At 33.6% G+C, this 111,485-nt stretch overlaps 8 protein-coding genes and 1 non-coding gene across 18 annotated transcripts; 3 read left to right on the top strand and 6 right to left on the bottom strand.

The window, feature by feature from the left end:
* Positions 1-380: 380 nt before the first annotated feature.
* Positions 381-3,766, bottom strand: LOC128919796 (uncharacterized). Its single transcript, XM_054235017.1, has 3 exons — positions 3,623-3,766; positions 1,352-1,801; positions 381-1,274 (listed from the first exon to the last, which is right to left on the bottom strand). The coding sequence occupies exons 1-3, from the start codon at positions 3,675-3,677 to the stop codon at positions 586-588; spliced, it is 1,194 nt and encodes a 397-aa protein (XP_054090992.1). The 5' UTR covers positions 3,678-3,766; the 3' UTR covers positions 381-585.
* A 5,654-nt stretch (positions 3,767-9,420) lies between these two features.
* On the bottom strand, positions 9,421-11,536 carry LOC105215113 (uncharacterized). The gene is made up of 3 exons (XM_011188882.3): positions 11,398-11,536; positions 10,222-10,659; positions 9,421-10,167 (listed from the first exon to the last, which is right to left on the bottom strand). Exons 1-3 carry the CDS (start codon positions 11,450-11,452, stop codon positions 9,476-9,478), a joined length of 1,185 nt encoding a protein of 394 aa, XP_011187184.2. The 5' UTR covers positions 11,453-11,536; the 3' UTR covers positions 9,421-9,475.
* An 8,771-nt stretch (positions 11,537-20,307) lies between these two features.
* On the bottom strand, positions 20,308-31,057 carry LOC105215115 (uncharacterized). Its single transcript, XM_011188884.3, has 14 exons — positions 30,407-31,057; positions 30,246-30,342; positions 29,677-30,174; positions 29,387-29,608; positions 29,183-29,329; positions 28,842-29,117; positions 27,827-28,759; positions 27,482-27,610; positions 27,371-27,421; positions 27,106-27,198; positions 26,012-26,029; positions 24,926-25,204; positions 23,598-24,531; positions 20,308-21,309 (listed from the first exon to the last, which is right to left on the bottom strand). Exons 1-14 carry the CDS (start codon positions 30,818-30,820, stop codon positions 20,817-20,819), a joined length of 4,584 nt encoding a protein of 1,527 aa, XP_011187186.2. The 5' UTR covers positions 30,821-31,057; the 3' UTR covers positions 20,308-20,816.
* A 336-nt stretch (positions 31,058-31,393) lies between these two features.
* Positions 31,394-34,136, bottom strand: LOC105215116 (uncharacterized). 2 transcript variants are annotated; one of them, XM_011188885.3, is made up of 6 exons: positions 34,004-34,136; positions 33,847-33,947; positions 33,610-33,743; positions 32,689-33,550; positions 32,157-32,627; positions 31,394-32,089 (listed from the first exon to the last, which is right to left on the bottom strand). In XM_011188885.3, the coding sequence occupies exons 1-6, from the start codon at positions 34,017-34,019 to the stop codon at positions 31,868-31,870; spliced, it is 1,806 nt and encodes a 601-aa protein (XP_011187187.1). In that variant the 5' UTR covers positions 34,020-34,136; the 3' UTR covers positions 31,394-31,867. The 2 variants fall into 2 exon arrangements, with proteins under 2 accessions (XP_011187187.1, XP_054089110.1); XM_054233135.1 differs by having other exon boundaries at positions 31,897-32,075.
* Positions 34,137-34,595: 459 nt separating this feature from the next.
* On the top strand, positions 34,596-37,690 carry Eeed8.10_0 (Putative RNA-binding protein EEED8.10). 5 transcript variants are annotated; one of them, XM_054233134.1, is made up of 7 exons: positions 34,596-34,744; positions 34,814-35,123; positions 35,192-35,334; positions 35,401-36,071; positions 36,140-36,852; positions 36,916-37,165; positions 37,239-37,690. In XM_054233134.1, the coding sequence occupies exons 2-7, from the start codon at positions 34,935-34,937 to the stop codon at positions 37,259-37,261; spliced, it is 1,989 nt and encodes a 662-aa protein (XP_054089109.1). In that variant the 5' UTR covers positions 34,596-34,744; positions 34,814-34,934; the 3' UTR covers positions 37,262-37,690. The 5 variants fall into 5 exon arrangements, 4 of the variants coding, with proteins under 4 accessions (XP_054089109.1, XP_054089108.1, XP_011187190.2 ...); XM_054233133.1 differs by having other exon boundaries at positions 34,809-35,123; XM_011188888.3 differs by lacking the exon at positions 34,596-34,744 and having other exon boundaries at positions 34,753-34,962; positions 35,023-35,123.
* LOC105215118 (NADH dehydrogenase [ubiquinone] 1 alpha subcomplex subunit 6) lies at positions 37,543-39,347 on the bottom strand. Its single transcript, XM_011188889.3, has 3 exons — positions 39,103-39,347; positions 38,820-38,935; positions 37,543-37,796 (listed from the first exon to the last, which is right to left on the bottom strand). Exons 1-3 carry the CDS (start codon positions 39,230-39,232, stop codon positions 37,668-37,670), a joined length of 375 nt encoding a protein of 124 aa, XP_011187191.1. The 5' UTR covers positions 39,233-39,347; the 3' UTR covers positions 37,543-37,667.
* On the bottom strand, positions 37,929-38,010 carry Trnas-uga (transfer RNA serine (anticodon UGA)). The gene has a single exon. It is a non-coding gene; the product is annotated as a tRNA-Ser (tRNA).
* Positions 39,348-40,163: 816 nt separating the features above from the next.
* LOC105215119 (general transcriptional corepressor trfA) lies at positions 40,164-83,810 on the top strand. Of its 5 annotated transcripts, none has more exons than XM_011188891.3 (3): positions 40,164-40,317; positions 54,610-54,730; positions 81,611-83,810. In XM_011188891.3, exon 3 carries the CDS (start codon positions 81,628-81,630, stop codon positions 83,281-83,283), a length of 1,656 nt encoding a protein of 551 aa, XP_011187193.2. In that variant the 5' UTR covers positions 40,164-40,317; positions 54,610-54,730; positions 81,611-81,627; the 3' UTR covers positions 83,284-83,810. The 5 variants fall into 5 exon arrangements, with proteins under 5 accessions (XP_011187193.2, XP_054089187.1, XP_011187194.2 ...); XM_054233212.1 differs by having other exon boundaries at positions 40,248-40,271; XM_011188892.3 differs by lacking the exon at positions 40,164-40,317 and adding an exon at positions 51,455-51,715.
* Positions 83,811-95,712: 11,902 nt separating this feature from the next.
* On the top strand, positions 95,713-102,042 carry LOC105215121 (centrosomal protein of 131 kDa). The gene is made up of 14 exons (XM_011188895.3): positions 95,713-95,915; positions 95,986-96,291; positions 96,353-96,612; positions 96,683-98,214; positions 98,273-98,399; positions 98,470-98,607; positions 98,680-98,917; positions 98,977-99,159; positions 99,215-99,432; positions 99,497-99,722; positions 99,778-99,989; positions 100,052-100,223; positions 101,299-101,420; positions 101,540-102,042. Exons 1-14 carry the CDS (start codon positions 95,889-95,891, stop codon positions 101,670-101,672), a joined length of 3,894 nt encoding a protein of 1,297 aa, XP_011187197.2. The 5' UTR covers positions 95,713-95,888; the 3' UTR covers positions 101,673-102,042.
* The last annotated feature ends 9,443 nt before the right edge of the window (positions 102,043-111,485 follow it).

Genomic DNA, 111,485 nt, shown 5'->3' with positions numbered 1-111,485 from the left:
GTGCTCACCATCTCTCGTACGTGCGATGTTTTGCGCGATTTTAAAGAAAACTGTGTAATATCTTGAAAGTCAGATGATTTACGAATGCTTCTCTTTTTACGCATATGGCACTTTATTTGTTGGAATAATGAACGCAGAGCGATATAAAGGGGTCATAACGAGATTCCAGGACGACAACGCCATGTCAAGGCTCAAAATCAGTAAGTTTTTTTGTTACAACTAACTACTAACAATACTTAACCATTTTAGTAAGAAATAATTTGATAAAAATTATAATTTGTTTACAGGCGATGAAAATATTTGATGACCTTGACACCACATGGATTGACCAGAAAACTCTCCCAACTTGAATCTCAAATAATGATAGATGAATAAAACTAGATTTTATTTTTTTGCATTGCACAATAAAGATATGGGGAATATTTTATTATTTATTATAACATTCTAGTAATTAATAAGACTTTATTATATACATATGTATATATGTACAGTCAATAATGATTAGTGCTGCGATTTTTAGATGAAAAAATCAATCACTTAGAATTGAATTAAAATGATTATTATTATTTTTTTCATAGTGAAACTCTACTTATATCTCCAACCTGTCTCCAAATCATAATACGGATTCCTGGATGTACTTAGCCCAGCAGTTGCCCAAAAGTCCTTTAATTCACAACAAAATGTGTAACCACGACTAGCATCTCTAAAGGTGGCTGAATTCAAACCACGTATATTTCCACAAATATTTCTACAAAACTCCACTTCTCTACCAACAGTTGCGAATGGATTATTCAACGTGATAAAGACGACATCCATATTCCAATTAGGATTCATCACCACTTTATAGTACCATTTCGGCGCAACCAGCTTTCTAGTCTGATCCAAATAAATTGTAATCATCCTAGAGGTCTGTGGCATTGGCAACTCTAATGCACCAAAAGAACTGGTGAATGTCAATATATCGGTATTGATGGCGAGTTGGCGCGTGGCTTTCTCCACATCTGCCCAATTCCCGGCGTTCACCTGCTGCCACTCAGGAGCACAATTCGCAAAATAATAAGTGGCAAACTGTTCGTAACAGAAAGTGTAATCCCCACTCGGCGCAAGATGACCGCGAGACAAGAAGCTTCCTTTTTCTTTCAGATACGGTTGGTTGTCTCCAAAAAGTGTTTTGAAGCGTATTATTTCTTTACTGACTTTATAGTAATTGTTTGGTTGAAAGTTCATACCATCACTACTAAAAAAAGGAGTATTGCACACTCGTTTCATTCTAACTAAATATAAAAAGTAAAACGAAAAAAAACATATAATACATACATATAATATCAAGTATAATTTTTTTTTAACATACCATTTTCCAAATTGCTTTTAATAATATTACGTGAATAAACCGTATGCTGTGTGGCTTTATTAAAGCATATTGTAAGGATCTCGAGAAATTTGTTGTTGTACGTAAAGCCCACTTTGTAAAATTGGCCAGCACCGTTAGCACAAGATGTGCGTGTCTCTATTAGTTCAGAGCTTGGTACCGTTTTACATTCCATATCTCGTAGCCTATATTCTTTCCCTTTATGGCGAAATCTACCATTGTTGCAGGTCAATGTGACTGCTTGATTTAGATATTTATCTTTATTATACGGATCTTTAACTTTATTATCTTGACCAGCGCAAAACAGCGTTATACTCTTTCCATCTTCAATATTAGTTTCTTTATTATTAGGTTTGAATAACTCGTTATCCTTCAAAATAACTGGCGTTTGCTCCGGCACATCCTCCGGCACTCGAATTTTGCATGGGATTGCTTAAATTATAAAGATATTCGTTATTTGCCGAAATTATACAATCGTTGTTGGTATGTGTTATGAACATTCATTCAGTTCACCCGAAAAAAATGACATTCAAATATACATATTGGATTTTAGAGGAAAAAGTCAACCGTACGGACAAACACTTTTTTGTTAAGTATATAGGGGACATGAAACAACAATGTGATCATAACTCACACCTAGTACTATAATGATCAGGATGACGAGACGAGTTGAAATCCGGATGTCTGTCCGTCCGTCCTTGCAACGGATAATTTGAGTAAAAATTAAGATATCTTACGAAACTTGGTAGACATATTCTTCGGCGAAATCGGACCATTGCCACGCCCACAATATGGTGAAAACCGAAACCTATAAAGTTTCATAGCTAAGGCGTAAATAAACTTATGAAAGAGAAATTTGACACAAAGGAGCGCATTAGGGAGGGTCATATTTGGTTGTAATTTTTTTGGGAAAGAGGGGCCCTAAGGGAAATTTTTCACTGAAAATATCGGTAAATCTCTCAGATATACTAATGTAATTCAGAAGGAATCTTTTTCTTCAAATAGTATGTCTCCGTGCCAAAAAAGCTTTTCCGCGAGGCATTCTTCACAATTTAGAAAAAAGTTAAAATTTATATAAAATTACTTATGCAATAGTAATTTATAACTCACATAACATATGTCACAGCTAAACAAATAATAGAAGCAGATGGCTTTATAAATATTTCGCTCAGAGATAACGGTTCTTGTTAAGTATTCGCCTCATACTCCGATTAAAAAATTAAATTCCCTTTGGGGGGTAAAAAGGTGATGAAATAAGGAACATTTTAAGATATTTTCGAAAAAAATCGAAGGGGGCATAAGTTGTTAAAAATTCCAAAAAAATTTTTTTTTTCATTTTTTGCTATGAAATATTTATACGATATACAGTTTCAAAGTTTGAGAAATTCTGTACAAAAAGGTCACATGGTGTTTTAAAATCTGTTCATTAGTTTTAAAGTTATGGCGGTTCGAAAATTTTTTTACAAAAAACTTTGGCCCCTTATAATATGGCAACCCCGCGTTACACAGACCTAAAACCATATGTTTTATTTTAGATTTTACATGTACTATAAGATATATAATTGCCAAAGAAAATAAAGAACTTTTTTTTTAAGTGGCTTTTTTTTCCAGAGAATGTCCCATTACTAGGATAACTAAAATCATAATATTAATTATATTGGTGCTAGGAAAATATTGAACCGATTATAGGTACAGAAGTCCTCATATTAGGTGAGAATTCCACCATTTGTAGATTAGAGTCCCAGATACTATAGAGGCACTATTTGTGTGGGGTTTTATTCTGATAACTTAATTAGTGCTTGATTTGTTTATTATAAAGTTGAAAGAATTTGACATAGTGTTATACGAAAATAGGTCTAGACATATCATGAAACTATTTAACACCTGTCGAATTTATGCCTGCAATAACACTGTAAAATACTTTGGACCAAACTATGTATTTCTTTCCGGGAGATAAACTTGAACAAAAAGTTTTATAAACCATTGAATTAAGAGGAAAATGTAGATTGTATCCATATTTTGGATTGTTTAGTAGTTATATTCTGTAATTATTCACATTTTTTAAAGCCCTTTTTTCGAACATCGAATCCAAATATTTCGATATTGAAGGCTAACTTCGAAAATCGGAAAATTCAATTCTTTTACTTAAGACTCAATTTCCTGGAAAAAATTAGTTTAGTCCAATACACAGAAAAAAAGACGATTTCACCGTATAGTGTAATAATACTACTCTTTAATATGTAAAATATTTACCGTAAACACTACTGAGCACCAAATAATATGGCAACAATTGCCACAATTTTAACATTTCTCGAATTTCAAATTGCACTACGATTCACAGTGACCACTAAATAGAAACTAACTAAAATTTGCATAATTTTCTGCATTTATATAGCAAAATTGGAACTTAGAGTACATAGATAAGCGATGGTAAACAATGTTATACCCGCGTTGTTATATCCAAGCTCATCTTTGTTAGACTCGAGGCATAATTGTTCAGTTCAATAACGGTTAACGGATTTTGATAAATATCTATACTAACGGCGTGCGTAAAGCTTATGCAACATATCGAATATCGTTGAGGGTGCCACCGATATTGTAATCAAAACCTTGAATCTAATTTTCGTCCAATATTACCCTCTGTCAGTAGTTAAAAAACCGCTTCCTGAAATAACTGTACGAATTTTATATGTATTTGCCATTACAAACTTAAAAATGTAAAATATTGAATTTGTTTTAAAATAACATTAAGATATATAATATTTAAGTGCCGATAACTTACGAGTGTGTTTAGTATAAAATTCTATCCGAACTTAGTCCTTCCTTACCTTTTTCAATTGAAATATATTATCTACATTTATAGTTTATATACTAGGAAATTTGGTAAAAAATTTACGCCCACTTGTTGCAAATCATGTAAATGTAATTATAATCGTAATTAAGAGTATGGTATTCTCTTACACTTTATATACATTTTCAGATATACCGATATTTCAAAAGAGACTATTATAGTTTTGTTCGCATAACGGTTGTTTGTAAGTCATAAAGCTAAACAAGTTAGATATAGGGTTATACATATCATAATGATTAGGATGACGAGACGAGTTGAAATCCGGATGTTTGTCCATCCGCCCGCCCGTCCAATTACGATATCTTGACGAAACTTAGTACAAATGTTCCCTGGAACTGTGGAAGGGTTGCTACGCGAAAGCCAACCACTGTCACGCCCACAAAATGGCGAAAACCGAAGACTATAAAGTGTCATAACTAAGCCATAAATAAAAAAAAGTCAAATTTGATACATAGGATCGCACTAATGAAGGCGCCCCCTACAAAGCTTTTTGTACATATGTATCTCAAAAACTACTAAAGCTATAACAACCAAACTCTATAGAGTCGTTTCATTTGGACATTTCCTTAAACAGTATGAAAATGGAGGAAATCGGATAATAACTACGCCCAGCTTCCCCCAGTAAGGAAAAACACCAGAAAATTTAAATTTCATAATAAAGATGATAGGAGCTGCACTTAAATTGGTATACAAAATTTTAAATGGGTTTGGCTCCGCCCACTTGTGGGTCAAAAACTATACCTCCGAAACTACTTGACCAATTTCTTGAAATTCGGTTCGTAATATTTCCCTGGCATTCCGATGATATGTTGTGAAATTAAGCCAAATCGGTTCACAATACTACTTCTTATACTGTGAACTGTGAAGTCCATCTGAATCGTTTACTTTACAATATATAAAGTAAGCAGTAGTAAAGATATCGGAACAATACTTTGCACAAATACGCCAAAATCGGACCATAAGTTTTCAAGGCCCCATTTGGAACATGAAGGACCTCTAATAATTTTTTACCGAAAATATAGGTAATTCTCTCATATATTTTGAAGAAATGTTGAGGGAATCTTTGTCTTCCAATAATATGTCTCCGTGCCAAAAATCGGGTCATAACTTACCCTAGCTCCCATATATTACATCTAAAATTAGGGTCTCCAGATTTTATGGACTTTATAACATATATATGATGAATAGTCGGTCGAATTGTGTGTTATTTATTTACGGATTTATCTGATATTGGTGTTGAAAAGTTCGTGGAGATCTAGGGAAGGTTGAAAATTCAATTACTTTCCGGGAAACCCCTAAACCCAGGTACAAGGTCAAATTATTTTAAAGAACCAAAGCAATTAGTACGTCTTAGGAATTCTCATTTCACAAAAGGGTAAAAATAAAGTTCGAAAAGGAAAAATTTAAATGAAACTTTCTAGAGGTATGTGTTCCGGAAAATTTAAATGGTTATAGACGACACCGGTAGGTAAGGGAATCAAGATTTGAAAACTTCAGTGAAAATTAATGTAACGATCCGGAAATTATTTCGCAAAAATTATTTCAATGGTGATGCGAAATTCAAAACCACTATGAACGGACTGCCATAAACTATTTCGTTTGAAATATGCGAAAATTTGAAAAATTTCACAGTAGAACCCTACATTGACGAGAAAACCCTACAGTTGGAGCAAAATTATGTAATCCGATGGAAAAAAATTAATGAAAATTATTTCTAATTGACATCAATTGAATTGATTAAAGAGAGGAATAAAAAACTATTTGACAGGCACATAATGCTCACATTAAAAGTTTGAGGTTTGGTGAAGGTCCGGTTTGCCTAACTCTAGAAAACTTGGGAAGGTCGGTGAAATATAAATGCTGTCACCATGTCAGCATATTGGAATATGGGTTAAAAGCTTTAACTTACTTCAAAACGATAACGACCCTAAAAATTTTCGAAGTACGTATTCACATTTTATACAAGACCGTGATCAATTAGTTGAGTTACTGTATATATAAGTATAAGAACATACATACATATATAAACTAATTGCTGTTCGTTAGTTTCGATAAAAGTCGAGAGCAGCTAAACTTCTGTGTGTACATCATCAAATAACTATTAAAATTGAACAATGGGCGTGATACATTCCCCTTTTGCTTCAAATACCATATCTCAGCAACTGCTCGATAAATTTAAAATAAAATTGTATACATTACTAGCTATTACCCTGTGCGCTTCGCTACACCTAAATCGATTAAAACTCTTAAGGATTTTTACTTTGTGTTTTATTTATTGTTGTAAAACTGTTACTTATTTATAAAACATTTATAAAACATATTGGTATACAACATTTTTGGTTTTTCCACCTGGCGCGTAAATGAATAAGCACCTTGGTGTTCCCACTCTCGAGCATGCGACGAACAATTGGCCGTGGGAGAAGCACGGTTCTTCCAAATTGACGCCGCACACTTGAAACGTTTGCCCTTGCGATTTGTTGATGGTCATCGCAAAGGCAAGACGTACTGGGAACTGCAAGCGCTTAAATTTAACGGCATGTCCGTTGGAATCATGGGAATGCGTGGTAAGAGTACAACTTCACCTGCTGCCTTGCTATTTAGTATTGTTGCTTCAATCAAATTTGGCCACAATTTTTTGACTGAAAGTCTTGTGCCATTACACAAAGTCGGTGGCTTCAGATTTCGTAGAAGTATAATGGGTGAACCGACTTTCAGGACCAAACTATGCGGTGCCACACCGGGGGGATCCAAAGAATTCAAGAATTCAGTTGGATAATTGACTATTTCATCTTGATTCAAAACGCTATCAATCGATGTATATGTTGTAGCTTCTCCTGGCAGTTTTTCTTGAATGGCAAAATTGATTTCGTTGACGTGTACATTTTTCGGTGCCAATATTGCGCGTTCACTTAAATAATCATGGCGTTGATAGTGTTGAACAATATTCGGAAATACACTTTCAATCAATTCTTCTTTCGATTGTAAAAGTGTACAAAAGTTGTTCGGCAATGTGTTCAAACCGGTATCATCGATTGGTATTTTGCCTTCGCCAATGTCCAACAACTGCTTCGAAAACCCCGCTGCGGATCGATCGTTTTGCAATTGGACTCGCATGTTGATGGTAAAAGTCCGCCTTTGAACATGTCTCCACAAAACTGACGATTTTAAACATGCGTTTATTTCGTCGGCAGGAGTTGATCGAGGAATGACTGGCAAAGTTTGCCGAGAATCGCCAGATAATAAGACTAATGCTCCGCGAAAAAGTTGTTGCTTTTGGCGTAAATCATGCATTGTTCTATTGAAAGCTTCTAATGACTTTTTGTTAGCCATTGGGCACTCATCCCCTAGAACTATTCCAGCTCCTCGCAAAACTTTTGTCATTGCTGAATTCCTCGATATGTTGCACGTTGCTGTTTCAACGACTTGAATGTTCAACGGTAATTTCAACGTAGAATGTGCTGTTCGGCCGCCATCAAGTAGAATAGCAGCGATGCCTGACGAAGCAATTGCCAGCGCAATTTTCTGCTGTGACCGTATAGTACCAAGAATCAAAGAGAATCAGAAACGTTTTCCCTGTACCACCGCGCGCATCCAGAAAGTAGAATCCACCGGCGTTATTGTCAACCGCTCGTATAATCTTATCATCAGCATTTTTCTGCTGAATATTCAATTTGGTAATGTTAGCTTGTATGAAAGCACGCAATTCATTGCAATCGTATTGTTGTTCACGTTGAAGCTCATGGTCATGGTCTTAGTACTTATTCCACAGTTCTTGCGGATTTGACGGAAGGCTTGTAGATATTATTATGGCGAATAGTACGTGTATTTGTTTTGGATGAGATGTGAAGGATGCATCATGAAGTCGCACACAACTGACCGTCAACAGTTTTCAAATCATCAAACGATCTTGGTTCGCGCACGTTGACTAATAGCAGACGCAAATAGAAACATTCGGCGTTGTTCGGATGGATGGTTTAAATTCGTCCTATGGCATCGGTTTTACGGACATTTGGATAACCGTCAACACGCTAACCCTTGCTTTCGTCGTTGAAATGTTTTCGGTGATGGATTCCAAGTGTGGTATTTCGGAATATAGCAATGTTCTTGCAAATATTTTTTTTTTTTTTTGCAAAACGTGCAATGATACACGCATTAAATTTCTTATGTGCACCCTCCACACAGACCCCTATCACCCCTGAAAATTTCATTGAAATCGGGTAAGCCGTCTAGGAGGAGTATGCGAACAGGAAGTTTTGCCACTTAATTTTATATATATAGATATTTTATTAACATCCTGATGTTATATACTGAAAAAGTTTACAACCACGACTACTTCACATATAACACAATTTTGAATTTCATCTGATTAGATCAGTTTACAAGATTTAAATCAGGAAGCAAAAGAGATATGGGAATAAACTTTGTATATATGATACTATGCTCGTTTAAAAATGTTGACATCGGATTATAACCTTTCATGACCACCTAATTTATGGATAAATTTGCGAGGGTATAAAATGTTCAGTTATACTCGAACTTAGCCTTTCCTTATTTGTTTTTGTATTATATTGAAGATTTTAATTTAGATAGTATTTAGATGGTTAAGATGATCCGGTTTAGGTCAAATATGCACCGTTGCTATTTTGAAGGTAATTTCATAGAAACTCTCGTTGCTATTGGTAAACAGTTGGGACAATCGATTTTCACAAGCCTCTCTTGACGAGAACTTTTCACGAGCAAAATCATACGACAAAGGCAGTAAAAGGTAATCAATTGGTGCCAGGACAAAACTTTAAGATTGATGCGTAAGAGCCCCCCAACTAAGCGCCCGGAGCTTTTGACGAGATACTATCGATGTGTGTGGCCCTGCGTTGTCCTCATGGCACAAAATTCACCTACTGTTGATTCTATTGTCGACAAGTTTGACTGTAGTTGATGATGATCTGTTAATTCCACCAAACAAATTACAATCCTAGGCGTCAATACTTGTTTGGTGTCCGTTTGCGACAGTTCATTGCGATTCAATCACGACCGTTTTACCTTGACGTTGTCGTAAGTGAAACACTTTTCACTACCATCCGTTTCAGAAATAGATCGGTTCGACCCATGAGCCCATACATCAATAATTACTAAAGCCATCTATTGGAAAAATAATGGGTTGCTCTATATAAAACCTAATATGTATTTAAAAAACAAGAACTAATTTCAAATATATATTTTTTTAATAAAGACACGTATAATACACATGCCTCAAGTTAATTCTTATAACTCCAGCCCTCGGGAAGTTCATAATATGGAGTTTCATCATTCATGATGGATGACCAAAAATCATTCAACTCGCAACAAAATGTGTAACCACGACTAGCATCCCCATAGAAGCTGGAATCCAAACCATACTTTCCACAAATATTGTTACAAAACTCCACTTCTTTACCGACAGTTGCGAATGGATTATTCAGCGTGACAAAGACGATATCAATGGGCAAATTAGGATGCATCACCACTTTATAGTACCATTTTGGCGCAGAAATGATTTCTGTTTTATCCAAATAAATTTCACTCAACTGTTTATTCGCCGGATTTGGCAACTCCAACACATCCAAAGTGCTGGTGAAGGTCAATAAATCAGAGCCGAATGAAGAGGCGAGTTTGCGCGCGGCATTCTCCACGCGTACCCAATTGCCGGCGTTCACAACCTGCCACTCGGGAGCACAATTAGCATAATAGTAAGTGGCTAACTGTTCGTAACTGAAGACGAAATCCGCATCCGGTGCCAGGTGACCACGCGCCAAGAAGCTGTTGCTATTTATATAAGTTTGATCAGTGCCGAAAAGTGCTTCGAAACGCGTACGTTGATTTTTGTTCGTGTAGAAATTATTAGTTGCAGTGGTGGTGAAACGCATGCCATCCGCACGGAAGGAACGACGGGTGCTATCGTTGATTTTAACTGTAAATAATCAAAAATATTTAATTGAAAACATTCGTACGGTGCGCAACTTACAATTCTGCGCTGCGCCATTAACGATGCTACGCGAATAAAGCGCATGTTCGTTTTCGCTATCGTAACAAATCGTGAATACGCTGAGGAAAACATCGTTCACCTGAAAGCCGACTTCGTAGAAAACACCAGCGCCTTCGGCACATGCGTTCTGTGTTACCAACAGCTCAGAGGTGGGTATACGTGTACATTGTAAATCTTTAAGCGCGTATGCCTTTTTCTTCTCCTGACTGTAGAATTTACCTCCTTGGCATTTTAGTGTGGCTGTTTGTTGGCTCAAAGCAACCACTCGATTGCCGTTACCGGCGCAATGCAAAGTAATCTCGTCATTCTCCTGCACTTCGGTTACCTCATTAAGTGGATGGAATAGTTCTTCTCCTAACACGATAACCGGCTGTGGGTCCGGTAAATCGGTTGGTATTGTAATCGTACATGCATTAGCTGGAAGTTAAGTGTAAATTTTTTGATTAGTTTAAATGTTAATAAAAAATTTTAATCGAACTGTACGTGAATGGTTAGAAGTAACACTACACGAAATCGCCTTTACCAAAGTTCAAACATTTTAAATGGTCTGTTTCCTTCATTGGGATGGACCTAAACCCCTGCACAGCGAGAAGTTGCCAGCAGTAACAAAAGGATTGATAGAGTTTGAAAGGCTGTGAACGAATCGGAGCCTGTGGATATTATTATATAACAACATGAAGGCTATCAAAAAATACTTTGATCGATTTCTGTTCATTTTCCCCATGTTCGACTCAGGGAACTATAAAGTTTCGTTATCAACAGCTCCAATTGTAATTGTGGCTTAGTAAATCTTGTGGTTCCAGAACCTCAAATATCTTTCATCGACTCTTGGAAACTTCACGTGTCCTTTTGGAACTCATAGAATAACAGGTCAACTAGTATTTTCTTGTCTAATTAGATTAACAACGGATTCATTGTTACAAGAACTGAGCCTCAATACCTCTAATATATCTCTCAAATATTTGGAGACTTGACTGGAATTCGTGTGATTATTAAGTTAAACACGTTTTTTCTTGCCTAAAATATATTGATTGTCGCACGATTTTTTCGCAAAGTCATTAGTACAAATCAATGGAAGTTATCTAATCAAATAAGTAGTCTCAGTAAAGCTTAAAGTACATCATCAACAATTACCAAACCCCTATTCAGATTTACCGAAAACACTGCCGAACGCCAATAACAGTTCAAGTTTCAGCCACAGTTTAAACATATCTCTTATTAACAATTAATCAACTGCCCAGAGTTATGACTTAATTACTATTAACTAAGTTGTTATAATTTTCAGCGCTTTTATATAAAAATCTCTTATTGATTAACCCTCTAACCGGTAGAATAACCTTGAATTTCTCCTGAGGCGAAAGCATTGAAATAACGGGTGATTTTTTTGAGGTTAGGATTTTCATGCATTAGTATTTGACAGATCACGTGGGATTTCAGACATGGTGTCAAAGAGAAAAATGCTCAGTATGCTTTGACATTTCATCATGAATAGACTTACTAACGAGCAACGCTTGCAAATCATTGAATTTTATTACCAAAATCAGTGTTCGGTGTTCCGCTTTTTTATCGACAAATTTTGTTCAGCGATGAGGCTCATTTCTGGTTGAATGGCTACGTAAATAAGCAAAATTGCCGCATTTGGGGTGAAGAGCAACCAGAAGCCGTTCAAGAACTGCCCATGCATCCCGAAAAATGCACTGTTTGGTGTGGTTTGTACGCTGGTGGAATCATTGGACCGTATTTTTTCAAAGATGCTGTTGGACGCAACGTTACGGTGAATGGCGATCGCTATCGTTCGATGCTAACAAACTTTTTGTTGCCAAAAATGGAAGAACTGAACTTGGTTGACATGTGGTTTCAACAAGATGGCGCTACATGCCACACAGCTCGCGATTCTATGGCCATTTTGAGGGAAAACTTCGGAGAACAATTCATCTCAAGAAATGGACCCGTAAGTTGGCCACCAAGATCATGCGATTTAACGCCTTTAGACTATTTTTTGTGGGGCTACGTCAAGTCTAAAGTCTACAGAAATAAGCCAGCAACTATTCCAGCTTTGGAAGACAACATTTCCGAAGAAATTCGGGCTATTCCGGCCGAAATGCTCGAAAAAGTTGCCCAAAATTGGACTTTCCGAATGGACCACCTAAGACGCAGCCGCGGTCAACATTTAAATGAAATTATCTTCAAAAAGTAAATGTCATGAACCAATCTAACGTTTCAAATAAAGAACCGATGAGATTTTGCAAATTTTATGCGTTTTTTTTTTTTAAAAAAAGTTATCAAGCTCTTAAAAAATCACCCTTTAGAAAAATAAGCTCTTGGAGGTCAAAAGAAAAACGTAAGAGTCTGGACATCAGAGTTTAATAAACATTTTTTCAGTATCAATGACGTCAGCATTAATTAGCAAATATATTTTATTCAGGAAGATTAAAGGTGCCAAATGACGTCAAAATTTTTCAGGAAACATCGGTATATTATTTTCCTTAGAGTCTTCGGGTCATTAATAAGTCAACGGTGTTTGTAAAACATATAATTTTAGTATCTCTCGGTAATCATTTTGTTGTTTTTTTATTCATCGAGAGATGACAAAATTGCATTTATATTGCATAACAAATTTACTATTTTGCAAATTTACTTTACTATTTACTTAACTTTGCACTAACCTCAAATATGTATATAAAATCGGTAAAGCGATTCCTGCAGGCATTACTGTTTAACTTTGTCAGTTAGAGGGTTAATATTAAATAACTTTGTGAACATACTATTTACAATTTTGTTTGTATAAAATTAAAAATAAACGGTATTTAACTACTTAGTACTTCGTTTAAGCTCTAAGCTCCATTTAATTATATTGCGTATACGCCACGGCACACCTAAACAAACAGCAGATAACAAATTGACATAGTATGCATGTATTGTAATAGTCAAGTGTTTTTTGCGAAGTATAATAGAAACACTTTTTACTAAAACAAATGAAATTTAAACTATAATTATTCATTTATTTACACCGCGCGAGCGACTACTAGCAAATAACACACAACACAATTGTGGAGAAAGTATTTAACGTAGCGCACAAATGCAATGCAGTCAATCAAGCGATCAACGGTTTTTGCTTACCCGCGCAACATGTTACCCAAAGTATAATTGTTTTGTTCACCTAAAGCTTATAATCAAAATAGATTTTTGTATTTGAAATTGATCGTAATGGTGAGACGAATTAACCTTCATGAGGACTTTAGAAAATTTGCGGTTGATATATTTGATTTAGAATCCACAATGGTACTAATGAATTTGGGATCATATATTTGGGAATATTGCTTTTCGTACTATAGTACCGTAATTACTATAGTACCGTATAGTAATCACAGAAAGTGTAGCGCACGCCTGTTTACTAATAAAACCACAGTGAATTAAGTATTAATCGAAGATATTTCATTGAGGAGTTCGTATCAAAAACAGGACAATAAATTATGCCAAGCCTTGTAACAATGGATACGCAAGAGCCCTCATGGAAAATGCTATCATCAAGAGATGTCATGTGATGAACACTATACACAAGTATTGAAAGAAACCGTGTTCCGATAATGATTGGACTGACTTTGACGACACTGAAATCTTCGCATTTATTGCTTTACTTTTGCTAGCTGAAGTATCTGGGTCTAATATTAAAAGTAGCTTTGATTCCCTTAAGGGGTTACATCGGTTTTGTCGCGTAAAAAATGGCCTATTTTCAATATATTTTTTTCATTTAAAAAATTATTTATTTAATTTAAACTTTTTTCTATCTTATAGACACCTCAGTCAAATAATTACATGTGCATTAATTTTTTGCAAAAAAAATTAAAGATTACAAAATTGTAAAATATTTCTGAGTATGCAACAAACCTGCATTATGCATAGAATATAAATAAGAAATTTCAAAATATTGAAGTTTAGGCTAATAGTAAATATTTATATGTGCATTTTACTATTTTTACCAGTAAAGCCTATTCATTTGAGTTTAACTGAAAGAAATGTTTATTTTAATAGTCAGTAGAATTGTCCTTATATTTTAAAACTAAATTAAGCCGCTTAATCAGAGAATTAACTTCTGACTGTAGAATAGTTTTGTAAATATTGGCAAATTCTTGCTTTATGGCTAATTTAAGGTGATGTACTGTCTCAAACTGCTTTCCGTTTTGGAAAACAGGAGCAGAGAGGTTCCCCCAGAGATACTAAATAGGATTTAGGTTCGAACTCAATGCTGCACATTGTAATAAGGGAATTTTCCGGTCGTTAAAGATGTTCTTCGTATGGATTGAAGCGTTATCCTTACGATATGTCCAGTTATATGCCATAAGTATTGCCGGCAAATTTTATTAAGACGCTGTCCAAAACGTCAACATTGATATTAGCATTCATTTGAGTGAATATAAAACATGTAGATAGCTTTCCACAGCAGCAAAATGCAGCCTATGAAATCAAGGTACCGCTTCCAAAACATCGCTTGTAGTAGGACCGTCGTTCCTGCGAATCTCTCCAATATTTCTTGCAATGACCTGTGCCGACCAAATTTAATTTTTTTTTTCGTCACTAAAGACTATATTCTATCACTCATAGACCCCAGAATTGGTATTTATTTGCAAACCTCAAATGTGCTTTATTGTGTCTTTCTTTAACGTTGGTTTGGGTGCCATGGAGGTGTGTTTCAGAAACTGATTTTTATGTATAATTTTAAAAATTATATTTATTGCGATTTTCTGTCTTAACTAGGTCCATATTTGATCGCTGCATATCAAGTCCACAACTACTAGCCGTCGAATCATCCTTTCGCACCGCTCATCAATGTTGTTTTTCGTCCGCTGCGTTGCACTATACCATAAATAGTGGGGTTTTTGAGAAATTTTGAGATACAGTTCCGATGTCGCTTTGGTCTAGAGCCATTTTGGAACCGCTTTCATGCATTCCTATGATTATTACTTGTTCCTCGACTGATAAACTAGTACCACGAGGCATTTTAGGCTTAAAGTTAAATAAATGTAATAAATTTTTTAATAATTCATTAAGTTAATGCACCTACAATAATTTTGAAAACAAATTTTAGCAAAAAAAGTTTTTGCTGCGGCACTATCAGTAAGAAAGATCCGCTAAACTGATTTTGTACATATAAATATTTACTATGCAATACCCAATTCACAAGCGCATTCTTAATCTAACAGTACAATGAACGTGAAAAGTATGAAACAATTTTCGTTGCATAGTAACGGTAACATATCACCCTTTTATTCCACATTTACCGAAATCCAAAAAATAACAGTGAATAAGAAGTATAAACAAAAGCAGAAATGCACATATAATTATTTGACTGGGGTACATATTTAAGGAATAATTTCTGAAATTTAAAAAAAAAAGTAAAATTGCTCCATTGCGACGTCATTTCCGGTGACCCCTCGGAAAAAAGGGGCGTCAGCATAACTCCTGACAGGATCATCCAAAAAAAACAAAAATAAGTGTTTTAGGTAAGACTATAATCTCGTGCTTGAAAGTGAAAATTGGAATTTTGGCAGACATTTTTCCAAAAAAATAAAAATTTCCTTGACATTTTATTTTTGTTTTTTTTTTTAATAGTTGTAATTGAAAAAAAAATAAAATTCTTCGTTCAAAATTCTTCTTCGAACGCCTGTTCAAAATTTCATCAAGATCGGTTAAGAAGTTTTCGAGAAAATTTGACAACCGACTTTGAAAACACGGTTCCGAGAAAAACGCGTTTAAAGTTTTGAGTAACAATAGTACTTAGCGCACACCTTCCAAAGGCTGTATCTCCGAAACTATTATTCGGATCCACTTGAAAATTTAGGACAATATTCTTGAGATGTTGTAGAAATTAATAAGACAAAAAACAAAATCCATGAAACCCATGTAACCCATGTAACCCATGTAACCCCTTAACTAGTTAGACCTATATTTAGAGCAATCATATGTTTGATAAGTTTGAATCTGATATCAAGAGGAATAAGGTTTGATAATGAAGCCAACGACGTTTGTTAGACAAGTTTGCATCGATTCCTGATTTGCGAAATCCGTGGTTCAAGATGCACCAATCAATCAGTTAGTGGCATTTAGAAGAATATCCCCATTCCGACAATATTTTCCAACAAAACTAAAAATATATGGGGCCATATATTCAATCCTTCGTAATTTAGAAAAGTAAATCACTTAAGTAGAAATCATTCGCAAAGCTAAGCATGAGTATAATGTTTTTATTTTATTTGGTATAAAATAACAAAAAACATTACCAAGAGCTCAATTTTCCTATGAACTCACAAGCTTTATTTCTTAATTGACCTATGTATATATAATATGCAAAATTATGTCCTTTTCTGTTCTGTTCTTCTGTCATTCTGGTCAGCCTGTGTATTGAAAATATTTCGTAAAATTGAAATATCTTCATGAAATCTCGTGTTCTGAATGTGATTGCCATATAGAATTAATTCAACTAACTTCATAATAAATTTTCGTATACTATTTTTTTCTCATTTCGAATAGGTTTGCCTTCAAATAAACTCAAACTATTAACATATTTATTTGCGATTTACGGTAAAGCTGCACCACTGTCTAGTACCTGGAATTACTAGTATACCAGATTACTATGATATAATAAGATTTTATTCTTTAGTTGACCTTCGGATGGCTGAACCTAACGATCATCATCTCAAGCTGTTATAGATATTTATAATCGGTTCATGTGCCGAACTTGTTTTAAACTATTTTATTTGTTACAACATGCAATGGAGTATAGTTTCGATAGGAAGCTGCGTTAGGTATAAAACTGTTCGTTTCCGCACGAACTGTGCGCTCTTCATAAATACTATGTCTTACTTTTGCTAACCAGGTTTGCTGTAATTGCTTAATGCTTTGTTATTGTAACACAAGTTTCCATTAAAGTTAATGTTCAACTTTTTACAATGTAAAAAAAACAACAACAGTTAATCCATATTGTATTACAAAAACAATGGAAACAAAGAGAGAATACTTGTTAACAATTAAGACGTCGTTTTATGAGACGAATTCCAATTTCAGATAATGTTGTATTATTTTGAAATGGATGAATGGCCGGCTAGACTGAAAAAATCGCATCGTTTTAAATAAAAGCAGGTTCTGGATAAAATTTCGATTATGATGCTAATTTTCGATAATATATTTGTTACACAGTTTGTCTTTTGTTTCAAAGTAGGCGATGTTTCAGGCTCAGCGATAATTATCATTAACATCTTCATTATCACTAAATTTCTTGCCCGCGAACATTTTCTTCAGGTTGAAGAACAGAAACACTGACATACTAATCTCATCATTTTCAGTAATTTGTGACAGATGCATTTCCAGTTTCCTATGTTTTGTCTTTCAAACGTTGGCATTTATGGTTTTCCACTTTCAAGATAGTCGATGATAATTGAAAGATATGCATCACAAAATTTAGACTGCATAACTTTGTCAGCGGAGACTCGAACTGCTTATCGAATGGACATCGCGTTGATAATAATGATAATGCCATGTTTCATCCGCCGTTGCCTATGATCTCAATACAGATATCAAATAATATCCTCAGAGGATCACCTATTTAATCTTCACATTAGGTTATCCAACATCATGATGCACATTTGCTGATGTTTTCATTCATAGCACCATTTTTTTTTGAATGTTTGCTCACCTTGATGCTGTGACCAGTTTACACGCATCAAACTCACATATTAACCGATATACATAAGTTTTACGTTCATCGGAACTCTGAAATTCCTTATATCAGGTGATCCACATGAAGGTACTTTTTTCAATAGCCCTTTTGACTGATCACGCGTGAGTCGTGTTAAGCTGTCATATTGTTTTGGTTCAGTATTTTTTAGCATTTCCACTCCATCACGCAGTGAACAAAATATATCAGCCGTAGCTGAGAGTGTACACGAAGACCGAGGAGAGTCGATTCGGCGCCGTTCGCAGTAACTCGGACCGACGTATGGAATGACTTGGCGCATTTTATGTCGAGATCTTAAATTGAAAGCATACAAAATACAGCGTGTGCAAGAACTAAAGCCGCTCGATCTTCCCAAGTGACATCGCTTCGCAATATAGGCTCTTGAAAAGTTCCAAAAAGATACGTCGTTTTCGAGCCAAATTCAGTTCAGCGATGACGTCCATTTCTGACTCAATGGATATGTAAACAAGCAAAATTTCCGCATTTGGTACGAAAAGCAACCTGAAGAGATTCAAAAGCCATTTCATCCAGAAAAAAGGTTTATTTTCGTTTGTGGGCCGGTGGAATAATCGGTCCATATTTCTTCAAAAATGATGGCGGTGAGAACGTAACGACGGCGATCGCGATGATAACTGACTATTTGATGCCTGAATTTGAAGTTCGTGATCTCAGCGACTTTTGGTTTCAACAAGTCGACACCACTTCCCACACATCGCATCAATCAATGAATGTTTTGAGAGCAAACTTCGATGGACAAATAATTTCCCGGTTTTGGCCGGTCGATTGGCCACCAAGATCGTGTGTGATATCACGTTAGACTTTTTCCTGTGAGGATATGTAAAGTCTAAAGTCTATACGGACAATCCCGTTTCAGGTCTTGGAGCAAAACATCACGCTTGTCATTCGCCAGTTACCAGTCGAAATGAAAATTAGCCACTGATGGCCACATGTTCGGGACCTTGGAATGGATAGAGAGACATAAGGTCGCTGCTTATCTCTCTACATCTACTAAATTCTTCTTACAAAATTATGTTCAGTGGGAGCCCGAAAATCATACTGCTGCTTAAATCTAAAGCGTGGACATCAGTCATATTAAACAAGTAAGGAAGGGCTAAGTTCGGCTGTGACCGAACATTTTATACTCTCGCAATTTATTTATTTAATATTATATAATAGACAATTTGACCCACATATTCGTCAAATATATGGTATAAAGTCCATTGAAAGTTGGAAACCCTGATATTAGGTTAGAAGCACCGCAGTCGTCATGTTCGATATATGGGGCTTGAAAACCTATGGTCCGATTTCGGCGATTTTTAGAAAGGGGCTGCCACACTCTAAATGCAGTATTTATGCAAAGTTCTGTTCCGATATCTTCGACTTCAAAGTTCTAGTATATAGGAAGTAGGCGAAATAGGTGTGAAGCGTTTTGGCCTATTTTCATAAAATTTCATTGAGATGCAAGGAAAATATTACAAACCATTTCATTGATATTGGTCGAGTAGTTTCGGAGACCCATAAGTGGGCGGAGCCACACCTTTTAACTATTTTGTATACCAATTTGGGTGGAGCCCTTCTTTATAAAGAAATTTAAGCTTCCTGGTGTTTCCCTTACTGAATTAAAGTATTTTTAGTCGTTTTCAACATAACCTTTGTATGGGATTATATGGGTTATAATCCGATAACATCCATTTTTGGACTATATAAGAAAATGCCTGAAAAAAACGACTCCTGAGAATTTCGTTGATACAGCTTTAGTAGTTTACGAGATATGTACAAAAAACTTAGTAAGGGGCGGGGTCATGCCCACTTACCCAAAAAAATTGCATTCAAATGTGCCCCTCCCTAATGCGAACCTATGTTCCAAATTTTATTTTCATAACTTTATTTATGGCTTAGTTATGGCACGTTATGTGCTTTCGGTTTTCGCCATTTTGTGAGCGTGGTAGTGGTCCGATTTTGCTTTGCGAAAGCAACCTTCCTATGGTGCCAAGAAACAAGTGTTCCAAGTTTCATCAAGATATCTTAATTTTTACTCAAGTTACAGCTTGCACAGACGGACGGATGGACAGACATACATCCGGATTTGAACACCACTTTTCACCATGATCACTTTGGTATATATAACCCTATATCTAACTCATTTAGTTTTGGGTGTTACAAACAACCGTTATGTGAACAAAACTATAATACTCTCTTTAGCAACTTTGTTGCGAGAGTATAAAAAATGCAGAAATTAAGAATACAGTATGAAATCCACCAAGAAAAACACACAGTTTCAGGTAAACTTAAAAAATGCAAAGCACATTATAGAGTTACATATTTATTATTATTATTATTAACAATATTATTAATTTACATTACTTTTAACGTTTAAATATCTACAATAGCATTTATGCCATGAAGTGCATATGTATGTGTGTGAACAAAAACATGTATGTATGTATGTATGTATTTACATAAGCACAAGTATCATACTAACTTATTTTAAACTCTTTTCGCTTTAAAAATCCAAGTTTCTTTTTAGTTTAATAATAAATACTTTCCTTTTTTTCGAGACGCACTATCTCTGGCCAAACAATAGTTTAAACAAGTGTAGATATATGTATGTATGTGTTCGTATTCAACGATACACCAGACGTATGGCTGCACTCGTTTATTTATGTATGTATGTATATACAGTAATGTAAGTAGTAACTGTTTATATTAAAATATATTTTCAAATATTTAATTAAAAATTTAAAAACGATTGTAGAAGGTGGTGTTGGTGGTGGTGGTAAAGGTGATTGTGGCAATTAAGGGCGAATACACAGCATAGTTATTTACATACACTTGAATCCACCTAAAATGTGCCGGAATTTTCAAGCTTGAAATGCGGCAACTGCCCGTGCTCTTCCATGCCGGGTAGAATGTAGGTGTGTATGCTTTCCTCGTGCGTGGACAATGAGGCGCTGCTCTGTGACACATGAGACACCGCAGCATGCTCATCCTCCTCTTCGACGCCCATGCCGAATTTCAAATTCATGTTATCATGTGTATTGGATGCCAATAGCGGCGAGAGTGCATTGGAAGCGTCCATTTCCGTTTGTACAATGCTAACGGCCGCCACCTCCGCTGCTGCTGTGGCTGCTGCCGTTTCGGCTGCCAAATCGTTGGTGTATTCGTCTGGACGTTGAGCGGCCAATTCAAGATCCGAACGCCGCAGCATGCGTCCATTCGAGAGTGACACTGTGAAGTCATGCGGATTGGTGTGACCAACACTTTGACGATAGATTTCAGCGATTTCCTCCTCGGTTAGATCGCATTTATGTATGCGGCGCGTATGTTTCCGTAAACTGCGAAAAATTAAAAATAACTGATTAGTGAAAAGCTGTCTGTGTTTTGGTGTGAGCGGCATTTGTGTGTATTTTTGAGTTTAGTGTAGAAATCTTTATGCCGTATTTTTTTATTATTTTTTTAATTTAAATTTCAGTTAAATTTATTTAAAGATTTAAATATTTTCAAATTACCAAATAAACTAAATAAATATAATTAAAAAACAAAAGAAAAATTAAATATTTAAAAATAATAAAAAAAAATAATAAAAAAAAAATATTTAAAAATAGAAAAAATATAAAAAAAAATCAAATAAATAAAAATAATACAGCAAAATGAATAAAAATGTTATGAATGAAAAAATAAATAAATAAAGAAAGAAATAATAAAATGCAAAAACATAATTGTAGAAATACAGTTGAACTTCCATAACTCGACTTTCTATAATTTGAAGTTCTCCATAACTCGAAATCTTGAATTGACAATAGAAGTCAAATTTCATACAAATTACCTTCAATAACTCGAAGTCTCTCTCTACTTCGAAGTTCTTTTGTGGATTATGGTGAAGTTCAACTGTATCTAATAAAATACAGTAAAAGCTCCTTATTCGCGCTTCCTTTATTCGCGGATTAAAAAAATGAGACCCCATTTCTATTCGCGACTAAAAAATTTTTTATTCGCGGATCTAATAAGCACATACATAATAATAAAATTATTCCAATAGGTATCCAACCCAATATTCTTGTCAAATGGACTAATAAAAAAGTAAAATAGATCTTATTACAAGAAAATGTTAAATATTTCACTATTTTCGCAATATTTTTGAACTTTTGGTAATATTTCCATATAGAAGGGGCTCACATGGAACTGAACACAAGCTATTGAACCTATTGAAGAAGAAGATTCAACAAGCACTGGAAACGTGACATTCAATTTGAAAAATCTTAATGAAGGTTTAAGACATATCCCTATAATCCCATTTAAATTACCATCCCGTATTCACGGTTTCTCTATTCGCGGCATATTTATGGAACATATACCCCGCGAATAAAGAGCTTTTACTGTTTGTTGAGTTACACTAGTGGCGAGATAAATGTTACCAGAATGGCATTAAAAATGTCTTCATTTTGGAAGCAACTAAATTAGAGACGTTAAAGATTTGTCTATAAATGACAGCTCTTTAAACGCTATATATTATTGAAAGGCTACCAATGAGACGCAGTTCTCGCGACAGTCGGGTCTACGTAACCGAAATGCATTCGGATTTCTAACGGGCCATGAACTATCAACACGACATCATTACTTCGAATTATTTTAGAAATGTTACAACAACAAATATTATTTCCTTTAGCGATTAAGATTATTATACTAAACGACCCAGTCCTCTTATTGAGGAAAAAAGTGTATAGTAGTACACTGAAACTTCAATATAGATAAATATAATTATACTTAGAGGAAGGTAGAGACTGGTTTAAGGTTGTAATTTCATTTTGATACTCAAAGGATTCCAGATATATAATTTTGAAACCCATCTCCGTACAGGATCAGATTTTGATACGGTCGTTAACTGTCAACTCCATAGCAATCTCGTAAATTATTTTGGGAATGTTTTCATATAGTTCTAAATGTGGTTTCTGTAGTTCAAAAATAGCACTATACGGCTAAATTGAATTTATTTCGTGGTATTAGACCAGACTAATTTTTGCTGAGAGATTGAGACATAATGAGACAACGCTGTATAAAATATTTCGCTCAAACTTATATGATGAAAGGTCAAAGTTTGTTCTTCGAAAAAAATCGAGAAATACCGGACTCATTATAACAGTTTTTTTATGTTACCATTGAATTATAAAGAAGTTTTAGATTATATCCATATTTTGAAATTTTTGGTAACTCTAAACGGTAATTAATAATAGTTATTTTAAAAAAGTATTTTTTCGAACTTCGAAACCAAAAATTTCGAAATTTATTAATTATTTCGAAAATCGGATAATTTAATTTTTTTTACTTATATCTCAATATCCCGGAAAAAATTAGTTTGATCCAATACCCAACCGAGTGTTATAAAAAAATCGAATAATTTGACTAATATTAAAAAATTAATAAAATATAAATTCGATTTTTTTCTGTTATGTCATTTCTGTTTATACATTTTGTTTTATATTAAAAAATTAAAAAAAAAAATAAATCGAACATTTATCTGCCCACCAGTGTTACATATTTACACACAACTACAATTATGCATATAATAAACACTAAAAGTAGTAAAAACGAATATAAATAATGTAAAAATAAATGAAATACTCACGACTCGCGTTTCTTGAACGATTCCCTACAGTACTTGCAGCGGTACGGTTCATTGCCGTCATGTATCCACGAGTGTATCTTCAATTGCGCTTGCGTCGTAAATGTGCGGCCGCAACTCTCCACCGGACAGCGTGCACGCTTGCCCAAATGCACGACATCGCAATGACGCTTCAAATGATGCGGATAGCGAAACTGTTTCGGGCACATCTCACACTTGTGCGGCTTCTCACCGGTATGCGTGAGTTGGTGGAATTTCAACTCGCTACGATTGATGTACGTCTTCGGACAGTGATTGCAACGAAATTTACGCGCCGTATGTCGTTTCATGTGATGTTTGAGTAATTCACTGGACTTGTAATTGCAATGGCATATATCACATTTGAAGAGATAAAGGGAACGTTCCGAATTGATGAGACCTACACTCTCGCCCGCAGTGCGCACGGCAACGGCGGCGACGTTGCTGTTGTCAGCCGCACGTATGCATTCGTGTGCATGCAGCTCGGCTGCTGTGCGCCAACTTTGCGAACACATGCCACAGGCATATTCATCGAATAGCTCGTTGCTTGCATTCAATTGATGATACATGCTATCGTAGGCAAGTATTTGCTCAACTGCTTCGGTTGTACTGCTTTTGTTGTCACTTGTAATTGCACTGGTAATTGTTGTTGTATTGGTTGTTTTTCTTGTTGTCGATTTTTTTGTGGCTCTAGTAGTTGTAGTTGTTGATTTAGATTTATGTGCTCTAGTGGTTGCTGTTGTTGTTGCTTTGGATGTTTTGCTAGCATGTGCATCATCATCATCATTGTTGTTATTGTCCTCAATGCTATCACCACCATCAACACCAACACCAACCTCGTAATCGTTGGCATCAACGTCACCTTCGCTGTTGCTGTTGTTGTAGTTGTATTGATATGAATGCGTTTCAATGCCTCGGCCTGCATGCAGAGTACAATTGATTGTGTTGATTGGAAACGTTTGCTTCTTGCTTGGTTTTTTATTACAATTTATTATTATTCTTTGTTTGCTTGTTTTTTCTTGTTTTTTTTTTTTTTTGTATTTAATTTCTTATGTTCTTCTCTTTACTTTAATATTATTTTATAATTTGTTTTTGTGTTTAATTTAAAGTTAGTCATATTACATAGCTAGCTATCTGTACATTGCATACAAACCCACATTTATGTATTATACATATATATATATATATATGTAGGCATATGCATGGGGATGAAGACTCACTCTTCAATTAACAGTCTGTATCAGTTTCAAGTAACATTTTTAATTTCTGACTTTGGGTGATTTGATTCTTATTAATGCCCTTATATACCTTACCGCAACTTGAATTTGTCGTTGTTGATGTTGTTGTCACTGCTATGGAGGGTGTGGTTAATGCTGCAACTGTTGTTGTTGTTGTCGTTTTTGACGTTGCATTGCCGCTGTCTTTTATTGTTATATATGATTGTTGTTGTTGTAATTGATTTCGCATTGTATTATTTGGCATACGCTGTTGTTGTATTATAGTCGCCACCGAGTGACTGCGTTCCAAATGTCGTATAAGACGCGCTCTCGTCGCATATGAACGTATGCAGCGTGGACACTCGAACGGCAACTCTGTATAGGAAGTGAATCGGCATGTAGTATATATAACGGCACATAATGAAGGTGAGTACAGTGAAAGAGTGTGTTGAAAACTGATTGTGTTCGAGAAAATTTACTTTTTTCTGGGTATTGGACCAAACTAATGTTTTCCAGCAAATTGAGTCTTAAGTAAAATAATTGTATTCTTCGATTTTCGAATTTAGCCTGCAAAATCGAAATATTTGGATTCGAAGTTCGAAAAAAAATCGAAATTAGCCTTCAAAATCGAAAGATTGGAATTCAGAGTTTGAAATATTGGAATTCGAAGTTCGAAATACTAGGATTCGAAGTTCGAAAAAAGTTTTTTCTTTTTAATTATCAATAATTATAGTATTTGATTACTAAAAAATCCAAAATATGGATATAACCCAAATTTTCTCTTAATTCAATGGTCTATAAAACTGTTCGGTCTAGCTTATATGAAAGATGCTATGATTGGTCCAATATTTTTCGATATAAAAAACTTTTATTTTTTCGAAGATCTAACTTTGACCCTTCATATTATTTATCTGTTATAGTACAAGCTTGAGCGAGAAAATTTATACACTATTAAATTAAGTGGAAAATGTGTATTGCATACATATTTTGCATTCTTTAGTAACTATATCCTATGATTAGTAATAACTTAAGCAAAAAATACTTTTTTCGAACCTCGAAGTCAAATATTTCAATTTCGAGGCTAACTTCTACCGAAAAAATAGTTTGACCCAACACCCAGCCGAGTATTGTACAGTGTAATAAAGAAATTTAGATTTTAAATTATCAGCTTCAAGTACTTACTTTGCAAGATGTAGTTCTCTGTAAAGAAAATAATGTTCGATTAATAAAATGTTAAATAGAAAGTACAGTAAATTGTTTTCTATTTACAGTGGCTGTCAAAAGTAACTTGCATTAAGCGGCATGATTGAGAAATTAATAAAATTTTTATATATTTTTCTAAATTATTACGCTATTCCATTTGTTCAGTATTTTTATGTTAAATAACCGTGAATAATGATAATTTTTAAGAAATTTGCGCACTGACATTGAAAAAAAAATTAATTTCGAAAAAACATTAATAAAAAAAAAAAATAAAATTAAAATATTTTCAGTTTCGTAATAATTTTGTGACTAATAAATACTGTGCATTTGTCGCAATCTTCCAACTAACGAAAACTCTAGTGAGAAATTTTCTTAATAATCAGTTAAAAAGATATAATTTAATTGTATTTTCTATTTAATGGTAACAAGCAATTGTCGCAATGGCTTGAAATTATTATACAGAAAGAGGGAATATTACTGTTCTTATTGTGGCGACCTAAAGTATTCATCAAATATTGATCATCTAGATTAGTAAAGCAGTACCAGAATTATTAATGTATGTATGTATACTTTTGCGAGGCACTGTGAACCGATTACAAAAATATTAATAAGAAAATATCTTAATAAAAAAAATATTAATAAAACAAATATTGAAAAAAAATATTAAAAAAATAATAATAAAAAAAAAAAATTAATCAAAAAACTTTAATAAAAAAATATTAATAAAAAATATTAATAAAAAAATTATTTAAAAAAAAATATTAATAAAAAAAATATTTGAATAAAATATTAATAAAAAAAATATTTGAAATAACTATTATTAAAAAATATTTAAACAAAATTTTAATAATAACAAATATTTAAAAAAAAAAATTATAAAAAAGCTCTAATTAAATAAAATAATGTTTAAAAAAAATTTTAATAATAATAATAATAATAATAATAAAAAATATAAGAAAAAAAAATTTATAAAAAAGCTCTATTCAAAAATACACTATTTTTCAAACTATTTCTCGCCGCATTACAAATAAAAATGTTAACAAAATGTGTTTTATTCATGTAATATCTCTTACCATCAGCAAGGCCGTGTATGGTGTTCAAATGCATTTGCATTACTTGCAGATCCACCGATTCGTAAGGGCATTTCGCGCACATTAAAGTCACCGCTATAAAACGTATTAAAAATTATTAATTAAAGTTATAACATTTTTATAAAAGTATATTATAAAATTTTTATAAAAGTAATTTAAAAATTAATATTTCAATAGAAACAAGATACTCATAAAATGTAAATATGAAAATTTTCACGTAATTCATAAAAAAAATAACCTAACCTACCTTTCTGTTCAATAAGATTCAAATGTTCAATCGGCGTATGATCGACAACAACTAAAAGAAAAATTTGGTTTCATGAACATATTATATTATTTCAAAATTCCAAAATTTTACCTTTATCACCCTTAGCCTGAATCATATCCCGCGTTGGAATTCGTTTATGCACCGCGCGATAGTGACGAATCAGAGCACGCTTTGTGTTGTACAAATTAGTGCACATTTCACAGCGATAAGGAGCCAAACCTAACCGGTTTAAAAAATTAAATTAATATTGAAAAATTTCGAAATTAAAAAAATTCAATCAATATTGAAAAATTTCGAAATTAAAAATATTCAATCAATATTGAAAAATTTCGAAATTTAAAATTTTCAATTAATATTGAAAAAGTACTTAAAAATACATGTTTGCTTGTATACACGTATATTTAAATAAATGCAACCGCACAAATCGAAACCTACCACGATGCACGAACATGTGATTTTCGAATTGATATTGACTTAAGTATTTCTTATTGCAGTGCACACAATATGGCTGATAAGTGCTGCTGTTCGTCGATGCGTCACCGGCAGCCACACCGCTCTCATCAAGTTGTTGCTGTTGTTGTTGTTCCTGCAGCATATCGTCGAAATCGTCATCACTTGTTAGCAGCAAATCTTGCAAGTCTGCGCCGTCATCCTCCTCATTCTCTTCGTCCTCATTTTCATCTTCTTCGAAATCTTCGAAGAGCGCATCGTTAAAAACAAAATCCAATTCGCTGTTATCGATGGTTGTGTCCGTCTCAACCACTTGCGGTATGGCATCCGAAGGTATTTGCGGACAAGCATAGCCGCCCATCACATTTACTGCTTGCTGCTGCATGCCATGCACATCGCTCGCATTGCCCGTCGCATCCATTGGCACTGTGGTGGTGGAAATTGTCGTCGCTACCGGTATATCCATTATGATGTCGGGTGCTGGTTGATTCATTTGCAAATTAATCTGCATTGAAGCGGCTTGTGCCTCCGCTACGGCTGCATCGACAATTGCTTGTGCCTCCAACACACTCGCATCCACATTGCTATTGTAATTGTTGTGACTGAGGTTGGTGTTGAGCATGCTGTTTACGCTGTTGCTATCATGTTGTGGCATATGATATTGAAATGTGTTGTGTTTTAGTAAACTTGTGCCCGGCCCAGAGATATCCAAACCGCCACCAACTGTTGCATCTATGTTATTGCTCTCTTCCAGACCGTGCTGTCTATAGTGATCTTTGAGCTTCTCGCGCCAATAAAATGTTTTTGAACACTTTTTGCAATTCAAACCTTTGGGATAGTCGGGACGTAATGATTTGCCACTTTTTTTTGATGATTCAGGCTGTGAAATCTCTGGTACCGTTAGAACAGCTGATTCATCTAAAATAGTGTTAGAAAAAAATGAGTTTTAGTTAAAAAAAAACTGAAACATATATATATATATATATATATGATGTACTACCGATTGTCGGTCGTAATTGCACTTCGGTCGCTTCTTCTTGATGCTGACTCAAATAATGCCGTCGCAAATGCGATTTTATACGCGTCTCAAAGAGACACAAATCGCAAGCGTATATATGTTTAAAATCGCCAGACTTGTCGGCCGGTCTGACTTTATTTTTCGGTTGCAACTGCTTCTGTGTGGGCTGCAGTTTGTGTTTCGTTTTGTAATGTTGCGTTAAATCAATCTTAAAGAATGTATAAAACGTGCATTGATCACAAAAGAAATGCGGTATTTCTGCAACAATAAACAGTTAATATAGTTGTGAGCGCATTTATTTATTTTATTTAGCAAATACCAACCATTATGCGATAGCATGTGAGTTTTTAATTGGTCTTGTGTCAGAAAGTTACTTGTGCAGATTTTACACTTAATACGCTTTGCGTTTAGTAATGTATTTGTAGTAATGATTGAGGGTGGCGGCAGTTCATCTTCTATATTTTGTAGCGCTGCAAAAGTATATGAATTTTAGTTTAGAATTTTAGTTGTAAAACGAAATTGCTTACTTTGCACTGTGGTCTCTGGTTCCATCGAAATAGAGGCCAAGCTGGACATGGATAGCTCATTACCGACACCTTCTTCAATTATAATATCATCAACATCCATATCCATAGTCACTGCCTGATCGGCATCGCCTGTTGGTTGTACTTGCATAATGTTATCCAATACCAAACCGTTTTCCAATGTTACACCATCATCCGCCGCATTTATGTACTCGATGACAACACCTGAATATAAGTAATAAAATGTTTAAAAATATTGTTGTTAAGTATTACTTGTGCGTGAAAACACATACCGTTGCCCATTACTTCCTCCACCGTACCATCCGCCATAACGATAAATTCATTGCCCACACTCAATTCATTTGCGGTTATATTGAATTGGTCTGTGCCGTATTGCTGCAAATCCTTTGTTATGCTGGTTCTATGCTCGTGCGTGTCAGTGGGTACATCAATAGCAGTTGCGGCTGCAGCCGCTTCCACATATGCCGCTGATGCATTACTACTGGCAGGTGTTAGAAATAGCTTCATATCTAAGTCTTCTTGTTGTTCCGTTACCGCGTATTGTGTATTAGGCATATACTCATCATTTATTTGTGTATTGTGTATTTTCTCCATTTCTTGCGAAATTGGATCTTCGCTATCGCTATGCTCTTTTTTTACAGGTTGCTTGGTTTTCGGTTTTAACTGATCCCGCGTTGGTTGCATGTTATGCGCCAACTTATAATGATCAAATAGCAAAGTACGTTTCTTGCATTCGAAACTACACAGTTCACAGCAATAAGAAATTATATCTGAAACAAACCAAATGCATTAGTAATGTTATTATAGGTTCTGTTTAATTTATATTTATAAAATTAGTTACCTAAATGCAATTTGATGTGTTCTTTTAATGTTTTCTTTGTTTCGACTTTCTCGTTGCATATTTTACACCGAAAACGCATTTTCGTCGCTTCCGTATCCTTAACAAGCAAATAACAAATTAGTACACTCTGTAGTCCATACAATATATTTGTTTAATCTTACCACACCATCTTCCAACCCCGCGCTTTTGCACCCATTTTCGCCAATAACGCCATTCTTGCGCTGTACTTTGCATTTTCTCTGCTGCTGTTCAGAATTTTCGCTCAATTTTTGTCGTAAAATTTCATGCGCTTCAAGTGCATTTTTTATGAAATTGTAGGACACTTGCAGAGATGCACTGCATTCAGTACATATATATGTTGGAAATTCTAAATTTTCACTTTCATCGTTATCAACTAAACGTGTACAGTAACGCAAACATTCCATAAAGCTCACTGGTTTTTGGTCACTATCATCATCTTCCAAGAAAAGAGGTGAGTCGAGTTTGTAAAATTCTGCATCCGAAGCAAGGCACGTTCTACAAACGAGCCTGTAATCCGTTGGCGCCGTTCTTTCCAGTGCGGTATCAGCGTCCATTATGCGGCCTCAACACCAATGGTTTAGATTGTACTACACACTTTTCCTAATTCGATTATTATTTCAACCACGCGATATAGAAACCGGTAAAATTTAGAATATCTTTCGCAAATCCAATACGATTAAAATATTGTTTTGCATAGTAAAAAAGACGCACAAATTCACAATTTTCACAACTCTTTTTTTTTCTACTTTGAGAATTCATTAACTGTCAATTGAATGAATAGAGAAGATGCGAAAAGGAAAAGAACAATATCATACAAATATGGTTGCCAACTTCAATTATTTTAGAAAATACATAAAAAAATTTATTGTATGAAAAAATATAGAATTTAAAAAAATATATATTTCCTAAATTTACAAGTAGAAATCACTAAATAAATAAGAAAAAATAAAATCAGTAGTACTGTAGCATAGTTTTGCATATATATTGGTAAGTGTGTGTGTAAAAATTAAGCCAATAAGTGTTTACTAATTTATTGTAATAGATTGACAAATATTTTGATTTGTTGGATAAATATTAATGAAATTATCAATACTTAGTTATCACTACTTCGGCACTTTTTTTAACATTAACATAACTAGAATTTCGAGACGGTCAACAGCTTTGTGGAGCACAACAAACTGTTTAACAAAACCATATACATACATTATGTATTTGCCCAATTCATAAAACCAAGTTCTTCATCATCCCTTGAAAGCCCTTTAACGATGTTTGATGCACACGTGGTTAGCTAAAAGGTTGTGAATAATCTGAAAGTAGCCCTCAGTAGTAAGTAGCGTTTTAGAAAACGGTGTTGAGTCAATAAACTTGGATACAATTCAAACACAAGTGTTCATTTTTACAGCCAACCCTGTAGGAAATCGATACATATAATTTACATCAGTATAATTATATGCACGTCATATGTATTTCTATAAAAAATATTTTAATACAAGCAAATTAATATATATTTATATTTCCGATACAAAAACTAAATAAAAAAATAATATTAATATCAATATTAAAATTTCGTGCAAGTTGTTGTTTTTTCATGCTAAATACTATTAGTATAAAATTTCATTTTCAGAGTCGCTGCTCTCTTCACCTTCACTTTCGGGTTCACCATACCAATAATTCATGAAATTAACATCGATTGCTTCAAAGCTAAAACGATACTCAGAATCGTTGAAGTCAAATGGACTACCTTCATTGGCAAGACCCGTTGGGGCATCATCGGCATGAAACAATAGTTTCAATAAGTGGCAGTTTTTTCTGTAAACCGAAGACTAAAATCAAATTTTAATATCAAATGTACTTAAGTAATACGAATTTTAAAATTATTGCATACAATACCTCTAAAATATCAGTTTTAATGCGCGTACCATAAACTAAAATAATAAGCGGTTCAGTCGTTGTAGTTCTCTTTGAATTTTGACTAGCCCCTGGCACGGTTGTCGCAGTCGCGCGCTTTGTTAGTATTTCCAATGTGCTCCAAATAAAATTATTTGTTATATATTGACACATGCGTAAATTGATACGTTTCAATTTGGTGCACTTGGTTATGAGTGGTATTAAATGTTTATCTCTAATTCGTATGGAGTAATGTAAGCTGATCTCTTCCAAATCACTCAGACTCGTGATAAGTTTTATAAGTTGTTTCGAACCGTTGTATATGTGGTCTCCCAACCATAGCGTGCGTAATTTGCGCAACCGTACAATCCTAGCCACTGTTGGAAGCATTAGGTATGTTTGGCCAGTTAATTTCAACTCAAGCAAATTATCGGCATGATGTTCGACTAGAGCGTTATAAAAACTAGTTGTAATCTATTAAAAATGAGAAAGATATATTATAAATCAAAAGAAATTTTAAAATGTAACTATTTACCGGCGAATTAGAGTGATGCACTTCCAATGACCTTAGTGTTGGTAGCTTAGCTACAGTTTCAACGAAGCACGATAGTTTTAATGTATCCAAAGTATTACACAGTTCTACTGCTCTTTCCGTAATCCTAATGCTGTCCGTAAAGCGTATATCTAAGTAGCTTAGCTGTAAATACCGACAGCACTCAGAAAGCGTGTCGTTGGTTATGCTTTCACAACCGCATAAACTCAATCGTTGTAACTTGCGAAAGTACTTTAAATGTATTCCTTGTATGCGATAATTCCCTGCTAAACCCAGTGTTTTAAGATTGCGTAATTTAAGCAATAATTGCAAATCATTATCTGTTATATTACACTTGTACAATTCTAGTTCACTTATATAAGTTAGTTGTAATGATACAAGGAAAATAGTATATTTCCAAGGCAGCCATTCTATAATATGAACGCTTTTTATGCGTAAATCGCATTCTTGCATCAAAGAACATATAATCATCCTAGAACTAAAGCTAGGGAATTGTTTCGCAATCACTAATCGTTCCATATATATAGCCGCGTTAATAAAAAATTGACGCAACTCCCATGTGGAATATTGTAGAAGTTCTTCCAGATATAAATTTCGGGGTAACCGAGGGCAGATCATATCTGTGAAGATTTTTTCTAAACGTGGATGACATAGCGATAGGCGCAACTTCTGGCGCAAGTCAAGTTGTTGGAAAATCATTTCTAAACAGTAATCGTTCAATGTAAGAAAATTTACATTGTAATTTGTATATAAATCTTCCATTAGATAAGGCTGCTCCCAACTGGGACATGCCTTTACTGAAAGACGTTGCCTGTTGATTGTGTGATATTTCTGCTTTAAAGCACTGAAAATATATAGTATAGTTAAATTAACTTTCAAAAAACAAATCAACTTGTCGCTCACGCTCCTGCGTCTGCCGCTTTCTGATAATGTATAATGCATTGCGTTGATATGGATCGTGTTTTTCCATACAATATCTCCACATTTATAATTTCGCCAAATTTAGCGAAATGTTGCTTTATTCTTACCGATTTCAGCTGTATTATGAATTGTAAGTTTATACTTATTATGTGAGAATTTCTTTCGAGAATATATTTAATAATTAAATTTTAAATAATTAATAATTAAACGCATAGTTACATTTCTAGGCAGTTTCGATATTGTTAATTTATAAACTGGTACATTGTCTTTTGTGTATACGATGGAACGACGATCGCTTTTACAATTCCGAGATGGGAAAGCTAAATGTATAAGTTTAGCATTAAAACACAAATTAATTATACTATGTAAGTATTACCTCTATTATTCTGCATTTCAAGCTAATTATACTGTCTGTCCGTTACAATAAATCAACAATTTCATTCGCAAATTTGAATTTAAAAAACGGGCATGAAATAGAAAACCAAGAAGTGGAAAAGCAATGATAAAAGTCGATAATAAAAAAATTATCGATATAAAAAAACAATTTCATTTCAAAACTATTAGAAATAAGAACAGTTCAATGTTATAAAATTGTATGGTTTTAATTAATTAATTAATTATGTTTTATTGTCAAAATTTTATATACAAAAGTGTTGACGGTTAATTAACTTTATATCGTAATAACTTTCTATATATAGTTTTTGTTATTACTACAATTTTTGTTCTAAGTTTTGTTCTATGATATTCATTTATCATGTTTGAATGCTCCTTTCATATTGGATTATTACTTGACATGATCTTCAAACTGAGTTATATTTGTGTATCACCTGTAAAATATTACTGCAGGCGAACTTGTTAAAAACCATTAAGATATTAAAAATAATTACAACTTTTTTATTTAAATTTGACAATTAATGCTAAAATAAATTGTTTATCATTTCAGAAAATTTCTAATTTATTTTTATATTTGTTGCAAAATTCCATACCGTTCAAATATATCTAAATTATCTTTAAAATAATTTTTGTGTACCAATGCATTAAAAGAGCAGCACTGTTTTTTGCTATAGATAAATGTACGCAAATTCAAAAAATTGGCCAAAGCAAACAGCTGTAACAGGTAAACAAGATACTATTGTGAACTGTTCACTTATTTAGGTATACATTTATATGTTGTTTTGAAGAAAAGAAATTTAAAGGTGAAAAAGGTGGGAAAAAGGATAATCCAGCTGCTGCTGCCACTGCCGTTAGTATTTAAGAAGTGGACTTTTAAAAATATTCCTTAATTTGTTAAATACCATAGCGTTAGAATGTCGTTTCTTGATATCTTGCAATCGCGTGAGTATTCCCGGTCGTCTCTTATGATGTCTACATTACTCTCAAATATTCCGTTTACAGAAGATGTAGACAATCAAAATTTTTATATCAAAGAAAATAATGCTTATACGGAAGATAATGTATTGGTATACAATATATTTGTATACAGTATTCCAAAGCAGGTAAGCTGCGCTAGTTAGTATAGATACATGTACGCTAAATTATTCATTAAAATACTCTCTAACTACAGTTGACAGAAGACGATGTACGCCGTTATTTCTCAAAATTTGGCAATGTGCTTGATGTAAAACTTGTGGCGGACAAAAGGCGGTCACGACGTGCAGCGCCGAAAGTGGGATTTGTGAACTTTGCTGCATCGGAAAGTGCCTGCAGGTAAAAAGAAAACTGGCTCATCAAATAATTTCACATATTTTAACTTTTACATATTTAACCTTTTAGCGCGCTGCGGAAGAATAATCATCGCTTGCAAGGCGTACGTATCGGTGTAAAGCCAGGTGATAGCTGGAATCAGCCCAATGCAGAAAAAGCATGTGGTTCAAGGGAAAACGATAACAATGTTGCAACCACTTCAAAACAAACTAAGAAACACGTACAACAAAGTACAACGAAAGACGCAATAGCGACAAATTCAACGCATATGCTCGCGTTGAATGACGATTGCTTGGAATCAATTTTCGGTTTCTTAGATTTAAAAGCACAAGTACGTTTTGCACGCGTATGTCAACGCTTTCAGGATATTTTCCAAATATACTGCAAACGCGAATTTAAAAACTTCGAACTACACAAAATGTGTAACATGACATTATGGGAGATGCGTGATTTCCTTCGCTTTGCTGGCGACAATATAACAAGCATAACAGGCAAAGTGCCGTATAAAAATCGCGAACGAATTATGGATTTTATACGCACATTTTGTGTAAAGCTGAAATGTATAAAACTGGATAATAGTAAAACGCGAAACGAATGTCTGAAGAAGCTATTGCGCGGTATTCCACAATTGCAAGAATTGACACTACGTGACTGTGCTTTAACTGACAATTCCATACAAACAATGACACATCTAAAACACTTAGAAACACTAGAACTTGCAGAAAATTATGAGCTGACAGGTATTGTAGAACGTTGCAAATAAAATTCACGTTTATAGTAAGGTAATATCTTTAACTCTACATTACAGGTAAATTTATAAGTAAATTGGTGCAACTGAAGGTGCTAAACTTTTACGGTTGTAGTAACATACAAACATTCCACTTGGTGGATATTTGCAAAACACTGCCAAACTTGAAATCACTGGACATACGGCGTTGTGAGCGGATAGCGCCAACACTTTTCGACATAATGGTGAAGCATTGCAAAGAGCTGGAAATACTTAAAATGTCCTGTCCGGAGTTCCCTTATGAGCGTGTCGCATTTTTGCCAAATCTCAAACAGTTAGAATTACTTTACTACTCTTGGTGTAGCGCATCGCAAAAACGTCTGTTAGCCGAACTGGTCACGCATAAAGCCGATCAACTGGAGGTTTTGAAAATTGTTGCCAAAAATACACTTTGCACCGAGCATATTGAGCTAATATCGCAGTTGAGACAGCTGAAAGTACTGTTTGCCTCCAACAATCCGTCGGTAAACGATGATTCGCTCGTTATGCTTTGTAAATTGCAACAGCTCGAAGAGTTAACCATCAAAGGCTGTAGCAACATAACCAATCAATCGGTAATAAAGCTGGTGAAAAGCTGCCAAAGTTTGCGTCACTTAAACATACAGTTTTGCAAAAAGATAACAATTGAATTTCTATTAGAAACCATACGCTTTTTAAAAACTACAGAGAAACGCAAAAAGCCATTGGTACTTGTAGTGTATGGCACGTTAATCGACCACTATGGCGTATCGGCGGTAGGTAAATTGCGGCGGGGAAATTAACAATATCTCATATTTGGTTATTTGTTCTCCCTACAGTGCGATGAATACAAAGAAGCTGAAGCGCAGTCTTTAATTAAAGTCATCTTCCATGCTTCAAATGTGGATCTTGGTTTGGATGATGGCGTAGATATATATGATATCTGGGATGGTGAACAATGGAATGACGATGATGACGGTCCAACCGAAGATGATGATGAAGACATTTACTTTCCTGAAAGTGATATGGACGATGATGATATCGATTTCGCTTATGACATATTTGGGCGCATATATCCACACGGTCATGGTTAGTAGTAGTAGTTTTTGGCAATTCAACTTTGATCAGTCATTTATTTTGTATTTTTTTATACAATTTACAGACATAAACGATGTTATTTGGTGACTTTGTATTTAGCAAGGACTGCAACCACTATTAATGTTTTATAATGTAAACATTCTCATTTTCTGTTTGTATACGAAATACATTTGAATTTTTCTAATTATGAAATAAGTAATGATTAATAAAAAATATTAAGAAAAATATGTAGTACATATATTATTTCACTGACTAAAACATTTTCAAACATTAAATTGACTGTGAGAGGTTTTCTAAGTAACTTGCTGGTTTATTTAAAGTGAGTTTAATGGCTCTTATGCATTCGAAAAAATAAAAAATCGAAGAAATTGTGTTTGTTAAATTTCGATTTTTTTATTTACAATCACTAAGTTGCCATCCAACAATTATATATAGCATATATGTCGCAACATCATGTTCGAAATTGTGTTTTATATTAACTTAAATGATTTTACTAATTCACACCTTGCAAGAATTTCGACAAGAAGTCAGTGGGTTTGGGTTCTTGGCTTTCCTTCCAGTAACGCATTATGTGACCTTTTTGCTTCCAAATTTCTACGGTCTCCTTCAGCTCCATTTGCCCCTGCAAAAGTAGAGATTATTTAATTAAATATTTAAAATAAAAAAGTAGTAAAATAAATTAAAATTAATTTTTATTAAAATTAAATTAATCTTATTTATTAAAAATTAAAATAAAAAATTAAAAAAAATTTGACGCTGCGGACAGGATTCGAACCTGTGCGGGTAGAACCCAATGGATTTCAAGTCCATCTCCTTAACCACTCGGACACCGCAGCTATATAAAATTAGTCAGCTAAATGCCATATAGATACTAAATGTGAAGAGAGCGCGCTCTCAAGAAACTAAGAGAACAACAAATACGTTGGTATTGCCAAAGTAGATAAAAGTTGTTGCTATTTATAGTTGAGAATTGCCATTGGCGCACTTCACATGGACAATTTAGAAAATACTTCGAATTTAAATTTATTTGGAGGAATTACAAACACAATATACAACAATATGAGAAATATTAATTAAAAAAAAAAAAAAATTTAAGCAGTTCAATTTTAAATAATATGAAAAATAATTTAAACCAAAATGTATGAGTTTTGCAAATTGGTTACTAATATTATTAACATAATTGTTAATACAATTTTTGCAATAAACTTTAAACATTACTTGTTTTTAAAAAGAGTTAAAGCAAATTGAAGTATAGCGTTATTCAATAATCAAGGTGAATCAATGGCAGTTTGGCTTATTGATTATTTTTGCTGTCTTTATATTTGGAAAGCTTGTGATTTTCAATTGTTTAGTAATATAATTAATTCAAAAAACTTATACCGCCACCACGACAATCAGGTCAACATGACCGTAACTCAACAGATTTACAACCGTCAAAGGCTTGCTTATTCGGCAGCATTTACCATAACTATATGAATAAGAATTGATGCCGCTGCATAATAACACAATTAAATTAGTCTACATATAGTACCTTTTCGGTTTAACAAAAATAATTATTTCAGCAGCGAACTTGCATTGTGTACATAAAAAAATATGATCTTTATACACACAATACACAATGATTTACGAATTTAAAACCACATACCTTTATGACCAGCATATCAATGACGCGCACATCGGACACATTACGATGCCTTTCGAATTCCTCACGCAGCTTAGTGCGGCACTGCTCCACCGACTTGGGGATGTCATAGTCCATTACTGCAAATGAAAAATATATATTTATAGTTTTGCATTGTACTGCTTAAACTGTGCAGCATTGTTATATTAACGCTTGTTGTTGTCTATGACCATGAGCATATCCTAACGAAACGCTTGGAGCACGGCCGATGACATAACAAACATTTTGACAACTTTCACGCTCTTACCAATATAGGGAATTTGCCGATACCAGGCTTTGTAGAGATTGAGTGCACGCTTGCGCGCCTCCTCACGGTCCACCGACAAGATGGGACGCACCTGTTGTACAGCTTTTCTTACAGCTTCACGGCTGGCCATCTCTCGTTTTTTGGTATTTTTCAGCAAAACACAAGTAAAATTTTGTCCAAATGTAAAGAAACAAGAGACAAATAGCAGGTTAAAATTGACAGCAAATTTGACAAACAGCTGTTGAGAAATAATGTAGTAGATGACTTTGGTGCTGCCAGATAGTGGAAAATATATTTTGAAATTTAATTGAGAAAAGTTAATTGGTGGAAGTTAAATTATGTTCAAGAAGTTTATAAACTTTAAGTTAATTCATAAATGGTAAAATACACATATTATAATATTAATTTCATTAGAAATATTTTCTTCATATTAATATATCGATTATTTTTTATTAAATTATATTTATTTGTTTATCTTAATTAACTAGTATGCTCTCGAACATGGATTAAATAAATTAGTTTAAAAAGACGCGTTAAATATGTAAAATAAATATCTAAGTTTTTATCTTGTTTTATCGCTTCAACATTAATTATCAAAATTGTGTTATCGACTTTTTACACACATATCTACTACCCTTAACAGTGGAATGTTTTGTTTTTCAATTCTTATAAGAAAGTATTTTCAAAATTGCACTAATACACTCCTGAGATTGCGAATTTCCAACAAGTACTCAACGTAAAGTAAAAGCTCAATTGTAAGCGTGTGTACAAAGCGCTGCTTAAGTGCTTTCCTTCACAACTTGTTCTTGTCTATTTGCCTGCTTTCGTACACCTCTCGTTCACAGCATTTTTTGTGGGTGCTTCATGCATTGGGTTGCTGCTGGTGCCGGCTCAATTTTGTGTCTTTGTAAGCATGTGTGCGCGCTCGCCCAGTGGGGCAAGCTTGTTGAATGATAGGTTTGCTTCGTGGGGGCTTTCTGCTTGCCCTGACCGGCTTGACTCACACACTGGCGACGGACTTGTTGGCTTTGGCGCGTGTACGAATGGCCGGAGTTCAATTTGTAACGTTGAAGTGGTCGGTTTAAACGAAACGGACGCGGCTGCGCAAACGCTAATTACGCTTCAAGTAAAACGTATTTAAAGTATTACACACGTGTATACATACATATGTACGTACGTAAATGTGTGCATAGAGTCGCAACTCAAAGAAAGCAGGTAGTTTTGCTGGCGCGTTTATTATAGTAGTAACTTTTAAGCTTATTTTCTTTCCATGTTGGTTTTTGTTTTGGTATAGCGCGTGTGAAATGCAACAAGTCGTAACAAATAAACAAATACAGTGTGATTGTAGAAGAAAGCTTCTGCGAAAAAATACATATAGTTTTTAGAAAATAAATAATTTAAAACCTGTGCTATAACTAAACTAGTAACGCCAACGCTAGCGCCGAGTCGCTCGTCACATACTTACATACATACATTTATATATTTATTGTAATCATGCTGTGACTCTAGCGTATCCTCAAACACCCAAGCAAAGCTTGTATGCAAGCATACACATAGTAACAGATCTAATAACGCTTTTTATCGTTATAAAAATTAAAAAAAAAAAAATGAATTTATTATGCAAATTAAGTTCAGAGTATCGGAAAGTCAGTATCGGAATGTCAAATGGGAAATTTATGTTACAATATTGTTGTATTTAATTGATATACAAAAGCAAAAAAACACGTTACAACAACAAATACAATACGCATAAATAAAGTTAGATACCAAACGTAAAAGGGAAAAAGCGCATTCACATTTTTTTTACAATTTTATACGAAGAAAGTTCGATAATGGTGTCTTTTGATGTACCGGATGACCGGAGGTGCTAAAGAAAGATATACATACAGATATACATACATAACATACAATGTAAATGTATATGTTTATAAAAGACTTACAAATATGCTTGCGCTTGTGAACAGGTAGTCCGTAAGGTCCAATGACGAAGTGTCGTTCAACAGACGCTGCGCTTGTTATGTTTTGTTAGCAAACACACTAGTTACCTGCTTTTAATATTAAGTAGTGACAGAATTTCGCTTTCATTAGCTTAAATATAAATACAAGGGGCTTTGCATATTTCATAGCGTTTTGAAGCCGCTTACTTTGGGTTGTATTTGTGAACAATAACAAATTGCTTGTTGACATTTCTGAAAGATAGATAAATTATGTAATTTTAAACTAGTAGATCGTAAATTAAATATTTACTACAAAAAAACTGCATATACACTGCTGATCGTAGGTTAGACCCATTTTTTCCTTAAAGAACCCGTTATATGATGAGTAAAACCTTTTTCTATTGAAAATTCAAACCGTGTTCGATAAAAAACTGTTCATAGTTGCTTGGCTTGTGCAAGTATAACTGTGCATTTGAAAACTTTAGAAACTTCGATGAATCCATATGCGCTTTCAGTTTGTCATTGAATTAGACGCACTTAACGTTTTTTTGTCTTGTATTTTCTCCCGTTCAGTATTGTTGATAGATCCCGTTCCAGAACTGTTGATAGATGTTTAAAAGATCCAGAGGAATATGGAAAAAAATTTAAACAGCGAAAACAACACGATCGGATCATAAAATTGTAAGAATTGGTACAGTTCTAATAAGTCGGCATTCAAGATCAGTTAATTAACCGGAGTAAATACAAACTTTTCAACCGTTCCGCGTGCAATCAGAAATGGAAAACATCTTTAGCGTCTAAAAATTATGAAAAATCCACTTCTGAATGCCATACGCAAGAAAAACGGCTTCAATTTGAGGAGTGTTCAATCTGACACCCGACTCAAGGATCGGTGATCAGTTGTTTTACTGATGAAAAACGTTTAAATTTAGAGGGCCACGATGGCTCTCAATACTATTTTCATGATTTATGCAAAGAAGAAGTGTGTTAAAGCCGCCATCATGCGGGATGGCAACACGTTTTATAGAACAATTGATTTTATTTTTATTGATCAAATTTTTATTGAACGAACGTTGAGCGCTTCAAAACAACATTAGAGTCAGTTTTTTTTTGGTCACAACAGCGCGCCACGCATCTCTCCTTTTGTTTGCAGTTTGGCGCCAATTGGTAATGCCTAGTGAAGCCGGATCTTTCTCCACTTGGTCCTTCCGACGGAGTGGAGGTTTTCCTCTTCCTCGGATTCCACCACTGCATCGAACACTTTCAGAGCTGGAGCATTTTCGTTCATTCGAACAACAAGACCTAGCCAGCGTAGCCGCTGTCTTTTTATTCGCTGGACTATGTCAATATCGTCGTACAAATCGTACAGCACATCGTTTCATCTTCTGCGGTATTCTCTGTTGCCAATGTTTAAGGGACCATACATCTTCTGCAAAACCTTTCTCTTGAATGCCGTCTCATCGGATGTTGACACCGTCCAAGCTTCTGCACCATAAAGTAGGACGGGAATGATGAGGGACTTGTAGAGTTTAGTTTTTGTTCGTCGAGAGAGGACTTTACTTTTCAATTGCCTACTTAGTCCATAGTAGCACCTGTTGGCAAGAGTGATTCTGCGTTGGATTTCAAGGCTGACATTATTATCGGTGTTGATGCTGGTGCCTAGGTATACGAAATTATCTACGACTTCAAAGTTATGACTGTCAACAGTGACGTGGGAGCCAAGACGCGAATGCGCTGACTCTTTGTTTGATGACAGGAGATATTTCGAGTCAAAACGATAATATTATGACTTGGCCACCTTATCCTTCGGATTTTAACGTAATTGAAAACGTTTTGGAGTTAGCCTTCATGGAAAGTTTATGAAGAAGGAAAGCAATACGAAGATAAAGATCCATTAAATGTAACAATAACAGTTGTTTGAAGTGAGAAATTACTTAGACCCTCTCTATCATTGAAGGACGAAATGGATATATGAAGTTATTGCAAACACAGGAAGCAGTACACTTTACTGAAAATATTTTTCATTTTATCCTAATAAGTCTAATATTGACACTCACTAACTCAACTCAAGTAAGGCTTTGCTTACAATGGTTATTGAAGTTTGACAGCTCGTTACGTTAATGATGTTGTGAGTCCCAAGTCTTGTCTGTATCATTATTGTTCACAAGTAAACAAATCATGAGTAATTATTGGGAAAAAATATTTACCATTCTACAATTCAGTCAAATTAAATTAAACTTATTTTTTTTTCGAAAAAAAAAATAAATTAAATATTTTTAATTTCAATAATTTCTTATATTAACTTTTAATTAAATTCATATTGCTATTTTTTTAATTTACATACATATGTAACGGATTATTTATCATTGTATTAGTCACATTATTGTGTGTTCACATTGATCTGAGCAATTAGAAAAATCGTTGATGTGGCTCCAAAGCCAATTGCCATTCAAATCAAATTAGTTACAATTAAATTACTGTGTTTGCTATATGACGAAGTGTTTACTTACATGGGTAAATATACAATATACATAAACATGTACAAAGTTATTCATTTTTAGTTTATATAAATGATTTAAAGTGGTATAAATGTGATCTTTCTTATGAACCTTCGCGCATATTTCTTCTTAATTTAAAAGCGCCAAAAGACGCATATATAAAATTGTATATAGTCTTCTTCATGCTTTTTCGGCAAATAATCAGAAAAGTTGAGATGTCAGAATATGATTATTTTAACATTACTCGTATGTCGTGTAAGACAGTGGTGTTACTTCAAGAATATTGTCCTAAATTTTCAAGTCGATCCAAATAATAGTTTCGGAGATACAGACTTTGGAAGGTGTGCGCTTCAAGTCAAGTACTATTGTTACTCAAAACTTTAAACGCGTTTTTCTCGGAACTTTGTTTTCAAAGTCGGTTGTCAAATTTTCCCGAAAACCGATTTTGATGAAATTTTGAACAGGTGTTCGAGATACAATTTACTCGTGCTTAAACGATGGATTTTTTTTCAATTACAAATTAAAACAAGTAAGGAAGGGCTAAGTTCGGGTGTAACCGAACATTTTATACTCTCGCAATTTATTTATTTAACTTTATTTATATTATATAATACACAATTTGACCCACATATTCGTCATATATATTGTATAAAGCCCATTGAAAGTTGGAAACCATAATATTAATATTATTACTTTATATATTGTAAAGTTAACGATCAGATCGTCTTCAAAGTTCTGGTATATAGGAAATAGGCGTGGGTGTTAAGCGATTTGGCTTATTTTCACAACATATCATTGGGATGTAAGGAAACTATTACAAACCAAGTTTCATTGAAATCGGTCGAGTAGTTCCTGAGATATGGTTTTTGACCCATAAGTGGGTGACGCCCATTTTCCATTTTGTAAAAAAAATCTGAGTGCAGCTTCCATCTGTCATTTCTTATGTGAAATTTAGTGTTTCTGACGTTTTTCATTAGTGAGATAACCCACTTTTAGTAATTTTCAACCTAACCTTTGTATGGAGGTGGGCGGGGTTAATATGCGATTTCAACTATTTTCATTATGTATGGTGGGGTACGTAAGAGAACTGAGTGCAGAAAGTTTGGTTTATATAGCTTAATTGGTTTGCGAGATATATACAAATAACCGATTTGGGGGCCGGGCCACGCCCACTTCCCCAAAAAAATTACATCCAAATATGCCCTTCATAGTGCGATCCTTTGTACCAAATTTTATTTCCATAGCTTTATTTATGGCTTAGTTATGACACTTTATGTGTTTTCGGTTTTCGTCATTTTGTGGGCGTGGTAGTGGTCCGATTACGCCCATTTTCGAACTTAACCTTCTTATGGTGCCAAGAAATATGTCTTCCAAGCTTCATTAAGATATCTCAATTTTTACTCAAGTGCACGGACGGACGGACAGACGGATTTGAACTTTTCTCGTCACCCTGATCATTTTGACATATATAACCCTATATCTAACTCGTTTAGTTTTAGGACTTATAACCAACCGTTATGTGGACAAAACTATAATACTCTCGTAGCAACTTTTGTTGCGAGAGTATAAAAAAAAACAAAATGTCAAGTAATTTGACCGAAATTTTTATTTTTTTTTTGGAAAATTGTCTGCCAAAATTCCAATTTTCACTTTTTTGTCTTTCCTTCGTTCAAGCACAAGATTATGGTCTTACCTAAAACACTTATTTTTGTTTTTTTTTTTTCATTTTGGATTATCCTGTCAGGAGTTATGCTGACAACGCGGAAGCATATTTTTTCGAGTGGTCACCGGAAATGACGTCGCAAGGGGGAGTTTTACCTTTTTTATTTTAATTTCAGAAATTATTCTTTAAATATGTATCTATGAGACAGAAAAAAGTTTGAATTAAATAAATATTTTTTTACATGAAAAAAAAAATATTGAAAATAGGCCATTTTTTACGCGACAAAACCCATGTAACCCCTTATCGAATTTTTTTTAATTTAGTCAAATTATTAAACTAAATGTTGTTGGGAGACAGCGGTTCACATTCTTCTTCAATTCTTATTTAGTGTGATTTTCGTTTGTCCAATTCACTTCAATTTGGTTATTTTAGACCATATCAAATATAATGTAATGAAACCAAGTGCCTTAGATAAGTTTTCAGAAAATTTTTTCAGCAAATTCCACATCACTTAACTACTTAACGCTTTTCGAGAAGAACCACACACGTACTCAGTATTCCTTTACACATTTTTATGTTTTTGTTATTGTTTTTGTTATTATTTGTTTTTATCTGATTTGTTATTACGTATTGCACTTGACTTGTTTCGTGTAGTTCAAGTGCAGCTCCGTCCACATTTTGTTCCACATATTTATCTGCATTTTGAAGTTCAAGTGCACGCTTATTTTTAATAGCTTCATTTAATTTTTGTGCAAAATAATTTTTAACTTTACATTTTGTTGTTGTTGTTTTGTTTTTGTAGTCCCGGTACGGTGTTTTAAATTTTATTAGCATTCAAATGGCGTGTTGCGAGTAACGATAAAAGCGACAATATTCTCACTTCAATATTCGTATATTTATGAAATTATACGACACACTTACTGATATATATATACATATATATATATTTGATATAATATATTTAAATGAGCCTTCATATTAGTGATGAGCGATATTTCACTACCGATTGAAAAATCACATATAGCAACTGTGATCAATTTTTGTAAATATCAGTGATTTACAATCGCAATTGCAGTTCAGTAATTTGAGTTCGATCACAGTAGCTATAGAGAAGTTCAGTGTTGGAAATTTTTCAAGTCCAATAACCGTAAATTATTAATTTTTTAGAGGACAATTAATTTATGAGGAAGTAATTAGATTTTGATTCTGCTGATTGTGCGATTCGATCTGCAGAAAGAAGTCTTATTGATTGATGATTATATAGATTTTAGGCTGTCATGAAGAGTTCGTTTTCTGTTTCTTGGTGTTGAAATTCATAGCTCTTGTAGGTTCGAACGCCGTCCCAACGAGTGTCCATTACACTGGCTAAGAAAATGAAGATTTCTTCTAGATCATAATCAGATATTCTTGCCGATTTAGTAGGTGTTCTATGCTACTTTTAAAATTCTTTGTCTCTATTGTGTGATCCAAAACTGTAAGTAAGGTTATTCTTTCTTGGTGTGTGGTCTCCAGTTATCAAGAGAAGTAAGCTGATCCAATAGATCTTACTTATACAGCTAAAATCGCCAGTCATCATAAAGAGATGCCGAGAACTCCAAAATATGGATATATCTAAACGAGCCAGTTTATTTTGTTCGCTGAAACTATTGCTGTCGAGATGTTTCAGTCTCAGTCTTTCAAAAGCTGGTCAGTGAAGGAGAAATAGTCTTCACCATCGGCAGTCGAAGTAGCCAAGAATTTCGGCGCGTGCCACTTTGGGACCATTCATATAACCAGCTTCTCTGAGTGTGATAGGATATGTTGGTGTAGTTCGTCGTGCCCCACAGATGCTAATGGGACCGCTTTTTGCACTCCCTCTAACTTCTTAGCGAGTGTAGATTTTTTGAGTGTCCTCCACCATATAAATACTCTATAGAACAATGTCGGTTTGACAACGGTTTCGCTAAACCACAACTTTTGCTAAGAGCTCCCACTCGATTTTCTTCCCGACCAATCCTATGCAACAATATAAGACAACCGATGTCTTCTTTAGTCTCTCTTCAGTGTTAGGTCTCCAGGACAGCTTCCTATCCGGGATATGGCCGTAGTACAACAATAGGTTACTCCATCTTGGAAAATTTTCAGAATTCTTGTTAAAAATATGAGTTTCAAAACCCATTCTGTAATAGTTCTCAGATAGTCACGAAGTCTATTCTGCAGAAGAAAGCACCAATTTGAAATTCGATATTTTTATGTACATAGTTGCAAGTCAACAATAAATTCACAATTCTTGGAAAAATATTGAGGTGATAAAAGTCGGTCAACACATCATCGATTAACTGTCTACATGCTTATACTTCCGCGCTGTGTTTGACATTCTTCATAAATACAATTTTTTAGGAATACTTAAGATAGCAGCGAGAGCAACAAATACTAGACATAACTTACGTACATGTACATATGTATGTACATACATATAGTATATATAATAAATGCTTAGACGCATATGAATTGCAAAATAATTTGTTAATTCATTCCCGCTGCGAATATTTATTGTCACTGCTAAAGCCAAAGTGACAGTTAGAATATAAGTATGACAGTTAGAAGTGGAAGCAGCCTGCGGCTGTATGCGGTGTAGTTATTGTCAACAATTTTTCATTAACTGTCTTGCCTAAATAAAAAATAACAACAACAATATATATTGTATTGGTCCACCAACAACATATGACACATTGTCATAACACAAAAAACAGCAAAATTTCGAGAAACACCTTGCGAGAATGTGCACAGATATTGGCGATAAATTTCAGCTGCAAATATGTTAGCACCAAAGTGCAAATTGTCGAATGAAGAAATGAAAGAAATAACAATATAGAATTCTTAAGAAGAAGTACATTGAAAAAACTGACATCGACAGCCGGAACGATATTTGGGGCATAAATCGATAACATTTGATGGACTTGGCGTTGATTGAAAATGAAATAAATAAATATTAACCCTAGAAGGGTACGGTTAAATTGTAGGCGCTTATAGGTACCGATGATTAACTTTTATAAATCAAACAACACCATTCAATGCTTGCGGCAGCCGACTTATGACAGAGTGGGACAAGCACTGCTAGTGGCTTGACTTCCGGTGCGGTCAACCTGCTGATTTACGAACAAATCTATTTCGTATGTGAGTAAATTTTACTCACAGTACCCTTCTAGGGTTAACTGAGACAAAAGTTCGTATTTATACAACCCAAGTCCAACAAAACTTTTTTTCTAGAAGTATTGAAAACGAGACTCCCACCTCCTCTCATTTACCATTTAGAGCCGAAAATACTGCATATATTCGAGCTACGTGTGCTAGTCATCGTAGCTGTTGTGTTTTTTTTATTCTTAAAACTGCGTTATCACCGTTATATCGGTAGCTCACATAGTTGCCCTTATCAATGCGGAGCCATAAATCTTACCAGAAATTTTCTGAAACATTTTAAAAACCATCACTTCGTATGTGGTTGTCATTCACGTCTCAGCACTATTGGAGTGTATTGAGACGTCCACTCTTACTTTGATTAAAGTATTATTTTTGTTTGTCAAGGTGCATTTTATTACTGAATTGCTTAATTAGTCCAAAGTTGCAATGTAGATAGCAAAAGTGATTCCTGGAACTCTGTATTCCACAAACTTCTTTTTAGTGAAATCACACGTCAAAAGCTCTAATTATTCTTGAAACTTTGGATGGAGCTAATTGCAGCAGTTGGTATTTAATCTTTCAAGTATTAAAACTGGACTGAATAAAAAGTGCATTACCAATTGGATATATGAGTATTCACTCCGCAAGTGGATTCACAGGGTACTAGAAACCCAATATGCTTGCAAAAAATGAATCTTGTCTTAATATCTTAATTAGTTGGAGTACCGCCGTCTTCTTGCGGTTAACGAAATATGTAGGTAGGCATAGTCGGACGACTCATATTGGTCTTACAAGACTGGAATTTCCTCACACTACCATGTCCTCTTCGAACAACTCAATGGTGTTGATGAAATTAATTAATTAACAAATTTTATCTGTGCAACTTCAGAGACATCGTGATTAACCGCGACCGATAGTTGACATTCTTTTCCTGTATGAAGCCTTGCATAGAAAATGTTCTATAATCTATTTTTTTTCTATTTCTTGGCAGCTTCTGCAGTAATCATTGTATGGTATCCCCAATCTGCTGGCATGTCTACCAATCAGACAGTGCTACGTTGGAACTCCTACTAGAGTCCTTATGCCATTCCTTTTCAATCTCAATAAACGGCAAGTGCGGCCTATATTGCATTCCGGTCACGTTTGTCTGCTTGTTGAACAAGTCAGAGATTGTTTCCACTGAGACTCAGCCAACTCTATGAAAAATTTGTCAATTAAGTGTTTACAAGTGGATAAAGCTATGTATATTCCCTCTTTATCGGGTTTTAATTGTAATCTGGCAAGTTCATCTGCTTCGTAGTTATCTGGAATGCGGTTAACTAAGATACGAAATGCTCTGCTGGCTCGAAGTGAATCGCAAGAGCTTGTTTCAACAAAGTTCGAACCTCCCTAATTGTAGTGTATCGAAAGAGATCATATTCAATGGACAATCCTAGTTAAAACCTAGTTGTTTGGAAGATAATTAGTTTAAATGAACGCAACATTTCCTTCTCGTCGGTCCAACTTTTGCAGGACTAAGGTTGTAACGCCTGAGATCCTATAGTGTAAGCTCTCTAGGCGAACTAGCTAGAACAGATATTAATTAGAAATCTAAACAGATTTGCGGTTTATTGTTTAATGGTGAGCTACCAATGTGGATTGTTTCAAGAGATAGCGATCTCAGTTCTGATAGGTAAAACCAGCATTCTCAGGTTCGACGGTTTCGACTCCCTCAGAGATCTATTTGATTGGAGGAAGGCTAAGTTAAATAAACCCAACTTTTTCTACTCGTCTGTCCAACTTTTGTGAATCTAATCTTGAAACGTCTGAGATCCTATAGTCTAAGATTTCCTGGCGAACTAGCTAGAACAGATATTGTTTAATAGTGGACTACAGACGTCGATAACATCAAGAAGTATCGATGTCAGATCAAAGTGGTAGAACCATCATCCTGAGACTCAACAGTTTCGACTCCCTCAGAGATAGCAGGTTAATAATAAATACTAGTGCATGAAGGATGCCAATAACTTCGTTAAAATCTAGGTTATCGTTCAGCTTTAGCTAATTCTATGTGGTTGGGTCATTAAAAATTTAATTTAATCAATTAAATTAAGAGTAGTTATATGTAAGTGCACAGGAACATTTATCGCTTGCGATTTGGGTGGGGTTACACTACAAAAGGCTTTGCGCGTCTTTGCTGTAGGTGTTTTGCTAGGAATACCGGCAGCCAACCCATAACTAATTCACTACTGTTTAACTACGCGCATAAGACTTTGTAGATATGTATGTGTATGTATGTAACTGGTATGTGTGCGTTTTGCGGTTTATTGCAGCGCAACTTGGCCTTTTTTTGACGTGCATAAATGTAATAACAACAACAAATAAAAAAAGTAAAAGCCATAATCGCACAAACTTAACAATCTATTGATATTACGTGTCCATGTAGCCATATATGTATATATATACATATGTACTATGTAAGTTTGTATGTATGTAAGTATGTTTGTATAATGCGCTCTTGGTATTGTTATCGTTCGGCGACATAACGTTTCAGCGCCGTTGCCAATGCCAGTTAGCCAAAGTTATTGTCGCTGATTTTGTTAGACTGTGCGCCAGTAAGTGTTTATGTGTGTGTGTTTTGTTGGTTTTTCGCCTCTTTTATCATGTGCTACGCTTTAGTTGTTGCTATCGTTCGATCGCCGAGCGTCAGCGTGTTGTTATCGCAAGCTTTTGTCGTAGTTTTTGTTGTATTATACATACATAACTATTGGCAAAATACAACTACCAAACTGAAGACAACTACAAACACATAGAAGGCAGTAAATACATACATACATATATATATATATATATATATATAACAGTAATGTATGTATGTATGTGTACGCTCTTTCCTGTGATTAAGCGCCTGTACTCTCCAGCCTGTAGTCATGTGTGCGCGAAATTTTTCAAGAGATTGTTTTTCATTCACTTCAATTTCAATTTCGTCTGCGTGTTGCTTCGCTGTATTTATGTGAGTGTGTATGTGTGTGTGAGTGTGCGTGTCACTGCCTGCAGTTTGCTAGCCAGTTTACCGTGTTTTTAGCCTAACCACTTTTCGTCTAACGAAATTTCAGTTAGCTCTCAGCTGTGCGCCGCGACGCTTGTCGAAATTTTTCTTGCTGTGACGTTGAATGTGGAGAAATTACAAAGCGAAATTACAGTAAAAAACGGTGGAACTTGACAAAAAGCGATTTAAAAAACAAAATACAAAAAAAAAAACTAAAAAAATAAATGATAAAAAAATATTGAAAACTCAAATAAATTATTGAAACTCCAAATAAACAACTATAAACAAAAGTGCAAGTGCAAAAATTCCACAAACCTTTAGAAAAAAGGTGATTTCATAAAATTTCGTAAATTTTAAAGACATTTTGCGCGTCATTGTAAGCAACGCCAGACACCTGCGTCCACACATCCAAGCAAATTGTTAGTGAAAAATCTTTTATACTAAATTATTGAAAGAAAAAATGAGTTTTTTGTATGCTTGCCACAGAAATAATTGAAAATATAAATAATTACTTGCACACACATACATACATATATACATACAGCCACAAAATCACCAAAAACGCCAGCAAAAAATATTAAGCAAAAAGCAAATATAATGATTATTACTTTTTCCGTCGCTTTCACATGCCGCCGCTTGTCATTGTTGCAAACAAAGCGCCAAGCAACCGAGTGCTCGCCCGCCCACCTTTGCGCTCAACTGCAACACCCACGCCACGGTGCTTGGGTGGCGTCCATTAATAGCAGTTACGTATCACTCATACGTCCTGTGGCACGCGGGCAGCGTTTGACTGACTGCACGTCCATTTCAATTTCCTTTCAGTAAATGCTGTCATTATTTATGCTTTGCACGCAATATTTATATTTTCCACCTTTTTTGGAATTTTCACACCTCACCATAATAATTTGATTTTTGTGTTGCTTTTTTAGCAATACTCGGCTTATCAGCTTATCAATTATTTTGCAATATGATTTCGATTAATGTACTAGTACTTAAATAAGTCAGACGATAACCACTTATGTTGTTGTTATAATTAATTAGTTATTAAACAATATGTGATTGTCTGTGACCCAGACACACTCTGATGAGGCAGTGAAATGCACTCTTGTTTCCAATTATCATCCAATCTATGTATAACTACTAGACGACAAAAAGATGTCAGAATTTCCACAATGACAAGGTGCTTTTTGGCAGTTGTAATTTATAAGAGATCGGCTGGGCCTACCACCCTTAACAGGGTTTTACTTTGGGTAGTTGTAGGAGCTCTAATCGGTCACTGTCCATAGAATGTTGATTCTTGAAGTCTGTTTGGAATTTTCTAAAGATTGTGATTGTCTCGACTGTTAAACTTTTGTGAGATTAAGGTTAAGATATCTGGTATTTCTTATTGCTTTTACCATCCTATCAAATTAGCTGAAATATAAATTAATCGGGTACTCAGATTTGTGATGAATTCAAGGCGGTCGATCTAGTTTTATGTTGTCCAAGTGTTATCTACGTATCTGGAATCAACCAAATTCATATGAACTTTTGATTCGGAGCAATAAATTCTATCCCTAGTATTTACTCTATACAGCAATATGTCAAAAAAAAAATAAAATAAAATAAATTAAAATAAAATAAATTAAAATAAAATAAAATAAAATAAAATAAATAAATAAAATAAAATAAAATAAAATAAAATAAAATAAAATAAAATAAAATAAAATAAAATAAAATAAAATAAAATAAAATAAAATAAAATAAAATAAAATAAAATAAAATAAAATAAAATAAAATAAAATAAAATAAAATAAAATAAAAATAAAATAAAATAAAATAAAATAAAATAAAATAAAATAAAATAAAATAAAATAAAATAAAATAAAATAAAATAAAATAAAATAAAATAAATTAAAATAAAATAAATTAAAATAAAATAAATTAAAATAAAATAAAATAAATTTTTTTTTTTTTTTCGCGGGAAAGGGGGTGGAAAATGCCTACCGCATCATCAACGCTGTCGTCGCAGCATTGGTATGTGCTACTTGCAGGCCACTAAAAACCCCCCCTCTAAGGAACCGTCGCCCACCCTGGAACCGCTTTCGCATTACTTCAGGGTGGCGTTCCATTTTTCTCATAGAGAGATTTACATCTGCACACCTGCGTCCAGGTCCCACTTTTTGTTGCGTAGCAAGTTGGCTACGTATTTCTGGATAATATTCCAGTTTTCTTTGGTCTCCAGCATGATGATTATGTTATCCGCGTCTATTGGGCCAACCAGGTCTTCTACGGCTGTGCGTTCCCGTTGCCAATGCTCACATTTAAAAAAAAAAAAAAATAAAAATAAAATAAAATAAAATAAAATAAAATAAAATAAAATACAATAAAATACAATAAAATAGATTAAAATACAATAAAATAAAATAAAATAAAATAAAATACAATAAAATAAAATAAAATAAAATAAAATAAAATAAAATAAAATAAATTAAATTAAAATAAAATAAAATAAAATAAAATAAAATAAAATGTATCTCATTTAAAATAAAAAAATACTAATAAAGGAAATTCATAGTTATTGTAGGATTCCAGGTCTTATAAGAAATACTGCATATTTTAAATGCTCACGAATATATGAAAATCATGAAAGTTGATATGTAGAAGAATTATACTACATTTTGAAATATTTTGGCATAGAAAACGGAAAATAACAGCAAATTTACTTTTTACATAACATCAAAAAAAGCTAATAGCTCGCTTGTGCCGTTAATTTATCAGTTTTTTCCTACGTTTATTAACTTTTTCAAATTTTTAAGCTCACACGTTTTTCATTAAGCTGCAGCGCGCGCTGTTGAATGAATTGTTTGACGAATTTTTTTCAATATATTTTTTTCATACCCCATTCTCAGCCATCTTAACTTCCGCTTACAGTTAAATTCTATGTGGTATTCGTGTCTCCGTAAATTAGTTTTTTTAACAGATATTTTTTTTATTTTTATGTTTTTTTTTTGGTTTTTCATATTTGTGCTCATTTGTCTTGTCTTTGGTGTTGAGTTTGTTTCCATCAGTGTTGATTTTGTTTCTTGTGTCTTATATTTCTTTCGTTGCTGTGTTACGTGTATCATACATATGTTGAGAATTAAATACAAAAATGAAAGTAATATCCCGTTGACGTTAATTTTGCTTAATTAGTTCATCTCCAATAAACAAACGTCTAATTGTTCCAAATTTCATTTACAGTGGAAAAAATTGCGCGAGTGGAATAACCGAACATTAACACGAGCGGAGTGGAAAATAATAACGGCTTTCAAAAATAAGCAGTTATATTTGGATAACAAGAAATTTGTTTGATTAAGAAACGGTAAGTTTGTCGAATCCTTTACTTGCTTAGATTTTAGATGTTAGAAATTATATGAATTCTCCTAAGATAAATTTGGAGTATTTTATTTTTCTTTACTTTACTTTGTATTGGAACATTTCTCTGCCTGCTTTATGGTAATACACTCTTCAAAAGGGTTCCATTATCTTGTGTCATGGTTTCTGGCTATATCTCACGAATGGCTTTTGTTTTCAGAGCTCTCAACAGATCCAAGGTTTCTAAAAAGAGTCAGTTACTAAGCAGAAAATTTAATTCACAAATCATTTTACGGTCTTCAAATTGAATATTTTGCAAAAGGCTCGATTCAATCAGAGAAAAATGAGTTTTAGTTAATGCTGGTATGATCAGTTAAAGATCACAAATCTAAATTAACTGTAGATCGAATATGTCCATATAAACTTGTTTACATATATATGCATCAAATGTCAGTGACTTTTGAGTTTCTGCTAAACTGTGTATTAATTTTACGTTATTCATTTTGGAAACACACTTGGGAGGGAACAGGTTTGCAATCTTGACTAAAAAGAAAGAAAAAAATTATTAGAAAGTTATAAAAAATAATTTATATGCAAATTTTGATGTGCATATATAACTTTCAATATATACATATATTGAGAATATTCTCGAATATTTACAGCACAATTTTGTTGCAATCTCGCGCGAATCTCCATTGCAAAGTTTGTTTAACCCTTCATTTACCATGTAAAAATACTTGAATTTATTTGCTACTTCTGATGATAACTTTCCATCGATGAGAGCAGCTACTCATATCTCGCTTATCTTTGGCCACTCAATGGAAGAAGTGTCAAAAGTATATACATATGTATTCTATATGGATGTTATGTATACACAATATGTTCTTAAACCAGTTTGCACAGCTCGGAGGCACTTTTTGCGACCTATTGAAATTTCAACTGACTAATTCAGAAAAATAATAATTATTTGGTTTTCTGTTTCTTGTTTTTGTTTTACAACAAATTCCTTGCACAATTCGAACTCATTAGCGGCAAGTAAATACGAAATAAATTTCAATAAGTAGAGCAAATAAGAAAGGCAAAGTGTTAGAAGAATAGCGAAAACACATTGAAAACCTGCAAATTAACAACAACAACAAAGAATTGGGCTGGCTCGACATTAACGTTGTTAAATAAACTAACAATTGAAAATGAAATATAAATAATAATAATTACACGTGGTGTATTTGGCGACACTTGAAATTTGCATAGCCGTTGGCGCAGGACGTCTGGAAAAGGCAAACATAATGGGTTTTTAAATGCAATACATTTGGGTGGAGTATACATATACACATATGTACACAGGCTGAATGTGTACAGTAGTAATTAGAAAATATAATGAAGTTTCTAGTAAGTTTAACGCCTCAATTGATGTTGAAACAAAACGCATAATGTTAAGAAAACGTCATATAGTAACAATGACAGCGTTGACTCTTCTCTGCTCTGCTTCTGACCCTTATAATCCCACAAAACGCTCGATAGAGATCGCTCTCTCACTAGCCTCGAAATTACCTGATCCAGTTAAACAGTATTAGAGCTGAGAGAGTAATTTTGGACCAAGTTGTTGTATGGAAGATTATCATATACTCGCTGACAAGTCTATATTTAGTTACTGAAAAAGACACAATCGCGAATAATGCGTATTTCCACTGAATTCTTCGTGGTATGGTTCCGATGTTCGATCTTAAAAGGTGTTTCGAGATTAGATTTTATATCTCAATTGTCCACTCGATCCCAGAAGCAATTGTTGGCTTTTAACTTCGAGGATTTAATAATCATCTGATGATCTGAGATCGCTGTATCGGAAGTTGTTTTGTTTGTCTATTCCGAACTACATATGTATATATAATGATGGTTCTGATGATCTGAGATCACTGTATCGAAAATTGTTTTGTCTGTCTATTTTGAATTATATATTAGGAAGGGTCGGATGTTGGATCTTAAAAGGTGTTTCGAGATTAGATTTTATACCTGAATTGTCCACTAGGTCCTAGAAGCAATTGTTGGCTTTTAACTTCGAGGATCTAATAATCAATAAAGAGGTGTGTCTAGACTAGCGCTAACGATGTATTTGATAACAAGAGATCTTTTGCCAGCTTTTGCTTCGTTTCTTTTTGTATACAGATTGTTGACGGCGTTTATCCGCCCTCTTGTACAACTGTAGAATGTTTTAATGGTTTTTAAATTTGTGGCTATATGTTAAATAGACTTGAGTCGATTTAGATTAAGATAGATATTATAATATATTATAGGGTATATTTATACTTTCGCAACAAAAGTTGCTAAAGAGAGTATTATAGTTTTGTTCACATAATGGTTGTTTGTAACACCCAAAACTAAACGAGTTAGATATAGGGTTATATATAACAAAGTGATCAGGGTGAAGAGTGGAGTTCAAATCCGAATGTCTGTCTGTCCGTCCGTCCGTCTGTGCAAGCTGTAACTTGAGTAAAAATTAATATATCTTGATGAGTTTTTGGCACCATAGGAAGGTTGCTTTCGAAAATGAGCAAAGTCGGACCACTGCCACGCCCACAAAATGGCGAAACCCGAAAACACATAAAGTGCCATAACTAAACCATAAATAAAGCTATGGAAATAAAATAAGAAATGACAGATGGAAGCTGCACTTAGATTTTTTTACAAAATGGAAAATGGGCGTGGCGCCGCCCACTTATGGGTAAAAAACCATATCTCAGGAACTACTCGACCGATTTCAATGAAACTTGGTTTGTAATAGTTTCCTTATATCCCAATGATATGTTGTGAAAATAGGCCAAATCGCTTCACAACCACGCCTACTTCCTATGTACCAGAACTTTGAAGACGATCTGAATCGTTTACTTTACAATATATAAAGTAAGTACTAGTGAAGATATCGGTGCAGAATTTTGCACAAATACTATGTTAATAGTGTGGCAGCCCCATTCTAAAAATCGCCGAAATCGGACCATAGGTTTTTAAGGCCCTATATATTGAACACGAGGACCTCGGTGCTTCTAACCTAATATTATGGTTTCCAACTTTCAATGGACTTTATACAGTATATATGACGAATATGTGGGTCAAATTGTGTATTATATAATATTAATAAAGTTAAATGAATAAATTGCGAGAGTATAAAATGTTCGGTTACACCCGAACTTTGCCCTTCCTTACTTGTTTAATATCTATTTTACCGCAATTTACAGCATTTGTCTTTGAGACGTATTTTTAAAATAAACGCTCAAGATGAGGCTCCAAAATGTTGGTCAGAGTTAAACGTCTGTCCATTTTAAGGTGGCAACTCTGCATTACTATCTTCTTGGGTTACACAACTATTTTTAACGCAATGCAATTCATATTTTTACGTTGTTCCGGTTATATACAAGCAGTATATTTTTCTTTTGTTAAGGCCTTAAGCCACTTTTTAAAATAATCACGGTAAAATAGTAATATAAAAGTGAAAAATATTGAAAAAAATATTTCAAATTCTCTGCATAATATCTATTGTAGTGAAAGTAAAAGTTCCATAATGAGATGCATAAAACACAAATTAATAAAAAAAACATAATTGAAATGCAATAAATTCGATTAATATGACTTTTACCGATTTGTCGTTTGTCATTTGCATTTTTTCTCCCTCCACACAAACAGTGGAAAGGTTGGAAAGGGAAGTGCGTGTAAACACACTTTCGATTTGAGACGGCTTTTCTTGAACATGTAACCGGTAAAGCTGCGGTTTTTAATTAATTCACTTTAATGTGTGAACGGTGGTATATAGCGGTTAAACGTCATTGAACTTCGCTTATGCGTGGCTACTGCTTTCAGCTTAATTTGAACTCAAGCTCAGCTTGTACAACAATACAAACACCTCGTAAAGGTTTGAGGGTGTCTAAGAAATGCCCGTATTTGTATTAATTGCAACAACGGTTAAATTTCAATACCAATATTTAGTAAATAATAACTATTAAATACATACATATGTGCAACTCAAATTTCCATTTCTTTAATATTCGTCTTCACTCTTGCCTTTTGTGCTGTCTTGTCCGCTGACACGCCAATAGCTACCGCTTGAAGCCGCTGTGTTTTTTTGTTGTTATTACTATTTTATTTTATTGCTTCTATTTTAATATTGCGCTCATGACAGTTTATAGTTTTCTCTCACACGCTATACATAAATACATAACGTCTGTGTTTCTTCCTCTGGGTACTTTGAACCGCATACCCGCTTGTACTTCCCTATATGCCGCTGTTTTGGCGTCAAGCTGCTTTAGCGCTGGTCATGGTTGATCATTATGGTGCCATAAATGCTGGCCTGTGTGTACATTTGTATATACGTAGTTACAAAAATTATTAATAAATATATGCACTAAAATTGGAATAAAAATACGAGCAAAAAGAGCTTGGAGATGGTTTTAATTAATTACTACAATTTATCATTAATTTTTTATAAAAATTATTTTTTTTTTTTGAATAATTTTGTCTGTTTTGTCGGCAATTCTATCTAAAATTTTAACACCAATGGATTCGTAAGACTCCCATCAGATTTAGTGTCTAATCGAGCAGTTGGAATCCAGTTCCAGTAAATATACTCTCCCTAAGATCACCCTTAAGAGAAGTTCAAGTGCTTCTATTGCGCAGTAGAAACTGATTAATCCAAACTTTTCAATTTACGCTGATTGATATAAAGTCCCACAAGGGTCGTTCTTACAGTCCCAAATTTACATAAATAAGTACATATCTAAGTTAAATTCTACTAAAGATTCCAAAATAGATTCAATAAATGGTGTAAAATCAGCTCAATTAAAATCGACGACGTCCTTTGTAAATTAGCTTTAAAATGTGGTTCGTTGGTGGTGAAAGAGAATCCCTTGATCTGAAGTCTCAAAACGTGCTCTGTCTCATACAACGATTGTTTCTATAGAAAGAGATTGAGTGCGGAACACCATGCACGATATGTTTCAGACATCCATTTTGAGATCTTTTCAGTTGGCTGTCTAAAGAGAGAAAAAAGATATGAGATGAGAGGGTGCTGAGAGTCTGAGTCTTTTCAGCATCATCATCAAAGAAAGTGTGTGGTCTGGCGTTGTCTTGGTGGAACACTACACCCTTCCTGTTGGCCAAATCTGGACGCTTCTGGTCGATCGCCTGCTTCAAGCGTTCCAGTTGTTCGCAGTAGATGGTAGAATTAAGCGTTTGGCTATATGGGAGCAGCTTATAGTGGATGATTCCCTTCCAATCCCACCAAACACACAGCAAAACCTTCTTGACCGTCAATCCCGGCTTGGCCACTGTTTGGGACGATTCACCGGCCTTCGACCACGACCGTTTTCGCTTGATATTGTCGTATGTGATCCATTTTTCGTCGCCAGTCACCATCCGCTTCAAAAATGGGTTGAGTTCGTTCCGTTTCAGCGGCATTTCACAGGCGTTGATTCGGTCCAGAAGGTTTTTTTGCGTCAAATCATTAAGCTTTTTTGTGCATTTAGCTTTCTATGGTTTAAAATGGTTTGGTGACTACCTCCCTTCTGTTGAGCGATGTCACGAGATGCCACATGCCGGTCTAACTCGATGTTTTCCATGATTTGATTCGTATTTGTTGTCACAGGTCTTCCGCCGGCTGGCTTATCCATGGTGTCGTTTTCATCCGCTCTGAATCATCGAAACCATTCCTCCGCAGTTCGAAGTGATCGATTACCATCCTAGCGGATTTGCCTTTAACGAAGGAAAACATTAAAATAGCGCGAGTTTCGGCGTTAGTGTACTCCATGTTTACACGCCTATAACTGTTGAACGCAATATTAAAACTAATCATGCATAGCGTCGTTTTGTAGGTTATGTCAAGACCTTTTAAAGATGTATTCTATTGCCAGATAGAATGCAGTATTTGCAAACATAACATTTCTTCTTTGACGTCCAATCCATTGGATAAGCCTATATTTATCAATGAGTTCAAAATTAGAGGCCAAGAAACCACGGTAACCGGATTCTTTCTCCGCTTCCGGCTGACAGAAAAATATATTTTTTAAAGCATTCAGCTTTCAGTAAATCATTGTGTTCATCTACCAATATAAACCTATAGACTTCCGAGGTGATCAAATTTTATGACCGTACATCTCAAAATCACTTTTTTGGTGTTGTTTCCGCGACTATGGAGAATGTACTCCTATACTTACAGACTTCGTTACCATATACTAATAATAATTATTGGCTATCTCTAAAAACCACTAACAAATTTTGTTAATTTCTGTCTTTGCGGGTACTGTCTCAACGTTTGCATCGCCATAAAATGTGACACAATATTTTGCTAATCATTGATATCTAGTGTAAACAAGCGGGCAACGATAACAATCTGATTACAATTTGATATGTAAGCAAACTTTTTTATCATTTAATGATGTTGGTTTTGCAAATCATTTTTTTATTCGCAATTCAAGGTACTTCGCTATAAAATGTTTGAATGTTTATCTAAGATGTGGCGCAATATTTGAGCTCATACATTGATTTCCATAATTTATAACATAATATAAAATATTTCACGCAAAAAAGAGATAAGTACACCTTTGACTTGGCGGACTTAAATGGATACTGGTGAAAACTTACAAACGTATTTGGCAATCACTGTCATCGTTTATGATATTATAAAATATTTATGCTATTTGATCTAGGTCTAGAGGAACTGGATATGACGAAAAGATTGATGAAGACTAATTTAATAGAATAACAGTTAAAAAGAAAAATTCTCGCGACGCCACCTTTAGTAGAAAACAGTGCTTTGACGGTTTAACGGGTTTAAAAGCTGCATAAGTCTGAGCTTAATTAATTAGTTGACAGACATTTTGATAAAAGAAAAAGCTCTAAAGCTCTCTGAGGCATGTTGAATTTCATATTTACAGTTATTAAATTATTTAAAATTATATATTTTTACATATAAACAGTTATAATGTGCGCAGTTATGTTTTTTAATTATCTCTAAAATTAAAAAAAAAAAACAAATGTTGTTTTTATCTGCATTTTTGTTAAATATTTTAAATAATTCATTTGTTTCGGTGATTAAAGATGTTTTAGCGCATAAGTAGTGGCTTGAAGCAGTAAACAGTTGTGCGTTAAAAGCAAAAATATTTAAAAATATGAACAATACGAAAGGGTTATTCAACTGCCAGTTGTGCGATAATCATTTCGCCACTTATCTTCCATACCAAAAAAAATCCATACTTTTGTGCCCTTTGAAATAAATGCGTTTTAATTGTTGAAATGTGTTTACTTTTGCTTTAAAGAAAGTTGATACAGTGTATGCTAAAAATATCGAACAATGTGTTGAATATGTTGAGTAAATACTTACATATATTTATGTCAATACCAGAATTGGGTTGTGCAAACAAGTTAATTGTTTAAAAAGCACTCAAAGAAACGGAAGTATTGTTGGAGTTGTCCACTCACTGTTTTAAAAATTTAAATAAGTTCAGTTGTAGAAAGCTGATTTCGACAAGAACAAACTAAAATTAAATCAAATAGTTCTGGAATACTTTCGGGCAGGCTTTCTTAAACTCGATAAGTTCTTACACTAGTTATAACCTTTTCTGTAAAAAAAATTTCTACTGATACTCAGCTTTTTTTTATAGGTGATGGTAACTATGACCAAAAATATTCATAAATTTGCGTAATCTAACTTTAATTGTGTACTTTTTATATAACTGGCAACTTTGATTTCAAGTGTCCGCAAGACTTTTTCGAAGGTTTCCTTAATTTACAACGTGGACAACAACTCACAGAGTTGCATTGAAATTTCAAATCGATTTGTATTCGATTAAAAATTAATTTAGAAAAATGAGATATTTATTTTGTATGGTAAATCGATTTAAATGAGCGCATTAATCGAGCAAAGACCGGTTAATTGATCAATTAACTCCTGTGCGAAAAAGCTAATATCGAAAAACCATAATCTTTTCAATTTAAACAATTCCTCCCCATCGAATTTTCAAAAGTCTACAAATCTATTTCTTAGACAGGTTTTTAAAACTCTTTTTGTCAATCCACTTTTGAACTCCACTCGAGACTTAAATCTTACTGAAGCTACGTTCAACGAAGAACAGATCTTTGTAGGAAGTCATCCAAAAAAACGTCTTTAACGAGTTATAGAACGCATTGTTTTCTGCAACGAATCTTTTTTGTTTTCCAAAATAAAGTGAGAAATACTTACATAGATTAATCTTGAAGGGTTAAATTTTTTCGCTAAAATAATCAGAGCAATTTTAAAATAAATAAGTTCTAAGCTTGAATCCACTAAATTTACTTTGACTGAATATTGTTTTCCATATTAATAAATTGAACATTTTTCAAAACATATTTTAACACTATATTATTACAGAAAGTTTTTCTGAAAGTACTGAAACAAAGTAAATAATTTGAATTACATAGCTTAAGTGGACTTAAAAATCGAAAGGTGATTGTAGGATTACAACTTTATAAAACATAATCCATTCATTCTGAAAATTTATTTTAAATACTACCTTAGGTTAGGTCAGGTTAGTCTGTTAGGTCAATAAGCCACATATAGACCAGTTTTGGTCCTTTGCGATATCAGATGGATTGTTGTCACGTAGTCCTTGAGGAGTAGACATCCTTTAGGATGCATGCGCTTGACGCTAGTTTTAAAATGTTATGTGGCTTGACTATTGATACTTCCAGATTTTCATACTGTGAGACCACCAAATACTGGAACCATTGCCTTGATAATGCACGGCAAGTGCACAAGAGATGTTCCTTTGTTTCTCTGGTACTTTGCTCTTGATATTTCCTGCAGTCTTCGCGATCTGTTATAAAAGAATATATTGTCAAATTACTACAAGTGCGCATTGAAGGGTTAAAATCGTTTACGCACCATTAAAAAATCACTTTCCTACAATTTACATATTTATAGTATAAATAGTTCAAATTAATTACACTAATTTGATTTCACTTAGGAAAATGATGCGCATTCGTTTCGCACTGCAGTGTCGCGGCATACATTAACGAAAGTACGAAATGAGATTTTAATTAACTGATACCAAGTTACATTTATGTGGACAAAAATATGTATTTTAGCAGAGAAAAAATAACAAAAGAAAGAATGAAATAATAATTACAATGTGAATGAAACAAGTCTATTGTGCGGCAACAATTAAAGGCGCAGTCGCTTAAGTGCATTCTTTTTTTAACTTTCTCATTAACTTTCGCACCCACAAATCGCGCTCATAAATAGTTAAGTGTAATTACATTTTATAATCGACATCGCGCGTTGGCATAAACGAAAGAAAGAAAGCTGGCATAAGCTGGTAAATAACGGCCAAAGCGCAAACAAATTATTGCCATTAAGCGCTTTTAATAACGGTCATAACTGTGGGGTGGCGCTTAAGTGTAAGACAAATGGTGTGCTCTTCATTTCACCTCCACCTACGGCAAATAGTAAACTATTTATTTGAGCAGAATAGCTATAATGTTTGCACAAGTTTGACGCGTGTTCTCCTTAATCTTGAAGGCTTCCACAAATATTATTTTCGAACTCTAGCCATTCTGTATTTATGGTATGCAATACTTTATGTTACTTAGATTGTATTATGGGTATTTTTTTTTAATTTATACCGTTATCTTGCTGTGCTAAATTTCAATTGCGAATTCGCTTATCAATGGCGCTTGTCGCGGAATGCGGCGCAGACCATTGACGTAAGTAAGCCAGTAGCTATTAGAGCACACTGGGGTTTTGATTTTGGCAATTTCGAATAAACGAAATTTGATCATTTTTTATCATAAAAAAAAACAATTGTAAGCAAATAACAGTAAATAAAATTGTATAAAAATAAATGTTAATCAAAAATAAATTTTAGTGTTAAAAATAAAAAAATGGTGGTCAAATCAAATTTTAAAAATAAATAATTTTCATAAGAAATTTATTTAAAAAACTATAAAAATTTAAAATATTAAAAAATAAACAATTATATTTAAAAATTTATTGAAAACAAAAAATTTGAAATTTTTACTAAAATTAAAATTAAAAATTATTAAAATAATTATATTTTTTCTTACAATTTTATAAAAATTTTAATAAGAAATTTATTTAAAAAACTATAAAAATTTAAAATATTAAAAAAAAACAATTATATTTAAAAATTTATTGAAAACAAAAAATTTGAAATTTTTACTAAAATTAAAATTAAAAATTATAAAAATAATTATATTTTTTATTACAATTTACTAAAAATTAGGTGCATCAATTAAAAAATTTAACACAAATATATTAAAAAAAAAAAATATTTAAAAAATTATAAAACAAATTTTTCTTCAAAATTTATCTTACGAATTATTCAATTTATGCAGTGCTCTTTACAACTTACTAAAACTATGCTGATGAAAACAAATTTATTAAAAAGAGGGCAAGATGAAAAAAAATAATAAAAATGTATTTAAACAGCTTTTTTTATAAATAATTTTTTTTTTATAAAAATTAAAAAAATAATAATTTTTCAAAAATATTTTTATATTAAAATTTTTTCTAAAGAGTAACTGATTTCATTAAATTTTTTTTTTAAATTATGGTTTTTATTAAAATTATTTAATTTAAAATTTTTTCAATAATTTTATTTAAAAAATGTTTATTTCAAAAAGTTTCTATTAAACATTTAATTTTATTGTTTTTTTTTGTTGAATTATTTTGTGATATCATTTAAACACGTTTTCTAATATTTTTTATTTATTTTAAATTCAAATTCAAAAAAAAAAAAATAAAATTTTATTTAAACAACTTTTTCTTATAAATATATATATTTTTTTAATAAAAATTTAATTATTCGAATTATCAAATTTTTTTCAAATATTTTTACATTAAAACTTTTTCTTACGAATAACTGGTTTAACTAAAATTTTTCTTTAATTATTGTTTTTTATTATTTTTTTCAAGAATTTTATTTAAAAAATGTTTATTTCATAAAGTAATATCTAACATTTTGTTTAATTTTTTTATTTTTGTAGAAATTTTGTGATATTATTTAAACATATTTTCTAATTTTTTAATTTATTTTTTTCGTGATTTACCAAAATTTATTTAGACACATTTTGTAATATTTATAAATTTTATATTAATTTTTTTAATATTTTTTTTTTAACTTTTTATTCGAAAAATTTTTTACGTCGCAAAACTAAAATTTGGTTGCAGTTTATTTATTTTCTCAAAAATTTTGATGTTTTTCTCGTTTTTTTTTTATTTTCATCAAAGCAAAATGTACACTCATACACTCATGTATGTATGTACGTCTGTTAACATCTGTGCATACTTCGCATAGCTTCAACTTATTTCTAGTTGATTTGAAATGAGCGTAAATCAGCGTCATTGCCGTTCCCAGGCAGCCATACACATAGCTATTTATGTGTTTGTAGCTGTACATCCAACTGCGTGTGAGTGTGTGTATGTTTGTACGTAAGTCAGCATGAAGCAGGTAAGCAGATAATTGCCGACGTGCGGCAACATACCAATCAAGCGAATGACTTTAGACTCTTTCATAACTGGAGCAAAGTGGTTTAGAAGGCGGGTTGGGGAGACAGACGGTTTGTTGTATTGTTATTTGTGCGGTGTGGCTTAACCTTGAAAATTTTTGAATTGTTGCTAAACATTTGTATACACTTTTTTCGCTACTTTTATTTGTTTGTTTTAATTATTTTTTTAGTTGCTAATTCTTTATATTTTTTTTTGTATATTGCGCGCTTAATTTGATTTATTACTTAGTTACTACTCTTTTTTGGTAATTTTAAACGCAAAAATATTTGAAATTTTTTGACAAAATTTTTTTAGAAATTTTTCGCAAAAAAAAAATTTTGTTTGAATTTTAATATCAAAATTATCAAATATAGTTCAGAAAATTAATAATTAAAATTAAATAAAAAAAAAATAATTTATAAATTTGACCTATTCGGCACCACTTCAGGTGACCTCTTCCAAAATTAGTTGAAATTGTTCGAAATTGGTCGGAATATATATTCCACATACTGAATATGTGAAAAAAAAAAAAAAATTTTTTAAATATTTCTCATTTCCATATTTTTCCTTCAAACTAATTTTTGCAATTAATCAAAAGTATTTGGCAAAAAAAATCGCGCAAGGTTATGCGCTGACTAGCGCTTTGTATGCGAATGACACACCATTGAATAAACTAACGCACACAATAGGCAATTGAATCACGCGCACTGAATGCCTCTATGCCGCGGGCACACAGACAACACGGCGTATGAGCAACTTTCATTGCGTTAAAAGCCATTTGCGCGTAGCTACTTAAAGGCTGCACATGCACGCACACATGCGTGCCTAAGTACAATAAAAAACCTTTTAATTAGCTATTTAACGATTTTTAATGATAGTGGCAACAACAACAAACAACAAAAAATGACCACAACCAACTATTGTCAGACTTAAAAATGCGCAACAAAACGGTAAATGGCTTAAAATTTTAAGCGCATTTGACAAAATGTGCAGCCAATTATAGTGATTACTTATACTAGTTAAGTGTACAAACAACAAAGTAGCAGCATATACGAACAACAAATACATTGAGACCTTTAAGTAAACAAATGATAAGTCAACAATTCTTAAGCGCACACTGTCTGGCTGTCTGCAGCTATTGCGATAATAATGTGCTAAACGCTGCGGGGTGTGTGGGAGTTGTAACAATACAACAGACTTAGCGCTGTGTGCAATTGCATTATAAGCAGTTGTGTTGTTTTTGTTATTGCTTGTTTTTTTTTCAATAACACAACGCCAAACCCAAACCCACAACGAACAGGCTATGTCAGCCTGTTGGCCTACCTAACTGGCTGGCAAAACGCCACTACCAACTATGACATGCCAGCCATGAGTTATAGTTGTGTGCGCCAGTTAAGGAACCAGCTCTATATCTAAACAAACACACACGCACATATACATAGTGTAAAGCGTATATCATACACTCATCACTAGCATTAGCAGCGCCAACTCAGCGCTTAGGTACAGTTTGCTTGGAGTCAATGCCGCACAAGTTTTGTATTTACTCGCGCTGCGCCTGAAATATGTCAGTAAGGCAGTGAGTTAGTGTGCCGTTGACGCTGTACACGAGTGAGTCATTTTGTTACAGTTCGGAATGTGCGCGTAAAAACTGGAAAATAAAATAAAAACTGAAAACTAAAATTAAAAATAAAAAATAAAATTAATAATTAAAACAATAAAAATTAAAATTGAAGTGAAAAACACAAAAATATTTCAAACAATTTAAAAACTAAGATAAGAAATCATAAATTTCATATTTCGTTGGCAGTAATACAAATTTGGTAAATAACAAATTTTATTTTGTTTTAGTGCATTTACAAGTAAACAAAAGTGATAAGTAGTGAATAATGAAGAAATAAGTAAATATATATGTAATAAATACGTAAATATATTATGAATAGCACGCTAAATGCGGTTTAGTTAGACTATGCGTATATCAACAGTGGTAATTGGTGCGCCAAAAAACTGGGCACTTCCACTGGAAATGAGCTCAAGGCTGTTTGATTAGTGTAAATGTGCCGATGGAGTTAAAACAAAAAAAAAATAATAATTGCGAGTACAAAGCCATTACTTTTTAATCAAATATTTAAATGTGAAAAACCGCAAATACATTTTCTATAGCCTAAAAATAGTCATACTAGACAGTACTTTGTTTAAGCTCTACTTGCTTGTTCAACAATTTACATGAGAAAGAAACAACAAAGTAGTTTTTGTTGCACCCAGTTCAAGCGTTGTCACACTGAAGTAGTGTAACAACTCGTTATTCTATAAGTTTTTTGTTATACCAGTTTATTGTATTTATACCAGTTGTCTGTTCGATTCGCTACACTTAAAGGTTTGGCGAATTAAAAACAGTTTTTTATTACTAATTTAGTAAACAAATAATTATACCATAATTTGCAAGACTTTGATTTTTATACCAGTTTGAATTTACTTGCACAACTTGTAATACCATAATTTATGATACTTACACTTTAGAAGTAATTAAGTGAGTTTTATAAAATATTACCGGTTAATATGTACTCAATTATACCAGTTTATTGTACTTATACCAGTTTGTTGTTCTATTCGCTGCTCTCAAATACTTTATCAAGCGAAAATAATTCTTCATTACTAATTTAGCGAATAAATAATTATACCAAAATTTGGAACACTTTGACTTGTATACCAGTTTGAAATTATTTGCACAAATTGTTATACCATAATTTATGAGACTTGCACTTTAGATCAAATTATGTAAGTTTTATAAAATAGAAATTTATCAAAGTTTTGCTAAATAGAAAAAAAATATTCATTACTAATTTAGTAAACAAATAATTATACCATAGTTTCGAAAAATTTTATTTTTATACCAGATTCAATTTATTTTTACTAATTGTTATATCATAATTTTTGAGACTTGCACTTTATATATATATTTTTATGTAGTGTCACCGCTCGCTTTTCTCTCTCTAGAATTTAATAATTTCAATATATTTTATTTATGAAGCCCGCCATTTACTATCGAATTAATGAACACAAAATTTAAAATAATTTTTAAAGACTTACTTCTTTATACCACATCTTTGAAAGTTTGTAGACTCTATCTAATATATAACAATATGGATAGAATTAAAGAGAAATTAAAATTGTTTTTCATAGTAAACCTTTTTTATGTTTTTCATTAAGTTCCTGAAGATTATACTCACCCTTTCGCATTTAAAATCTGTCAACACCAGACCTATTAAGCATATATCACAATATATATTATGTGATTATATGTCTGGAATGTTGTTATTTGCATACTGGAAATACTCATCATTTCTTAATTACTAACTAGAAAATCGTAAGATATATTTCAATTAAATTATTGATAAAAATTAGTTCCTCAAGCTTCTAACTGAATGATTTTGTACAAATTTCTATAATAAATTTAATGATTTAAATTACCATCACAAAATTAATGAACTGATTTCGATTTTGGTGTTTGGAAATGTTGTATTATATTGAAATTTTACTGTAAATTTAGTGACATTAGAACAACTCTGGCGCATTAATTGACTCAATTTACAACTACATTTGTCAAACAGATACTTGAAACAATTTTTGAGTGCTTGATACCTTCTTAAATGAGTCAATTAGTATCTTGCTTTATTGGGGTTGATGATTTAGTAATTTACTCAGATAGCTAGATAGAGCTTATCTATAAGCCTTCATTATTTTAATATTTTAAGTGCTGAAAAGGCTATAATAACGCAGCCAACTTAATTTAATACATTAAGATTATAATTAATAAACTAGTTTTGGCATTTCGCACAGCCGGCTACTCGATTAACGCTCAGCTGTTATACACTTTTGCTGTTCATAAGAAGTTTGTAAGTTTCATCAGCTGATTAAAAGGAAATATTATTTATTTTACTGGCAATGATTTATTTCAAGGTCAAATAGCTGAATTTTATAATTAATATCTTAAATTATATACCTTCTTATATAAAGAATATTACTCAGACTCATGCTATTTAATTACTGGAGATTTCTTTTTTTCTAATTCTATTTCTAATTAATTCTTTGCTTGTTCGCATTTAGAATGTTATATAAATTGTTTCCCTTGCTGATTAATAATTTATTTCCACATTCATCTAAAATTCACACAGATAATAGCTATCATTACACTCTAGCATAATATTTTTTACTAATATACATAAATATACACAGTATGATCATTAATCAAACGTTTGCAACGTGTTGTCTGACTCACCACCAGCTCAACAGCCAAGTAATTCCCCATAGGAAGGCAGGCAGGTGATGTGAGACTCGCTAAATCATTGTGGAAAAAAAGTAACAAAGTTGCTATCTTTTAAACATTTTGACGTTAGCAGTTTCTTATTTGTTTATATTTATATTTATTACGGTGCTTTTAGTTGCTTAAATAATACTTATAATTAGCATTCATATCGAGTTGTTCGTGAGAGTGTGATTTTAATTTCATTTCTAATTTATATTTTTGCGCTCACGAACACGTCACGAGTGTAACTTTTCCACTTTTATCACACTTTCTGCATAATTTTGTGGTTTTCATGCGAAAATGAGTGTGTTGTGCATAAACTTTTAATATTTTCAGAAATAATTTTCGATAAACTTAACGTTCTATGCAGTACGCATTTCCAGTAATTATTTAGCACCTATCAATGCCTCATGTGACGTTTCAAGTTTGCATTTATTTTTTGTATTTAATTATTTTGTCAAATTCGTTTTCATTAGTATTAATGTAGCGAATTTACAGCGCGTACACTTGTTTGGTCGTCAATGTAATCATTACAGTTACGCTCAAATAAATTTCCGTACATCATTTTTTTCTGTGTAGAAATGATTGTTCGATTTTGTATTGATAAGTTAATACCCGTACAATAACAATAAATAAATACTTGTAAATGAATCTGTTCACCATGAACCGAAAATCGCACATACTTTACAACGCCTGCGAAGCTGATTTGAAAAAATTATCAAAACAAGATATGAATGAGTATGAGTATTTACTCGTAAAGTACATTTTTTTACAAGTTCATAAACAAATAAATATTTCGTAGCTTTTATTACGTGCTTTGTTGTTCTTACTTCACAAATTTATACAAATACTTGAAAAACATTTATAAAAGCACTCTAAAGAGGTGAACGAGATTTCATGTAATTGATGGATGGGAATTTGTGATTGTTGAGTGATTGGAATATTTTGAAGAAAATCACTAATGATGAGTAATCGAAAAGTGAAATACATAAGAATAACATATAAAACAAATAAATATAAATTAATTTAAGAAAGCGATAGATTATAATGTATAATAAAAAAAAATTACTAAAAATATATAAATCTCATCATTATAATAATAATTAAACAAAATTGTGATAACAAAAAAAAAAAATTGAAGAAGCAACTCCGAAATAATATTTCTTTTATTAACTCGAATATTTATATTTTTATTACTCTCTACTGTTACCTAAAATACAGATTGGATTTTGCCTTGATAAATTGATTTATTGAACTTAAAAATACCAAACATATTTAATAATCGACAAATATAGATTTTTATAATTGCGAATGTTCTACAGATAGCTCAATCTAATCAAAAACACTAAAACTTATCTTTTTCAGTCTATGTAATCTCAACCAAACTCTATAGGTTCCATTGATTTTAACATTTGATCAATAAATGTGTTTTAAATAATGGCAACAATAATAGCCTAGAATAAAATAAGATGCACGTAAGATGATATAGAAGTAATATTGTAAAATATTAAAAAATATTAAATTTTAAAATGATGATTTCAAAATTCTTTAGAAACTTTTAACATCCGTTAAAGTGATTTCATTGTAAAATATTTCGTTAATTAAATGTAACGTAATAGCTTTTTTAGACAGCCAAATTAATTGATCAATTAAAATTTTGATTGAGAAACCAGTTTGTATTTTTGCTCTTCATAAGAAGTTGGCAAGTTTCATCAGCTGATTAATATTTTTAGCAGCGACATCTACCACCTTGTAGCAGAGTTGCATTTGATTTTCAAGTCGATTAAAATTCAATTATTTGTAAATGTAGATTTTATTTTGAATGGTAAATCGACCCTCATTAGCGTTTTAATCGAGCAGAGGTCCGTTAATTGATCGATTAGCTCCTGTCTAAAAACGCTATAATACTAAAATCACTCAATTAGGTGACTCAATTAATTGAAACAATTTATAATTGTATCATTGAGCTTGTTCATAGTGTATGTCAAATAATCTAAGGAACTTTTAGGATAAACTGTTTTTTGGAAGCCCCGTATAGTAGATTTTTCAAGATCTGCAGTGTTCCTCTAACAGCTAACATCCAATTTTTTTCTAATTTAAGAAAATTACTTATTTTCTAATGTCACTTAAAATTAACACATTTATTTATTTTTGAAGTTATCTCCACTGTCGTTGAGTCGTCAGTGTTGAAATGCAAACAAATCAAAAGTGAATGGGAAAATATTTAGAACAGCTTTGGGAAAAATCTAGAAAACAATATAGACATAAGTACAAGTACATATACTTTATATACAATATGTATGCATAAGTATAATGGCAGTACATAATAGAGCAGCTCTTAAAATGAAGAATGTACAATAAAAAAACAAAAACACTGTAAACACTAAAACAAAAACATTGAACATGTTGGCAGTAGCCGTTAACCTTTAAAACGTTAAAATAATCAGCGTAACTAGGTGGTTTGCTGATAAAAAATTTACGAGCAATAAAGCTTTCATTTATTAGAAATACAAAAAAAAAAATAACAATAAATAATATAAAGAGTGAAAACATAATAAACATGGCATTAAAAGTTAAGTGTATACATTAATAGCCATTAATAGACGACTAGCAAGCAATTACATCATCAATGCATAAATAAATATATTGTATATACTCGTATATGTAACTGATTATATAAATTAATGCACCAGTAAAATGAAACTTACTGAGATAATAAAAATTATGGTAAGATTCAGTAAGCTAAAAAATATTGGTAAATATAATAAAAATAATAAATTTAATTTAAATCAACATTAATAAATTCCTGAAACAATTAAATAATTTTTATACATAAATATATAAAAAAAGTATAAGTATATACTAAAATTCGCCTCTATATACTAAAATTAAAATTAAGGTTAATAAAAACGCAACAAAAATAATAAAAAATTATTTATATATATGTAATAAAATTAAATAAAAAATATAGTAAATTAAATATTTGAATCAAATTAAAAAAAAAAAATAATTAAATTCACATAAAACCAAACAATTAATTAAATAATGCAGTTAAAAAATCAAATAAATTAAATTAAATAATATATAATAATAGTGGAAAAGTAAATTAAAAAAAAAGTATATAAAAAATAATTAAATTTAATTTAATAACTCATTTAAAGCACAATAAAATTAATTTAGTTAAATTAAGTAAAATTATTGCAACCATATCAAATTATAGTATAGATATAGTCCGGTAAAAACAATTACTCATATAAAAATGATTTAAATTAACTACTTCATTCATTTGGAATAAAATTAAGTCAAAATGTCAAATTAAATCTGTTGAAGTGAACAAAAAAAATTATAAAATCGAAATAATTACATTAAATTAAATTAATTAAACAATATATATATAAATTTAAAAGAAAAGTAAATTAAATGCATTTTATTAAATTAATTAATTATTATAATTAATGAAATTAATTTAAGCGTAATTAACTCAATTAAGTTCAATTAAATTGATTAATTAAATATAATTGAACACTAACTTAATGAAATTGATTTAAGCGAAATTAAGTTAATTCAAAAATAGTTCAATTGATTGATTAATTAAAGATAATTGAATACTAACTTAATGGAGTCAATTCAAACGAATTCAATTGAAAATAATTCGATTTTAAATCCAATAAAACTAAATAAAACTAAAATAATTTTTTTTATAGTCAATTACAATAATTAACACAATCTAATTCAAGCTAAGTTCAAAAAGATTTTTTTTTACAATTTTAATATAAATCAATTAAAAATCTATAAATTAATTAAAGCACAATAAAATTAATTTAGATAAATTAAGTATAATTTACGTTTAATAAATATACCTGTATTTATAAATACAATTAATAATATAAATTGATTGAAATTAACTACTTAAACTGACTTAATTTATTTGGAAAAAATAAGTCAAAAAGTTAAATCAAATATGTTGAAGTGATTTTTTTTATAAAATCGAAATAATTACATTAAATTAAGTTAATTAAACAAAATATATTTAAATTTAAAATGAAAGTAAATTAAACGCATTTTATTAAATTAATTGATATTTATAATTAATGAAATTAATTTAAACGAAATTAAGTTAATTCAAAAATAATTCAATTGATTGATTAATTAAAGATAATTGAATACTAACTTAATGGAGTCAATTCAAACGAATTCAATAAAATTATAATACAATTGGTGATAGTCAATTATCAAAATTAACACAATCTAATTCAAGCTAAGCTCAAATAAATTAAGTCAAATTTTTATTAATATTCTTATTTATCATTTTATTCAATAAATTCAATAACAATAATATTTAATTTGAATATAATTCAAATAAAAATCCGTAAATTTAAAAATAAATTGCAGTAACGCTAAGAAACTAAAACCTTCCATAAATAGATATTTCAAAAAGTATTTTCTTACAAAAAACCAAAAACCCGTTGCAACACTCAGTGGCACCACAGCCACAATTAACACTCAAAAGAGTACCACAAAGAGCACAAGACACGCCGAAACGAGTTATAAATCACGTAGATGCGGAAGTAGAACACGAGCGCAAGCAAACAGCGTAGCGCAGCGAAGGTGGGCTTGGCCATATCAAGTTGCATGTCAGTGTACGCGTAATTAGAGTAACGGGTTGAGGTGAAACAAAACAGACTTGAAGAAGAAAAGAAACTTAAAGACATTAAAAAATGCAGAAAGACAGAGCAAAACAAGAACTCAAAACTAAACACGAGCTTGCATAATAGAAGCCACACACGCGACATTCGTATAATTGAGCATATTAAAGTGCTGTAAAATTGTAATTACCGTAGTGACATATTAAATGGGAGGGGGGAGATAAATGTGATAAATAAAGTTAAATTAAATAAAGTTAACAGCACTGTGCGGTAGTTATGTAAATGCGCAAGAAATATGAATAAGTTATGTTTACATAGATTAGCTTCGTACATAATGTTTGACATTTGAAACCGTTACTTCATACTCAGTCATACTACTACGTATGTTGTTACGTCTGTCACCGGTCCAAATCGAGTTATCATTGCATATATATAAATATTTATTTGAAATATAGTAAAATTGAATGCGAGTGTACCGAACGCCGCGCCGATAGCAAGTAGCTGGCGTAGTAATAACACCGCACAGCTGATAATCGTAAACATGTTGCCCGGCAGCAAAACGGGTCGCTTAGGCAAATGAAGCAACAAACTCTCAAATTGCTTGCACACTTATTCGAAGTGATTAAACGAGTGAATGGCTGCATAAATGGCCAGTTTCTATCATTTGCTATGCACACACACACCGATATTTATGTGTGTATGGTATATGTATATCATACATATCATACGCTCATTCACTTGTGCGCTCAACTACAATTTCATGTCAGATGATCGAGTGATATCTTAATATACAAAAGAAAGGCGATACAATGTTAAAAAAAATAAAAATAATTGAAATAAATAAATGATGTGTGTGTGTGAATAGATGTATACCTTATGAACATTTTTAGATGGAATGATTAAAAATATCACTTTAAAAAACTTTTTTGAAAATTTTTCGAAAATTTAAAACTAAGTGAGTTCTATTCAGACATAAATATTATATACTCACGGTCCAAAGCCTATATAATTCTTAACTCCAAACGATCCCACTTAAGGTTGAAACAAGTGCTCTTAACTTACTGGGCAAATTTGTTGCTGAACTATGATTCCGAAAAGAAGGATCTTTGTTTTGATGTTTTTGTTGTAATAAGGGTAGAAAACATTCTCCAAGTGGAGTTGTCAGTCCTTTTTGTAAAAACGGGTCCGATCCGGTTACGTAGAACTGGGATATTTGACTGGTACGTTTAGTAAGCTTTACAGCCTTTTCACACAGCAGTTAATTGATCAATTAGTCGGCCTTTGCGCGATCAAAGCGCTGATTTAGATCGATATACCATACAAAAACAATAAAATCTTATTATACTACATTAATTTTTAATTGAATTCAAATAGAGTTGATAGTGAAATGTGATCTGGGTTGTTGTCCACGCTGTAAATTTGGCTGTGCTTATAGATTAAATAGGAAGCAGCTGATGCAGCATACCAACTTCTTATAAACAGCAAAAACCAAAATGAACAGCTGATCGTTAATCGAGTCGGTTTCTCAATTATAATCTTAATGTTTTAAATTAATTCGGCCGTGCGAAAAGGCTATAAACATTGAAAGTGAATGTTTGAATGTTTATTGTTGTTTAAAGCAATTAAGAAGTTTCTACTAAACACACTAGAAAAATTGGGAATTCTTTAACGTATTTTGGACGTGTTTCTTAGATTACAGGTGATAAATTCTTACTATATATATTTAGAAATATAAATATAAATGTAAATGTGTTTTTATCCTTCCCTTAGACAATTGACATGATTGAATGAATGAATTTTTATGATCCTATATATATATTTTGACAATGGAGACTGCTTCATTTGTACTTTTAGAAGGAAATAAAGTGCCAAAAGTATGTAATATTCAGAAAAATGACAAAATAATTAAAAATTTAATATTTGCCAAATATTTTTTAATATAAAAATTAGTATATACGAGTATTACGTTTATTATTATATGTAGTCACTTAAAAGGCCTAAATGTAGGCATTAATTTATTGTGGCCTACATTTAGGCACCAAGTTAATTTCTAAATCTGGTAAAAACCGGTTTTTTGTGCAAATCTCACATCCAATAACGTCTTTTTTACAATAGATAAGCTAAGACGCTACTTATAAATGGATCCACGGTACCTCTCATTTAAAACTTCAATAATTAATTTTTTAACAGTTAATGTATTTTTGAAAATAGTTTTTGATATAGAAATGGTGGTATAATAAAGACTACGACCTCTATATGAAATTAAATTTTAATGAAAGTAATTTGGCGTTTCGATGAGTCTAAGATTTTATAAACTGTTGGTAACTTGCTCTTTAAGCTTATTTTATAGGTTTATATATTGCTTCAAAATGTGTTGTAAGGTATACCCGTATACACGATTAATACATATCCAAATGGCGATGCAGGCGATTAAGTTACACCACCTGTTGGCAGTTGCTAGACCGCTTCGCGCAATTAAATGCCAACATGCGGTGGAAATGCAAAAAATGTCTGCAAGCGCATAGTGTTGCCACACCTGTTGCAATGCTTTGACATCTGATAATGTTTTCAATACGAATACATACAAACATACAATAGATGGTGGATGTTGAAAAATGCATGTTTGACGTCGCGTCAAGAGTTGGCTGTTATTTTCTTTTTTGCACAAAGACTGTTTGTTATGCACAAGTATATATATTATATTATATAGGCAGTGTATTTACAGTTTACAGGCAAATTTATGTGATTGCTTGCCTTTCTACATGCCTCCACAGGCAAAGCATTCACCATTTTACCCACACTCGGTGCGTGAAAAGGTCGTTTTCAGCGCTTTTGCTTGTTATTTATTTAGATATTTTATGTTTTTCTCCAGCGCGCTGCCAACAGCACAATTGCCGCAAGCGCAAATGCATATATACTCATATCACACAATGATGCCCTTCTACATGCCACTGTTGTTGCTGTTGTTACAATGCGTAAGAGTTATTTGTTAGATTGTTGGCATGTTGTTGTTGTTGCACGAAAGCGTTAATGAATTGAATTTTGAAATATTGCCAAGCTGAATTGGCGGCCACGCTGACTGAGTGACTGACTCTGCCAGCCAGCCAGCCTGCTTACCTCGCTGCCTGCCAAGCGCGGCGGTCAACGGTTGGGTTGCCAGCTTAGCAGGCATAAAAAGAAAAGAAAAAGGTGGAATTGTTTGTTAATGAATTGCACTGTTTTCACTTTTGCGCGCCGCGCTTTAATTGTAGTAATTTCTGTAGCGCAATTGCTGTTGTGGCAGCTATTATGCATATCAGCTGTTGTTGCAGTTATAGGTAGTAGGGTATTTCACATACGAGTATCTACGCATATAAATACTCATTACAATTACAAATACCAAAAAAAAAAAAACAAAAAATAATGCCAAGCGTTGACTAGATCACACGGCGATCTGTTGGCGCGTACGCGGTGTTGTTGCCAGATTTGGGCGAATTTCGCAATGCGTTTGCGCAAAAGCTTAGTGTGATGTACGTGATAATTGCATGTTTGAAATATTTATTGCTTGTTGGTTGTGTCAGTGCAGTGCTTCGTTAAGTTTTTTGGGATTTTAAACACGCAGATTCACTCATATACTATACAATATATATATACACTTATGTTGTTGCCAACTTTGGCAATAAAGCATAAATAACTGTCCATAATAATTGCACAATATTGGCTAGTTTAATTGAGTGCGCAGTCTCACTTCAGTGAAGAACGCTTTAGTGTTAAATAAAGTTGAAGATTTCAAGATCTAAACTAAGTAATGGTTCAAATATAGTTGGGAAATAGCATAATCTCTATTGTAAACTCTATATTTACAAAGTATATAAAAACAAAATAACACAGAAAATAAAAATTTAATGTGAAATCTTTGTTATCATTCGAAAGAACACTCTGTGGCATTTATTTTTAAAGATATTTGCGGTTACGTCTCAGGTGGCCCTCCGTTAGTACAATAACACGCGTGATGTTTTGCTCCAAGGCCTTAATCGAAGCGGATTTGTCCGCATAGACTTTATACTTTATATTCTCACAGGTCCAAAAGTCTAACAGTGTGATATCACACGATCGTGGTGGCCAATCGATCGGCCCAAAACGTGAAATTATCTGCTCACCGATGTGTTCTCTCAATAAATCCATTAATTGATGCGATGTGTGGGAATCGGCGCCGTCTTGAACCAAATCTAGCCGAGATTACGAGCTTAAATTTCAGGCATCAAATAGTCGAGTAGTCGATGATTCTACCGGCCCACAAACCACACCAAACCGTTGTTTTTTCTGAGTGAAATGGCAGCTCTTCAATCTTTTCAGGTTGCTCTTCGTCCCAACATACCCATTGAGCCAGAATAGGGTCCTTATCGCTGAAATAAATTTGGCTCGAAAACGGTGGATTATATTGGAACATTTCAAGAGCCCATAGAGCGAAACGATGTCGCTTAGGAAGGTCGAGTGGCTACAGTTCTTGCAACAGCTATATTTTGTATGCTTTCAATTTAAGATCTCGACGTAAAATGGGCCTAGTCGTTCCATATGGCAGTCTGAGTTGTTGCGAATGGCGCTGAATCGACTCTCCGCGATCTTCGTGTACATTCTCAGCTACGGCTACTATATTTTCTTCGAACATTATTCAATAATTAATGTTGGTCTCAAGATGGGTGAAGGTGTTGCGAATGGTACGCTCAGTAGGACGATTATGTTGACCATAAGTTGAGCGAAATACACGAAACATATTCAGAATGTGAATTTTTGTAATAAAGTTGAACAATTTGTAAACGTTGTTCAGGCATAAGTCTTTGCATAATGAAATGTCAAACAATACTGAACAAAAATCGCACGACTGCGTGACACGGCTCACGCGTGATATGTCAAAAATTGGCTATTGAAAAAAATGTACCTTCACTTGGATCACCCGTTATATATTACTATAATCACACAGAAATTAGGTTAGTTTTTTTTCTGAGTTTTAATATTAGAATAGAGATATAGGAATGCTAAAATTAATCAATATTCATATATCCATAAATTACTCGGTCAATTCAATTCTTCTTTTCTGGGTATCATCTTTATTATTTATTGATCTTTCCAAGAAAAAACCTTATAAAAATAAAGTGACCAAAAATAAAGTGACCAAAAATAAAGTGACCCGAAATAATTAATACATACGTTCATTCGTGGCACTAACGCAAACGCCTTGATTGATAAGCATGATTTGGATTACCATAGCCTCAACAAAGGTCGTTTAAAATTACGCTGCCTCTCTCTAATATTAAGCCTCGGCTATGAAACGCATTAACTCACTTCCACTTTACGCTGTTAACATTGCGCTGATTTACGGTAATGCTAGGTGAAGGCCAATTTTCCGATATTAAGCACTCCTATTTCGCTGCACGAGCGTAGTCGACAAGGTCTCTGATAAGAAGCCACTGCGGTTGCTAAAAAAGCTGATAATCATCGGTTAATACTGGAGTAAACAAATATGTGTTAATTTCTTTATGACACATGTAATCTTGATTTGTTTGAGTTTCTAACACAAAATGACATTGTGTATATTAATCGTGTGCATTTTCTGACAGCCGCTTGGTATAATCTTGAAGAGTAGCCAGTTGTTTGTGTGATTGATTAGCTGACAGTTGGGGTAATAAATTATGTTGGAAATATTTATTAATTCTAAATGTTAATAATTACCATAAAATTTAAAAAAACTCCAGTGGTTTCGACTGTTGCTATGTTAGAAGTGTGAATATAATAATTTAATATCGATTAACACCATTGGACATAAATAAATTATGATAAGAATACCTGAATATTGAACTTGAGACAGGATTTTATAATTTTGGTGGCTATTTACCAGACTTGGTTCTTGAAAAATATATATTTAGTATCTTACGCATCGGCGAGGGGCGAGGTGCCTCCATTTATTATGATCTTGTTTTAGCCTCTTGATTTGACTCCAACTTTTTTGGACCTTAGATATTACGATGCCCAAATTTCTTCTCCAGGTTAGATCGGTTCGGCCATTTCTTCGGAGACCTTGTGGATTTCAGTCGATAGCTTATCTCAGAGCATATCCGAGCCAGTCCTGCCTATAGGGGTTTTTGGCTTGTACGTTACCATAAGACCAGCCGGTAATTGTTAGAGACGGTAATGGGTCAGAAAATGTGGCAAATATTGCGAAGGCAACGGTTTGTGAAAATTTACAGCTTTTGGATGTCGGAGGCTCCGAGATTCCCTGTTTCACATTCATATAGAAGGATTTTCATAAATTAGGATTTTAAATTTTTTTATTTTGGCTTAAGAAAATCATTATATTTGTGTTAAGGTTTTTTTTCGTAATATGATAAAAATTGTTCTAACATATATTTCTATTCTTATCTTCAATACTTGCAGATCACAAGAAACCAAAAATGTCCGACACATTGAGCCGAGTTAAAAACCAATTGCGCCCTGTCAATGGCAGCGTACTGAACGGTAATGGCATTGGCAATGGCGAAGATAAGTCGCCATCTTCACCGGGCACAAAACTACTGATCAATCACGGTAAACCGAACTACACCATACAACGTTCACCGAAGGCGCAACAAAATGGCGGCACAAATCCGTTGAATAACGAATTACAAAATAACAACCGCAACAATTACTATCCATACAAGAGTGCCGGTGTTAAGGGCACCACGGGCGTCATCACCAACGGCAATGGAGTTACAAATAACAACAACAACAGCAGCAGTAATAGCAGTCAGAATGGCGATGAATTGATCATACAGAGTACTAAATTCAATGGTGTCTTCAAGGCCGCTAACATACAGAAGTTGGAGAACAATGATGAAGCCGATAGTCCAGTTGTGCTGAGACGTGTACCAAAGCCGGAGTCAACGCCTGCAGCAGCAGAGAATGGCAATGATGAGAATGTGCCCGAGTTTATACTACGTCAGCGTCGTATACAAGAGCGTTTGGCCAAGGAGAACATCTTGGACTTTGAGAATCGCCGCAGCGGTTACTTTACGCACGTTGTCATATCGCCAACCTCACCGAACCGCACTTCTTTGGTGGAGACCATGTCCAGTCCACCGATTGTGCCATCATTGGAGATACCGCCACCAGCCAAGGAGTCACGTGAGGCATCCATTGCTGAGGAGAATAATGCTGAAGTAAGTGCCGCTAATGGTGTGGAGCATGTGCATGAGGAGGAGCATGTGGCCGTGGCTACTAATGGACAGGTTGAAGAGGAAGAAGTAGCCAAGGCAATTGAAGAGGTTAATAAAGCGGTGGCTGGTGAAGTCGATGATGAGAAGCCAGAGGAAGTGGCGGTTGAAAACCCAGTTGCAGTCGAAGCTGAAGTGGAAGCTCCTGAGCAAGTCGTAGTGGAACACAAAGAAGAAGAACAAAGGAGTGTGCAACAGGAGGAGACCAAAGTCGAAGCAGTACAGGTTGAGGAACAAAAAGTCGAAGAAGTACAAACGCCTGTTGTATCTGTAGTGGTAACAAGCGCACCTCTAGTTGACGCAGAAGAACCGAAAGCCGCTGAGGAAACTGTTCACTCGGCAGTCGAGTCGCATGAAGTTGCCGAAGTAGCAGAACATGTCGAAGCTGTGACAGTGACAACAAACTCTGTCGAAGAACCCAAAGAAAATGGTAATGGAGTAGTTGCTGAAGAAATATCGAACCAAGTTGAGGCACCCAAAGAAAACGGAGAAGCTGTTGTAGCAGAAACACTAACTAATGGTCACGCTGTGGAAGATGTAATCATTTCACATACAAATGGCGTCTCTAACGGTGTAACTAATGGACAAGCCACACCCAGTCTACCTACACCCGATCCCAGTGGTGCTTTGGGTGTTAACTACGAACCAAAGACAGTGGTTTCCTTCTCCAAGGATTTAGATGCACCAAACAAGTATCCTGATACAGTAAAAGTCACGAAGACAGATGAACAAGATGGCGAAAAGAAAACAGCATCGGATCCAGTGAGTGATGAATTGAAGGAGTTGGCGAAATTGAAATTCGACATTAAAGCCGATGATAATGATGTACAAGTGACGCCGGTATTGCGAGTCGAGTAGAGCACCAAAATGTAGGGGATTTGAGCTGAAAGAGAGCAGTAATTAAGCAAACCGGTGGTTATATGTACATACTATTTATGTTTGTCCGCACAAAGCTAGCGTAAATGGGGGGAATGCCACTTCGAAAAAGGGGAAATACATATGTTGCTTAAAAAGTGCCGCAGTAGTCGTGACTCTGTTGAGTTCATACTTAAATGTTATTGGTATTAGCAAAAACAGAATTATATCCAAATGTGGGTTAAGTGCATTATAGCCATAAGTGACGACAGTTTTAGCGCACACTGTTTGTTATTAAATAAAATATTAATATTATTATTATATATTATATAATTATGTATTGTAATTTTTATTAAATTGTAAACATTATATAATTTTGTTTTATATATTTTAAGTCAAAAAAGTTGCCAAATTCATTTTATTATTGTACAATAAATTAAACAAAAAAATAAATATACCAACAAATCGTTTAAGCATTCATAGCGTTGGAACGATTGAAAATGGACCATATTTTTATTTGTGAATGACAATTAAGGCATTTTTGATTTTGTTTTTGAAGATTGGTGAAGTTGTCTTGTAGGATGGGAATTGAAACTAAGGCGAAACGTTTGAAAATGAAACATATTTCTTGACCCATAATAGCTATATATTTTTGGCTGATAGAGAATGGTAATTTTTTAAACCATTAAGGAAGTGTTTGAATCACATTATAAATTATTGATCAGAAATGGATCTTAAATGAGTCAAATTTATGCCTTAAAATAACTGTAAGTGAAATAGGTACGCTTGGAATTGATAAATATAATTAGAGAGGTGACAATGGGATTGAAAGAATGTTTTACTTTAAAAAACATTCAATATGGCAAGGAACAAATGATAAACAAATAAGATATTTCAAAAGCTATACAAAAAATAGTTCCGTTTAAAAAAAATCAAAGAAACAATTGAAAAATAGAACACAAAATACACTGCACGATACGATAAAACGAGTGTCCATATTCCAAAACGTTTAAATATAAAATAGAGATATTTGAAAGAAAGATAAAAATTAACTCAAATACCTATGCATCTAAAAATAGCCTGGAACAAGTGATAATGAAACAGCATATTTAATTTTGAAGAAAATCGATGAAAAATAAATATGAGTACATAGACCAACTCTTTATGAAGCTTTGCCAAATGGAAATTTAAATGTTTTTTATATTAATAAGAGCGAATGAAAAAATGTATGGCGTATTTTTTTAGAATTGACTAATGAAAGAACTTAAACAGAAGCATTTTTTAATTACATATGTATGTAGTTGTGCCATTAAACAGACTTAAATCCATTAAGATATATTTGCAAACTTATTCTTATTTTGAATATGCGTTCCATACCCTTTGAGTTTCACTGAAAGTCCAAAAGAAGACGATTCCATACACTGTGCTTGGAGCAAGTTGATTTTGATTTTGTATCTTAATGAAGTGTTTATAAGTTATAAGGTTGTACGTTATCTCTTTTCTATATAGTTTTTCCTATAAATGTTTCATTTAAGAGGATACATCTAGTTAGCCATCTAAGAGCCCTAAAAATGGGGTTTTAAAATATTTTTCCTGAGAAAACTTCTGAATTTATTATTCTACGAATTTGCACACATATTATGGTAATTTTTAAACCTATTGAACAATTATTTATTTGTAAAAATAACAGTTTTGGAAGCTGCTACAGCAGATCTCCAGGAACTCATCCCAAAAAATACGTTTTACGGTGACCACAATATTTCTGATCATCTGAAATGAAAACATCAAATGGATTTCGTTAAAGTAATGTATAACCATGTGATTAATCGAAGGAAGAAAAAAAGCTTCGATGAAATACTAGAAAATATAATTCAGAAGCCTGTGTAAAACTTTGAGACTAATCTGTTTAGCGAAAAATCTTGGTCACCTACTTTCAAAACACAGTTTTGAGAAAAATAAGGCGTCACTACTACTTTCAAATGCTCTGACGCGTCGTTACAATTATGTGTGTAACTTCAAAAATTACTGTCGGATTGATTGAAATTTTCAGAATCGATTTTTTGAAAACTCTAACTAGATGTAACCCCTTAAGATATATAGATGAACACATAAAAAAAAGTATGCAGACACAGTTTAACAGAAACTTCAAAATCGAGTGTAATATGGCATACATATATACTCCTATATGCAAACTAGTTCTCTGAGAGTTTACAATTTTGATGTGATTTATATGATAGAGGGTTTCAAACACAAACAGTGTTCATATTTCAATGCGTTCCCTCGCTATTATCAAAATAAATATCCATTATGATATTCATGAAAGTTTTAATTTACCAAAAAACTTGAATTAATACTAATAAATAATATTATATTAATTAACATCATGGCTTAAACATTCAAAATACGAAAATAAATATGAAAATATAACCTATAAAATCCTATAAATTTAAATGTAAATTATTTTTTAGCGAAACAGCAAAAGTTTTATATAAATAAAAGCACAACTTTAGAGCAGCAGTAGATCTTTAGAGTGTCAAATATTTACAACAAAAACACAAATTTCATATTTTATAAATTGATATTTTAGTAGACGAATTAAGTCAAAGGAATGGAATCGCAACCCTGCTGTGCATTAAAAAATTATAAAAAAATCATAAAAATATAAAAAATATAGCCAAAAATAAATCATTAAAAAGTCTTTTTTTTTTAATATTTCAAATTAATTTATATTAAAAAGCACCTAAATCATTAATTTGCAAATCTTCAAACCGCACACATATCCAATACAAATGCTTTATTGTAATACATTCTATTGTAAAAGCTACACTTATTGTATATTTAATAAAATAAAGCAAACAATTTTGCGAAAGATAAACAAACAACAACAACTTTTTTGTATGTTAAAATTAAATCTCTTTCACTAAAACTGCATAAATAAACAAATAAACCAAAGCTGTAACGGAAATACATAGTAAAAGGGGAAATGTTTAAAGAAAAAATAAGAAAAAGTAAAATAAATAAATAACACATTGTCACATGGCCAGTTCATTGATAACAAAACGTACAAACAATGCTTAAACCCTAACTGGCTTGCCAAAAGCGATAAAGCAATTTATGCAATCAATCTGGCATCACATGAATACGCACTGTTAAATAGCTGTTATGTAATGTGAAAGAATAACGGTAAATTACTACAATTAAACATTTATGCAAACTTTTGTATTGAAACATTGCTAATAAAAGCCATTTGGAAGGGGAAGCTATTTATAAGTGTTGCGAATGAAAATGAAATGTTAACGGTTTAGCCGAACTGAATAGTAACTGCTGAATTTGTTGATAGCTACTTTTGCCAACTATTTGAAACGATTTATTATTGGCTTTAAGCTAAAAATATCTACAATTATGTAATTACTTATCTCAGTGGCAAATACTGCTTTTAGAGTTTAGATTCCGAAATCAGAGTTTAATATGAAACGGGTAGCACCGATGATGAAAGTACTAATTTAGAAATTTTTAATAAGTATTAATTTCTTGTGACCTTCGACCCTATTCCATTCCACTCTGCTAAATGTTTAGATGAGATTCCCTTTTTTAATTTGGTTCGAAAAATGTTCTGGGATCTACAATTATTACATCGATTTCGGATAAAAAATGTTTTTCAATATAATATACTATATGACAGAAAAGCTCTCAAAAGTTCGGCATTGTTTATCGAGAGTTGTCCGTTTTAGTGACAATCTGTTTGATCTTGGTTGGAAGTAGGGAGCAACGGAGTTTCTGCGTAGTTTCGAGTTATAAGTAAATTGTATGATTTCCATCCAAGATCTCATTTCACAAGTCGGGGCTCCACTGTCCTTTTGTGCGGAATCGACATACACGCGATGAGGCTAGGAATCCTGCCGGAATCGACATACACGCGATGAGGCTAGGAATCCTGCCGGACGCAAACTGTCATAGCTGTATGGAGGAAAGCGAGGTGGAAACACCAAGTCGTTTCCTCCTATCCCAGCTTTCGTAAGACTGAGGTTGACATCTTGGTAACTATGGTTTTGACGAATTATTCGAACTTGTCGGAATAGACATTAGCCGCCTCATAAAATTTGTGATATGCTGAAAGCGCGTCGGCGATACGTAAGAGTCTACTTTGCGGTCCATATTTATGAGTCTCTTGGCAACACAATTCAGCTGTCCAAGTGGGATTCATCGATCTAACGTTGTCTAACCTCTGAAAAATTTGACATTAAGAATTTCTACCAGAACAAACAGAATATGGTACAAGTGTTCTAAATTAGATGATATAAAACGACACCTCCTACAGATCTGATCTTTGTCATATATAACTCGATCAGAGAAATAAAATTTTTAAGGTCATCTACATGACATCCGGATGTCAACTAGTCCGGATTTATACATATTATGACATCTAACTTTGAACTATGTAGAAGATTTGATTTGAAAAAAATAACATCTTATACGAGTAAGTGACTCAACTGATAAAAGTGTGGACTTGGTATTTTTTAGAGAAAAAGAAATAAATATTTTTAAAACGAGAATATTATCTTTTATGGAGCGAAACGTGAAATGTTTATATAACTTAAAAATGGGAAATTGTGCCTTTGAACGAAGAAAATACGAAGAATAAATAATGTCAGAAATCAGGTTAATGACTACTACAGATCGTTCATTACTTTCACATTTGCCCCCCTGATCTAAAGAGAGTTTTGTACGAGACTGAATTTTGCTTTTTTTATTTAATTTCTGACGGTATTAGACAATGCTTAGTTGAAAAAAATTTTTCTGGTAGAAATATTTCTTTGCTCTATGACGAAAATTATTTAAGATAAGTATACAACAATAATAAGTCAGTGAAATTTAATATTGATTTCTTTAGTTATAGAAAGGGGATTTCCATCCGTTGTAAAAAAGTTAAATTTTCAAGAACTGATAACAAACTCCAATGGGATTAAAGGAGAATTTCGCATTAATCACCAACAGGTGTCAACTGTCGCCAACAGGTTTATCATGTGCCAAATAGTATCAATTAAAATGAAATTGTATGAAATCATGTGACTTTGTGTAATCTCGGTTGGCTGGAAAACTATGTCAAACACGTTCGTATGCCATCAAATGCTTAGGAGATCAGTCATAAATGATATTTAAATACTCAAAAACGCATTGGAAGGATTTGAAAAATGGATAATTATCGATTAATAATTTATATTTAATATTATTTAAATATAAAGTCATAGGTATGTGATATTATATAACATGTGATAGCAAATTTATTTAAACGATAATGGGGACTGTCACAGCACGCGCTCACACAAATTGACTATCCATCAAATGAAGCAGGTGATTTTTGCGGTACGTTTCCAAGTGCGACAGTGCGGGATGGGCGATAAACAATTTTCAAGTTTCGTAGTTTTTAATTTATTTTTTTTTTTCCGAAATTTGCATTTTGTTTTGTTCAGTATGGGTGTGAATGTGTGCGAAAACATGTGAGCAACTGTAATTAACGTATGCGGAAAAAACGGGAAATTGAAGAGGTGCTCGTCGCGACATCCGTAGATAACAGCGCGACGCTACCTATTGTATTGATTGATTGAATGAATTGTTTTTCGATGAACAACAACAATGAAGTGTTTATATATGTAAATTACATATAGTATATGTAGGTGTAGAGGCAAATAATTCATTTCTACTATTATTTACAGAACCTTTGCGTCATTGAAAGTTTGTTTTGTAGAACGTTGGCAGCGAAATGGATTTTTTAATGCAATAAGAATTTTCAGTAATTATATTTTTGAACGATAAAAATATGTTTTACGATATTTGCTTCACGATTAAGTACAGCATTTCTTAAAAAAGAGTTTGAAATCTCAAAATACAGTTCTAACAATTGATCCCAAAGTATCTTTTAGGTTAATAATACATTCAAAGGTGGCGTTAAGGCGCGGTTATGTGCACTTTATTACACTTAACTTCAACTGAAGTGTCACTTAACGCTTCCGTTTAATGAGTTTTATTTATATGAATGATTACCCAAAACTTAATCGAACTTAACTTCACTTGAAACCCAATGGAATTTCCATAGTCAACGTTAAGTACAACTGTCATTTAATTTTGTTTGTTGCCATTTATGTTTGTTGACTTGAATTTGACATTTTACTAATGTTCACTTGATATGCTGATGAAGTTGTCAGATAACATGCTCCCTTAGTGCAAGTATTGACTGACTAAGACTTTAACGAATGCCAATTTAATCAGATCAAAGTAAGAAAATGTACTTTAAGTTATATGACTTGGGAGAAACTATTACCGAGGTACCGAGCGATATTCTATACTATGTAAGGAACTGAGTATGGAAGTCTTATTTGGTCGTACAACCGGGGTGACTTAAGATTCTCTCATCAATAAATAAATGGTTTTTCAATAAGAGAGCTACAAAAGTTAAATAAAAAAATTTTGGGATATCAATGAAATTATTTATTCTTGTGAAAATACACTCGAAGCCATTGTTTATGAAACTGGATTTATTATACATGGTCACACGGTCACGTTTGCTGAAGTCCAGATGCTGAAGCCAATTTTTGACGGTATTCAAGCATTAATCGGCCGATATTGCTGTCATTTCACATTCGATATTCGTACGAAGTTCATCAATCGTCGCTGGCTTGTTGACATAGACCATAGACTTGACGTAGTCCCACAGAAAATAGTATAACGGTGTCAAATCGCATGACATATGCGGCCAATTGACTTGGCCATTTCGTGAGATAACACGTTCACCAAACTAACTGGGTTTTCATAGAATCGATTTTGACATTCACTGTGTGGCTTGTGGCGCCGTGTTGTTGGAACCACATATTGTTCATATCCATATCATCCAATTCGGGCCACAAATATTTGGTTATCATTGAGCGGTAGCGATTCCCATTCACAGTAACTTGACGGTCTTGATCATCACGGAAGAAGTTTGGCCCAATGACGCCGCTTAACATGTCCATCTGAAGCTATAATATTTTCCCGTCTTACTGGCAATTTATGGTTTCCATTCCAAAAGAACTGACTGAATCAAGTAAATTTTTCATAAGTTGTTCTGATTTGAAAATTATTTCCATGGCGGCGTTCTGTAACGACCGGAACAAATGCTAGTCAGAAGGCTAGGAAGTAAGCTAGGAAGGCAAAGACTGGGTTATAGGGAAACTACTTTTTAACCGGTCTTGCAACATATGATCGCACATTGTCGTGTTGGAAAATTATTGCCTCGTGTCTAAATGTTGTTAACATCGTTTTTCATGAATTGTTTCAACCGGTTTGAGAAGCTCATACTACATCACCACGACAAAATACAAAACATTACTTTGGTATCATGGATATTCGGCTTTACTGTTGATTTGGGTGGTTGTATAGGTTTAAAATGGGATATATTTTTCATCACCAGCCACAAACATTACTGACATGCTAAATCTCTCAATATCTCTTGGCACCTTCATATGGCATACAATTGATTTGTTGTTGAGAGTATCTGTGTCAAAGTAATTTATTTATTAAAAAAAGCCTCTAGGAAATAACTCGTATGCATTATTGGTTTTGCCGAAATATGCGAAAACTAATTTATTTAAAGCCTTAGAAGTCATTATCAATATCAGGGCAATATCAAGTATAGGTACACGAAAGACTTACGCCTGAACAACGTTTACAAATTGTTCAACTTTATTACGAAAATTCACGTTCTGTAAAGATTCAATTTATGGTCAACATAATCGGCCTACTGAGCGTACTATTCGCAACACCATCACCCATCTTGAGACCCAGCATTCATTGTTGGACAATATTATATACCACGTCCTGCACGCAATGAAGAAAATATAGCAGCCGTAGCTGAGAGTGTACACGATGGCCGTGCAGAGTCGATTCGGCGTAGTTCGCTGCGACTAGGATTCTTCGATGTCTGAAATTGAAGCTTGTGATCTCAGCGACATTTGGTTTCAACAAGACGGCGCCTCTTCCCACACATCGCATGCTTGGGTTTACCGATACCTAACCCTAGTACGTATACAAGTAAGGGCGGAAGCGGTTAAATGGAGGGTTTTATGAACATCCTGTGGTTCATAGCCGTTAAATGCTTCTAGACCTCACTATCCAAACCACAAGCGGATGTGCCCTAAATTATATTTTCATATAAAATATGGTTCTTTCGTACAAATAAAAAATATGGATGTTTGTAAGTAAGTTGCTTTATAAGTACTTATTCGCAAATTAATTTGACATAAACATCGTCGTTGTGTTTGTCAACTGGAATGTTATGCTCGCATAGAGTTGTTTTTGTATACACTATGGGTTGCGTGGTTTTTTTTTTGGATTACTATGCTCACCACAGAGTTCTTATTCTTTATCGGCTACTACTTCTAACTAATTTAAAAATACTTTGTGGTTTCTAATTAATTCTGTTTTCTTTTGTTTGTCATAATTTCAAATTTCTTGCACTAGTCACATTGCCATTTGACAGCTAATCAGCCACACTCAATTTTCGGCACTTAATAAATACAATTAAAAACCGCAACATGTTGTATACATATATACTTGTTGAACATACATATATACTTAAATATATATATACATTTATAGTTTATATTTTTGTATTTCCCGTATAGCACCGTTACTATTTGACGCTGGCCGTATCGGCGAATTTCAATTGTTCGAGGTTAGATAATATTTCTTTTGCACCCAGCTACACATACATACATACATTTTTATATTTAATTTTATAACAGCCATTGTGCTTAGAAAAAATAAACTACATCTGTATTCATGTATTTATCATACCGTTAAAGTTTGCTGATTTATTTTATTTTCTTAACATACATACATATTTATTGCATTGTTGCCATTTCAGCGTTGATACCTTTTGCTATTGAAGTTTTCGTTTACTTTTTGATTGATCATCAACTGTTTTGAATGTTTTCAATTTTTTTTTTTGTTTTTTTCCTCTTTTTTTCTTTAGTGAAGGTAAGTGTTTTTTACCTCATAATGTTCGTATGCACAATTCACGCTAGTTTGATGCGCCGCCAATTAAGATAACAGTATCTTGCTAATGCCACTTAACAATTTTTTAATCCAAACTATCGGAAATGTGTTTTGTTCAAGGTACAATTATCTCATATGACTAATTTGCAGCAAGCTTATAACTGATAATATGAAGACTTCGATAATTTATGAACGGTAGCTGGCATATAGTTAGGAATTATATGTTTTTAAAGGGAAAATGGCGAATATATCATATTTATAATATAAAATAAAATGCACAGTCTTGTGGTAAACTTGGTTGTTATCTTATTTATCATTGAAGACCCATCATTAAGCCTAACAAATATCTACAGTTTTATTTTATTAGAGGAATAGAAAATATATTTTCTGGTTTCCTTGTAATATCGTTTTTATGAGAGAACCCTAGGCAGTATACATGTGCATTTCCCAAAGAAGCTGTTACGAATGAACACATAAAATACTCTTAATCATGTGAAAGCACTGTGAAAAGAGGGTGCGGCCAAAGCTCACTCTCGAGATAATGCAATGTACTGCAAATCAATTACAAAGATTGAAAACTTGCATGACTTCATAACTTCAGCATATCGATATATTCATCCTGGATGGATAAATAATTAAGAAGATTTTCTAGTTTATGCTGTTCTAAAGGGTAGTACAGAATGATATGACATCAAAATAGACATCGAACAGTTTCTTATAGCCCTTTCGCACAGACAAATAAATTTAGTACATTAAGTTTATAATAGGTATACCAGTTTTTGCCTTTCGTAAAGTCGCCTACTAACTATTAACGATCAGCTGTTATACGCTTTAATCGAGCAAAGACCGGTTAATTGAGCAATTAACTCCTGTGTGATAAAGTTTTTAAACATATGAAGATAATAATTTATTGTAATCTAATAAGTAAGAGTCTCAGAAATAAAATTTAATTTTACACTCTTAATGAATCTCTTTCCAATTTTTGTAAAGTATAATTATATAAACCTCTATGAGTCCTCAGAGGATGCTATATTAAAGGCGGAATTTCTATAAATGGGAGTAAAACAAGTAAGGAAAGGCTAAGACCGAACATTTTATACTTAGACCTATATATGCGGCATAAAGTCCAATAGAATAAGGAAAATCATCACATATGGTATATGAGGGCTGATGTAATTCCAAAACCGATTTCACAAATTTTCCCCACCAAGCTACACTATATACAAGACTATGTGCTCATTTAATTCTGCTAAGATATCTCACATATTAACCAATATATGCGGAATAAAGTCCGCACATAATTAGGTATATGGGAGCTAGGGGAAGTTCTGATCCGATTTTAATAATTTTTGGAACAGAGACACTCAGTTAGGAGAAACCAATTTCCTCTGAATTAAATTAAAATATCTGAAAGATTTGCCGATATTTTAGGTGAAATATTGCCCTTAGGCACTGAGTTCTTCATGTATATATCCGTATTATTGTATTTGTGTAAAGTTTTATTCCGCTATCTTCATCGGTTCCTTCTGTATATATTGTAAAGTGAACGAATCAGATGGAATTCAGAATTGAGTTATATGGGAAGTTGGCGTGCTTGTGAACCGATTTCGCCGATTTTTCATCCGTGTTGTCAGGGTTTCAAGAAAATATTATATACCGAATTTCAATGAAATCGGTCGAGTAGATCCTGAGATATGGCTTTTGACCCATAAGTGTGTGACGCCACGCCCATTTTCCATTTTGTAAAAAAATCTGAGTGCAGCTTCCAACTGCCATTTCTTATGTGAAATTTAGTGTTTCTGACGTTTTTCTTTAGTGAGTTAACCCACTTTTAGTAATTTTCAACATATCCTTTGTATTGGAGGTGGGCGTGGTTATTATCCGATTTCAACTATTTTCATGGTGTGTAGTGGGGTACGTAAGAGAACCGACTGCAGAAAGTTTGGTTTATATAGCTTCATTGGTTTGCGAGATATATAAAAATAACCGATTTGAGGGCGGGGCCACGCAGACTTCCCCAAAGAAATTACATCCAAATATGTGCGATCCTTCATACCAAATTTTATTTCAATAGCTCAATTTATGGCTTAGTTATAGCTCTTTATATGTTTTCGTTTATTGCCATTTTGTGGGCGTGGAACTGGTCCGATTACGCCCATCAATCATCAAGATATCTAAATTTTTACTCAAGTTACAGCTTGCACGGATGGACAGACGGACAGACAGACAGACATTCGGATTTGAAATTTACTCGTCACCCTGATCATTTTGATATATATAACTATATCTAACTCGTTTAGTTTTATGACTTACAACCAACCGTTATGTGTACAAAACTATAATACACTCTTAGCAACTTTCGTTGTGAGAGTATGAAAATAAGTGAAAGAGTGAAGTTGTGGCCTGTTAGCGATGGGAGAACTCGGTTAACAACCACGCCTACTGCGTCCATCTTGCAGGATTGCAAAAATTAATTTGAAAAAATATAGCGGTTATTGTGTGACATCATCCATTTTAAGCGGACTATAACTTATCAGGGCCCCAGATATCAAACATGAGGACCAAATTGCTTGTGGTTAATTTTATGCCGAAAAATTCGATAAATCTCTCAGATATTTTAAAGAAATTCATAGTGAATATTTTTCTTCTCATTATGTGTCTCTGTGCCGAAAATGGATGAATTCGGATCATAACTTCCCCTAGCTACCTATCTATTTCATATTTTCAAACTTCCGGGAGACTTAATACTAAATATCAGTTAAAATGTGAGATATCTTAGCAAAAAATTAAGTGATCGTATAGTGTTGGATATAATGTAACTTGGTGGTGAAAATGCATGAAATCAGTGCAGGAATTATTGCAGCCAACATATGTATATATAATGGATGTTATTTTGATAAAATTACGTAAATAAATTGGGAGAGTATAAAATGTTCGGTTACACCCGAACTTATCCCTTTCTCTCTTGTTTAATAATAAGGTTATTATTTATTAACTTACAAATAAAATCGCATCTGTAAAAGTAATTATTAAAGGTCTAACACCAAATAAAATACTTCTTATTGGAGCACTGCACTGCAAATACGAATGGGGTAGGTTTACTTGATACGTATGCGTGACCGGATCTACGGGGGTTGCTATAAACAAAAAAAGAAACATGCATGCTAACCATATTTACGTTGACCAGCTGAGACCAACACGTGCATCGCGTTTAATCAATATTACCAAACAATAACAAAGCGTCGAACTACTAACGGTGGTAGGACTCTCACTTACACTGGCCGGGGGTTGACAAGGCGAGTCACCAAAACAAACTTCAGCCTGTAACTAGCCAACTCAAAGTTTGGCCAAAACAAAGCGCAGGACACCTGCCACTAACGCAAACAGTTAGGTTGTAGTAGTCAAGTTAGAAAGATGTGTGCTAACGTCAAAGGCTGACATTTAAAAATTCCAAAACTAAAAAAAATAATTTTCGGATTTTATTGTCATTAAAAATATTTAAAAGAGCCGGTCGGTCTAAATTTTTGTTAATTAAAAAAGAAAAACAATAATTTCTGCATGTGCTTGGACTCTGTAGTATGGACTTATGCCTGCGTGGGTCGCAGGTGAGTTTGAAGACTGCTGAAAACTTCTAAAATGAGTAATTAAAATTAAACTCTCTCCTTTCACACACAGATTAATCTAGTTGAACGTCAGAAACCTCGTCCCAAATATAGCTCTCAAACGAACTTATATCAACCGCCAAGCGGCAACAATCCTAATAACTACAACACACGCGCTCGACCGCGTTCGGCACAATTCTTCACGAAACGCAGTCGCTCCTCACCATTTCTCAATCGTCCACAATCGGCTGAGCTCAGTCAGTTTGGCGCTGGTGCCTGCATTGGTGCTGTTGGTGGTGTTGGACGCATTTCCGCTGGCAGTTGTGGTCAATACCACGGACGTGGTGGCGAGTACGTGCCCGATAAATTGAACAAAACCGTAAGTTCTCTGCAGAATTGCATAATCTTTACGAGAAAGGATATACGTGTGTGTATTTCAGCGGCGCTACCAGTCTATTTCTTCATCGAGTTTGTTGAAATTGTTGCTCGACGAACCCATAAAGCGTTCCTGGTTGTGTCGCGGTAGTGTCTCCTCACCAGAAACACAATCTGAAGAGAGCAGCGCCAGGAAACAGACACCGGCATATTTGGATTACAATAAGCGAACTAGCACGGAAATTACACGTAACGGTAGCGCAGAGAGCGGTTGCTACCGGAAAACGCACAAAGGCGGTATAGAGAATAATAGATTTACAATGAGGTAGGATTAGTAAAATATACTTCTATCAGTCTCTTCCAGCCTTTACCAAGTTTCTTGTATACTTTCACAGCGCCTCAACGTCGCGCCTATCGAGCGGCAATTCGGTTTCGAGTTTTTCGCGTGAAAAGTCGGCCGGTTCCACAGCATCCACATCTTCGCTACGTACCACAGACTATTGGAATACAAATACTATAACAACACATACGTCAATGCTGCAAAAGCAAGCCAAACCCGATCTTCCGGGACGTGTGTCCTTCTCTAAGCCCAATGCGGGTTTGCAATACGAACCAGAACCGAGTCTTAGCGACTGCGAAAACGATATGCAACAGCCACATGAATTTTCAGCAACTACTAAAAATTCTCCAAACAATGCTTCCATTTCGGAACCAGGACCTGTCACACTGCCTGCTGCAGTCAGCTTCAGTAGCAAACCCGAATTCGCCGCGCCAACCTTAACGTGTGGTGAGCTCTCCACCTCGGCTGGTGCCAAGAAGTCTGTGCATTTCGGCGCGCCTGCTGACGGTGAAGGTATACTCGCCGAAACCTATGAGTATCCGAAATGTCCATCGGAGAATTGTTCGTGTAGTACACGCAGTTCGTCGACAGCTAGTAGCACACAGGACATTGGTGCAGAGAGCAAGTGTACTTGTGATTCGCCGACTTGCAAATTGAGCGCGGATCGTATGTTGCGACGTTCGAGTCTAACAGATATTGATGATAAAATTGATTTTACGCTAAAGAATGAGCTGCAAAAGAAAAATACAGTCCCAGAGGAATTGCAGGTAATACGTGACTACAAAAGTGTGGTCGGTGATCAGCTGGAGAATTCGGTGGTTAAACAGATACTCGAAGAAGATAAAACCAAGTTTGGTGGCTATGACAACTCGAATAATACACTCGAAATGCCCGCGTACTTGGATAAGTATGTGTCACCAACCAAATCTAATGTTTACTCAGACAAACCGAATAATTTGTCCGAAGCAAAACCGTCGACAAATTTAAAAACTGGCGCCAAAAAGAATCTAGTTGGTACCACTGCCAATGAGTTCAACAAGATGGACAATAATTTGGAGAATAATTTCAAGTCACAGGCTACATATACGCCCAGTGATACTGTCATCAATAATTATTTAAAAGTTGCAGCCACCACGCCACTGATTATCAAGAAGAAGGAGAACAATCGTCCGAATTCCGGTGAGAAGCAAGTTCAAAACAGCGGAAACAAATCGACAACAACAGCGCCGAAGAATCAAGCAACGAATAGTAAAATTAATGGTAATGCCAAGTTGAAGAAAGCGACTAGCTTCAGCAGCTTACGTGAAGACTCCAATTTGACCGAATTCAATATTGACAAAGTCGATAGCTGGATGTCCATGCATGGCGAAAGCATGAATCAGCGTAAAACACTTTCGAAACACAAATCTTTAGACGCCGACTTCGAGAAGTTTACAGGTGGTGAATTGGAAGAAGACGGGCACAGAGAAGACATTTTAGATGAGCATGCGGACAGCGCATCGCAAGGGTCTACCAAGTCTGATGGTGAATCCACATATGACGAGATCGTTTCGGTGATTAAGGAGATTGATGAAGACAAGAAGAAGGGTGAGCAATTTCGGTTTAATAGTTTTTAGAAGTAGTGTAAGTCCGCACTTTCTTGTAGATAATTATGCAGAGCGAGCAGCTAATGAGTTGGAGTTGAAGCTCAACACAACACCGGACATGGTGACTTTGCCTGCGTCAAGTGGGGAGAAGACTGCTGAGACAAGCAAATCGCCGGATAAATACAAGTGAGTTTTGTCAAACATTAGAGACGCTCATCTGAGACAGTTAACTATAATATGTTTCCATGTTTTTTAGAGACATACTCAGCTACTTAGATACTGTCGAAGATAGCTGTGATCGCACTTTGCTGGAGACGCGTCGCTCCATACCTGAGTCTAATCGTTCCGAAATTGAATTCGTTGTGGAACCCGATATAGCCGAAGATGTACCGAAGTAAGTCATAGAAACTGCATAAGACGTAAGACTCTCTTGTTTTATACAACTTTTCTCTAATTTTTGCTACAGACTAGCCGATCTACTCATGCTGCCCAATCATCAGCTCGCACGTCGCGTTATCGCTTTGAGTTTGCGCGCCAACGAACTCGCCAATGCTGTTTATCTCTCCAAAGAACATGTGATGAAAGTGCGTACGGAGAAACAAAAGGGTATACGTACTGAGAAAGCGAATTCTGCAAATCGCTTGCGCGAACAGAAGAAACATTACGAGGCGATTGTAAAGCGACATCAGGGCTTCATAGAGCAGGTGCGATGTGGAATAAATAATTACGAGCGCTTTACTAATTTTATTTTCTTCAAACTCAGTTACTCAAAGACAAGGGCTCACTTTGTGAGAAAGTCGCTGCACTGACGCGTCGCTTGGAGAGCCAAAATCAAGCTTGGGAACACAAGTTAGAAACAGAGGTTGCGCGCGTCAAGGAAACAACATTGGCGGGCGAGAAGATCAGACGTGAGCGTTGGGTACGCGAGAATACGAAGAAGATTAAGGTATAGCATAGTAATGATATACAACTTCGGAACTCTAGCTTATATACTCTTATAGGAACTCACCGTGAAAGGTTTAGAGGCTGAGATTAATAAGATGACTTGTAATCATCAACGTGTAACGACCGAGCTCAAGCAGGCACATCAACAGCAATTATTGGATGCGCTTGAAGAGGCGCGCCTCAAACACGAACAGATTGAGAATTCAATACGCGAGTCCTGTGCACAAGATCGTGAATCAATTATTGAGAAGGAACGCCTAGCAATACGCGAAAGGTGAACTACTTGAGTCAGTCTATATTTTACATTTGCTAATTGCTAGTACTATCACTTTCTACAGATTCGAGCGCCAGCTAGAAGAGGAGCGCAAATGTTTCGATGAGCAGCGTCAAAAGCTCGTAGAAGACTTCAATGCCGAACGTACACGCCTACAGAACGAGCTAAAGATGAAAGATGCCGACTTCCAGGCGCGTAGACAGGAGCTACAACGCGAGAAGGAGCTTGAGTTAGAGCAAACGGTCGCCGAGTTGCAGGAGAAAATGTTCAAACAGGAAGAGAAGTATCAGGTTTGTGTGATTTTTCAATTGTAATAAACAGTCTCATTAAGATATCTACCATTAGAATCGCATCAACACTATTGAGAAACAGTACGAAGCCGATTTCGAGCTTTGGAAGCGGGACTATGAGAACGAATGCAAGGTGTCACAAGTTGAGAAGGAGAATACCATTAGGCAACATTATCGTGCCGAACGTGATCGGCAAATCGATGCTATTGTCAGTCGTATGGATGCGGAGGCACTCAAGCATGCCGATGAGCATGAGGCCAAATTGAAGTGAATACAAGAAACAATTAATAACTTAAAACAAAATATAATTTTCCTTTACTTTTGTATAGCCGTTTGAAGGAGAAGTATGAAAAGGATTTGCAGTTGGTTGAGAATGCCGAACGTTCGCTGCGTGAGAAATTCACAGATACACGCAGTTCTTTAGCGGAGGCCGATGCGAAGGTGCGGAACTCCGAAGCGGAGATCAAGCAGTTGAAAATGGAGTTGGAACATAGTAAGAAGGTGAGTAAGAGATTTCTGGAAATGGTATAGTGGCAAGCGGCTAGGTAAATCTAAGCGAGTTAGATATAGAGTTATACATATATACCAAAAAGTTCAGGGTGACGAGTGGAGTTTAAATCCGGATGCCTGTCTGTCCATCCGTCCGTCTCTGCAACCTGTAACTTGCTTGCTTGCTAGGTAATACTTCGCAACGTAGTATGATGATTTTTCGCCTCCATTCCTTGAAAGCTCTATTTTATATTCGAAACTTTGATCGCCATGAGTATCAAACGAACATAATGAAGCCTATGGTTTTACTACCATTCTGGTTTGGAAAGTCATGACTGGGTCAATTCTTGACAATCCATTCAATAAGCTTTTGAAGGTATAATCGGAGTATTCAGATTATTTCTATCATAAGAACAGTTCAATTACTTGCATTATAATTAAATTCAGTTTGGAGGTGCTTAGATCCATAACCTCAAAGAATCTGCTGGACTTGGGTTTATTCCTGCGACTATCTTATAATATATCACTTTGGGTTGATCCGGGTTTTGCAGCATTTATTTGGATTCTTCTCTATTTCTTGCCCCGAAGTACCCTTAATGTCATAAATGTAGATTTTTAAGGCCGATGAGATTAGACATCTGGCAGGACCGTGTAACTGGATAAATATTACAAATGTTTATTTGGACTGCCAGTGACAATGCTGCAAGTATAAGGAGCCAATAGCATAATATTTTGGGGATAAGGATCTTCTTTCGAAGACTTATACTACTAATATTAGGTCTGAATCGACTCATTCATTGTTCTAGTGGTAACATAATTTGAATTCTAGAAAAGAGATGTTTTAGATTACTCAGATCTCTCGGAAAAAAGTCGACTTTTAGCATGCGATAGACGGTACTTTGGCTCACAATGAGTTAATGTATGTGTGGAGAGAGTTTGACTGCTGCCAATTTGATATTAAAAATATGGCATTGATGACTATCGACTGTTCAATGTCCACCTTTACAGTCGTCAAGACCCTCTTATTCATCAATTGAAGTTTAGTTATTCTATTTTTGAATATATATTTTTTTTTTTTATTCCCCAGATGTGCAACGACTTCTTAGCCGATCGTGATCAACTTCGTGATAATTTACGCAATGAAATACAAAGTGAAGTCGCGGTGATCAAATCGGAGCGCGATAACGAAATTCAAAAGATACACAAGAGGTTAGTGATCGGTTTTAGTTCTAAAAACTCTTTTATTATATAAATTTTTTTATATTTTATTATATTATATTAAAAAAATATTATATTAAAAATTAAATACTTCATCTTGTAAATTAAAGGGTACAACAAGCGATCGAAAAGAAGGATGCCACCATTGATTTGATGCAGAAAGAAAATGGCAGTCTGCGTGAACGTTGTCTCAAGCTGGAGGCGGTCATCAGACAACAACGCAAAGATTATTGTGTGAAGTAAGGGCGTACAAGTGTAAGCGGGAGGATTTTTATGGAAATTTATTATATACAAACCAACGGCAGCTTACTGAAGTAATTGAGTGTTATTAAATGTGTGAAAAGGAAACGAAGAGAGATTTTATATAGAAGTGAAATTAAAAATTATCAATGAAAGGTATCAAAATTTCTTACTAATATTAACTTTTCAATTATTTTACAATTTTTTTTTTTTTAATTGTTTAACTTTATGTAATTTTGAATACACTGGTTAATTATATAGTGAATTAAATTAAATTAATTAATTCTGCTAAATGTTCCTTACTACTTAACATACTTTTAATTACAACAACGTATTGTAATCTATCCAGTTAACTCGAATTTGATTTTTTTTTTGCAATGACCTCGAAGAGAATGCATTTATTATAATTTTTATGCGAATATGTGGTAATTTTTATTAATAAATATTTCAGAAACAAAAATATACACCTACCAGGTTTTTTAATTATAATTATTATATGCCATTTTCCAATAAAAGACAAAGATTTTTGTATAAGATGCAACATAATTATTATTAATTTAATTTTTTCATAATAACATTTTTGTTTTTAATATCACATAACATTTCTAAACACACATTTCTTCGAATTACACACAGCGTTGCTTGAAATACATTTGATGCGCCTAAAAGTAGGTTAAGGTTGCAGTGTAGTCTACACTTGTGGCGTTTAGCATTAGTCGATGCTATTTTATTTACATTTTCTAATAGATAAGGGAGTGAATACACGACTATGGGACAGTCACAGTGCTGTGCAAAACATATGCAGCTGGTGAAGGTACAGTTATTTGCAAAATACATATGTATGGAAGAATAAAGCTTTTATTTATATTTTTTTGATGATTTAAAGAAGAGACAGCGATTTCAAAATACAATTTCTAAAAATTTTATAATAAAATACTGAAAGAGCTTTCACTCAACAAAGACGAAATATCTTTCTATTATTCAGTGTCACAACATCTTCACCGCATACTATATGCCATTACTTTCTAACCACCACCGAAGCATTTCCAATCACACTCTATTTGAGTTGTAATGCTTAACGCCATTAAAGAAATTATTTGTTTTTCAATTTTTAGCTACGCAATAAAATTACTTCTGAAAACAAGAAGCACACACACACATAAACCCCAAATCCCTAGGGATAAGGGTGAGTTGTTGGCCTTTAAGGTTTTCACAATTTGTTTCTAGGTTAAACTTTGTTGTTCGAAATAAAGAGGGTTGAAAATTAAACTACGCGCCAAACACTTTCTCTGCTGTTGAGTTAAGCTAGTATTGCCATATTAAATGTAACTGTTTACAAGAATGTTTCATTTTGCTGCCTTGAAAAATTATACATACAACTATATATACAATACATACAATATATACGTATGTATCTATGTGAGAGTGTAAACAGTGTTAATATATCCGCTGTGAAACTATGTATTAACTATTGGCGCCGTATTTACTACGAGGATATTGAAATTGATGTAAACCAACATATTTCATTATTGCCTTGCGCAAATATACACAAATCAACTAGACTAGATACTACAAGGCGCATATGGAAAATAAGTCGAAGGTGTCTGTAGGAAATATGTAGAGTTTTATCTTGCAATTGTTATTTGAAATGAAGTGAAATTGCTTTTAAAAAATATGTATATTGACTGCAACGAAAACGCGTTACGTAACAAAAAATCGTCACACTTTTTAATAGTGAACGCTGATTGGTATTGTTTAATTATTTTAGTTTTTGTTTGTTATAACTTCTCAGATGATTTAAAACAAAAAAAATTATGATGTTGCCACCTGTTCGAAAATTTTAAAAATGCAAAATTGATATTTTTTATTTATCTAGCAATAGTAAAATGAATGCGGAAAAAAACTAAACTGCTTTAGGCACGGTAGAAAGCATACGCAGGTCGGCTGCAACGAAAATGTGTTGCGCAACAAAAAATCGTCACACTTCATAATAGCGAACGCTGCACGGACTTGTTTATTAATTTTTGAATTGTTGTGTGAAATCAATGCTTGAATGATTTAAAGCAAAAAATATTGTACAATGTTGCCACCTGTTTGAATTTTTTATAAAATCAAAATTGATAAAAGGAGCTACAATATTTGTATAAAGTTGAAGAATTCAGACAGTTTTCTGTTAAAAACATTTTTTGGCAGGCTTGCCACCTTATTCAATTTAAAAGAAAAGATAAAATTAATGAATAATAAGCTAATATTTTGATGAGGTTGCCAGGTATTGAAAAATTTATAAATCGATTAAATGCACTAAAACGAGCGTTTAACTAAATAATTTTAGGTTTTTAGGTTTTTTGGGATTTTTTTATTAAGAAGGGTTGCCACTTGCTATGATTAAAAAATCTAACATAAGCTCAAAACATAATATGTTGACTGTGGTTCTCTAAGAGAATTTTAAATTCTTCAGACGAATTTTCCTACAGGGAATATACATACATATATAACAAAGCTATGCATACACATATGTACAAATGTATGTCTGCCTGTATGTGCCAGTATAAAATAAAGTATGCGCATCGCGTAATATCATTTAAAATATTTTTACTGCGCCAACAACAAAGTTGAAATGCCACTGGCGTTAGGCTACTTTTCGATTGTTGCTATTTTTATAAGCAACATCCATACACTCAGTGTACTCAATATGCACCTTCATGTGGTGTGGCTGCTTCTTCTTCTTCTTCTTCAACTTCTATAGCTGCTCATTTGTAATTCTAATATTCTTGCTTTGCGATTTTTGTTTTGCCTTTGCATGACTCACAATTGCGCCGCATTTGAGCAACAACAAGTTGCCTTCCACAATGGCGCAAACCTGTTGCTCAATTCGTTTGGTATGCGTGAGAGTGTATGCGTGTGGCTGCGAGTTTGTCGCTTGTCAACATGTTGTTTGCAACATTGTTGCTGACTGATGAATGTGGCTGTTGGTTGCTGGTGTTGGGTGGAGACTGAGGAATCTGGAGACACATTTTAATATTTTTTTTTACACTCGTTTTTTTTTTTTATAGAAAATCAATGGATATTTATGATGAAAAATATTTGAAATTAGATTTTATGTATTTTATTATTTGAAATTATTAAACTGAATTTATAAAAAAAAATAAAATAAAATAAAGACCAAAATTAAATTAAACTGAAATTGAAATTTAAAGTTTTTGCATTTAAAAATTATTTAAAGAAGAATATATGTAAATAAACACTTTTCAAATTTTTTATTAATTAATATATTTAATACTTAAAAAAATTCTATTATAAATTCATGAAACTTAAAAAATAATCACATTAGTTATTGTAAAAAATTAAAAAAATTTTAAAATAAAAAAATAACTAAAAATTAATTGAAAATTTAAAAAAAATTGCATAATTCAGTAAGACGAAAAAAAAAATTAAAATTAATTGTTTTATAATTATTTAGATTTTAAGTTTATATAATATATTGCAAAAACACGCCATCGATTTTATTGATTTTTTCAAAACAGAATTATCAAATCTAAAAAGTTTGAACCAGATAGATGGCACCAGTGTCCAATTATCATGAAAAACAAACCCCGATGCAGTCTTCGAAACATGTATTCTAAGGGTTATAGCGTTTTTAGACAGCCAAATAAATTGATCAATTAAAATTTTTATTGAGAAACCCTTTTTTGACTTTTATACTGCCGGTTACTCGATAACCGATCAGCTGTTATACATTTTTTTATATATATATTATACATATTTTTAGCAGCCACATCTACCGTTGCTTTTTTTTATCAAAACAATTCAGCCAATCGTGGACAAAGAACGTATATCGTACGTCTTTGTCACAGAGTTGCATTTGATTTTCAAGTCGATTAAAATACAATTAAAAAAAATAAATGTGGATTTTATTTTGTATGGTAAATCGATCTTAATAAGTGTTTTAATCGAGCAGAAGCCGGTTAATTGATTAATTAGCTCCTGTCTAAAAACGCTATAGGCAAGACTTTAGAATGTATATTTATATAGAGTTATATAGCTTCTCCAAGCTTTTAGGATCAATAAGCATTTGAGATACCTTTAGTTTTTACAAAAATTCTAACTGGGAAGCATTAGTGGAACAACTCCACACTTTTACAATTTTTAATAGAATAATCTCTCAATTCTAATAAATTTTGATTCAGGATGAGTGAATCGAAGTCCTATTTAAAAAATACAATTCGACACGTTCTCTTGGCGTTCTGATAGGATCCAACGATCGGTTTTGAAGCGGTTGAGGTATCATTAATTTGAGATTTCAGTTGGAAGTAGAATAATTATAGTGCTCGAGAACAAAGCGATGACAGATCCATTGACAAAAAAAAAAATAATTTTTAGGCACGATTCTCAATCAATAAGTTTTTTGAATACCATTTGAAATCGTAGGTATAGGTCAATGATATGACGTCATATGGAGCAAAGTTATCTGAAGAGCAAGGCTTGCTTTTGAGTCGAAACTTGCCAAGCTCATTCTCTTATGCCTCTTTTATTAAAGCTTAACGACGTCACTGGCGAACAACGATTATCTGTACATATATATTTACTTATGTATTATATATAATATATTCTTAGCCTCCAAATAGTTCTAAGCAATTGCCCGCTGATCACTATAGTCAATAGTATTTTTTGTGTTTTTTTTACAGGAAATCGTTTGGCTACAGTGTTTATGTATATTGAATTTTAATAGCCGGCGGTTTGCAGCTACATTTTCAAGTTTATTTGTTAAGAACTAGTATAGTTGTATTACTTCTATTTTCTTCGATTTTCTTCGTTTCAATCAATCGACCATATGTGGTAAGCATATATTCCGTTTTTGTTTTTGCAGCGCCGCTACTATTAAGTTCTGTGCTTCATGCTCTTCGTTGGCCAACAGTTATTATGGCTATCGACCATGTGTTGCCTATTGTTTTTTACTTTGTTGCGGAGCGCAACCGGGAAACGAGTTTCTGGTGGCTAAATGAGGCATGCGGCGTGATTTCGTGTTTTTGTTTTTGTTCGATTTTCTTATTCCAATTTTGCCTTTTAAAGCCGTTTGCGACCGCTGTCAGTTACAATTTGTTATTACCTACCAGCGACGAGTAACATGTCTGACTGTTGATCTTTTCACGGCTATGCGATCACTACTTTCTGCCTTCAGCTTTTTTTATTTTTTATTTTTATTATTTTTTCAGCTTCAGTTTTTCTACAAGTGTTAATAGGCTCGTTAGCCATGTTGAGGTGTAAATTAAGTAATAAAAGTGGTGTTTACTCGCTATATTTATGTACTCGAGCCACGCTAATCACACCTTTTTGAACGGGCTTTATATAGACTACAGTACTACGGGTATCCAATTTTTTTTTTTTGCAATTTTATATGAACACGAAATCTAAGAAAAGTAAGGTACACAACTCTACAAAGACAATGGAGGAAAGTAAGCAACAACAAACATAAGTAGTATCGGGTTTTCATCCATCATGATCAAGGTCATGCTATGTTTGTGGTCGCCTTACAGTGTATTTTCTTATAAAAAATATTAGATTACAAATATAAAACTAAAAGTACTCATCCCGCTTCGAATTAACCTAAACCTGTACAAAGTGGGGTCCTAACCACTAGACGGTCACGGCCGCAGCATTTTTCAAGCTGAGGTCCATTAGTAAATGTTCAGAGGTCATATTGGGCAGGAACTACCACGGTGAACGCATAACCATCATAGTCAGTCATAGTCAAGCGGCTCTCCGGGCAATATTATTCTTTGAAATAGATTCAAGGCTGGTTCTGGACTGCATTAGAAAACGTAACAGGGTTTGTAACAACAACAGTATAACCTTGAACTGAGTACCAGGACATAAATGTATACAAGGGAATGAACTTCTGGACCAATTTGCAAAGAAAGGGCCGCAGCTATCAGGCTGGTAGAACTGGAGCCCTTCATTGCAGTTGGTCGACATGTTCTTAGAAGTCGTCTACAAGAATAGGAATGGGCACGTAGGACCCGCTGTATTTGCAGGGACTTCGCCATTCCAAGCTGTTTCTCGGGAGATATGACCACAAAAGATTTAAGCAATTAATAGCGTTCCCTAGAAACAAATTGAGACAAAGCGGCACATTACACTGGCCACTGCAGAATAAGGTGGCATCTGCACAAAATAGCAACCAACACATCGGATATGTGCTGTAGTAGCGGATGCATCTGAGCACTTACTTCTTGACTGTCCGGCGATCACGTTGAAAAGGAGTTAGATAATGGGGGCTCTGTATCCTCAAAGAGATAGTATTGCGTCCATCAGCCCTGGAACACTATTAAGGTTTCTTAACGCGTTAAGATGAATATTTCGATAATAGGAGAGGGCATACGAGAATAATAGCATTTTCATAAATACGATTTTTGGGTATTATTTGACATGTAGCCTTAAAATATGAAGACCTATCCCTTTTTCCACAAATTTGTCAGATATGAATCGAACCCGGTAAATATTTGTTAATAACCCAGCCACACAGAAAAAAATGTGTTATGACCTGGGGCTCTTACTATGTTCACTACATGTTTTTGACGTCGCTGAACCCGAATCCGGAGTCTATTTAACCTTATCAGATCACGGGTTTTCGGGGTCACAGATTACGAGTTCATTCGCCAATTTGAATTTTGAAAAACAGACACCGGATTCGTATTTAGCGACTCTGTAGCCACAGACCTGAATCCTTTCATATAACAGTTGGGATTCATGCCGGATCAAAGAAAAATCTCCATTCTAAATTGGAGAGTTTTCTTGTTGGCCACAATGTCGATTAATTTTCGATAAATTTTTAGCCAACCCAAACGTTACAATTGTGTTTTCTATTTTTCATACAAACAAAAATCATTTGACAATTTTCAAAAAAACAAAAAATTAAAAAGAAGACAATCAAAAGGCGTTGACTAAAACGCTAAATAAAATTAATAGTCACACTAAATTTTAGTACAAACTTCTGCCAACAAATTCTATATAAAGTTTCTATTCAATCTACATATGTGTGAATAAAAGCGCTTAACCAGAGTACCTACCACGACAACATAAAACCAGATAGACAGAAGAGGATAGTAAACAAACCGAAATCATGGCCTATGCATACTTGCGTTCTCCACAGATGGTGAAACATCATATACCATATGAAAAATACCTAGTGGAGGTTGGTAAGCGTGCTGGACCCTGCGCCCGTCGTGAATATATGCAAATGGAATTGATATTACCTAGGCAACCAGTAACACAACCACCGCCCAAACCAAATAAGAGTGTGCAGGTGAAAGAGGCCGATATCGATGCCTGCATGAAGGTCAAAGGAACGGGCAAGAAAGGTAAAAAAGGCAAGAAGAAGGGTAAAAAGGGGAAGAAGTAAACACACTTAATGGAATTAAGAACAAGAAAAGTACAAATACTAAATAATTATGCGAGATATCGGGGCGCTCAACCTCAATAGCTCATGTACTTAAAATATAATAACTGCACTTATTTTGTAGAATACTTTATGTACATGTACATTCAGGTTTTTTTTTGTAAAGCAAGTTTGTCTTTGTATGCAATGTTTCGTGTAATAAAATTTATCTTGTAGCGCACGTCTTTGAAAATTATCACACTTTTTTTTACATATAAGATCAGGCAGGTCGTTATTTTGGTGTTGAAACTCGGTTGAATGTTCTCGGATTGGTTTTTGGAATTATTCAAGTTTTTCACCACTATGTCATTCCATATGGTAAAGGTGGTACAAGGAGCAAAGTTCTGTGGAGTTAATTCTAACTTGGCCTTAAAGATGGTTTTTGAAGAAAAATCTGGAACTTTTAGATTATCTTAGATTCTTAGATCCATGATCGTCCAAGATCAAATTTTATTCAAAGAAATTTAGAATTGACTATTGTTTTGGGAAATTGGTAGTAGGAGTGCCATTCAATGAGAGTTAGATGCGCTATTTTAATCATTGTAAGATCTTTATATTTTTCCTCGGATTCATCTGGAGAGTTTCCTGACTTTTCCCACAAGTCTGCTTTTTCGTTTTCGAAAATCTTCCTGTGGCTGGGAACCTATATTATGGAGTGGTGGAGTTTCATCAAGTGAGCTCAAAGTCTCAAAAGCTGGAAATAATTTTTAACCAGCAATGCCGCCTAACTGTCTGCGTATACATATATTCTTTCTGCCTCTCCCGTAGTTGTTCACAGCTACACAGGCCTCTTCTTAGCCTAGAACTTCCGCTTGGAAGATGCTAGCTGAGTTTGGTAGACGGATAGAGAGAGAGAGAGAGATGTTAAGATTCTTGTAGTATAGTCCAGTACCTACACCGCAGTCCTTTTTAGACCCGTCAGGGGAAATGGGAGTAACTCTAAATGCTGTATACACATCTAATAAGGCCCTGAGTTATATCATCCAAATTGTATGCTACGAATAATGTCATAGTTTTGACGACATTACTAATCGGTATTATTGAACGGAAGTTTCAAAGTCACAGTATTACAATACTGAGAAGGGAAGGCAAACTAAGAGGTATTGTTCTTTTTTGCATTTCCTTTTTGAATTTTATATGAGAGGCTTATTCTAGAATGTTAGACTCGGGTCTGTTAACTTTTTTCTTAACTTTATAAAGAGCAAATTGTCTTAAGGAGTTAGGGGTACTCAGAGACACGAAAAATGAGAATTTTCAGTAATTTTTTTGCTATTAAATTATATTATTTTACAAAAGTAATAATAAGGCATTATTATACAATGTTTTGACTTAAAGTCATGAAAATTAAAAAAAAAAATTAATAATTTCCAAAGTTATAGTCTGTCTGTGTTGATCCAGTTTCAAAAAAAGGTCCATGCGGTGGCAATCATTGGTCCTTGGAGATTCATCTAAAATCAATCGGATAAAAAAAATTAGTTTTATAAATAGATAATCCTGGGGCTGACCCAACCTTTTTTTCAAAAATTAACAAAATGGTGCCTGAGGAAATTTTTTTTCTAGATTTTCGGGAAAAAATCAACAGTTAATTAGTCTTTGAAAACAAAAAATCTTTGGTTCAGGCCTGAGTTTATTATGTATTCTAAAAGCTGTAGAAATTTCATTAAAATCTACCGAGCGGTTTTCGAGTTACAGTTGTCACCAGGTCAAAAAACATAGTTTTGACAAAAAAGGATTTAAAGTTTCACGCAATCGTGTTGGAGTGCCCGAGCGCTCGTTGTTATTTGTCGAATAACTCTAAACGCAATTATCGGATAAATTTCAAATTTTCAGAGTATATTTTTAAGATATTACACTTAACGAAAATGCAAAAAAAAAATAATTTTTTGAAAATCCTGACCACCCCTAACCCCTTAATAAGATGAATTAATCGGTCCACTGTTTACCACTGGTATTTTACGGTTTTACGATTTCATGATTTAGTAGACTTTGAACCCTCCAACCAATTTCCATGCGCCTTATATATAAACATATTTGTGTGAGAATACTAGTTCGAAGTCCAGAGCAACATGTTGCTATGTGACCCAAAGCACGCAACAAGTTGCCAAGCGTAGAATGTATAGCAACAAACAAAACGCCTGCTTTTGGAGAGACCAAAGCAAATGCGTTCCATATTAAATAAAAGTCAATGCGCAAAAGCAAAAAATATAATAAAATAAAAGTAAAATAACAACAAAAACAAAAAGTCAATCTGAAAGATGCCGATACACCAACAAAATGCATGTGGAAGCCGCAACGAGAAACCACGAGCGAGCGTCTGGCAGCCGCTGTGGCTGGTGGAGGGCGTTTGGTTTGCCTACAAAAACACTTTGTTATATACAAAC

Source organism: Zeugodacus cucurbitae, chromosome 6, assembly GCF_028554725.1.
Source record: "Zeugodacus cucurbitae isolate PBARC_wt_2022May chromosome 6, idZeuCucr1.2, whole genome shotgun sequence".
In the NCBI taxonomy this organism is placed as follows: Eukaryota; Metazoa; Arthropoda; class Insecta; order Diptera; family Tephritidae; genus Zeugodacus; species Zeugodacus cucurbitae.
Note: the sequence above shows the minus strand (reverse complement) of the source record. Positions and strands in the feature narration are given on the sequence as shown.

Coding starts and splice junctions, on each gene's coding strand:
- LOC128919796 (XM_054235017.1), bottom strand. CDS start 3,677: ATGTTAAAATTGTGGCAATTGTTGCCATATTATTTGGTGCTCAGTAGT. Junction 1,802..3,622: donor GGTGCTCAGTAGTGTTTACG/GTAAATATTTTA, acceptor TTATAATTTAAG/CAATCCCATGCAAAATTCGA. Junction 1,275..1,351: donor TAAAAGCAATTTGGAAAATG/GTATGTTAAAAA, acceptor TTTTATATTTAG/TTAGAATGAAACGAGTGTGC.
- LOC105215113 (XM_011188882.3), bottom strand. CDS start 11,452: ATGTTTAAACTGTGGCTGAAACTTGAACTGTTATTGGCGTTCGGCAGT. Junction 10,660..11,397: donor GGCGTTCGGCAGTGTTTTCG/GTAAATCTGAAT, acceptor CTTAACTTCCAG/CTAATGCATGTACGATTACA. Junction 10,168..10,221: donor TAATGGCGCAGCGCAGAATT/GTAAGTTGCGCA, acceptor GATTATTTACAG/TTAAAATCAACGATAGCACC.
- LOC105215115 (XM_011188884.3), bottom strand. CDS start 30,820: ATGGACGCTGATACCGCACTGGAAAGAACGGCGCCAACGGATTACAGG. Junction 29,118..29,182: donor TCACATGCTATCGCATAATG/GTTGGTATTTGC, acceptor TTATTGTTGCAG/AAATACCGCATTTCTTTTGT. Junction 28,760..28,841: donor GCAATTACGACCGACAATCG/GTAGTACATCAT, acceptor ACACTATTTTAG/ATGAATCAGCTGTTCTAACG.
- LOC105215116 (XM_011188885.3), bottom strand. Junction 32,628..32,688: donor TGCATCACTCTAATTCGCCG/GTAAATAGTTAC, acceptor CATTTTTAATAG/ATTACAACTAGTTTTTATAA. Junction 32,090..32,156: donor TTAAAACTGATATTTTAGAG/GTATTGTATGCA, acceptor ATTTGATTTTAG/TCTTCGGTTTACAGAAAAAA.
- Eeed8.10_0 (XM_054233134.1), top strand. CDS start 34,935: ATGTCGTTTCTTGATATCTTGCAATCGCGTGAGTATTCCCGGTCGTCT. Junction 35,124..35,191: donor TATACAGTATTCCAAAGCAG/GTAAGCTGCGCT, acceptor CTCTAACTACAG/TTGACAGAAGACGATGTACG. Junction 37,166..37,238: donor CATATATCCACACGGTCATG/GTTAGTAGTAGT, acceptor TACAATTTACAG/ACATAAACGATGTTATTTGG.
- LOC105215118 (XM_011188889.3), bottom strand. CDS start 39,232: ATGGCCAGCCGTGAAGCTGTAAGAAAAGCTGTACAACAGGTGCGTCCC. Junction 38,936..39,102: donor TCGGCAAATTCCCTATATTG/GTAAGAGCGTGA, acceptor TTTCATTTGCAG/TAATGGACTATGACATCCCC. Junction 37,797..38,819: donor TTGATATGCTGGTCATAAAG/GTATGTGGTTTT, acceptor CTACTTTTGCAG/GGGCAAATGGAGCTGAAGGA.
- LOC105215119 (XM_011188891.3), top strand. CDS start 81,628: ATGTCCGACACATTGAGCCGAGTTAAAAACCAATTGCGCCCTGTCAAT.
- LOC105215121 (XM_011188895.3), top strand. CDS start 95,889: ATGGACTTATGCCTGCGTGGGTCGCAG. Junction 98,215..98,272: donor TGATGAAGACAAGAAGAAGG/GTGAGCAATTTC, acceptor ACTTTCTTGTAG/ATAATTATGCAGAGCGAGCA. Junction 99,433..99,496: donor CGCCTAGCAATACGCGAAAG/GTGAACTACTTG, acceptor CACTTTCTACAG/ATTCGAGCGCCAGCTAGAAG.